We start from the raw sequence: 141,379 nt of genomic DNA on the forward strand, positions 1-141,379 counted from the left end.
CTTTTGGTGAGGCAGATGAACCTGCAGCCATATTACTTCAACAATATTTAACATGAAATCCTATCTAATCTGTTAATGTTATAACCTTGTATTCCTACCACTGTATCATCAAAGGTATTATCTAAGTGAGTTTCAGAATATGAATGTCATCTGTTACGAGCAAATGATTGATTTTGTGAACCTAGTTTCTTAAGCTATATATGTTAACGTGGGCTATTTTGCGCACTTTTCTTCTGGGATGCTTACATGTTTTTATTGCTTTACTGGGAAGCTTAGCAGTAGACATGCTCATGTTATTTATACTAGTACAGGGTGACGCTGCACACAGTGGACTTCCTCCTAGGGCACACCGGCTCAGTGCTAACAGTATAAATCGGGTTCGTAGGCACATGATTACTACATACAATATCTGTAGGATCAGTAGAGGCATTCATAGCAGTTAGAGGGACATAAATTAGGTTACATATATTGTCTACCGATACCCCTGGTGTAATGTACATTTGCTGAAGCATTATGACTATGCTGCGTCCCAATGGTAGGGATTAGCTGAGCTGGGCTTGGGTTATTGCTAAGTCATTGAATCAATGCAGCCTTATAATGCTGTGAAAGGATCCAGGAAACCAAATGATTTTGGTGGATCCCATCCTCCTTATAAAACCAAAAGGTATCGAAATTGTCAACAAAAGTTACACCCATTGAGCTGCAATAATCACATAGCCAGCTGTGATGAGAAAGAACCCTACTGAAGCGTTCAATGCCACGATTCAGAGAAGGCACAGGGCCAGATATGATGGGCCTTTTTGTTTGTGTCTAGCAGAGAGTCAATCAGCTCTTTAACCCTTGTGTTGTCTTAAGGGTCAAAAATGACCCACCACTCTGTTTAACAGCAGAGAAAACCCCCAAAATTATATTTATTCAACTTGAAATTTTATGACTTTTCCTAGAGCGACCCCAACATTAGAAAAAGTGAAACATCACCTTTGTTCATATTTCCATGAAAGCTGTACACCACCAGGATACAAAGATTGTCTTAGGGTCATTTTTGACCCGGCAGTTATAAAATCATTTACACACCACAAAAACCACAAAGACACATACACAAACACAATGAGAAATTGAGATTGTGTGCTACTGATTGAACTCAGCCAGCAGCTCCTGAAGAGGAAGATCACCATGGTTGGCACAGTTAGAAAGAACAAGCCTGAGCTCCCCCTGCACTCCTCGCAGGGGGAGAGGCCTTCTCATCAAAGTTTGCCTTCGTCCCCACCACCACTCTAGTTTCTTAACTCCCAAAGAGGAACAAGAATGTGGTCTTCCTGAGCGCACTGCACAAAACGGTTGAGATCAGTGATCATGAGGACAGGAAGCCAGACATCATCCTGGACTACGACTACAACAAAGGAGACATTAACAACCTGGACAAGCTGATTGGAACTTACAGCTGCAGGAGGATGACTGCCCGCTGTCCCCTGGTCATCTTCCAAAACATCATTGATGTGTCCTCATTTTTTAATTGTTTTTAATTTTATTTTACCTTTATTTAACTAGGCAAGTCAGTTAAGAACACATTTTTATTTTCAATGACGGCCTAGGAACAGTGGGTTAACTGCCTTGTTCAGGGGCAGAACGACAGATTTGTACCTTGTCAGCTCGGGGATTCGAACTTGCAACCTCTAACTACTAGGCTACGCTGCCACCCCGTACAATGCCTTCGTGATACGGAACAAGATCAACCCTACCTGGATGCCTGAAAAGCAGAACAAGAGGAGGGTGTTCCTGGAGCAGCTGGGAAAGGCACTTGTAACCATACACATTCAAAGAAGGGAGCGCCTCCGCCGCACAGCAGCCTCTGCAGCGCTTGTGAAAGCTGTTCAGGGGACTGAATCTTGTCCTGATCCACCTGAGGCTGCAGCTGGGGCAGGCAAGAGGAGGAGATACCAATTCTGCTCCCCAAAGTAGGACTGTAAAACAAATACTATGTGCTGCACATGTGAGAAATACATCTGCAAAGTCCATGCACACACACTTGCATACTGTCCTACATGTGCTAATTAGAGTTGATTGATTTATGTTTTTCATGTTTTGGTTTTATATTTGTTTCCCTTCAATAAAATGCATTCAAAACTACTTTCTGCACATTTATGCTACTTTCTTAGGCTATACAAGTGCTATCGCTTGCTAAAAATGTATGTTTACACCTTTGCAGTACCTTTAGCAATAATAATAAACCTCTACTTTAGTAAAGAAAACAATTATGACAGGTGTGTTGTAACAAAAACGAGTGGTGTCCACTGATTAAATGCAGTCTTTCTGCATTTTGAAGAGGGAAAACCCAGATATTCACAAAGTTTGTGATGAATGACAGGTTGTTTCTTCATGCAAAGTAGATTTGAAGTTTAAAATTCAATTAAGCTGCTTTATTTTATGGATTTAGTGAAGGCAAGTCATTTTTTACCCTTAGGACAAAGGGGAGTATGCAGAAGACTGTTGTTAAGACTACACAAGGGTTATAATTCAGATTCAACTGTTCTGTGCTGACATGCATAATGTCAATAAAACCCACATGGACTACGATAGAATCAATGTCCATGTCCTGACATTCGGGAGCAGCTTAGTAATGTCATCAACTCTCAGATTTTTTGCAGCAGGAATGGTCACATTTCTTACCATGGAGCTGCCGCAAACGCCGTCCAGCCACTGGCGTAGAAAATGTAAACATTCCATTCTGCGTTTTCCCTAGTTTCTTACGTAGGCTGACGATTTGCGTGATCGTGGACGCAAACCTATAATCCTAGGCAAGTAAACAATTGGCACATTGGAACTCGGAGTGATCCGGTTTGTCCAGAAACAAAGCGTAATAGATACAGCTCCTACAGCGCTGGAACCCTTCATTTATTTCTCCAGACAAAGAGGGCTCCATTGCAAAACTCATCTGGTACCAACTTTGTTAGCTTGATGGCTAGCAGTTTAGCGTCTCTGTCAAGCAGGCTTCAACCTGTCTATCAACCTGTCTATTAAGCTTCAACCTGTCTATTCTGGGACAAGAAAAAGCAGCCCTGCGTCACAGAATCTGTGCAAAAACATGTTCTGTATTCATACATTTGAATGAATAGCGGTTTGGTTATAAATCAAAAATAACTGTTTTCCAGCATACAATGTTCAGCAGCGCACTCTGATGACCTATGACACACACAAAATAACAAATGTCTTTAGTTGTGAGGTACTATTACAACGGGGCCATATACAAAAGCTTTTTACACTTTCAGTCAGCTGAAAGCTTAGATGCAGCAGGTCTCACAAAAATTATTATTGATTGCCTTGAAAAACATGGTCTGGACTACAGAAATAATCTTGTGGGGCAAGGCTAGGACGGTGCATCCGTCATGAGCGGAAAGCATTCTGTTGTGTCTGCACGGATTAAAATGTGCACTGTAATGCACATTGTTTGAATTTGATTCTTGTCGATGCTTTAAAATCGGTGCCTGAGGCAGTTAACCTGTTGGTGACCCCTTCCCGTTCTCATCCCGTTAACGGGATTGATTTTGACAACAGCCAGTGGAAAATCAGAGCGCCAAATTTAAAACAGCTAAAATCTCATAATTCCATTTTCTCAAACAATCAACTATTTTACACAATTTTTAAGATAAACTTCTCGTTAATCTAACCACATTGTCCGATTTCAAAAAGGCTTTACGGCGAAAGCATAAAATTAGATTATGTTAGGAAATAAACTTCACAAGAAACACCACACAGCCATTTCTCAAGCAACAAGATGCATCACAAAAACCCAAGCTAAATGAAGCACTAACCTTTGACGATCTTCATCAGATGACACTCCTAGGACATTATGTTACACAATACATGTATGTTTTGCTCGATAAAGTTCATATTTATATCCAAAAACAGTATTTTACATTGGCGCATAATGTTGAGAAATGTTTTCCCTCCAAACCTCCGGTGAATGAGCACAATGAGCACACATAGTATGTAAATTGTCATCGTAAACATTGATCAATATAGAAGTGTTATGCACAGAATTATAGATACACTTCTCCTAAATGCTACCGCTTTGTCAGATTTAAAAAAAGGTTCACGGCGAAAGCACAATTTGCAATAATCTGAGTACAACCCAGATGACACTAACAACTAGCAAACAGAAACCCGCCATCTTGGAGTCAATAAAATTAAGAAATTACATTAGAAATATTCACTTACCTTTTGATTATCTTCATCAGAAGGCACTCCCAGAAATCCCAGCTTCACAATAAATGTTCGATAAAGTTCATATTTATTTCCAAATAATCAATTTTGTTCGCTCGTTAGGTTCACTATCCAAATTCACTACGCGCGTGCTTACTTAGTCCAGACGAAAAGTCAAAAAAGTTATACTACAGTTTGTAGAAACATGTCAAACGATGTATAGAATCAATCTTTAGGTTGTTTTTATCATATATCTTGAATAAAATTCCTACCGGACCTATCCGTTCTCTTTAGGAGTGAATATGAACTCGCTCCCAAGTCCTTGCGCGTGACTTGAACCCATGCCTTATAATGGGACACCAGTTTACCACAGCTGGTATTCCCTTCAAATTCACCATAGAATCTTCAAACACCGTTCTAAAGAATGCTGATATCTAGTGGAAGCTTTAGGAAGTGCAAAATTAACCCTAAGTCACTGTATACAGTCAAGGCAATCACTTGAAAAAACTACAACCTCAGATTTTCCACTTCCTGCTTGACTTTTTCTCAGGTTTTTGCCTGCCATATGAGTTCTGTTATACTCACAGACACCATTCAAACTGTTTTATAAACTTCAGAGTATTTTCTATCCAAATCTACTAATAATGTGCATATTCTAGTTTCTGGGACAGAGTAGTGGCATGTAAATCTGTCTGAGAAAGAAGGCCCCTTGCCTCCACTGATCTATCACCACTATTTTCAAGTGTGATACCCTGTAGCACTCTCAGAGCTGCTGGAAGACTGCCCCTCAGATTACGGCATGCCATGCTCCTTAGATGTCAGGTTAGGGTTACACACACATTTTCTGTCATGGTCTATGGACCCCCTGAAGTAGCCTTGGCCACCCCATGTATAAAACTCTAGTTCCACCACTGGTCCAGAACAATACTTAAACCACATCAAGAGACCACTTTTGAAGTCTGAGAAAAATCCAAGAAATGTCAATTTTTTGGGTGTAGATACCCTTTAATTCAAGTGGCACCAGCAAGAGCCTTGCTTGGTTAGTGGTGTCTCTGTAGCACACATGTGATTGCAGAGTTTGCTGAACAAATCACAACTGGATTGATGCAAATAATCATGATATCATTCTGCCAGGTAGGCATAGACTACTTTGTAGTTAACATTTAATTGACAAGGTTTTTGGGAAAGCTTTTCTATCAACCAGAAGATGGTTGTCATTAGCATCATCGCTAACAGCTACACATAGTGGCAGACAAATGCACTCAGATAGGGGCATTTCCGGGCTGTTTCCTCTTCAGAAGGTTGAAGGAAAATACAAAATCACTTAGGCGAATTTAACGACGACTTGCAGGCAGTGGGTTCAGTATAACTATGACAAAAAATGAATACAATTTATACTACCACCCAAAAGGACACCACCCTACCTGACACCCTAGACCCACTCCAATTTGCTTACCGCCCCAATAGGTCCACAGACGACGCCATCACAATCACACTGCCCTAACCCATCTGGACAAGAGGAATACCTATGTAAGAATGCTGTTCATCGATTACAGCTCAGCATTTAACACCATAGTACCCTCCAAACTCGTCATTAAGCTCGAGACCCTGCATCTCGACCCCACCCTGTGCAACTGGGTCCTGGACTTTCTGACGGGCCGCCCCCAGGTGGTGAGGGTAGGTAACAACATCTCCACCCCGCTGATCCTCAACACTGGGACCCCACAAGGGTGCGTTCTCAGCCCTCTCCTGTACTCCCTGTTCACCCATGACTCCATGCACGCCTCCAACTCAATCATCAAGTTTGCAGACTACACTACAGTGGTAGGCTTGATTACCAACAACGACGAGACGGCCTACAGGGAGGAGGTGAGGGCCCTCGGAGTGTGATGTCAGGAAAATAACCTCACACTCAATGTCAACAAAACAAAGGAGATGATCGTGGACTTCAGGAAACAGCAGAGGGAGCACCCCCCTATCCACATCGACGGGACAGTAGTGGAGAAGGTGCAAAGTTTTAAGTTCCTTGGCGTACACACCACAGACAAACTGAAATGGTCCACCAACACAGACAACGTGGTGAAGAAGGCGCAACAGCGCCTCTTCAACCTCAGGAGGCTGAAGAAATTTGGCTTGTCACCGAAAAAACACACAAAATTTTACAAATGCACAATCGAGAGCATCCTGTCGGGCTGTATCACCACCTGGTACGGCAACTGCTCCGCCCATAACCGGAAGGCTCTCCAGAGGGTAGTGAGGTCTGCACAACGCATCACCGGGGGTGAACTACCTGTCCTCCAGGACACCTACACCACCCGATGTCACAGGAAGGCCAAAAAGATCATCAAGGACAGCAACCACCCGAGCCACTGCCTGTTCACCCCGCTATCATCCAGAAGGTGAGGTCAGTACAGGTGCATCAAAGCTAGGACCGAGAGACTGAAAAACAGCTATCTCAAGGCCATCAGACTGTTAAACAGCCATCACTAGCACAGAGAGGCTGCTGCCAACATACTGACTCAAATCTCTAGCCACTTTAATAATTACAAATAGGATGTAATAAATATATCAGGAGTCACTTTAAACAATGCCACTTTATATAATGTTTACATACCCTACATTACTCATCTCATATGTATATACTGTACTCTATACCATCTACTGCATCTTGCCTATGCCCCACGGTCATCGCTCATCCATATATTTATATGTTCATATTCTTATTCATTCCTTTACACTTGTGTGTATAAGGTAGTTGTTGTGAAATTGTTCAATTACTTGTTAGATATTACTGCACGGTTGGAACTAGAAGCACAAGCATCTCACGCTACACTCGCATTAACATCTGCTAACCATGTGTATGTGACCAATAAAATTTGATTTTATTAATTTAGAGGCAGGAAGGGCAAAGGGGCATGTGCTCTACACAGGTAGAGCCGTATCTGTCCATGTAGCCTTTTACAAAGTGAGCACTGCTTCATGTGGCAACACCAACACTCACCTAAATAGCCCATATGCCACTGGGTGGGAGAAGTTTTCATAGTTTTTGGGCATCATTATGTGAGGTGTTATTATGTGTTGTTAGTAATGAGCCTTGGTCAATTTAGCTCTGAATATGCCACCCTCTTCAATCTGTCACCTAATCCTGCCTAATGGGCAGGTCAGCCCTGGTGGAAAGAAGTAAGAGAAAACATAACATCTGGTTGTTTTTAAATTACTTTTCATGACATTGTTTGCCAGATGTAATGAATACTTTTCCAATCTGCATTACCACTCCAGTCAGCAGATGGCGATATGAGTTTAACATTTATTTAAAAAAAATGAAATTACGATCAACAATTTACATTGTTACATCATACAAAACAGAACGCAGGTATTAATGAGAAAATACTAAAACATACAAAAAATATCAATGAAGTAATACATTTTTTTTTTAATTCTAGTGCATTGTAATCACTCTGAAAAAATCTTATAATGATTCAGGAAGATGTTATTCTTGTTGTTATTCACTAGGGTTTATGTTTTAATAAAATAGTTCAATTCAATCAAAAATAAGTGTAATTTTGGTATAGAATTTTGGAATTTTTGTTGGTGTATAAAGTATTTGGCAACACGAATAAAATAATTCACAATCATTTCAATGGTCTTGTTATCATTACAATAGTAACATATCTTTCATGTCAAAAACATGGGTACTGTTCATAATAGTAAATAAGTATTTTGCAAGGTTTTCCCAACATTTTGACACAAATTTACATTCAAAGAACAAGTGATGGCGCCGGAGGAGATGGCCACCGTTTTACGGTCTCCTAACCAATTGTGCTATTATGTGGTATTTTTCGTAAATTATTTTGTACATAATGTTTCTGCAACCGTTAAGTAACGGCAGAAAAGATCTTCTAGATATCAGGACAGCGATCACTCACCTCGGATTAGACAAAGATTCTTTCAACTAGAAGCACAAGCATTTCACTACACAACCATGTGTATGTGACAAATAAAATTTTATTTTATTTGATTCATGTATACTACCATGACTATGTTCATACATTGAACAGGGTGAATGGAATATGAATGACAGTCATCCAACATGCTGTAGTAGAAATAAAGCCATGCTCATGAAAAACAAAATGGTCCTCCCTGATATTAAAGAGCACTGACCGCCACTGTTTGGGTGGTGGACCATTCTTGGAACACATGGGAAACTGTTGAGCTAAAAAAAAACAGCACTGTTGCAGTTCTTGACACAAACTGGTGCGCCTGGCACCTACTACCATACCCCGTTCAAAAACACTTACATATTTTGTCTTCCCTATTTACCCTCTGAATGGCACACATACACAATCCATGCCTCAATTGTCTCGAGGCTTAAAAATCCTTATTTAACCTGTCTTCCCCCCTTCATCTACACTGATTGAATTGGATTTAACTAGTGACATCAATAAGGGATCATAGCTTTCATCTGGATTCACCTAGTCAGTTTACGTCATGGAAGGAGCAGGTGTTCTTAATGTTTTATCTACTCAGTGTATACCACTACAGATAATCAAGTGCTATTTGCATGTGATGCATTTGCTCTATTGTTTACAGGATGGTTTGTATCTTATAGAGCGTGGCTTTAAGGGAATGGTATGGTCACATCTAGATAAAAACGAATGTGAAAAATGAACAGAGCAAATGTGTATTAACACACTACATTTTCATAGAAGTATTTATTAATCATCCACATATTCATATTAAGCTTCTACGTCTGTGTACAGGAAAGTATTATTTGTAAGACGTAAGAGAAAATATATCAGCTTATTGTTAAATTATTATGACGTTCTTTCCAATACTAAAAGTGTAGCAACTATTGTTTCCAAACTGCGTTACCCACTCCAGTCATCAGATGGCGATGTGCGTCTTTCAGGTGACGCTTCTTGCGTGACGTATAATGGACTGGACGGGACGCTTCTTCATGAACAACAACACGGCTACTCTTTCAACCACCTCGGTAGCTTGCTAGCCAACATAAAACTGAAAGATTGATGCTTTAGACCATGTTTATGTACATTAGCTAATCTCAGTGTTTAAAACACTTTTCTGTTGACGTATCAACTGGTTAACTTTAACCTAATTTGCTTGTTCATTTTGCAAACGTGTTAAATATACTGAGGTTAGCACTGGGCTAGTCACTAATGTTAACTAGCTAGCTAACATTCCTGACCATGAGCTCACTAAACTACTCGTCCCCTGGTAAAGAAGAGGTCTGATGTATGGAGAAAGAAGCTCTGGCGCTGAACGTTGTCTTGGAAGAAGAAGAGCAGGGTGTTATAGTGAAAGGAGAGAAAGAAACTTTCAGAATGAAAAATGAGGGAGAAGAGGTTGTTATAGTGAAGGAGGAAGAGGAGGCTGTTATGGTGAAAGAAGAGAACGCATCCTCTTCCTCTCTGAAAGATTCTATCTCAATAACGGCGAAGAGAGAGGAGATCTGCTGTATGGAGAAAGAAGGTCTGGGACTGAACATTTTCGTGGAAGACGAAGAGGATGCTGTTAAAGTAAAAGAAGAGAAAGCATCCTCTTCCTCTCTAAAAGATTATATCTCAGTAAAGGTGAAGGAGGAAGACGTTTTGAGAGTGAAAGAGGAGGAGACAGAAGATCCGATTACCATCCGTGAGTACTGTCTTAAAAACAGGGACACAAACTATGCAGTTGTTGAACTAATGTGTGGTTTTAAAGGGGCATTCTACTGAAGTTATACACTTTAATATGTTGTTCAGTGCTGTAGGAATTGTTTAAGGGTCAATCCGCCATTGGTACATATATTTTTGGGACCTTTAAATGAGATGTATTGAATTCTACATGTGGTCTACATTAAAGTTCCCTCATCTTTCAAGTCAGTTAAGAACAAATTCTTATTTTCAATGACGGCCGGGGAACAGGGGGTTAACTGCCTTGTTCAGGGGCAAAACTACAGATTTTTACCTTGTCAGGGGATTCGATCTTGCAACCTTTCGGTTACTAGTCCAATGCTCTAACCACTAGGCTACCTGCGTCAACAGGCTTCTAAAATTCAATATTGGTGCATCATTTCTACTTAAAATATCAAAGGGACGTAAAAGGCACCCATTTCGTGGAACGACCCTTTCACATTTTCATTTTAGAGGCATTTTTAGATATGAATGCCTATGATTGTAATAGACGGTCGTAAGTTTACCATCTGTTTGATGTTCTCATTCACACAGGAGAGAGACATGACTATTGTGGATCTTCTGGGGAGCCTCCTCAACATCCGGATGCTGACGAGGCAGAGAAGAGTCTCTCCAGATCAGAACACCAGATGGTACAGCTTGGTCTGGTCTAGCATACAGCTTGCTCTATCGGGGTCTGGGCTGGGTTTCTGTAAAGCACTTTATGACAACAGTGACATCAGCATCCATAATGATATGTGTGTGTCTCCTCTTTATGGTTACCAGGACAACGCTAGCCCTTCCACCCTCCTGGAGTCCCTGTGTCGTGCCTCTCCTGGTAGCGCCTTACTGCTGGGTATGAAGAGGTTGTCTGTGCTGCTGGTGGACTGCAGGAAAACAACGGGGCTGAGTGGAACTGTGGGAGGAGGAGAAGAGAAGAAAGGATCAGATTTGACTCATCAAAGTGAGTGCTGAATTTTAGTTTGAACAAATACAATAGATCTTGTATCTGTTACCAGGACAACCAGCAGAGTTCTGTTAGTTGACATGACGATAGACTGGTATATTTCCACCACAGTAGATTGTGATGTTAGTTGTGTTAGGTTCTAAGTAAACAGAGTAAAAAAAACTCAGGGATGATTAGTAAAGCTTAAATCAAGTTTATTCACCCATTGGGTCATACAGCTGCATGAGACAAGAAACATATTCACACCAGCACTGGTATTTAACTCTTCCTAGGCGGAGTCTCCTCCTGGTCAGACAATACCGCTCTGTTGCTAGGCAGAACTGTAATGATGACTGTTCTTTCTCACTTCATCTGACCTCAGCCCGAATTCCTTAATCCTCCCTAACTCAGAGCTGTCCTGTTGAATCGTACCAGTCTGTGACCCACCCCTCCTTTCCATAGGATCCCTGATGTCTAACAATAACATGTTCTGACAGTATTTACACGTCCTGCCTTCCTCTCTCTCCCTCCGTGACATGATTTAAGGATGTTTGAAGTTTATTGGTGTTGTGGAAAAACATTGAGTCAAATAATTGCACAGATACCGGAACTTGTAGATTCAATTAGACTTTATCACAGTCATAACAAAGCGAAGCAATTCCATGGAACAGCTAAATTCTCTAATCCCGGAGCCCTGCCTTTATAGTATTCTGTCTCTACTTAACGTATGGAATCCCCTACGAAAATAACTCCTCTTGACCTTTCTTTACCATTATCTTTCCATCTCAGTTCTTACTTGTTAACGCCCACACCTGACAGCTGTATAGGTTATAATGGTAGCGGGCCCTGATCATATATGTTCTATTCCTTATATAGCCATTCTGTCTAAGCACTTCAAAGTGGACAGTCTAAATACTGCCTGTCAACCCCCCCTATCTTCACAAGACTCTAGAACAGGCAAACTAAATTCCAGACACTTCAATGTGGTCTGTATTGCATCATTAACATCTGATCTACAAAACTTGTTAAAAATGTCAAATATATATATTTAAAACAAGATCCGTAAGCCTTTTCTAAAAGCTATGCAATATGATTGAATGAAAAGCATTTATTGTGAGACTTGGCCTCCGTCTCTGTAATGGACAAAATTCATTCAATTTCCTACTTTAACAGGTCAAATAAAGCCTGAACTCCAACATATAGACCTTACAGAACATGGTTTCATTTGGAAATTACTAACTTGATTAATTTCATGTGTAACTGATGCCAGTGTGCTGCTAACAGTTTAGCTTCCTCCACTGTCCCCATACTGGACTCAAACTAGTGATCCTCTGCTTCTCAACATGCGTGACCGCTCTCCTTTACAATGAACCGATTGAGTTATACAAAAGGTACCAGTTGGATAGCTCCATCTGTGACGTTTCAAGCTAGCTGTGGAGTGAGCTTACGGCACGTTCTTACCTCCATTACACATGTTCAGGTTGACTTTCCCACGGAATCAACCATATACAGTACCAGTCAAAAGTTAGGACACAACTACTCATTCAAGGGTTTTTCTTTATTTTACTATTTTCTATATTGTAGAATAATAGTGAAGACCTCAAAACTATGAAATTTCACATATGGAATCATATAGTAGCCAAAAAAGTGTTAAACATATTCTTCAAAGTAGCCACCCTTTGCCTTGCACACTCTTGGCATTCTCTCAACCAGCTTCATGGGGAAGTCACTTGGAATGCATTTCAATTAACGTATGTGCCCTGTTAAAAGTTAATTTGTGGAATTTATTTCCTTCTTTATGCGTTTGAGCCAATCAGTTGTGTTGTTACGAGGTAGGGGTGGTATACAGATATGTTGTAAAATACCAAGTCCATATTATGGCAAGAACAGCTCAAATAAGCAAAGAGAAACGACAGTCCATCATAACTTTAAGACATGAAGGTCAGTCAATCCGGAAAATGTCAAGAACTTTTAAAGTTTCTTCAAGTACAGTCGCAAAAACCATCAAGCGCTATGATGAAACTGGCTCTCATGAGGACCGCCACAGGAAAGGAAGACCCAGAGTTACCTCTGCTGCAGAGGATACGTTCATTAGAGTTGCCAGCCTCAGAAATTGCAGCCCAAATAAATGCTTCACAGACACACCTCAACATCAACTGTTCAGAGGAGACTGTGTGAATCAGGCCTTCATGTTGGAATTGATGCAAAGAAACCACTTCTAAAGGACACCAATAGTAATAACAAGAGACTTGCTTGGGCCAAGAAACACGAGCTATGAACATTAGACCGGTGGAAATCTGTCCTTTGGTCTGATGAATCCAAATTTGACATTTTTGGTTCCAACCGCCGTGACTTTGTGAGACGCAGAGTAGGTGAATTAGAGGATCTCCGCATGTGTGGTTCCCACGTGAAGCATGGAGGAGGAGGAGGTGCGATGGTGCTTTGCTGGTGACACTGTCAGTGATTTATTTAAAATTCAAGGCACACTTAACCAGGTTGGCTACCACAGCATTCTGCAGAGATACGCCATCCCATCTGGTTTGGGCTTAGTGGGACTATCATTTGTTTTTAAACAGGACAATGACCCAAAACACAGCTCCAGGCCTGTGTAAGGGCTATTTGACCAAGGAGAGTGATTGAATGCTGCATCAGATGACCTGGCCTCCACAATCACCCGACCTCAACCTAATTGAGATGGTTTGGGGTGAGTTGGACCACAGAGTGAAAGAAAGCAACCAATAAGTGCTCAACATATGTTGGAACTCCTTCAAGACTGTTGAAAAAAGCATTTCAGGTGAAGCTGGTTGACAGAATGCCAAGAGCGTGCAAAGCTGTCATCAAGGCAAAGGGTGGCTACTTTGAAGAATCTCAAATATAAAATGTATTTTGATTTATTTCACACTTTTTTGGTTTCTACATGATTCTATACGTGTTATTTCATGGTTTTGATGTCTTCATCTATTATTCTACAATGTGGAAAATAGCAAAAATAAAGAAAAACCCTTGAATGAGTAGGTGTTCTAAAATGTTTGACTGAACAGAAATATAAATGCAGCCTCCCGAGTGGTGCAGCGTTCTAAGCTGCGTTACTACCGATTCTGGTTCGATACCCAGCTGTGTCGCAGCCGGCCACGCCTGGGAGAGCCATGAGGCGACGCACAATTGTCCCAGCGTCATCTGAGTTGGGGGAGGTTTTGGCCGGTCGGGATGTCCTTGTCCCATCGCGCTCTAGTGACTCCTGTGGCGGGCTGGACGCATGCATGCTGACACAGTTGCCAGATGTACAGTGTTTCCTCCGACACGTTGGTGCGGCTGGCTTCTGGGTTGGCTCTTGACGTTCGCCTCTCCCGACTCCGTACGGGAATTGCAGCGATGAGACAAGACTGTAACTACCAATTGACGAAAATTGGGGAGAAAAAGGGGTTAAATCTGCCCCAAATATTTCATTATTTTTACTTTACCCAAAATATCATGACATTAGTAGTTATTCAAAAAGTTACTGAGGTGCTTTGTGTCTGCCTCCAATGTAAAAAACAAGTGTTTGACTTCAACACAAAATTACTTATTTTAGGTTTAAGGAAGTGAGTTGGTCACATTCTGTATCATACAGCTATGAAGGTTATAAATTAAGAACCACCTGCTTGATAGGAATCCAGCGATGTCTGTGGCTTGAGTGTGATAGAAATGTCTAGTGTTTTGTGTTCTGACTTCTAAAACAGAATGAATAATTAATGTTAACATATTACCAGGAAGCTCTACAACATCATTTGATTTCAAATCAAACAAAGATTGTTTTAAATTATGAAATGTTTGAAAACTGGCCTCAGGTTATTGAGGGATCTGATTTGGATTAAACCTCATAGCAAGGCGATTTTATCATGTGAAGGTTTCATTCAGGTCTCTCTTTAAATAAACACTGTCTTCGGCAGGAGAAAAACCAAACTCGGAGGAACCAGAGATGTCCAAACCAGCAAGACGACACCTCTGTTCTCAGTGTGGAAAGAGTTTTAGTAAGTTAGGAAGCCTGAAAGCTCATGAGCGAATACACACGGGGGAGAAGCCTTACCATTGCTCCCATTGTGGAAAGAGTTTTAGCCAGTTAGGAAGCCTGAAAGCTCATGGCCGAATACATACAGGGGAGAAGCCTTACCACTGCTCACATTGTGGAAAGCGTTTTAACCGGTTAGGAAGCCTAATTGCTCATGAGCGAATACACACAGGAGAGAAACCATACCATTGCGACCAGTGTGGAAAGAGTTTTAACAAGTTAGATAACATGAAATCTCATGAGCAAATACACACAGGGGATAAGCCTTACCACTGCTCCCAGTGTGGAAGTAAGTTTACCAAGTTAGGAAGCCTGAAAAGACATGAGAGGACACACACTGAAGCGAAGCCTTTCCATTGCGCCCTGTGTGGAACGAGTTTTAACCATTTAGGAAACCTGAAAAGACATGAGAGAATACACACAGGGGAGAAGCCTTTCCATTGCGCCCAGTGTGGAAAGAGTTTTAGCTTGTTAGGAAATCTACAATCTCACGAGCGAATTCACACAGGGGAGAAGCCATACCATTGCACCCATTGTGGAAAGAGTTTTAACCAGTTAGGAAACATGAAATATCATGAGCGAAATACACACAGGGGAGAAGCCATACCATCGCGCTCAGTGTGGAAAAAGTTTTATGCAGTTAGGAAAGCTGAAAGCTCATGAGCGAATACACACAGGGAGAAGCCTTACAAATGTCACTTAAAAGGCATGTGAGAATCCACATAGGAGAGAAAAATAACTTCTAGTGTGTAAACTGATATTTCACATCACATTGACTTTAAATCCATCAGAGAACATACACAGTGCTCCCGTTGTCTTATATTGTTGACTGAGAATGTGTTTACTTGTTTATACCATATGAAATTTAATTGTACAAAGTATACTCTAAAATATATTTGTATATCTTTGTTAGAAAATATGAATTGAATATGGAGTCAGTTTGAATATAGAGTAGATCAGATTCCATGTGTCCAATGGTCCTTTTTTTAAACTCTGACTATGTGTGTGTTTATCTGCTTGTGTCATTCCTCCAGCATGACAGATAATCAAGTGATATTTGGATGTAATGCATTTGCTCCATTGTTCACATTTGCATTGTTTTCCCACTGATGATTTAATGAAATGAAAATGTTCACTGACTCACCCACGGATTAAATAAAATAAATAAAAAATCTTGGTTTCACTTGGACTCAAGCAGATCCTTATATTATAATATCCACCACAACTCTCCCACGGATTGCTGTTTCATCATTGTCTCAATGAAGAGTTCCTCGTTCCACTTTCCTGGGGGCATTTACAAGCCTCCCACTGGTTGAATAAACGTTGTTTCCACATTTCAACAAAATAAATCCATGTGATCATGTTAGATCAATGTAGAAAGCTGATTGGATTTGTAATAAGCCATCAAAACCAGGTATTTTTATTTTTCACCCAACTGGCAAGCTATATCCAATGACAGGTGACATTTTGTGTTGATTTCATATTGAATTCACTTTAGTTGACAAATCAAAGAAATTTAAATAGAAACTAGATGTTGAACTGATGTCTGTGCCCAGTGGGCTGGTTTGAATAAGCAGCAGGTGTTGGATCAATATCCACCTTAGTAGCTAAGTTTCCATGCAATTTGCCACAGATTTTCATGTGAATATTTTAAAATCTGCATAAAACTATATATGCATTTTCCCACCAGAAATATTTCCATCAAATAGACTTATTGCGGATAAAAGGCTTTGCGTTATGATGTAGTGCACAAATACACTTTTACTGTTAAATTCCCATGTACCGAATGAAAAATACAAGTTAAATGGGTTTGCATTTTCAACTCTACTTATGGTTTTAAAAACTGTTGCGTTATATAGCAAATATGCTCTTGGCACGTGCACTGTAGCCAACAACTCACAGATACAGTGCTGGTAGGCTACCTACAGTTGAAGTCAGAAGTTAACATAAACTTAGGTTGGAGTCATTAACTCGTTTTTCAACCACTCCACAAATTTCTTGTAAACAAACTATAGTTTTGGCAAGTGGGTTAGGACATCTACCTTGTGCATGACACAAGTCATTTTTCCAACAATTGTTTACAGACAGATTACTTTTTAGAGAAATGTCCTCTGGTCTGATGAAACAAAAATGCAACTGTTTGGCCATAATGACCATTGTTATGTTTGGAGGAAAAAGGGGGAGGCCTTGCAAGCCTCCCCCAAAGAACACCATCCCAACCGTGAAGCACGGGGTTGGCAGCATCATAAGTTGGGTGAATTTTGGCCCATTCCTCCTGACAGAGCTGGTGTAACTGAGTTAGGTTTGTAGGCTTCCTTGCTCACACACACTTTCAGTGCTGCCCACAAATTTTCTATAGGATTGAGGTTAGGGCTTTGTGATGGCCACTCCAGTACCTTGACTTAGTTGTCCTTAAGCCATTTTGCCACAACCTTGGAAGTATCCTTGGGGTCATCTTCCATTTGGAAGACCCATTTGCGACCAAGCTTTAACTTCCTGACTGATGTCTTGAGATGTTGCTTCCATATATCCACATAATTTTACTCCCTCATGATGCCATCTATTTTGTGAAGTGCACCAGTCCCTCCCGCAGAAAAGCACCCCCACAACATGATGCTGCCACCCCTGTGCTTCACGATTGGGATGGTGTTCTTCGGCTTGCAAGCGTTCCCCTTTTTCCTCCAAACATAATGACGGCCATTATGGCCAAACAGTTCTATTTTTGTTTCATCAGACCAGAGGACATTTCTCCAAAAAGTACAATCTTTGTCCCCATGTGCAGTTGCAAACCGTAGTCTGGCTTTTTTATGGTGGTTTTGGAGCAGTGGCTTCTTCCTTGCTGAGCGGCCTTTCAGGTAATGTCAATATGGGACTCGTTTTACTGTGGATATAGATACTTTTGTACCTGTTTCCTCTAGCATCTTCACAAGGTCCTTTGCTGTTTTTCTGGGATTGATTTGCAATTTTCGCACCAAAGTATGTTCATCTCTAGGAGACAGAATGCGTCTCCTTCCTGAGCGGTATGACGGCTGTGTGGTCCCATGGTGTTTGTACTTGCGTACTATTGTTTGTACAGATGAACGTGGTACCTTCAGGCATTTGGAAATTGCTCCCAAAGATGAACCAGACTTGTGCAGGTCTACAATTTTTTTTCTGAGGTCTTGGCTGATTTCTTTTGATTTTCCCATGATGTCAAGCAAAGAGGCACTGAGTTTGAAGGTAGGCATTGAAATACATCCACAGGTAGACCTCCAATTGACTCAAATGATGTCAATTAGCCTCTCCGAAGCTTCTAAAGCCATGACATCATTTTCTGGAATTTTCCAAGCTGTTTAAAGGCACAGTCAACTCCATAGTTAAAGCTGAACAGTGACTAAAGAACATCTACACCCCCTTTAATTTTTTTTCACATTTTGCTGCCTTAAAATTAAAACTAAACAGGGATTAAATTTGATTTTATAGAACATGTTCACCAATTTTTGGGGTTTTATATCATAATTGGATAATTCCGTCCCCCATCCAAGTTAATACTTGGTGGAAGCCATTACAGTTTCATTAAGATTCTACCGACTTTGTGCAAAATAAATCCATATTTTTTGTCAAAACTGCTCATTGGTGGACAGCGATATTTAAACCAGATGGTTTTTTCAGTACATTTAAGTCAGGACTGAGATCAGACCACTTAGGAACACTCAACAAGTCTTGGAAAGCCATTCTGGTGTGTCTTTTGCAGAAAATAATTGTGTGATTGCAGAAAAAACAAACCCTATCCCAGCCCTCCAGGCCTGGTTGTGGCAGCAGTTTACCACTGTTTACCGGAGCTTCCTGAGGGGAAAATAATTTGTCTGTATAAAGATTGATTAACCACGTTTCCATCCAAAGTTTTTATTTGAGTAAAGTCATACCGTATCAAAAACTCAAAACAGATGTGATGGAAACAGGTTTTCAGAAGACTGAGGTGGGTTTTCCTCAAACTTTTTACCTGGGCTTTGCTCCTTTCATATTTATTTTGATCCTGACAAACTCCCCAATCTTTGCCAGTGACAAGCATTCCCATAACATGATGCTGCCACCACAATACTTATTGTGTGGTTAATGTGTGGTCTATCTCCAGGTCATCAGACTGTTAAATAGTCACCACTAGCCGGCCTCCGCCCAGTACCCTGCCCTGAACTTTAGTCACTGTTACTAGCCGTCTACCACCCAGTACTCCACCCTGTATTCTAGTCAAGGCTCATCCTATATAACTACTGCTGTTCACACCTTTTATATTCATAATCAGTCCATAATGTCTATACACACCACCATATACATTGTAAACAAACTGTATATCTTTATATTCCGGACTCTGACATGGCTCGTTCTACTATTTCTATATTTCTTCATCCTTGTGGGGATTTGCATGTATTGTTTTGTATTTGTAATGGTTGCGTGCTGGTGGCAGGGAAGTCAGGCACAGGAGAACGAACTTGGTATAAACGGAGTCGTTTAATCGGTGCTCACAAAACTCCGAAAACCAAAATATACAAAATAATAAAAGTGGGTACAAAACCCGTCGCGCACCAGAACATAACTTGCACATCACATCACATACAAACAAACAATCACCGACAAGGACATGAGGGGAAACAGAGGGTTAAATACACAACATGTAATTGTTGAGATTGGAACCAGGTGTGATGTAAAACAAGACAAAACCAATGGAAAATGAAAAAGGGATCAGCGATGGCTAGAAGGTCGGTGACGTCGAACACCGCCCGAACAAGGAGAGGGATCGACTTCGGCGGAAGTCGTGACAGTATTGTTGCTACAAAAATGTTGTTTAAATGATGCATATAAAATCTTTAGTACCTAGGCATTGGGTTATATATGTTAGAATGTCTAATAAACAACTATATTGTATACATTAACAATATTGTTTTGTCATAATAAACTGTTACCTGCATCTGTATACAGACGATACAGTTGTGTACTATATTGCCCGCCCTGCTGATCAGGCTCTATCTGAACTACAGTATGCTGTCATTATTTTACAGAAAACCTTTACTGACCTTAAATTATTATTGAATCTGTGTAAAACTAAGTTGTTTTCTAGAGTGAACAAAAATGATTCTAATGGTTAAAGTGAATGTACCTTGTATGGTGTATCTGACGTTGAGCTGTCTTTTAAACAACATATTGATGAGTTAGTTAATTAAGATGCTGAGTTGGGGTTTTAGGCTGGGTTTCTGTATAGACGTTAAGCTGTCTTTTAAACAACATATTGATGAGTTAGTTAATTAAGATGCTGAGTTGGGGTTTTAGGCTGGGTTTCTGTATAGACTTCAAGCTGTCTTTTAAACAACATATTGATGAGTTAGTTAATTAAGATGATGTTGGGGTTTTAGGCTGGGTTTCTGTATAGACGTTAAGCTGTCTTTAAAAACATATTGATGAGTTAGTTAATTAAGATGCTGAGTTGGGGTTTTAGGCTGGGTTTCTGTATAGACATTAAGCTGTCTTTAAAAACATATTGATGAGTTAGTTAATTAAGATGCTGAGTTGGGGTTTTAGGCTGGGTTTCTGTATAGACGTTAAGCTGTCTTTAAAAACATATTGATGAGTTAATTAATTAAGATGCTGAGTTTGGGTTTTAGGCTGGGTTTCTGTATAGACTTCAAGCTGTCTTTTAAACAACATATTGATGAGTTAGTTAATTAAGATGATGTTGGGGTTTTAGGCTGGGTTTCTGTATAGACGTTAAGCTGTCTTTAAAAACATATTGATGAGTTAGTTAATTAAGATGCTGAGTTGGGGTTTTAGGCTGGGTTTCTGTATAGACGTTAAGCTGTCTTTAAAAACATATTGATGAGTTAATTAATTAAGATGCTGAGTTGGGGTTTTAGGCTGGGTTTCTGTATAGACGTTAAGCTGTCTTTTAAACAACATGTTGATGAGTTAGTTAATTAAGATGCTGAGTTGGGGTTTTAGGCTGGGTTTCTGTATAGACTTTAAGCTGTCTTTAAAAATATATTGCTAAGTTAGTTAATTAAGATGCTGAGTTGGGGTTTTAGGCTGGGTTTCTGTATAGACTTTAAGCTGTCTTTTAAACAACATATTGATGAGTTAGTTAATTAAGATGCTGAGTTGGGTTTTAGGCTGGGTTTCTGTATAGACGTTAAGCTGTCTTTAAAAACATATTGATGAGTTAGTTAATTAAGATGCTGAGTTGGGGTTTTAGGCTGGGTTTCTGTATAGACATTAAGCTGTCTTTAAAAACATATTGATGAGTTAGTTAATTAAGATGCTGAGTTGGGGTTTTAGGCTGGGTTTCTGTATAGACTGTGGTAAACCGTGGGGTGTTGGATTGAGCGTGCAGAGATTGACACAGACACAGGGAGGCTTTAGTCCGAGAAACAACTTTACTTAAGACAGAAAATAAATATAGCAAAGAAATAACTTAGAAGAAAGACCGAGCAAAACCTCTCTCTTAACTGGTGTCCGTCTCTCTCCCTTCTCCCCCGCGGTGTGCCATCGTGCTCCTTTTATTTAGCCTCCACTGCTGTTTGGCACTTTCCTCTAACTACCTCCACTTAGCTGTCCGTGTCGGGGTTCCCAGCTCCCGTATTCACAGCAGAGGGAGCCAACGTCGCCTCACATACCTCCCCTCTATTACCATCCCCCGGGGCAGACCTCCTGGGATACCACAAGACGTTAGGCTGTCTTTTAAAAAACATATTGATGAGTTAGTTAATTATTAAGATGCTGAGTTGGGGTTTTAGGCTGGGTTTCTGTATAGACGTTAAGCTGTCTTTTAAAATATATATTGATGAGTTAGTTCATTAAGATGCTGAGTATTAAAAGGGTCTTCTTCTATAGAAATAGGTCAGGCCTTTTGCTTAATAGTACAAAGCAGATCATTCAATCGATGTTCTTACTGGTCCTAGACTATGGTGACATCATCTATATGAATGCAGCTGCCACTTCATTAAAGCCATTAGATGCATTTGACCATAATGCACTTTGTTTTATTATGGGTACAGGTTCAGTACACCTCCCTGCATTCTCCATCAGGAAGTAGGCTGACCCTCTTTGTGGTGACGTAGTTCCATTCATTGCTCTCTTTGCATTTATAAAGCTCTTTGACAGTAACTCCCTCTGTAGCTAACATCTACAATAACCATTAGAGGTAAGAGTTGGTGTTATCATACACAGTCTCAGGGGTGGCTAACTCTGGGAATTCCTTTGGTCTGTACAGAGTTAGGTAAATCAGCTCTTTGCACCTTACTTGTGGAATAATCTCCAAACGTATCTAAACATTGATGTTTTGGTGACTCTAGGTTAATTCAGACTGCTGAGTGAGGACACGTTACAACTTACTTACAAAACCTTTAAAGGCGTTCATGAAACCATTCAGTCATGGATGTATGTAAACATATTTACCAGGTATTGCTTGTTACAGAAGAGTACTGTTGTACATTGAATAGACTGTGAACACATCGTTAACATTCATGAACCTTCACTATCTTCATCGCTAAACTAGCAACAATAACTATTGTCTATTGTTATTCTCAATGACCTTCCTGGCCATATGAAATCCTAGCTAAATACAATGTTTTCATGTCTTTGATTATGCAAACATTTGTTTATTAGATTATATTTCTCATTAAGATGAATGTTGTTTTAATTCTATATGGGTCACGCATTGTTCTGGTCATGTGTTCTCTTATGGGTCAATGATTTTAATTAGAATATAGCAATGATGCTCTCTCCTCAATCACTTACAGTTTCTTTGGAAAGTATTCAGACCCCTTGACTTTTTCCACATTTTGTTACGTTACAGCCTTAATTCTAGAATGTATTAAATAAAACTATTTCCTCAGCAATCTACACATAATATTCCATAATGACAAAGCGAAAACAATCTTTTTAGAATTTTGGCAAATTTATTTTAAAAACAAAAAAAAGAAGTACCTTATTTACATAAGTATTCAGACCCTTTGCTATGAGACTCAAAATTGAGCTCAGGTGCATCCTTTTTCCATTGATCATCCTTGAGATGTTTCTACAACTAGATTGGAGTCCACCTGTGGTAAATTCAATTGATTGGACATGATTTGGAAAGGCACACACCTGTCTATATAAGGTCCCACAGTTCACAATGCATGTCAGAGCAAAAACCTAACCATGAGGTTGAAGAAATTGTCCGTAGAGCTCCGAGACAGGATTGTGTTGAGGCACAGATCTGGGGAAGGGTACCAAAACATTTCTGCAGCATTGAAGGCCCCTAATTTAGTCTCCTGCAGTAAAAGGTTATTAATGGGGTAAAATGATCTGTTTAAGTCATTAGTAAAGGGCACATCATTAAAAAATATAATATATCCTCTCAATCATTTATTCCTTCATAAACAGAAAACGTATGTGTACCTAAACACAACATGTCTGCAAGGGCCCCTCTAGGTTCCCAACCTCTTGACCATTAAATCTGGATAGCTGACAACTATTTTCTAAAGGGTAAAAGTGATCTGTTTAGGTCGTCAGTAAAAGAAGCATAGTTGAAGAGTACATTGAACCTTTAAAAGAGGATGGTGTGAGGCCTCTGGGGCTTTTTTTGGGGGGGGGTTGACTGAGACATCCCTCAGACACTCTTTTATGTAGGGTAAAATGTATCTGTTTAGGTTGTTAGTAAAGGGGACATCTTAAATATTACAATGACCCTTTCAAAGACAGACATCCCCCGGACATCTCCCATATAACTATTTTTAAAAGGGTGAAAATGATCTGTTTAGGTCGTTAGTAAAACATATGTTTTCAAAGACACCTGGGGGTCCAGGTTGTTAATTATTTTGTGGACATATAGTTCCCCAGTGTGCAGGGCCCCCCGAGATTCACAACTTCTTGATTCTTAACATTGTAGAGAGACTCTTCACCCTTAACATTCCCACCCAAGGGGAGAGACAGAGGGAGAGAGAGAGAAGGCGGGAGAGAGAGAGAGATTTATTTCATTGAAGGTAAATTACATTTTCTTTCAAACCTTTTATTTTCTTCAAAAATGTTAGTACAGACATTTAAACATACATACTACAATTATTAAAGTGTACTATGTAATATTAAATACTAAACTATGTCACTAATGTTTTATTACTAAAGACCTTTATATAGATCATACATGTTATTACTACACAATACTACACAATGCTACACATTACTACACAATATTACACAATACATGTTTGCTTTTTTTTGGAAAGTGTTTTTAATTCCTTTCTTAGAAAAAAGTAGAATGAGCATGGCCCTTGTCTGCCTGTAACCCCCACGAGTCACTACACAGCAGTTCCACAAGTTCACTACACAGCAGTTCCACAAGTTCACTACACAGCAGTTCCACAAGTTCACTACACAGCAGTTCCACAAGCTCACTACACAGCAGTTCCACAAGTTCACTACACAGCAGTTCCACAAGTTCACTACACAGCAGTTCCACAAGCTCACTACACAGCAGTTCCACAAGTTCACTACACAGCAGTTCCACAAGTTCACTACACAGCAGTTCCACAAGTTCACTACACTGCAGTTCCACAAGCTCACTACACAGCAGTTCCACAAGTTCACTACACAGCAGTTCCACAAGTTCACTACACAGCAGTTCCACAAGTTCACTACACAGCAGTTCCACAAGTTCACTACACAGCGGTTCCACAAGCTCACTACACAGCAGTTCCACAAGCTCACTACACAGCAGTTCCACAAGTTCACTACACAGCAGTTCCACAAGTTCACTACACAGCAGTTCCACAAGTTCACTACACATCAGTTCCACAAGCTCACTACACAGCAGTTCCACAAGCTCACTACACAGCAGTTCCACAAGTTCACTACACAGCAGTTCCACAAGCTCACTACACAGCAGTTCCACAAGTTCACTACACAGCAGTTCCACAAGTTCACTACACAGCAGTTCCACAAGTTCACTACACAGCAGTTCCACAAGTTCACTACACAGCAGTTCCACAAGTTCACTACACAGCAGTTCCACAAGTTCACTACACAGCAGTTCCACAAGTTCACTACACAGCAGTTCCACAAGTTCACTACACAGCAGTTCCACAAGCTCACTACACTGCAGTTCCACAAGCTCACTACACAGCAGTTCCACAAGTTCACTACACAGCAGTTCCACAAGTTCACTACACAGCGGTTCCACAAGCTCACTACACAGCAGTTCCACAAGCTCACTACACAGCAGTTCCACAAGTTCACTACACAGCAGTTCCACAAGCTCACTACACAGCAGTTCCACAAGTTCACTACACAGCAGTTCCACAAGTTCACTACACAGCAGTTCCACAAGTTCACTACACAGCAGTTCCACAAGTTCACTACACAGCGGTTCCACAAGCTCACTACACAGCAGTTCCACAAGCTCACTACACAGCAGTTCCACAAGCTCACTACACAGCAGTTCCACAAGCTCACTACACAGCAGTTCCACAAGTTCACTACAAAACGTACCAACTGTTTGAACTGTTCAAATAGTTCAAACTCAGGCCTCCCTGGAAAAAACGTTTTCCTTCAAACATATTTTACTTCAAACACATTTCTTTCAGTTCAACAAGGTTACTACACTCCACATCAATCATCAGGACATTACTATTTACTTCAAACGTGTTTTACTACAAAGAAACAGCTGCACTACGAAGTTACATAATCACACACTACATATGGTGAGAACATCCGGAGAGGATGGATGTAGATACCCTTTAATTCAAGTGGCACCAGCAAGAGCCTTGCTTGGTTAGTGGTGTCTCTGTAGCACACATGTGACTGCAGAGTTTGCTGAACAAATCACAACTGGATTGATGCAAATAATCATGATATCATTCTGTCAGGTAAACAGACTACTTTGTAGTTAACGTTTAATTGACAAGGTTTTTGGGAAAGCTTTTCTATCAACCAGAAGATGGTTGTCATTAGCATCATCGCTAACAGCTACACATAGTGGTAGACAAATGCACTCAGACAGGGGCATTTCCTGGCTGTTTCCTCTTCAGAAAGTTGAAGGAAAATACAAATCACTGATGCTAATTTAACGACGACTTGCAGGCAGTGGGTTCAGAATAACGATGACAAAAAATGAATACAAATTATACCACCACCAAAAGGCCACTTTAGAGACTGGAAGGGTAAAGGGTCATGTGTTCTACACAGGTAGAGCCGTATCTGTCCATGTAGCCTTTTACAAAGTGGGCGCTGCTTCATGTGGCAACAACAACACTCACCTAAATAGCCCATATGCCACTGGGTGAGAGAAGTTTTCATTGTTTTTGGGCAGCATTATGTGAGGTGTTATTATGTGTTGTTACCGATGAGCCTTGGTCAATTTATCTCTGAATATGCCACCCTCTTTAATCTGTCACCTAATCCTGCCTAATGGGCAGGTCAGCCCTGGAGGAAAGTATTGGCTGTAAGAAGTAAGAGAAAACATAACATCTGGTTGTTTTTAAATGACTTCTTATGACATTGTTTGCCAGATTAAACAATGTAATAAATACTTTCCCATTCTACGTTACCCACTCCAGTCAGCAGATGGCGATGTGAGTATTACAGGTGATGCTTCTTGCGAGACGTATAATCTAGTGGACAGAACGGGAGGTTTCTTCAACAGCGACAATAGACTACTGATTCAACCACGCAGAAGCTTGCAAGTGAATTTAAACCCAAAATATTTAAGGGCTTTAGACCAATGTTGTGTATATTAATCTTAGTGTTTTGAACATAATTATGTTTACCTATCTACTAGTTCATTTAAACGTAATTTGCTTGTTAAATTAGCAAATGTGTTAAATTGATACTGCGCTAGGCTAATCTCCCGGACCTTGAGGCCATTAAGCTAGACAGACAGAAGCTCTGGTGAAAGGAGAGGTAGAAGCTTTCAGAATGGAAAAGGAGGAAGAGGAGGCTATCACATTGAAAGAAGAAGAAGAGGCTGATAGTACAGTGAAAGAGGAAGATGGGAAAGAAGTTGTCAGAGTGGAAGAGGAGGAGGTAGAAGCTTTCAGAATCAAAAAGGAGGAAGATTCCGTAACATTGAAAGAAGAGAATGTAGTGAAAGAAGAGGAAGAACCTTTTGGAGTAAAAGAGGAAGAGGAGGCTATCTCAATAAAAGAGGAGGAGGAGGAAGACGTTTTGGGAGTGAAAAAGGAGGAGGAGACTGAAGATCCGATTAAGACCAGTGAGTACTGTCTTAAAAACGGGCACAAACTATGCATTTCTTTAACTAAACGTTTTAAAGGGGAATTCTACTGAAGTTCTTCACTTTAATATGTTGTAAAGTACTGTATAAATTGTTAAAGGTGCAATCCGTCATTGGTACATATATTTTTGGGACTTTTAAATTATATTTATTGAATTATCCATGTGGTCTACGTTAAAGTGCACCTCATCTAATATAACAGGCTTTTAAAAGTCAATATAGGTGCATAATTTCTACTTAAAATATCAAATGGACGCAAAAGGCACCCGTTTCGTTGATTGCAATATAATTTTACATCACAAACAATATTTTACAAAATCATGATGAAAGTGGCCATTTTAGACATATTCAAGCCTCTTGTAAGACTCTGTGATTGCAATAGAAGATCATAAGTTTACCATCTGTTTGATGTTCTCATTCACACAGGAGAGAGACATGACTATTGTGGATCCTCTGGGGAGCCTCAACAACATCCTGATGCTGACGAGGCAGAGAAGAGTCTCTCCAGATCAGAACACCAGATGGTACAGCTTGGTCAAATCAAATGTATTTGTCACATACACATGGTTAGCAGGTGTTAATGCAAGTGTAGCGAAATGCTTGTGCTTCTAGTTCCGACCATGCAGTAATATCTAACAAGTAATATAACCTAACAATTTCGCAACAACTACCTTATACACACAAGTGTAAAGGAATGAATACTAATATGTACATAAGAATATATACATGAGTGATGGCTGAACGGCAGGCAAGATGCAGTAGATGGTATAGAGTACAGTATATACATATGAGATGAGTAATGTAGGGTATGTAAACATTATATAAAGTGGCATTGTTTAAAGTGACTCCTGATATATTTATTACATCCTATTTGTAATTATTAAAGTGGCTAGAGATTTGAGTCAGTATGTTGGCAGCAGCCTCTCTGTGCTAGTGATGGCTGTTTAACAGTCTGATGGCCTTGAGATAGCTGTTTTTCAGTCTCTCGGTCCCCGCTTTGATGCACCTGTACTGACCTCGCCTTCTGGATGAGAGCGGGGTGAACAGGCAGTGGCTCGGGTGGTTGTTGTCCTCGATGATCTTTTTGGCCTTCCTGTGACATCGGGTGGTGTAGGTGTCCTGGAGGGCAGGTAGTTTGCACCCGGTGATGCGTTGTGCAGACCTCACTACCCTCTGGAGAGCCTTCCGGTTATGGGCGGAGCAGTTGCCGTACCAGGCGGTGATACAGCCCGACAGGATGCTCTCGATTGTGCATCTGTAAAAGTTTGCGTTTTTTTGGTGACAAGCCGAATTTCTTCAGCCTCCTGAGGTTGAAGAGGCGCTGTTGCGCCTTCTTCACCATACTGTCTGTGTGGGTGGACCATTTCAGTTTGTCCATGATGTGTACGCTGAGGAACTTAAAACTCTCCACCCTCTCCACTACTGTCCCGTCAATGTAGATAGGGGGCTGCTCCCTCTGCTGTTTCCTGAAGTCCACGATCATCTCCTTTGTTTTGTTGACATTGAGTGTGAGGTTATTTTCCTGACTCCACACTCTGAGGGCCCTCACCTCCTCCCTGTAGGCCGTCTCGTCATTGTTGGTAATCAAGCCTACCACTGGTCTGGTCTAGCATACAGCTTGCTCTATCAGGGTCTGGGCTGGGTTTCTGTAAAGCAGTTCATGTCAACAGTGACATCAGCATCCATAATGATATGTGTCTGTGTCCCCTCTTTATGGTTACCAGGACAACGCTAGCCCTTCCTCCCTCCTGGAGTCCCCATGTCGTGCCTCTCCCATTAGCACCTTACTGCTGGGTATGAAGAGGTTGTCTGTGCTGCTGGTGGACTGCAGGAAAACAACGGGGCTGAGTGGAACTGTGAGAAGAGAAGAAAGGATCAGATTTGACTCATCAAAGTAAGTGCTGTAGTTTAGTTTGAACAAATACAACAGATCTGCCCACTGGTATCTGTTACCAGGACAACCAGCAGAGTCCTGTTAGTTGACATGAAGATAGACTGGTGGATATGGATGTTATGAATATCATAACACTGAAAAAGGATTCTGTCAATGAAAAGAGAGAAAGCAATAGACCATATAAAACCTTAATGAACGTTAGCTTTGGAGAGAAAGTTTCAAGATGATCTGATGTAAGGTGCATGTTTAACAAAAACTGCTCTTAAAAACATTATGGATGTTACATTGCCTGTCCCAGTCAACACCCCTATCTTTACAAGACTCTAGAACTAAACTCCAGACACTTCAATGTGGTCTGTATTGCTTCATTAACATCTGATCTACACAACTTAAAAAAGGAAATGCCTAGATTCTTCAAATATTATAGTCAACCCATAGTCAACCCATAAATCATATCCAAATATGATGTCATAGTGAATTCATGACATCTGAATAAATAAGTATTTTCATGTTTTATAATATACAGTTTATATATATATACTTCACAAAAATATTAATGCAACAATTTCAACGATTTACAGTTCATATAAGGAAATCGGTCAATGTAAATAAATTCACTAGGCCGTAATCTATGGACTTCATATGACTGGGCAGGGGCGCAGTCATTGGTGGGCCAGGGAGGGCATAGACCCACCCACTGGGGATCCTGGCCACAAAAGGGCTTTATTACAGAGCGACATACTCAGTTTCATCAGCTGTCCAGTTGGCTGGTCTCAGTTTCTCATAGGTGAAGAAGCCGGATGTACTGGGCTGGCGTGGTTACATGTGGTCTGCAGTTGTGAGGCCGATTGGACGTACTGCCAAATTATCTAAAACAATGTTGGAGGTGGCTTATGGTAGAGGAATTTACAGTACCAGTCAGGAATTGACATTCCAGGGTCTCTTTTTCTTTCTTTTTTTACTATTTTCTACATTGTAGAATAATAATGAAGACATCAACTATGAAATAACACATATGGAATCATGTGGTAACCAAAAAAGTGTTCAACAAATCAAAATATATTTTAAAAATCTTAAGGTAGCCACCCTTTGCCTTGATGACAGCTTTGCACACTCTTTGCATTCTCTCAACCAGCTTCATGAGGCAGTCACCTGGAATGCATTTCAATTAACATGTGTGCCTTGTTAGAAGTTAAGTTGCGGAATTTCTTTCCTTAATGCGTTTGAGCCAATCAGTTGTGTTGTGACAAGGTAGGGGTGGTATACAGAAGATAGCCCTATTTGGTAAAAGACCAAGTCCATATTATGTCAAGAACAGCTCAAATAAGCAAAGAGAAACAACAGTCCATCATTACTTTAAGGACCACCACAGGAATGGAAGGCCCAGAGTTACTTCTGCTGCAGAGTTCATTAGAGTTACCAGCCCAAATAAATGCTTCACAGAGTTCAAGTAACAGACACATCTCAACATCAACTGTTCAGAGGAGACTGCGTGAATCAGGCCTTCGTGGTTTACTTTCTGCAAAGAAATCACTACTAAAGGACACCAATAATAAGAAGAGACTTGCTTGGGCCAAGAAACACGATCAAGGTACATTAGACTGGTGGACATCTGTCCTTTGGTCTGATGAGTTCAAATCTGCGGTCTTTGGTTTCAAACACAAAGTAGGTGAACGGATGATATCCGCATGTGTGGTTCCCACCATGAAGCATGGAGGAGGAGGTGTGATGGTGTGTGGGTGCTTTGCTGTTAACACTGTCAGTGATTTATTTAGAATTCAAGGCACACTTAACCAGCATGTCTACCACAGCATTCTGCAGCGATATGCCATCCCATCTGGTTTGTGCTTGGTGGGACTATCATTTGTTTTTCGACAGGACAATGACCCAACACACCTCCAGGTGGTGTAAGGGCTAATTGACCAAAAAGGAGGGTGATGGGGTGCTGCGTCAGATGACCTGGCCTTCACAATCCCCCGACCTCAACCCAATTGAGATGGTTTGGGATGAGTTAGACCATAGAGTGAAGGAAAAGCAGCCAACAAGTTCTCAGCATATGTGGGATCTCCTTCAAGACTGCTGATTGAGAGAATGCCAAGAGTGTGCAAAGCTGTCAAGGCAAAGGGTGGCTACTTTGAAGAATCTAATATATATTTTGATGTAACCCTTTTTTGGTTACTACATGATTCCATGTGTTTTTTCATAGTTTTGATGTCTTCACTATTATTCTACAATGTAGAAAATAGTAAAAATAAAGAAAAACCCTTAAATGAGTAGGTGAGTCCGAACTTTTGACTGGTACTGTACATTAAATTCCCTGGCAACAGCTCCAGTGGACATTCCTGCAGTCAGCATACCAGTTGCACGCTCCCTCTGAGACATCTGTGGCATTGTTGTGTGACAAAACTGCACATTTTAGCGGCCTTTTATTGTCCCCAGCACAAGGTGCATCTGTGTAATGACAATGCTGTTTAATCAGCTTCTTGATATACCACACCTGTCAGATGGATGGATTATCTTGGCAAAGGATAAATGTTCACGAACAGGGATGTGAAGAATTGTGCACAATTTGAGAGAAATAAGCTTTTTGTTCATATGGAAAAATTCTGCATTCTTTTATTTCAACTAATGAAACATGGAACCAACACTTTACATGTTGCGTTTATATTTTTGTTCAGTGTAGTTACTATCAGTTTTAGGAACATATGATGTCATATGGAATTCATCACATGCGAATGAACAAGCCTTTTCAGACTTTACAATATGGCTGTATATAAACTTACTATATATAGTTACTATCAGTTTTAGGAACGTCTACCCAAAATATCTCACTGTATTTTTTACTTTACCCAAACTGCCATGACATCAGTGTTGGTCAAAATGTTGAAAATTTGTCAACGTCTAAATAACAAACTGGGCCATTTTTAAATAGCGTGTCGAACCCTTTCAACAACGGGGAGATGTTATGTTCTTTACTTATTTTAGGTCACATTCTGTATCATACAGCTATGATATACATTCTATATTTAGAACCACCTGCTCGATTGGAATCCAGTGACGTCTGTGTCTTGATTGTCCTAGAACTGTTTAGTTTTTTGTGTATTTTATTCATTCTGTGTAAACAGAATGAATAAAATAAGTAATGTAAACATATCAGTAATTACCAGGAAGCTCTACAACATTTGTTTTAAAATCACACCAAGATTGTTAAAACTGGCCTCAGGTTATTGAGGGATCTGATTAGGATTTACCCTCGAAGCAAGGCCGTTTTATCATGTGGAGGTTTCGTTCAGGTCTCTATTTAAATCAACACTGTCTTTGGCAGGAGAAAAACCAGACTCCGAGGAACCAGAGCCAGAGACGTCCAAACCAGCAAGACGACACCAGTGCTCCCACTGTGGAAAGGGTTGTAACCAGTTATGGGACCTGAAACAACATGAGAGAATCCACACAGGGGAGAAGCCTTACCACTGCTCCCAGTGTGGAAAGAGTTTTAACCAGAAAGGCCACCTGAACCAACATGAGAGAATACACACAGGGAAGAAGCCTTACCACTGCTCCCAGTGTGGAAAGAGTTTTAACCAAAAAAGCTACCTGAAAAAACATGAGAGAATACACACAGGGGAGAAGCCTTACCACTGCTCCCAGTGCGGAAAGAATTTTGCCCATTTATGTAATCTCAAAACGCATGCGAGATTACACACAGGGGAGAAGCCTTACCACTGTTCCCAGTGTGGAAAGGGTTGTAACCAGTTAGGGGACCTGAAACGACATCAGAGAACACACACAGGAGAAAAGCTGTACCACTGCTCCCAGTGTGGAAAGATTTCTACCCATTTATGTAACCCGAAAACACAGGAGAGAATACACACAGGGGAGAAGTGTTACCATTGCTCCCAGTGCGGAAAGAGTTTTACCCACTTATGTAACCTGAAAACACACAAGAGATTACACACAGGGGAGAAGCCTTACCACTGCTCTCAATGTGGAAAGAGTTTTACCCAGTTAGGGCACCTGAAAAGCCACAGGAGAGTGCACACATATAGGCTGAATGGTAAGACATAGGACAGATGTAGGCTGAACAATGGGACATAGGACAGATATAGGCTGAACAGTAGGACATTGGACAGATAAAGGCCTCTGAACAGTGGGACATAGGACAGGTTCAGGCCCAATACATGGTGGGACAGTAGTCCCCAGAGACTCTGAATGTGTCTTGACTTTCCAGTGTTTTCCCTACTGCATGTATTATAGTGGGTTATGTCAGTCTTAGGGGGAAGATCAGCTTTAATATTGAACATAGATTGTAGATTCCATCAATGTAATTGTCTGCATCATTTCTAATCCCCCATATAAAATATATAATTTTGTATGTAAATAAATAAATATATATATATATACTTACTGAACAAAAATATAAAGACAAAATGCAACAATTTTGAAGATTTGACTGAGTGACACTTCATATAAGGAGAAAAGTCTATGTAAATTAATTAGGCCCTAATCTATGCATTTACCATGACTGTGAATACAGTTATGTATCTGTTGGTCAACGACACCATAAAAAAATGGTACGGGCACGATCAGAAAACCAGTCAGTATCTGATGTGACAACCATTTGCCTCGAGTTCATCAGGCTGTTGATTGTGGCCTGTGGAATGTTGTCCCATTCCTCTTTAATGGCTGTGCGAAGTTGCTGGATATTAGCGGATACTGGAACACACTGTCATACATGTCAATGCAGAGCATCCCAAACATGCTCAATGGGTGACATGTCTGGTGTGTATGCAGGCCATGGAAGAACTGAGACATTTTCAGCTTCCAGGAATTGTGTACAGATCGTTGCGACATGGGGCTGTGCATTATCATGCTGAAATATGAGGTGATGGCGGCGGATGAATGGCACGACAATGGGCCTCAGGATCTCATCAATCTCATCGCAGTATCTCTGTGCATTCAAATTGCCAACGATAAAATCAAATTGTGTTTGTTGTCCGTAGCTTAGCCTACCCATACTGAACCCCACCATCACCATGGGGCACTCTGTTCACAACGTTGTGGAGATTTCATTCTGGTCTCTCTTAAAATAAACTGTCTTTGGCAGGAGGAAATCCAAACTTGGGCGAACCAAAGACGTCCAAACCATCAAGACGACACCTCTGCTCTCAGATTGGAAAGAGTTTTACCAAGTTAGTAAGCCTGAAAAGAAATTAGAGGACACACACGGGGGAGAAGCCTTACTACTGCTCCCATGTGGAAAGAGTTTTAGCCAGTTAGTTAACATGAAAAGACATGAGGGGATATACACAGAAGCCAAGCCATTGCTCCCAGTGTGGAGAGAGTTTTAGCTTGTTACGAACCCTCAAAGCTCATGAGCAGAATACACACAGGGGACAAGCCATACCATTGCACCCACTGTGGAAAGATTTTTAGCCACGTAGGACACCTGAAAGCTCATGAGTGAATACACACGGGGAGAAGCCTTACCACTACTCCCAGCGTGGAAAGCGTTTTAACCAGTTAGGAAAGCTGAAAGAACACATGAGACTGCACACAGGGGATAAGCCTTACAAATGCTCAGACTGTGGGAAGACATATTACTCATCACAGTCACTTAAAAGTCATGTGAGAATCCACACAGGAGAGAAGAATTACTTCTAGCGTGTAAATTGATATTTCACTTCACATTGACTTAAAATTCATCAGAGAACATACACAGTGTTCCCATTGTCTTATATTGTTGACTGAGAATGTGTTTACCTGTTTATACCGTATGAAAATGAATTGTACAAAGTATACTCAAACATAGATTTGTATGTTTTTATTAGAAAACGTGTTGAATATGGAGTATGTCAGTTTGAATATAGAGTAGATCAGATTCCATGTGTTTAAATTGTCCTTTTTTTAAACTCTGACACTGTGTGTGTTTATCTGGGTGTGTCATTCCTCCAGCACTACAGATAATCAAGTGATATTTGGATTTTCGGAAATCGAATTTTCAACTCCACTGATGGTTTTAAAAACTGTTGCGTGAAATAGAAAACGTGCTCTTGTCCCGTGTACTGTAGCCAACATCTCACATTACAGTGCTGGTAGGCTACCTACATGATGAGATTATTATGGATAAGAGAGATTTTATTTGTAAAATGGCAGCCAAGCATCGGTCATCATGTCACCAGAATAAGACCCTCAAAATGTATTGGAAAGGAGCATCAATCTCATCACATGCACTTTCACCCCCCTGTGAAGTTCATAACTTATTTCATCTGTAGCCTAATAAACTGCATGGTTTCCCAAGTCGTAGTGGGACGACCACACAACATGTCGTCGCGTGACTCCAAGTTAGCTAATATGTGATGGTTATATAAATATTTCCGCATAAAGGAGTTTTCACCGCCATTTCTCACTTATACATTTTTACTGACACAAAAAGACCCCACTATGTCAAACAAACTAACAAATTGTCTGTCGGCATTTATAAAAGTGTACAGGCATATCCTGTTTCCATCAGCCCGGTCATTACTTTTGAAATGGTTGGATCAATATCCACCTTCATGATATGGATGAAGCCTGATTTGGAATGTCTGAGTCGTTCTATCTGATGTCATAATACACTCCTCTGATAATCAAGTGATATTTGGAATGTCTGAGTAGTTCTATCTGATGTCATAATACATCCCTCTGATAATCAAGTGATATTTGGAATGGTTGAGTAGTTCTATCTGATGTCATAATACACCCCTCTGATAATCAAGTGATATTTGGAATGTCTGAGTAGTTCTATCTGATGTCATAATACACCACTCTGATAATCAAGTGATATTTGGAATATCTGAGTAGTTAAATCAAACAAACAAATTGTCAGCATTTATCAAATTGTGGATAGAAGTAAAGAGACTCCAGGGACGGTGATGAAGGCTGTGTTAAGCCAGCATTGTTCTCACTATGGAAGAGGGAGCAGGCAGCCATCATCCAGTCTCTCAAGGACAAAGGTGGGAGCACTGGTGTTTGATGACAGCTGATGACAGAAGTGACAGCCCTAGACACACAGCAAAGTTTGACGCGGTCAGTGTTGTTGAGCAGAGAACCAACCAGATTGTTCATGTTGAAGTTGTTCAGGTGCATAATACATTTTATTTGTTTAATTCTGTTTTATTCAATTAGAAAATTGTATAAAGCTGTATGTTTATTATTTCAACACCTGGCCCTAAGCTGTACCTCAGTACATTGACACTGTACCGGTGCCTCCTGTATATCAGCCTCGTTATTGTTATTTTATTGTGTTTCATTGTGTTACTTCTTATTTCTTTAGTTAACTCAGCAAACATTTTCTTAACACTTATTTTTCTCAACTGCATTGTTGGTTAAGGGCTTGTAAGTGAGCATTTCACGGTAAAGTCTACACCTGTTGTATTCAGCATTTCACAGTAAGGTCTACTACACCTGTTGTATTCATGTGACAAATAACATTTGATTTGAACTGAATATGGAGTATGTCAGTTTCAATGTTACGGTTTTTGATGAAATTATATTTTTCTAACTCAGGCTGTGTGTGTTTATCTGCGTCATTCCTTGAGCATTCCTTGTGGTCCTGTAGCTCAGTTGGTAGAGTATGGTGCTTGTTAAACCAGGGTAGTGGGTTTGATTCCTGGGACCACCCATATGTAAAGTGTTTGCGCACATGACTGCAAATCTCTTTGGATAAAAGTGTCTGCTAAACGGCAGATATATCCACTGATTATACCAAACATTTAGAACAACTTCCTAATATGCAATTGCACCCTCCCCTTTTTCCCTCAGAACAGCCTCAATTCATCGGGTTATGGACTCTACAAGGTGTCGAAAGCATTCCACAGGGATGCTGGCCCATGTTGACTCCAATGCTTCCCACAATTGTGTCAAGTTGGCTGGATGTCCTTTGGGTTCAGTGGAGGCTCCTCAGAGGAGGACCATCCTCAGTGATTTTCAGAAAAATAAAAATGTTAAAACATTTAAAACGTTTAATCCTTTTTAGATAAAACTATACTAAATATAATCACGTCACCATATAATTGATTAAAACATACTATTTTGCAAGGAAGGTCTACAGAAGCCTCAACAGCACTCTGTAGGGTAGCTGAGTAGAGAGAGAAAGACAATATCTAAGAGATAGAAGGAGAAGTGAGAGGGAGAGATTTCGTCATTTTTTTCCACTTTCAGTTTCTCTTACTTAGCTAGCAAATGCAGCTAGCTAGTTTAGCCTACTCAAACACCTGGCTCAAACAGAGGCGTTCTTTCTAATACTAAAAGTGTTATAACTGTTGTTTCCAAACTGCGTTACTCACTCCAGTCAGCAGATGGCGATGTGCTTCTTTCATGTGACGCTTCTTGCGTGACGTATAATTTACTGGACGCGACCCTTCAGGAACAACAACACAGCTACTCTTTCAACCACCTCGGTAGCTTGCTAGCCGACATACAACCGAAAGATTGATGCTTTAGGCCATGTTTATGTACATAGCTAATATCAGTGTTGTAAACACATTTCTGTCGACCTATCAACTGGTTACCTTTAACCTAATTTGCAAACGTGTTAAAGATTGATACTGAGCCTAGCGCTTGGCTTGTCGCTAATGCTAACTAGCTAGCTAACATCCCAGACCATGAGCACACTAAACTACTCATCCCCTGCTAAAGAAGAGGTCTGTTGTATGGAGAAAGAAGCTCTGGCGCTGAACATTGTCGTGAAAGAAGAAGAGGAGGATGTTTTCGTGAAAGAAGAGAAAGAACCTTTTAGAGAGGAAGAGGATGCTATCTCAATAAAGGTGAAGAAGGAAGACGTTTTGGCAGTGAAAGAGGAGACAGAAGATCTGATTAACACCAGTGAGTACTGTCTTAAAAACAGGGGCACAAACTATGTCGTTGTTGAACTGTGGGGCATTCTACTGAACAACACTTGAATATGTTGTTCAGTACTGTATAAATTGTTAATGCAATCTGCCATTAGTACATATATTTATTCAATTCTCCATATGGTCTATATTAAAGTTCACCTCATCTAATATAACAGGCTTTTAAAATTCAATATTGGTGTGTAATTTCTACTTAAAATTTCAAAGGCATGCAAAAGGCACAAATTTCGTGGAACAACCCTTGACATTTGCAACACAAACAGTATTTTAGGAAATCATGATCATGAAAATGCCCGTATTTGGCCCTGTTTAGAGATATTAATGCCTCTTGTAAGACCGTATGATTGTAATAGACGGTCGTAAGTTTACCATCTGTTTGATGTTCTCATTCACACAGGAGAGAGACATGACTATTGTGGATCCTCTGGGGAGCCTCAACAACATCCTGATGCTGACGAGGCAGAGAAGAGTCCCTCCAGATCAGAACACCAGATGGTACAGCTTGGTCTGGTCTAGCATACAGCTTGCTCTATCTGGGTCTGGGCTGGGTTTCTGTAAAGCACTTTATGACAACAGTGGCATCAGCATCCATAATGATATGTGTCTGTGTCTCCTCTTTATGGTTACCAGGACAACGCTAGCTCTTCCTCCCTCCCGGAGTCCCTGTGTCGTGCCTCTCCCGGTAGCACCTTACTGCTGGGTTTGAAGAGTTTGTCTGTGCTGCTGGTGGACTGCAGGAAAACAACGGGGCTGAGTGGAACTGTGAGAGGAGGAGAAGAGAAGAAAGGATCAGATTTGACACATCAAAGTAAGTGCTGTAGTTTAGTTTGAACAAATAAAATAGATCTGCCCACTGGTATCTGTTACCAGGACAACCAGCAGAGTTCTGTTGACATGAAGATAGACTGGTGTAAATTGATATCATATGAATATCATAACACTGAAAAAGGATTCTGCCAATGAAAAGCGAGAAACCAATAGACTATAAAACCTTGATGAAAGTTAGCTTTAGAGAGAAAGTTTCAAGATGATCTGATGTAAGGTGCATGTTTTACAAAAACTTTTCCTAAAAACATCAATCAATCAAAGGTATTTATAAAGCCCTTCTTACATCAGCTGATATCTCAACGTGCTGTACAGTCGTGGCCAAAAGTTTTGAGAATGACACAAATATACATTTTCACAAAGTTTGCTGTCTCAGTTTGTATGATGGCAATTTGCATATACTCCAGAATGTTATGAAGAGTGATCAGATGAATTGCAATCAATTGCAACGTCCTTCTTTGCCATGCAAATGAACTGAATCCCTTCACAGGCAAGGATATTGCTGCCAGTAAGATTGCAACTAAATAAACAATTTATCGGATCATCAAGAACATAAAGGAGAGCGGTTCAATTGTTGTGAAAAAGGCTTCAGGGCGTCCAAGAAAGTCCAGCAAGCGCCAGTAACGTCATCCCATAAAGTTGATTCAGCTGGGGGTTCGGGGCACCACCAGTACAGAGCTTGCTCAGGAATGGCAGCAGGTAGGTGTGACTGCATCTGCACGCACAGTGAGGCGAAGACTTTTGGAGGATGGCCTGGTGTCAAGAAGGGCAGCAAAGAAGCCATTTCTCTCCAGGAAAAACATCAGGGACAGACTGATATTCAGCAAAAGGTACAGGGATTGGACTGCTGAGGACTGGGGTAAAGTCATTTTCTCTGATTAATCCCCTTTCCGATTGTTTGGGGCATTGTGGGAGATAAGCAGCTGTGCTGAAGGAGAAAGAACATAAATACATTGGCTATAGGAGGAGAAGAAGACATCTGGTTCTAATAGAGCAACAGGCCACGGTGGGAGGCATAGCGACCTGACAACTGTACTTGAGTTATGCAGAAAGGGCCCCAAATACATTCAAGATAGTCAGACAAAGGGGCACAGAGAAAAGGATGGCGGCAAGAGGACCACACATGAGCATGCAGTGCATGCATTATTTTTGTACCACATGAGGAGGCCCTGCTAGCATTATAATCTATACAGCTGTCAGATGTGGGCGTCAACAAGCAACAACTGATATGGAGAGATAATGGTAAAGAACGGTCAAGGGAAGCTATTTTCATATAGAGGGAGGGGACTCTATACGTTATGCAAAGACAGAATCCTATAAAGATAGGACTCTGTAATATGAGAATGTAGTCTTTTCCATGGAGGGGCTTGGCTCTGTTACGTGTGTAATAGGGTCCTTCCATGGAAGGGCTCGGCTTTGCTACTCTGTATTAAAGTCTATATTGAATTCACAAGTTCTTGTAAGAGTATTATGTTCTTAACCTCTATGGGCTAGGTGGGACGCTACCTACTCAACAGCCAGTGTAATCCCGTGGCGCGATATTCAAATACCTTAGAAATGCTATTACTTCAATTTCTCAAACATATGACTATTTTACACCATTTTAAAGACAAGACTCTCGTTAATCTAACCACACTGTCCGATTTCAAAAAGGCTTTACAACGAAAGCAAAACATTAGATTATGTCAGCAGAGTACCCAGCCAGAAATAATCAGACACCCATTTTTCAAGCTAGCATATAATGTCACATAAACCCAAACCACAGCTAAATGCAGCACTAACCTTTGATGATCTTCATCAGATGACACACCTAGGACATTATGTTATACAATACATGCATGTTTTGTTCAATCAAGTTCATATTTATATCAAAAACCAGCTTTTTACATTAGCATGTGACTAGCATGTGACTAGCATTCCCACCGAACACTTCCGGTGAATTTACTAAATTACTCACGATAAACGTTAACAAAAAAACATAACAATTATTTTAATTATTATAGATACAGAACTCCTATATGCACTCGCTATGTCCGATTTTAAAATAGCTTTTCGGTGAAAGCACATTTTGCAATATTCTAAGTAGATAGCCCGGCATCACAGGGCTAGCTATTTAGACACCCACCAAGTTTAGCCCTCACCAAAGTCAGATTTACTATAAGAAAAATGTTATTACCTTTGCTGTTCTTCGTCAGAATGCACTCCCAGGACTTCTACTTCAATAACAAATGTTGGTTTGGTCCCAAATAATCCATAGTTATATCCAAATAGCGCCGTTTTGTTAGTGCGTTCAAGACACTATCCGAAGGGTAAATAAGGGTGATGCGCCCGACGCGTTTCGTGACAAAAAAATTCTAAATATTCCATTACCGTACTTCGAAGCATGTCAACCGCTGTTTAAAATCAATTTTTATGCAATTTTTCTCGTAAAAAAGCAATAATATTCCGACCAGGAGTGGTTGTTTTCGTTCAAAGAGAGAGAAAGTAAACATGGTGTCAGCTCGGGCACGCGCGCCCCAGTCTCATTGTTCTCAGATCGACCACTTACAAAATGCGCTAATGTTTTTCAGCCAGGGCCTGCAAAGCCACCATTCAGCTTTCTGGCGCCTTCTGAGAGCCTATGGGAGCGTTAGAAAATGTCACGTCATGCCAGAGATCCCCTGTTTTGGTTAGAGATGATCAAGAAGGCCATGAAATGGTCAGAGAGAGCGCTTCCTGTTTGGAATCTTCTCAGGTTTTGGCCTGCCAAATGAGTTCTGTTATACTCACAGACAACATTCAAACAGTTTTAGAAACTTTAGGGTGTTTTCTATCCAAAACAAACAATTTTATGCATATTCTAGTTACTGGGCAGGAGTAGTAACCAGATTAAATCGGGTACGTTTTTTATCCGGCCGGGCAAATACTGCCCCCTAGCCCCAACAGGTTTTAAGACAATTTTCCACGACAGCATCCGAAAACCCACAAATTCTGACAAACTCCAAGCATTGATTATGCAAGAATGGGCTGCCATCAGTCAGGATGAGGCCCAGAAGTTAACTGACAGCATGCCAGGGTGGATTGCGTAGGTTTTGAAAAAGGGTCAGCAATGCAAATATTGACTCTTTGCATCAACTTCATGTAATTGTCAATAAAAGCATTTGACACTTATGAAATGCTTGTAATTATACTTCTGTATTCCATAGTAACATCTGACAAAAATATCCAAAGACACTGAAGCAGCAAACTTTGTGGAAATTAATATTTGTGTCATTCTCCAAATTTTTGGCCACGACTGTACAGAAACCCAGCCTAAAACCCCAAACAGCAAGCAATGCAGGTGTAGAAGCACGGTGGCTAGGAAAAACTCCCTAGAAAGGCCAGAACCTAGGAAGAAACCTAGAGAGGAACCAGGCTATGAGGGGTGGCCAGTCCTCTTCTGGCTGTGCTGGGTGGAGATTTTAACAGAACATGGCCAAGATGTTCAAATGTTCATAGATGACCAGCAGGGTCAAATAATAATAATCACAGTGGTTGTCGAGGGTGCAACAGGTCAGCACTTCAGGAGTAAATGGCAGTTGGCTTTTCATTGCCGATCATTCAGAGTATCTCTACCACTCCTGCTGTCTCCAGAGAGTTGAAAACAGCAGGTCTGGGACAGGTAGCATGTCCGGTGAACAGGTCAGGGTTCCATAGCCGCAGGCAGAACAGTTGAAACTGGAGCAGCAGCACGGCCAGGTGGACTGGGGGACAGCAAGGAGTCATCAGGCCAGGTAGTCCTGAGGCATGGTCCTAGGGCTCAGGTCCTCCGAGAGAAAGAGAGAATTAGAGAGAGCATAAATTCACACAGGACATCGGATAAGACAGGAGAAATACTCCAGATATAACAGACTGACCCTAGCCCCCCGACACAAACTACCGCAGCATAAATACTGGAGGCTGAGACAGGAGGGATCGGGAGACACTGTGGCCCCATCCAACGATACCCCCTGACAGGTCCAAACAGGCAGGATATAACCCCAACCACTTTGCCAAAGCACAGCCCCCACACCGCTAGAGGGATATCTCCCACCACCAACTTACCATCCTGAGACAAGGCCGAGTATAGCCCACAAAGATCTCCGCCACAGCACAACCCAAGGGGGGGCGCCAACCCGGACAGGAAGATCATGTCAGTTACTCAACCCACTCAAGTGACGCACCCCTCCTAGGGACGGCATGGAAGAGCACCAGTAAGCCAGTGACTCAGTCCCTGTAATAGGGTTAGAGGCAGAGAATCCAAGTGGAGAGAGGGGAACCGGCCAGGCAGAGACAGCAAGAGCGGTTCGTTGCTCCAGTGCCTTTCCGTTCACCTTCACACTCCTGGGCCAGACTACACTCAATCATAGGACCTACTGAAGAGATGAGTCTTCAATAAAGACTTAAATGTTGAGATCGAGTCTGTGTCTCTCACATGGGTAGGCAGACGATTCCATAAAAATTGAGCTCTATAGGAGAAAGCCCTGCCTCCAGCTGTTTGTTTAGAAATTTTAGGGACAGTAAGGAGGCCTGCGTTTTGTGACCGTAGCGTACGTGTAGGTATGTACGGCAGGACCAAATCGAAAAGATAGGTAGGAGCAAGCCCATGTAATGCTTTGTAGGTTAGCAGTAAAACCTTGAAGTCAGACCTTGCCTTAACAGGAAGCCAGTGTAGAGAGGCTAGCACTGGAGTAATATGATCAAATGTTTTGGTTCTAGTCAATATTCTAGCAGCCGTGTTTAGCACTAACTGAAGTTTATTTAGTGCTTTATCCGGGTAGCCGGAAAGTAGAGCATTGTAGTAGTCTAACCTAGAAGTGACAAAAGCATGGATTAATTCTTCTGCATCATTTTTGGACAGAAAGCTTCTGATTTTTGCAATGTTACGTAGATGGAAAAAAGCTGTCCTTGAAACAGTCTTGATATGTTCGTCAAAAGAGAGATCAGGGTCCAGAGTAACGCCGAAGTTCTTCACAGTTTTACTTGAGACGACTGTACAACCATCAAGATTAATTGTCAGATTCAACAGAAGATCTCTTTGTTTCTTGAGACCAAGAACAAGCATCTCTGTTTTGTCCCGAGTTTAAAAGTAGAACATTTGCAGCCATCCACTTCCTTATGTTTGAAACACAGGCTTCCAGGGAGGGCAATTTTGGGGCTTCACCATGTTTCATCGAAATGTACAGCTGTGTGTCATCCGCAATGCAGTGAAATGTAACATTATGTTTCCGAATGACATCACCAAGAGGTAAAATATATAGAGAAAACTATAGTGGTCCTTAAACGGAACGGATCACCAGAATTTACAGTTGATTTGTCAGAGGACAAACCATCCACAGAGACAAACGGATATCTTTCCGACAGATAAGATCTAAACCAGGCCAGAACTTGTCCGTGTAGACCAATTTGGGTTTCCAATCTCTCCAAAAGAATGTGGTGATCGATGGTATCAAAAGCAGCACTAAGGTCTCGGAGCACGAGGACAGATGCAGAGCCTCGGTCTGACGCCATTAAAAGGTAATTTACCACCTTCACAAGTGCGGTCTCAGTGCTATGATGGGGTCTAAAACCAGACTGAAGCATTTCGTATACATTGTTTGTCTTCAGGAAGGCAGTGAATTTCTGCGCAACAGCTTTTTCAAAACATTTTGAGAGGAGTGGGAGATTCGATATATGTCGATAGTTTTAAATTTTTTCTGCGTCCGGGTTTGGCTTTTTCAAGAGAGGCTTTATTACTGCCACTTTTAGTGAGTTTGGTACACATCCGGTGGATAGAGAGCCGTTTATTATGTTCAACATAGGAGGGCCAAGCACAGGAAGCAGCTCTTTCAGTAGTTTAGTTGGAATATGGTCCAGTATGCAGCTTGAAGGTTTAGAGGCCATGATTATTTTAATCAATGTGTCAAGAGATATAGTACTAAAACACTTTAGTGTCTCCCTTGATCCTAGGTCCTGGCAGAGTTGTGCAGACTCAGGACAACTGAGCTTTAGAGGAATACTCAAATTTAAAGAGGAGTCCGTAATTTGCTTTCTAATGATCATGATCTTTTCCTCGAAGAAGTTCATGAATTTATCACTGCTGAGGTGAAAGCCACCCTCTCTTGGGGAATGCTGCTTTTTAGTTAGCTTTGCGACAGTATCAAAAATACATTTTGGATTGTTCTTATTTTCCTAAATTAAGTTGGAAAAATAGGATGATCGAGCAGCAGTGAGGGCTCTTCGATCCTGCACGGTACTGTCTTTCCAAGCTAGTTGGAGAAGACTTCCAGTTTGGTGTGGCGCCATTTCCATTACAATTTTCTGGAAGCTTGCTTCAAAGCTCGTGTATTTTCTGTATACCAGGGAGCTAGTTTCTTTTGACAAATGTTTTTTGTTTTTAGGGGTGCGACTGCATCTAGACTATTGCGCAAGGTTAAATTGAGTTCCTCAGTTAGGTGTTTAACTGATTTTTGTACTCTGACGTCCTTGGGTAGGCGGAGGGAGTCTAGAAGGGCATCTAGCAATCTTTGGGTTGTCTGAGAATCTTTGGGTTGTCTGAGAATTTATTGCACGACTTTTGATGATCCTTGGTTGGGGTCTGAGCAGATTATGTTTTGCGATTGCAAACGTAATAAAATGGTGGTCCGATAGCCCAGGATTATGAGGAAAAACATTAAGATCCACAACATTTATTCCACGGGACAAAACTAGGTCCAGAGTATGACTGTGGCAGTGAGTAGGTCCGGAGATATGTTTGACAAAACCCACTGAGTCGATGATGGCTCCAAAAGCCTTTTGGAGTGGGTCTGTGGACTTTTCCATGTGAATGTTAAAGTCACCAAAAATGTGAATATTATCTGCCATGACTACAATGTCCGATTAGGAATTCAGGCAACTCAGTGAGGAACGCTGTATATGGCCCAGGAGGCCTGTAAACAGTAGCTATAAAAAGTGATTGAGTCGGCTGCATAGATTTCATGACTAGAAGCTCAAAAGACAAAAACATATTTTTTTTTGTAAATTGAAATTTGCTATCATAAATGTTAGCAACACCTCCGCCTTTGCAGGATGCACGGGGGATATGGTCACTAGTGTAACCAGGAGGTGAGGCCCCATTTAACACAGTAAATTCATCAGGCTTAAGCCATGTTTCAGTCAGGCCAATCACATCAAGATTATGATCAGTGGTTAGTTCATTGACTATAACTGCCTTGGAAGTGAGGGATCTAACATTAAGTAGCTCTATTTTGAGATGTGAGGTATCACAATCTCTTTCAATAATGGCAGGAATGGAGGAGGTCTTTATTCCAGTGAGATTGCTAAGGCGAACACCGCCATGTTTAGTTTTCCCCAACCTAGGTCGAGGCACAGACACGTTCTCAATGGGGATAGCTGAGCTGACTACACTGACTGTGCTAGTGGCAGACTTCACTAAGCTGGCAGGCTGTGCTTCCTGGCCTGCACCCTATCTCATTGTGGAGCTAGAGGAGTTAGAGCCCTGTCTATGTTCGTAGATAAGATGAGAGCACCCCTCCAGCTAGGATGGAGTCCGTCACTCCTCAACAGGCCAGGCTTGGTCCTGTTTGTGGGTGAGTCCCAGAAAGCGGGCCAATTATCTACAAATTCTATCTTTTGGGAGGGGCAGAAAACAGTTTTCAACCAGCGATTGAGTTGTGAGACTCTGCTTGTAGAGCTCATCACTCCCCCTAACTGGGAGGGGGCCTGAGACAATTACTCGATGCCGACATCTTTCTAGCTGATTTACACGCTGAAGCTATGTTGCGCTTGGTGACCTCTGACTGTTTCATCCTAACATCGTTGGTGCCGACGTGGATAACAATATCTCTATACTCTCTACACTCGCCAGTTTTAGCTTTAGCCAGCACCATCTTCAGATTAGCCTTAACGTCAGTAGCCCTGCCCCCTGGTAAACAGTGTATGATCACTGGATGATTTGTTTTAAGTCTGCAGGTAATGGAGTCACCAATGACTAGGGTTTTCAATTTGTCAGAGCAAATGGTGAGAGGCTTTGGCGTCTCAGACCCCGTAATGGGAGGAGTAGAGACCAGAGAAGGCTCGGCCTCTGACTCGCTGCTTAATGAGGAGAACCGGTTGAAAGTTTCTATCGGCTGAATGAGCGACACCGGTTGAGCATTCCTACAGCATTTCCCTCCAGAAGCCATGAGAAAGTTGTCCGGCTGCTGGGACTGTGCGAGGGGGTTTATAGTAACGTTACTATCTGTACTTACTGGTGGCACAGACGCTGTTTCATCCTTTCCGACACTGAAATTACCCTTGCCTAACGGCTCCGTCTGAAGCTGGGCTTGCAGCACAGCTCTCCTCACCATAAGGCGATCGTTCTTCTGTATATTATGAGTACAGTGACTGTAATTAGAAGGCCTCATGTTAATGTTACTACTTAGCTTCGGCTGGTGGAGGTCCTGACGAACCACGTCCAGATAAAGCGTCCGGAGTGAAAAAGTTGAATGAAAAAAGTCGAGCGAGGGGGGGAAAAACTAAAAATATAAACGGTAATTAAAAAATAGAAACCTTAAAGCTGTCCCAGTCAACACCCCTATCTTTACAAGACTCTAGAAGAGGCAGACAAAACTCCAGACACTTCAATGTGGTCTGTATTGCTTCATTAACATCTGATCTACACAACTTGTTAAAAATGTGAAATATTTTTTTATAACAAGCTCCGTAAGCCTTTTTCTAAAAGCTATGAAATATGATTAAATGAAAAGCTTCTTTTTTTGGTCTTGGACAAAACTCCTTACATTTCCTACTTTAACAGGTCAAATAAAGCCTGAACTCCAACATATAGACCTTACAGAACATGGTTTCATTTGGAAATGACTAACTTTATTAATTTCATATGTAACTGACATCAGTGTGCTGCTAACAGTTTAGCTTCCTCCACTGTCCCCATACTGGACTCAAACTAGTGAGCCTCTGCTTCTCAACACACGTCACCGCCCTCCTTGATAATTAACTCTATTCAGAGTGCTAGAGCCACACACTCACTATAGCACAATAAGTGGTGTGTATTTAACAGATGGTGAGATCAGAAACATCAGTCCCTTTGTTTGCTCTGTTTCAGAGCTACTCTGCTTTCTGACAAGGGAAAGCCTTTTCAACTATAAAGGTGTATTTGTGTTGTGGAAATATTGAATCCAATATTTCTCAGATACCGGAGCTTGTGAATTCAAATAGACTTTATTACAAAAGTAACAGAAGCTGAGCAATTCCATGGAACGATTGATTTGTCTTGTTCAAAACATCAGTATTTATACATTTCCACTAGACACGTTCCCTCCTTTCTATGTAAATGATTAACTCCCCTTGGCCGTGCGCCACCATTATCTTTCTGTTTTAATTCTGGCTTGTTTACGCCAACATCTGACTCAGTTTAGATTATATTGGTGGCGCAACCACAGGTTCACTATTAAAAATAATACATTTATGACATATGTTCCCAGTATAAGTACATTTCCAATTAATACAACCATGTCTTCCCAATACATATACATAGCTTTTGGCCCCTGTATTGGTTGGTAAAAATGCATAGTCATTGTCCCACACCAGTTCAGGTCTGTGTCACTTGGAAATGATTAACCCTTGGCCTGTCTAGTAACCTTGACTAGATTCTATGTGGCCCCAAATTGGCTCAGCTTAGCTTATTTACATAGATACCTCTTAGTTCTGTTTCTTCATGTCTAGTAGTTATAACTCTATGTTGGACCATTCCTGTACATCCACATGGTTTCCACCTTCATTCTGCTTACACATGTCTAATGTTAAACCTTATATTGCTTCTTCTTCCTACTTCCAAAGGAAATAGTATTGGTACTGGAAAATCACCAGGTGACTGGAGACTCTCCAACATGGGTACTGGAAAATCACCAGGTGACTGGAGACTCTCCAACATGGGTACTGGAAAATCACCAGGTGACTGGAGACTCTCCAACATGGGTACTGGAAAATCACCAGGTGACTGGAGACTCTCCAACATGGGTACTGGAAAATCACCAGGTGACTGGAGACTCTCCAACATGGGTACTGGAAAATCACCAGGTGACTGGAGACTCTCCAACATGGGTACTGGAAAATCACCAGGTGACTGGAGACTCTCCAACATGGGTACTGGAAAATTACAAAAGAGCTGGATTTTTCCCCAACAGCTGCCATTTAGGCTGCAACAACAATACAGTGGGGGAACACCCCCTGATCTGTTGTTTTATGAAGGGTCACCTACGCCCAGTACCCAAACAGCTAGTCCCATTTTGGGAATTTTCTATTGTGCTTCAGGCCATTTCCACTGCTGGAGCCGCTGGAAAGAATAGAAATTACATTTCTCTCGTTTAAAACCGCTTTACTTTAGCCATTACATCCGTATAATGAGTTCCACCCCCAAACCTTCATGAGTTTCTATAGTAGCAAGGATCTGACACCTCCGGAGGGCTTGATGGCTCAATCCACCAGAGGTATGGTTACAACATAGGCATTGTTCAAAGGCATCTCTGTTCAAGAGATCTGTAATGCAGCATGTTGTGGTGATGTACCTTCATGAGGTTCTACTGACTGGACATCACTACACATACGGTGAGTAGAGTGGGGACCTCTGAGGGATGATCCTGTCTTGGCATCAGAGAGTATATGAGCTCTATGGCAGACCTCAGAGGGATGATCCTGTCTAGACTTGGCATTACAGTATATTATGTTAAACAATATATACAAAATCTCTATATTTGTCAATATTCATAAATTGTAAGAAATGTTTGAACGAAATCAAAATACAAATCAAATGTTATTTTATTTGTCACATGCGATGAATACAACCTTACTGTCAAATGCTTACTTACAAGCCCTTAACCAACACTGCAGTTTTAAGAAAAAAATAGATAAGTAAAGAATAATTAAAGAGCAGCAGTAAAATAACAGTAGCGAGGCTTTATACAGGTATTACCGGTACTGAGTCAATGTGGAGGCTGTATACAGGTATTACCGGTACAGAGTCAATGTGGAGGCTTTATACAGGTATTACCGGTACAGAGTCAATGTGGAGGCTGTATACAGGTATTACCGGTACAGAGTCAATGTGGAGGCTTTATACAGGTATTACCGGTACAGAGTCAATGTGGAGGCTGTATACAGGTATTACCGGTACAGAGTCAATGTGGAGGCTGTATACAGGTATTACCGGTACAGAGTCAATGTGGAGGCTATATACAGGTATTACCGGTACAGAGTCAATGTGGAGGCTGTATACAGGGGGTACCGGTACAGAGTCAATGTGGAGGCTATATACAGGGGGTACCGGTACAGAGTCAATGTGGAGGCTATATACAGGTATTACCGGTACAGAGTCAATGTGGAGGCTGTATACAGGTATTACCGGTACAGAGTCAATGTGGAGGCTGTATACAGGTATTACCGGTACAGAGTCAATGTGGAGGCTGTATACAGGGGGTACCGGTACTGAGTCAATGTGGAGGCTGTATACAGGTATTACCGGTACAGAGTCAATGTGGAGGCTATATACAGGTATTACCGGTACAGAGTCAATGTGGAGGCTGTATACAGGGGGTACCGGTACAGAGTCAATGTGGAGGCTATATACAGGGGGTACCGGTACAGAGTCAATGTGGAGGCTATATACAGGTATTACCGGTACAGAGTCAATGTGGAGGCTGTATACAGGTATTACCGGTACAGAGTCAATGTGGAGGCTGTATACAGGTATTACCGGTACAGAGTCAATGTGGAGGCTGTATACAGGGGGTACCGGTACAGAGTCAATGTGGAGGCTGTATACAGGGGGTACCGGTACTGAGTCAATGTGGAGGCTGTATACAGGGGGTACCGGTACTGAGTCAATGTGGAGGCTGTATACAGGGGGTACCGGTACAGGTTAGTCAAGGAAAAATACTACTCCTATTACAGAGCATGTGGTAAAGATTCATATGACACCCATTGTTGGAGGACTGTAGCATCTAATGATGAAACATTATGGAGTCTTAAAGGAGGACTTTAGCATCTAATGATGAAACATTATGAAGTCTTAAAGGAGGACTGTAGTATCTAATGATGAAACATTATGGAGTCTTAAAGGAGGACTGTAGTATCTAATGATGAAACATTATGGAGTCTTAAAGGAGGACTGTAGCATCTAATGATGAAACATTATGGAGTCTGATGCTTTAAAGGAGAAGTTTACCCAGAATCCAGAAACTCCTAAGTGATTCCATACATTGAAACTAGTCCAGTGTAGTTTTCCCTCTCCTCCTCTCTCTCCCTGTAGTGTTGTGCTGAAACAGCTGCAAAAAAAAATATTTCAAAGATAAATCATAATAATCCAAATAACTTCACAGATCTTCATTGTAAAGGGTTTAAACACTGTTTTCCATGCTTGTTCAATGAACCATAAACAATGAATGATCATGCACCTGTGGAACGGTCGTTAAGACACAAACAGCTTACAGACGGTAGGAAATTAAGGTCACAGTTATGAAAACTTAGGACTCTAAAGAGGCCTTTCTACTGACTCTGAAAAACACCAAAAGAAAGATTCCCAGGGTCCCTGCTCATCTGCGTGAACGTTCCTTAGGCATGCTGCAAGGAGGCATGAGGACTGCAGATGTGGCCAGGGAAATAATTTGCAATGTCCGTACTGTGAGAAGCCTAAGACAGTGCTACGGGGAGACAGGACGGACAGCTGATCGTCCTCGCAGTGGCTGACCACGTGTAACAACACCTGCACAGGATCGGTACATCCGAACAACACACCTGCTGGACAGGTACAGGATGGCAACAACAACTGCCCGAGTTACACCAGGAACACACAATCCCTCCATCAGTGCTCAGACTGTCCGCAATAGGCTGAGAGAGGCTGGACTGAGGGCTTGTAGGCCTGTTGTAAGGCAGGTCCTCCCCAGACATCACCGGCAACAACGTTGCCTATGGGCACAAACCCACCGTCGCTGGACCAGACAGGACTGGCAAAAAGTGCTCTTCACTGACGAGTCGCGGTTTTGTCTCAACAGGGGTGATGGTCGGATTCGTGTTTATCGCCGAAGGAATGAGCGTTACACCGAGGCCTGTACTCTGGAGCGGGATCGATTTGGAGGTGGAGGGTCGGTCATTGTCTGGGGCGGTGTGTCACAGCATCATCGGACTGAGCTTGTTGTAAAGCAGGCAATCGCAACGCTGTGCGTTACAGGGAAGACATCCTCCTCCCTTATGTGGTACCCTTCCTGCAGGCTCATCCTGACATGACCCTCCAGCATGACAATGCCACCAGCCATACTGCTCATTCTGTGCGTGATTTCCTGCAAGACAGGAATGTCAGTGTTCTGCCATGGCCAGCGAAGAGCCCGGATCTCAATCCCATTGAGCACGTCTGGGACCTGTTGGATCGGAGGATGAGGGCTAGGGCCATTCCCCCAGAAATGTCCGGGAACTTGCAGGTGCCTTGGTGGAAGAGTGTGGTAACATCTCACAGCAAGAACTGGCAAATCTGGTGCATCTCCATGAGGAGGAGAGTTTTTTATGATCTGACTTATAAAACAGAATTAATAAAAGAAGTAAACATATTATCAGTAATTACCAGGAAGCTCTACAACATCATTTATTTTTAAAAAATCACACCAAGATTGTTTTAAATGATGAAATGTTTGAAAACTGGCTTCAGATTATTGAGGGATCTGATTTGGATTAAACCTCATAGCAAGGCAGTTTTATCATGTGAAGGTTTCATTCAGGTCTCTCTTTAAATAAACACTGTCTTTGGCAGGAGAAAAAACAAACCCGGAGGAACCAGGGACGTCCAAACCAGCAAGACGACACCTCTGCTCCCAGTGTGGAAAGAGTTTTAACCAGTTAGGAAGACTGAAAGTCCATGAGCGAATACACACCGGGGAGAAGCCTTACCACTGCTCCCAGTGTGGAACTAGGTTTACCAGGCTAGGAAGCCTGAAAAGACATGAGAGGACACACACAGGAGAGAAGCCATACCATTGCTCCCACTGTGAAAAGAGTTTCACAGAGTTAGGAAACATGAAAGCTCATGAGCGAATACACACTGGGGAGAATCCTTTCCATTGCACCTGGTGTGGAACCAGTTTTAACAATTTAGGAAAACTGAAAGCTCACGAGCGAATACACACTGGGGAGAAGCCTTACCACTGCACCCATTGTGGAAAGCGTTTTAACCGGTTACAAAACCTGAAAGCTCATGAGCGAATACATACAGGGGAGAAGCCATACAATTGTGCCCAGTGTGGAAAGATTTTTAATCAGTTAGCAAACCTGAAATCTCATGAGCACATGAGACTGCACACAGGGGAGAAGCCTTACAAATGCTCAGACTGTGGGAAGACATATTACTCATCACAGTCACTTAATCGTCATGTGAAAATCCACACAGGAGAGAAGAATTACTTCTCCTAGTGTGTAAATTGATATGTCACATCACATTGACATAAAATTCATCAGAGAACATACACAGTGCTCCCATTGTCTTATAATGTTGACTGTTTACTTGTTTATACCAATGTACCAAGTATACTCACAAATATATGTGTATGTTTTTATTAGAAATCATGAATTGAATATGGAGTATGTCAGTTTGAATATAGAGTAGATCATATTCCATGTGTTTAAAGGGTCCATTTTTAAACTGTGTGTTTATCTGGGTGTGTCTTTCCTCCAGCACTACAGATAATCAAATGATATTTGGATGTGATGCATTTGTTCCATTGTTTACATTTCAGTTGGTTTCCCACTCTGATGATTTATATCTGACAGAGGGGCTTTAAAGGAATAGTATGGTGACATATTAGTGGGGCTTGAAATAAATAGGATTATTAATCATAAACTCCTGTAGCAACAATACACTGCAGCTTTGACGTCAAGAAGAGAATGGGCTGATGGGTAGTGGTGCTACTCTATAGGTAAGGCTGTCCAATATGAATGTTCAATACACACAATAGGTTGATCGGTTGTCTGTTAGCTAGCTGCTACAGTCCAATATGAATGTTCAATACACACAATAGGTTGATCAGTAGCCAGTTAGCTAGCTGCTACAGTCCAATATGAATGTTCAATACACACAATAGGTTGATCAGTAGCCAGTTAGCTAGCTGACACAGCTAGCTGACACAGCTCTAGCTGACACAGCTCTAGCTGACACAGCTCTAGCTAACACAGCTAGCTAACACCAAAGTCAAAATGCCCTCCAGGCCTGGTGGTGGCAGCAGTACTCTACAACCACTGTTTATCGGAGCTTCCTGAGGGGAAAATAATTAAGCTGTATATAGCTTGATTAACAACGTTTCCAGACAAAGTGTGAGTAAAGTCATACCGTATAATTATAAAAACAAATGAATCACAACCGCTGTGATGGAAACAGGAAGTTGTGATTGGTGATGGTGTACAGTCCACTATGAATGTTCAATGCACACAATAGGTTGACTGGGGAGGTGATGTACCAGAGTCAAAGTCCTGCAATAAGAGCTAAGATGCTAATGTTTGTGTAAACTATATATATTTGTGTTCTGTGGTTGTTACTGAGGTGGCTGATATCCCACTCCATAGTTAAGGCTGAACAGTGACTATAGGTAGGTATTAAATTAGATTTTATAGAACATGTACAGGACTTGTATTTTTATATGTCATAATTGGATAACCCCCCCCTGAGTTAATACTTTGTGGAAGCATGTTTGGCAGCCATTACAGCTGTGAATAGTTGTCATTAAGATTCAACTTTTCGCAACTCTTGGGGCAACATATATCCATAGATTTGGTCAAAATTGCTAATTGATGGACAGTGATATTTAAACCTGATTTGTCTCTGATTATTTTTTTCCAGCAGATTTAAGTCAGGACTGAGAACAGACCCCTTAGGAACACTCAACAGGTCTTGGAAAGCCATTCTGGTCTTTTGCGTAAACATTTGTGTGATTGTCCCTCAGAAAAATAAAATCCTATCCCAGGGTTAGGTTTTCAGAAGACTGAGGTGGGTTTTCCTCAAACTTTTTACCTGGGCTTTGCTCCTTTCATATTTATTTTGATCCTGACAAACTCCCCAGTCCCTGCCGGTGACATGCATACCCATAACATGCTGCTGCCACCACAATACTTATTGTGTGGTTAATGTGTGGTTTATTTCCAGGTCATCAGACTGTTAAATAGTCACCACTAGCCGGCCTCCGCCCAGTACCCTGCCCTGAACTTTAGTCACTGTTACTAGCCATCTACCACCCAGTACTCCACCCTGTATTCGAGTCCAGGCTCATCCTATATAACTACTGCTGTTCACACCTTTTATATTCATATACGGTCTATAATGTCTATACACACCATCATATACATTGTAAACTAACTGTATATATTTATATTCCGGACTCTGTCATTGCTCGTTCTACTATTTCTATATTTCTTCATCCTTTGGGCTCCCGAGTGGCGCAGGGGTCTAAGACACTGCATCTCAGTGTCTTAGACACATCTCAGGCTGCATCACATCCGGCAGTGATTGGGAGTCCTATAAGGCGGCACACAATTGACCCAGCGTCTTCCGGGTTTGGCTGGGCTAGGCTGTCATTGTAAATAAGAATTTGTTCTTAACTGACTTGCCTAGTTAAATAAAGGTTAAGTAAATGAATTGTCTGGGTTTGCATGTTTTGTATTGTTAGATATTACAGCACTGTTTCACTACACCCACGATAACATCTGAGAAATATGTGTATGAGACCAATAACATTTGATTTGATCTGTGGTCAGAGGTGTGCAGACAACAGACGGTGGTGGAGGTGTTTATGGTGGAGAGGACTGTGGACTCAGTGGAGGACATCCCAGCCACTTGGCAGTGTTGACACTGTTACTTCCTATCTGACTAGTAATAGGACTTCACTGCTACTTCCTACCTGACTGGTAATAGGACTTCACTGCTACTTCCTATCTGACTGGTAATAGGACTTCACTGCTACTTCCTACCTGACTGGTAATAGGACTTCACTGCTACTTCCTATCTGACTGGTAATAGGACTTCACTGCTACTTCCTATCTGACTGGTAATAGGACTTCACTGCTACTTCCTATCTGACTGGTAATAGGACTTCACTGCTACTTCCTGTCTGACTGGTAATAGGACTTCACTGCTACTTCCTATCTGACTGGTAATAGGACTTCACTGCTACTTCCTATCTGACTGGTAATAGGACTTCACTGCTACTTCCTATCTGACTGGTAATATGACTTCACTGCTACTTCCTATCTGACTGGTAATAGGACTTCACTGCTACTTCCTATCTGACTGGTAATAGGACTTCACTGCTACTTCCTATCTGACTGGTAATAGGACTTCACTGCTACTTCATAGTTTTGATGTCTTCATCTATTATTCTACAATGTAGAAAATAGTAAAAATCCTTGAATGAGTAGGTGTCCAAACTTTTGACTGGTTCTGTATACTTAACTACTGTCACATAACAAAATACAATGTCAGTGTCTGTATATGCATCCTTAGATGCTGTGGGAATGTGTTATATTGTGTACATGTTCACCTTGTAGATATTCCTTAACATCTTAGATACTAGTACATTAGTACATAACAGTGTAATAGTTTAGTACTAGAGTACGGTCCTGTCTTGACAGCCTCGTTTGAAACGGAAAAGTTTGTTTATTGTCAGAACCAGCCTTCTGGACATGTGTACTTTATAAAATATCAGGGAGTCCTTGATTCACCAAAGGTTCTTGTTTTCTACAGTTTGACATAAACAGTATTTCCCTCCTGTCTAAAAACATACTTTTGGATTATAAACATGTCAATAAAAAAAGATTACTAAAGTAGCCAATGTATCTTGTCATGTCATATACATCATAACCCAAGGGTGGTGAAAATTGTTGTTCAAATGTTGCATATAAAATCTTTAATACCTAGGCATTGGGTTATGTTAGAATGTCTAATAAACAACTATATTGTATACATTAACAATATTTTGTCAAAATAAACTGCTACTTGCATGCAGACGATATAGTTGTGTACTATTGTTACGTACGCCTCTAGGTAGAGAGTACGCAACGCCCTGCTGCCACTCAACTCCACGTGATGAATGGGACTGTAGGTGCGGGTAAGGATGACAAAGGCAGAGAATTTACCCTTTACTGGGAATTTATTTTTTCCTTCACATGTTAAATTTGGGGAGAAGGGGCTGGACAGAACCAAAGCAAAGAAAGTAAGTTATAGCCCCCTCTCCTACCTTACCTGCCTACCCACTACTTACCTAATCTTTTAGCACCACCTGGTGCGCTACCCAAAATACAGGGGGTGGTCCGCCCAGGTCTTACCTAGTGTGCATAGACCAGGGGTTATGTATGCCCGCAGGCCTCTTGCCTAAGCACTCCCTAGGTGCCTTCCCCTTACCCCCTGGGAACAAAAACAGAAATATACAAACCATTTCAATAATCAAAACAGTCCTTTGGGCATAAACATACCTCCGCAGGACTGGTGACAAAATACTTCACAAAAAAACTGAGCAACAACCAACACAGGATATAACCATCAGCTCTCCCTGAGCAACAACCAACACAGGATATAACCACCAGCTCTCCCTGAGAAACAACCAACACAGGATATAACCACCAGCTCTCCCTGAGCAACAACCAACACAGGATATAACCATCAGCCCTCCCTGAGCAACAACCAATACAGGATATAACCAACACAGAACCTAACCATCAGCTCTCCCTGAGCAACAACCAACACAGAACCTAACCATCAGCTCTCCCTGAGCAACAACCAACACAGAACCTAACCATCAGCTCTCCCTGAGAAACAACCAACACAGGATATAACCATCAGCTCTCCCTGAGCAACAACCAACACAGGATATAACCAACACAGAACCTAACCATCAGCGCTTGCTGAGAAACAACCAACACAGAACCTAACCATCAGCTCTCCCTGAGTAAAGAAACACTGGCTTATATACAGCTGGAGAAGGAGTCTAATTGCAGACAGCTGTATCCCCTGACGAGAGGGCGGGGTCATCTCCAATCTGCAATGGGGCTGACCAACCAGCTGTTTAGGGGAATCTAGGAAGCCATTTCCTGAAACACACACATACAAAAAAAAACACAACACAGAAACTGTGGAATGTAACAACTATATTGCCCGTCCTGCTGATCAGGCTCTATCTGAACTACAGTATGCTGTCATTATTTTACAGAAAACCTTTACTGACCTTAAATTACTATTGAATCTGTGTAAAACTAAGTATATGTTGTTTTCTAGAGTGAACAAAAATGATTCTAATGATTAAAGTGAATGTACCTTGTATGGTGTATCTGACGTTGAGCTGTCTTTTAAACAACATATTGATAAGTTAGTTCATTAAGATGCTGAGTTGGGGTTTTAGGCTGGGTTTCTGTATAGACGTTAAGCTGTCTTTTAAACAACATATTGATGAGTTAGTTCATTAAGATGCTGAGTATTAAAAGGGTCTTCTTCTATAGAAATAGGTCAGGCCTTTTGCTTAATAGTACAAAGCAGATCATTCAATCGATGTTCTTACTGGTCCTAGACTATGGTGACATCATCTATATGAATGCAGCTGACACTTCATTAAAGCCATTAGATGCATTTGACCATAATGCACTTTGTTTTATTATGGGTACAGGTTCAGTACACCTCCCTGCATTCTCCATCAGGAAGTAGGCTGACCCTCTGTGGTGACGTGCATTTATAAAGCTCTTTGACAGTAACTCCCTCTGTAGCTAACATCTACAATAACCATTAGAGGTAAGAGTTGGTGTTATCATACACAGTCTCAGGGATGGCTAGCTCTCGGAATTCCTTTGGTCTGTACAGAGTTAGGTAAATCAGCTCTTTGCACCTTACTTGTGGAATCATCTCCAAATGTATCTAAACATTGATGTTTTGGTGCCTCTAGGTTAATTCAGACTGCTGAGTGAGGACATGTTACAACTTACTTACAAAACCTTTAAAGGAGTTCATGAAACCATTCAGTCATGGATGTATGTAAACATATTTACCACATATTGCTTGTTACAGAAGAGTACTGTGGTACATTGAATAGACTGTGAACACATCGTTAACATTCATGAACCTTCACTATCTTCATCGCTAAACTAGCAACAATAACTATTGTCTATTGTTATTCTCAATTACCTTCCTGGCCATATGAAAGCCTAGCTAAATACAATGTTTTCATGTCTTTGATTATGCACACATTTGTTTATTAGATTATTTTTCTCATTAAGATGAATGTTGTTTTAATTCTATATGGGTCACACCTTGCTTTGGTCATGTGTTCTCTTATGAGTCAATGATTTTAATTAGAATATAGCAATGATGCTCTCTCCTCAATCACTTACAGTTTCTTTGGAAAGTATTCAGACCCCTTGACTTTTTCCACATTTTGTTAAGTTACAGCCATATTCTAAAATGGATTAAATAAAACAATTTCCTCAGCAATCTACACACAATACCCCATAATGACAAAGCGGAAACAAGCTTTTTATACATTTTTGCAAATGTATTAAACACAAAAAAATGTTTTAAATAAGTATTCAGACCGTTTGCTATATGAGACTAGAAATTGAGCTCAGCTGCATCCTGTTTCCATTAATCATCCTTGAGATGTTTCTACAACTAGATTGGAGTCCACCTGTGGTAAATTCAATTGATTAGACATGATTTGGAAAGGCACACACCTGTCTATATAAGGTCCCACAGTTGACAGTGCATGTCAGAGCAAAAACCAAGCCATGAGGTTGAAGGAATTGTCCGTAGAGCTCCGAGACAGGATTGTGTTGAGGCACAGATCTGGGGAAGGGTAAAATATTTCTGCAGCATTGAAGGCCCCTGTTTTAGCCCCCTGCAGTAAAAGGTTATTCATGGGGTAAAATGATCTGTTTACGTCATTAGTAAAGTCACATCGTAAACAATACAGTTATCTTTTATTTTGTTTTGTGGTCTATATCCTCTCAATCATTTATTCTGAGGTTTTTGACCATTCGGGGACCTAATCTCAAACACTCATGAAAACATGAGAAAAATGTAGTCTACACTAAAGAATGTGAATTTGGTCATAAAAATGCTTTTTGACAAGTTATATGCATGAAAATAAAGATGTTTAAAAAATGGACACTATAGGGGACACCTAAGCCTTGTTATGGATAAATGTCTATAAAGATAGACTGGTATTAGATATCTGCTCCATTTTTGGGGAACATGTTGACAAGATGTTGGGGAATCACTGGAGGGGAACGTTGACCAACTGAGCATCTCAGTGTACAGTTCAATAAACACAATAGGAGTTTTGGTACATTTCAGTCTTCTGTGATGTATTTGAAGTGTCCTATTGGGATGTAAACTCAAATATGAATACATTTAAACTATATCTGACATGGTACTGGTGTCTTCTTTTTTAAAGCCCATAACCATGTGTGTGATGTGTCAACAAAAAAGGGCACCCCCCCATAAAAAGATCCTGCAACAGAAAGCTGCACAATATGTTGAGTAAAGTATTTTGCTTACCATTATATCTAACCCAACTCCATGTGTTTCCACTATCATGTATCCTACCATGACTATATCCAACCCAACTCCATGTGTTTCCACTATCATGTATCCTACCATGACTATATCCAACCCTACTCCATGTGTTTCCACTATCATGTATCCTACCATGACTATATCATACCCAACTCCATGTGTTGCCACTATCATGTATCCTACCATGACTATATCAAACCCAACTCCATGTGTTGCCACTATCATGTATCCTACCATGACTATATCCAACCCAACTCCATGTGTTGCCACTATCATGTATCCTACCATGACTATATCCAACCCAACTCCATGTGTTTCCACTATCATGTATCCTACTTGGCTGAAGCTTTGATGCAGTGGAAGAAGTATTGAGGAGCAGGGAGGTTAAATGTCACTTCAGGATACAGCTGTTACTCTACAGTATCCCTAGATAATCCAGTAATGAGAGAAAATGTATTGAATATGTAAAGACCTATTAAATAAGTTAAAATTTAACCTAATTCCGTTTTATTCTAAAATTGGTTAGTGGTGTCTCTGTAGCATTTGACATTTTAGTCATTTAGCAGACGCTCTTATCCAGAGCGACTTACTGTAGTGAATGCATACATTTCATTTCTTCTTTTTGTACTGGCCCCCCGTGTGAATCGAACCCACAACCCTGGCGTTGCACACACCATGCTGGCGTTGCAAACACCATGCTCTACCAACTGAGCCACAGGGAAGACACATGTGACTGCAGAGTTTGCTGAACAAATCACTACTGGATTGATGCAAATAATCATGATATCATTCTGCCAGGTGAACATAGACTACTTTGTAGTTAACATTTAATTGACAAGGTTTTTGGGAAAGCTTTTCTATCAACCAGAAGATGGTTGTCGTTAGCATCATCGCTAACAGCTACACATAGTGGTAGACAAATGCACTCAGACAGGGACATTTCCTGGCTGTTTCCTCTTCAGAAAGTTGAAGGAAAATACAAATCACTTAGGCTAATTTAACGACGACTTGCAAGCAGTGGGTTCAGAATAACTATGACAAAAAATGAATCCAAATTATACCACCACCAAAAGGCCACTTTAGAGCCTGGAAGGGTAAAGGGACATGTGTTCTACACAGGTAGAGCCCTATCTGTCCATGTAGCCTTTTACAAAGTGAGCGCTGCTTCATGTGGCAACAACAACACTCACCTAAATAGCCCATATGCCACTGGGTGAGAGAAGTTTTCATTGTTTTTGGGCAGCATTATATGAAGTGTTATTATGTGTTGTTAGTGATGAGCCTTGGTCAATTTATCTCTGAATATGCCACCCTCTTCAATCTGTCACCTAATCCTACCTAATGGGCAGGTCAGCCCTGGAGGAAAGTATTGGCTGTAAGAAGTATGAGAAAACAACATCTGGTTGTTTTAAAAATAACTTCTCATGACAAGGTTAGCAAGATTAAATATTTAATCATGTTTTTTCCAATCTGCGTTACCCACTCCAGTCAGCAGATGGCGATGTGAGTATTTCAGGTTATGCTTCTTGCGTGACGTATAATCTAGTGGGCGGGACAGGAGGTTTCTTCAACAGCGACAACAGACTACTGATTCAACCACGCGGTAACTTGCGAGAGAATTTAAAAACGAAACATTGAACCTCTTTTGACCAGTCTTGTGTATATTACTCTTAGTGTTTTGAACATAATTCTGTTTACCTATCTACTGGTTCATTTCAACGTAATTTGCTTGTTAAATTAGCAAACGTGTTGCATTGTTACTGCACTAGGCTAATTGCCCAGAGCATAAACTCACTAAGGATAAAGAAGCTCTGATGAAAGGAGAGGAAGACGCTTTCAGGATGAAAAAGGAGGAAGAGGAGGCTGTCACATTGAAAGAAGAAGAGGATGATATTACAGTGAAAGAGGAAGATGGGAAAGAGGTTGTCAGAGTGGAAGAGGAGGTAGAAGCTTTCAGAATCAAAAAGGAGGAAGATTCCGTAACATTGAAAGAAGAGGAAGAACCTTTTGGAGTAAAAGAGGAAGAGGAGGCTATCTCAATAAAAGAGGAGGAGACTGAAGATCCGATTACCATCCGTGAGTACTGTCTTAAAAACGGGCACAAACGATGCAGTTGTTGAACTAATGTGTGGGTTTAAAGGGGCATTCTACTGAAGTTCTACACTTGAATATGTTGTTCAGTACTGTATGAATTGTTTAAGGGGCAATCTGCCATTGGTACATATATTTTGGGGTCTTTTAAATGAGATATATGGAATTCTCCATGTGGTCTATATTAAAGTACCTCTCATCTAATATAACAGGCTTTTAAAATTCAATATTGGTGCATCATTTCTACTTAAAATATCATAGGGAAGCAAAAGGCACCCATTTAGTGGAACGACCCTTTTACATTTTAGGCCCTGTTTAGAGATATTAATGCCTCTTGTAAGACTCTGTGATTTAGAGTTTACCATCTGTTTGATGTTCTCATTCACCCAGGAGAGAGACGTGACTATTGTGGATCCTTTGGGGAGCCTCAACAACATCCTGATGCTGACGAGGCAGAGAAGAGTCTCTCCAGATCAGAACACCAGATGGTACAGCTTGGTCTGGTCTAGCATACAGCTTGCTCTATCAGGGTCTGGGCTGGGTTTCTGTAAAGCACTTCATGACAACAGTGACATCAGCATCCATAATGATATGTGTCTGTGTCCCCTCTTTATGGTTACCAGGACAACGCTAGCCCTTCCTCCCTCCCGGAGTCCCCGTGTTGTGCCTCTCCTGGTAGCACCTTACTGCTGGGTATGAAGAGGGTGTCTGTGCTGCTGGTGGACTGCAGGAAAACAACGGGGCTGAGTGGAACTGTGAGAGGAGGAGAAGAGAAGAAAGGATCAGATTTAACTCATCAAAGTAAGTTTTGTAGTTTAGTTTGAACAAATACAATAGATCTGCCCACTGGTATCTGTTACCAGGACAACCAGTAGAGTTCTGTTAGTTGACATGAAGATAGACTGGTGGATATGGATGTTATGAATATCATAACACTGAAAAGGGATTCTGTCAATGAAAAGAGAGAAACCGATAGACCATATAAAACCTTGATGAAAGTTAGATTTAGAGAGAAAGTTTCAAGATGATCTGATGTAAGGTGCATGTTTTACAAAACCTTTCCCTAAAAACATGGATGTTACATTGTCTGTTCCAGTAAACCCCCCCTATCTTTACAAGAGTCTAGAACACAGAAACTAAACTTAAGACACTTCAAATTTGTATGTTTTGCTTCATTAACATCTGATCTATAGATATATTATTCTACACTACCGGTCAAAAGTTTTAGAACACCTACTCGTTGAAGGGTTTTTCTTAAATTTTACTATTTTCTGAATTGCAGAATAATAGTGAAGACATCAAAACTATGAAATACCACATGGAATCATGTAGTAACCAAAAAAGTGTTAAATAAATCAAAATATGTTTTGTATTTGAGATCCTTCAAAGTAGCCACCCTTTGCCTTGATGACAACTTTGCACACTCTTGGCATTCTCTCAACCAGCTTCGTGAGGTAGTCAGCTGGAATGCATTTCAATTAACACGTGTGCCACCTTAGAAGTTAATTTGTGACATTTCTTAACTCCTTAATGCTTTTGAGCCAATCAGTTGTTGTTACAAGGTAGGGGTGGTATACTGAAGATAGCCCTATTTGGTAAAAGACCAAGTCCATATTATGGCAAGAACAGCTCAAATAAGCAAAGAGAAAGGACAGTCCATCATTACTTTAAGGACCACCACAGGAATGGAATGCCCAGAGTTACTTCTGATGCAGAGGATAAGTTCATTGGAGTTACCAGCCTCAGAAATTGCAGCCCAAATAAATGCTTCACAGAGTTCAAGTAACACAGACATCTCAACATCGTCTGTTCAGAGGAGACTGTGTGAATCAGGCCGTCATGGTCGAATTGCTGCAAAGAAACCACTACTAAAGGACACCAATAATAAGAAGAGACTTGCTTGGGCCAAGAAACATGAGCAATGAACAATAGACTGGTGGAAATCTGTCCTTTTGGTCTGATGAGTCCAAGTTTGAGATTTTTGGTTCAAAGTGTCATGTCTTTGTGAGACGCGGGGTAGGTGAACAGATGATCTCCTTATGTGTGGTTCCCACCGTGAAGCATGGCGGAGGAGATGTGATGGTGTGCGGGTGCTTTTCTGTTGACAATGTCAGTGATTTATTTAGAATTCAAGTCACAGTTAACCAGCATGGCGTCCACAGCATTCTGCAGCGATATGCCATCCCATCTGGTTTGGGCTTAGTCCCACTATCATTTGTTTTTCAACAGGACAATGTCCCAACACACCTCCAGGCTGTGTAAGAGCTATTTGACCAAGAAGGAGAGTAATGGAGTGCTGTATCAGATGACCTGGCCTACACAATCCCCCAACCTCAACCATATTGAGATGGTTTGGGATGAGTTGGCTGCTTTCCCTTCACTCTGCGATCCAACAGCCAGAAGAGGACTGGCCACCCCTCATAGCCTGGTTCCTCTCTAGGTTTCTTCCTAGGTTCTGGCCTTTCTAGGGAGTTTTTCCTAGCCACCGTGCTTTTACACCTGCATTGCTTGCTGTTTGGGGTTTTAGGCTTGGTTTCTGTACAGCATTTTGTGACATCAGCTGATGTAAGAAGGGCTTCATAAATACATTTGATTGATTGAGTTTCTCAGCATATGTGGGAACTCCTACGAGACTGTTGGAAAAGCATTCCCGGTGAAGCTGGTTGAGAGAATGCCAAGAGCTGTCATCAAGGCAAAGGGTGGTTACTTTGAAAAATCTAATATATATTTTGATTTTTTTAACCTTTCTGGCGCAGGCGTTCCGCTAGCGACCAACCTCGACAACATCCGGTGAAATTGCAGAGCGCCAAATTCAAATGATAGAAATATTTAACATTCATGAAAATACAAGTGTCATACATCAAAATAAAGCTTAACTTCTTGTTAATCCAGCCGCTGTGTCAGATTTCAAAAAGGCTTTACGGCGAAAGCACACCATGCGATTATCTGAGGACAGTGCCCCGCATACAAAAGCATTTAAAAAAAATTCGACCAGGCAGGTGCGCCACGAACGTCAGAAATAGCGATATAATAAATGCCTTTGAAGATCTTCTTCGTTTGGCACTCCAAAATGTCCCAGCTACGTCACAAATTGTCCTTCTGTTCGATAATGTCCTTCTTTATATCCCCAAAACCTCAGTTAAGATGGCGTGCTTCATTCAATAATCCACCGGTTTCCCTCCTTCAAAATACATACAAAATGAATCCCAAACGTTACCAATAAACTTCTCCAAATAAGTCAAACAACGTTTATAATCAAACCTCAGGTACCCTAATACGTAAAGCAATGATACAATTTAAGACGGAGAATCGTTCATGTCTTTACCAGAGATAAACAACAAAGAACGCGCTCTCATCCACGCGCATGAAAACACTAGAGCCAAAATGGGAGCCACTTAGAAAAACTACAAATTCTAGCTCATTTTTCCAAAAACAAGCCTGAAACCCTTTCTAAAGACTTGACATCTACTGGAAGCCCTAGGAACTGCAATCTGGGAGGTTTTCGCCTCATAATAAACATGACAGCCATTGGAAACAGTGGTAGGCCTAATTTCTTTTTTGGGGGGGGGTTTGTCCTCGGGGTTTCGCCTGCCATATCAGTTCTGTTATACTCACATACATTATTTTAACAGTTTTAGAAACTTTAGAGTGTTTTCTATCCAAATCTACCAATTATATGTATATCTGGGCCTGAGTAACAGGCACTTTACTTTGGGCACGCTTTTAATCCAGACATCAAAATACTGCCCCCTAGCCCAAAGAGGTTAACGCTTGGGGTTACTACATGATTCCATATGTGTTTTTTAATAGTTTCGATGTCTTCACTATTATTCTACAATGTAGAAAATAGTAAAAAATAAAGAAAAACCCTTGAATGAGTAGGTGAGTCCAAATTTTTGACTGGTACTGTACATTAAATTCCCTGGCAACAGCTCCAATGGACATTCCTGCAGTCAGCATGCCAATTGCACGCTCCCTCTGAGACATCTGTGGCATTGTTGTGTGACACAACTGCACATTTTAGAGTGGCCTTTTATTATCCCCAGCACAAGGTGCACCTGTGTAATAATCAAGATGTTCAATCAGCTTCTTGATATGCCACACCTGTCAGGTGGATGGATTATCTTGGCAAAGAATAAATGTTCACTAACAGGGATGTGAAGAATTCTGCAATCTTTTTTTTCAGCTCATGAAATATCTAACACTTTACATGTTGCGTTTATATTTTTGTTTATTGTAGTTACTATCAGTTTTAGGAACATCTACCCAAAACATTTCACCTTATTTTTTACTTTACCCAAAATATGACATCAGCGATAGTCAAAATGTTGAAAACCTGTGAACGTCTAAATAAGAAATTGGGCCATTTAAACAGCATGTGTCGAACCCTTTCAACAACGGGGAGATGTTACTGATGTGCTTTGTGTCTTCAACGTAAACAAGTTTTGGAGTTCCACTTAAAATTACTTATTTACTTATTTTATGTTTAAGGAAGTGTGTAGGTCGCAGTCTGTATCATACAGCTATGAAAGTTATATATTTAGAACCACCTGCTCGATTGGAATCCAGCGACGTCTGTGTCTTGAACTGTCTAGTTGTTTGAGTGTCCTAGAACTGTTTCGTTTTTTGTGTTCGGACTTGTAAAACAGAATGAATAAAATAAGTAATGTAAACATATCAGTAATTACCAGGAAGCTCTACAACATTTGTTTTAAAATCACACCAAGATTGTTAAAACTGGCCCCAGGTTATTGAGGGATCTGATTAGGATTTACCCTCGAAGCAAGGCCGTTTTATCATGTGGAGGTTTCATTCAGGTGTCAATTTTATTTATTTTTTACAACGCCTTTGGCAGGAGAAAGACCAGACTCGGAGGAACCAGAGCCAGGGATGTCCAAACCAGCAAGACGACACCAGTGTTCCCACTGTGGAAAGGGTTGTAACCACTTATGGGAGCTGAAACAACATGAGAGAATACACACAGGGGAGAAGCCTTACCACTGCTCCAAGTGTGGAAAGAGTTTTAACCAGAAAGGACACCTGAACCAACACGAGAAAATACACACAGGGGAGAAGCCTTACCACTGTTCCCAGTGTGGAAAGAGTTTTAACCAGAAAAGCTACCTGAAAAAACATGAGAATATACACACAGGGGAAAAGCCTTACCACTGCTTCCAGTGTGGAAAGTGTTTTATCCAGTTAGGGGACCTGAAACGACATGAGAGAATACACAGAGGGGAGAAGCCTTACCACTGCTCCCAGTGTGGAAAGAGTTTTACCCACTTAGGTAACCTGAAAACACATGAGAGAATACACACAGGGGTAAAACCTTACCACTGCTCCCAGTGTGGAAAGGGTTATAACCAGTTAAGGGACTTGAAAACACATGAGAGAATACACATAGGGGAGATGTCTTACCATTGCTCCCAGTTTGGAAAACGATTTACAATGTTAGAGACTCTGAAAATACATGAGAATACATACAGGAGAAAAGCTGTACCACTGCTCCCAGTGTTCAAAGCATTTTAACAAATTAGGAAGCCTTAAAAAACACATGAGACTGCACACGGGAGAAGCTTTACCACTGCAGTCAGTGTGCAAAGCATTTGCCTATTTAGGAAGCCTGAAATAACACGAGACTGCACAGAGTAGAAGGCTTACAAAATGCTCAGACTGTGGGAAAACACATTACTCATAACAGTCACTTAAACGTCATTAGAGAATCCACACAGAAGAGATGAATTACTTCTCCTAGCATGTATATTGATATTTCACATCACATTGACTTAAAACTCATCAGAGAACATACACAGTGCTCCCATTGCCTTATATTGTTGACGGGAATGTGTTTACCTGTTTTTACCATATGAAATTGAATTGTACAAAGTATACTCAAACATATATTTGTATGTTTTTATTAGGAAACATGAATTGAATATGGAGTATGTCAGTTTGAATATAAAGTAGATCAGATTCCACCTGTTTAAATGGTCCTTTTTTTAAACTCTGACAGTTTGTGTGTTTATCTGAGTGTCTTTCCTCCAGCACTACAGATAATCAAGTGATATTTAGATGTGATGCATTTGCTCCATTGTTTACATTTACATTGTTGGCCCACTGATGATTTAATGAAATGAAAATGTTCAGACTGTAATGGAAAATCTTAATTGTATGTGTCCATATAACTGAGTATGTGACTAACCTTGTGAAACTGTCCTATTATAATCTCCTGTTCTTGGGAGTGTCTTCCTGCGTTACAAACCAGCTGCACCTGCGTCATTGTATGAATGAAGTCCCTCCCAGGAACAGGAAACTATAAAGATATGTGCTCGTCTCCCAATGCTCCGGAATTCAGACTGTCTCCACTTCGCTGTGTAACTGGTGTATAAGAGATCATACAAAGATTTTGCTGTGACTCTTATGTGGATGATGTTATGAATATTTGTTGGTCTGATTTGATTAATGAGGAGCATCCAGACGCTGGACTTGATGAATTTATGAAATTGCTTCTAACAATTATTGATCAACATGTACCTGTTAAGAAACTGACTGTTAGAACTGTTAAGGCTCCATGGATTGATGAGGAATTGATAATCTGTATGGTTGAAGGACAAAAGGAGTGGCTAATAAGTCTGGCTGGCTTACATACTGTAAATTGAGAAATGATGTGACCAAACACAACAAAAAGAATAAACTTTATTATGAATCCAAGATCAATGATATAAAGAATGGTGGAAAGAAAACTTATAAAAAAACAATGAAAGAAAAGCAGTGCAAGTATTGAATTTTGTAAAGTTAGTGGGGGAGAGGTGGAAGAATTGTTATCGTTCAATAATGACAAACCTGGCATTGACAACTTAAATGTAATGCTACTGAGGATGGTGGCTGACTCTAAAGCCACTCCTATCTGTCATATCTTTAATCTGAGCCTAGAGGAAAGTCTTTGTCCTCTGAACCTGGAAGGAAGCCAAAGTAATTCCGCTACCCAAGAGTGGTAAAGCAGCCTTTACTGGTTCTAACAGCAGACCTATCAGCATGCTGCCAGCTCTTAGCAAACTGTTGGGGAAATTTGTTTCACCAAATACAATGCTATTTCTCTGTAAACTGTGGTTGCTCATTTCTGTATTAACAAATGAGGAGAGACAAACTTCACACACACCAGTCAGAGTTTATACTTAAACTACAATTTTAATTATAAGAGCTTTGCAGTAGCAGTTGACTTTAAACGATTCACCATTTCTAATGACCTGTTGAGAGTGTTGAACACAATGACTTCTGAGATCTTTATAGTAAGATCCACCCCCTTTTGACATGACAAACCACAGATAGTTAGGAACAGTTCACAAAGAAAGACTGTTTACTTTAGAGAGGAGTATCTACAGCTAGATAACATTCACTATAAATTATCGTTCAGTTTGATCCCTAATGACGAGGTTCTAATCTCGTCCCTGGTACTTCATAGAACAAAAACACCATTTCATCCAATGGCATATATCAATTGTCAACTCTAGATACTCCCATCTCAAGCAAACCCCCTCTTGACCCCACTCCTGGACAGGCCCACTGGGGTGAATGAGCCTCTAGGCCATATACTACCACAGGATAAGTGTGAGATCTAAGAGACCATGGTCCCAGACTGCCATAAACCTCCCCACAATAAAGAAAAGGAGGGTGTGACTTGCTCACAGACATTGTGGAGACAAGTCATTGGTTCCCCATTAATCACGCTATCCCTTCACAAGGTTTAAGCATAAGTAAAGAGACATTCACATATGAAGACAATATTTCATTCTGTCCTCTCTTGCTGATATTCTGCAGAGCAACAGAGACAAGTAAAAGACAAGTCTGACCTGGGCCCCAAGTGTCTGAGCCCCAGCTAAGGGAAACGTGTAACTGTAACATTCCAGAGTCAAAGGACACTTTCTAATGACAAGTATCTCACATAAGCCTATTATACTAATAAAACATCTTAATTATCTATGTTACCCAACTAATTCTGATTCATCCCCCACAAAACAAATTAACAACAGATTTTCAGCATGCTTATAGAGAAGGGCACTCAACATGTACTGCACTGACACAAATGACTGATGATTGGTTGAGAGTAATTGATAATAAGAAGATTGTGGGAGCTGTACTGTTAGATTTCAGTGCAGCCTTTGATATTATTGACCATAACCTGTTGTTGACAAAACGTATGTGCTGTGGCTTTTCAACCTCTGCCATATCGTGGATTCAGCACTATCTATCTACTAGAACTCAGAGGGTTTTTAATGGAAGCTTCTCTAATATCAAACATGTAAAATGTGATGTACCGCAGGGCAGCTCTCTAGGCCCTCTACTCTTTTCTATTTTTAACAATGACCTGCCACTGGCATTAAACAAAGCATGTGTGTCCATGTATGCTAATGATTCAACCATATACGCATCAGAAACCACAGCGAATGAAGTCACTGAAACCCTTAACAAAGAGTTGCAGTCTGTTTTGTAATGGGTGGCCAGTAATAAACTGGTCCTGAACATTTCTAAAACTAAGAGCATTGTATTTGGTACAAATCATTCCTTAAGTTCAAGGACCTCCGCTGAATCTGGTAATGAATTGTGTGGCTGTTGAACAAGTTGAGGAGACTAAATTACTTGGCATTACCTTAGATTGTAAACTCTCATGGTCAAAATATATAGATTCAATGGTTGTAAAGATGGGGAGAGGTCTAGCCAAAATAAAGAGCTGCTCTTCTTTTTAGACACCACACTCCAAAAAGCAACTTCTGCAGGCTCTAGTTTTGTCTAATCTTGATTATTGTCCAGTCGTGTGGTCCAGTGCTGCAAGGAAATACCTAGTTAAGCTGCAGCTGGCCCAGAACAGAGCGGCACGTTTTGCTCTTAATTGTAATCAGAGAGCTTATATAAATACAATGCATACCAGTCTCTCTTGGCTAAGAGTTGAGGAGAGACTGACTGCATCACTTCTTCTTTTTATAAGAAATGAATGTGTTGAAAATCCCAAATTGTTTGCATAGTCTGTAAGGGAATTCTGCCCTATGTGCACAGAAGAGACCACAGGAAAACTTATTTGATCAGAGGTTAGTTTGTTTAATAAGGATTGCAACCCGGAGTATACACTTACAGCAATTTGCAAGCAAGACATTCAGTTCAAAAGATGGTGTTTTCCCTTTTTATCCCCTACTGAGGATCACCCCGCCCAGGGTGATGTCCCTTAACTTTAATACCATATAAGCTCATAATTAATAGTTGCTAATACAAAAATGTCTCTGCTAGGTGGAGTTCAGCTTATTGTGTTATTGGCAGTTAGTTTCCCAATCACTCTTCCCCTAATTGCTATCATGTCAGACTGGAAGTAAGACTGGAACATAGTATCAACAGGAACTCTTAGTTCCCTTTATCCATCTGTTACCTAAATATAGTTTCAACACATAGACATCTGACTTTGTACAGTTGACGTTTTCATGCACTTGCAAGGTGTCTACCACTGATTCTTAATATCAAGCTAAAGCAAAAGAGGAATCATTGTACTTTTGTCATCACAGGTGTTCCTATAATGTACAGATATCATCTAAGTTCTTACAAGTCAACTTACACACAGCTCTGACACACACTTATCCCACCAGACATGCCACCGGGGGTCTTTTCACAGTCCCCAAGTTTCCAGAACAAATTCAAGAAAGCGTACAGTATTATATAGGGCCCTTATTGCATGGAACTTCCTTCCATCTCATATTGCTCAAATAAACAGCAAACCAGGTTTCAAAAAACAGCTAAAGCAACACCTCACGGCACAACCCCTCTCCCCTATTTGACCTAGGTAGTTTGTGTGTATTGATATGTAGGCTACGTGTTTTGACAAAAATGTATGTAGTTCTGTCCTTGAGCTGTTCTTGTCTATTGATGTGCTGTATTATGTGTCATGTTCTGTGTGGACCCCAGGAAGAGTAGCTGCTGCTTTTGCAACAGTTAATGGGGATCCTTATAAAATACCAAACTGTTATTCTCTCTGAGCTCAGAAATAAAGAATCTTGGTTTGACTTGGACTCCAGCAGATCCTTATTCTATAATATCCACCACAACTCTCCCACGGATTGCTGTTTCATCGTTGTCTCAATGAAGACTTCCTCATTCCACTTTCCTGGGGGCATTTACAAGCCTCCCACTGGTTGAATAAACATTGTTTCCACGTCAAATTAAAAAACATCCTTAACATTGATGAACCTTCACTATCTTCATCCCTAAACTAGTAACAGTTACTATTGTCTATTGTTATTCTCAGTAATCTTCCTGGCCTTATGAAATTCTAGCGAAATACAATGTTTCCACCAGTTTTCATGTCTTTGGTTATGCAAACATTTGTTTATTCCATTATATTTCTCATTAAGATGAATGTTGTTTTAATTCTATATGGGTCACACCTTGCTTTGGTCATGTGTTCTCTTATGGGTCAATGATTTTAATTAGAATATAGCAATGATGCTCTCTCCTCAATCACTTACAGTTTCTTTGGAAAGTATTCAGACCCCTTGACTTTTTTCACATTTTGTTATGTTACAGCCTTATTCTAAAATTGATTAAATAAAACAATTTCCTCAGCAATATGCACACAATACCGCATAATGACAAAGCGGAAACAAGTTTTTGCAAATGTATTAAACACAAATAAATGTTTTACATAAGTATTCAGACCCTTTGCTATATTAGACTTGAAATTGAGCTTTCCATTGATCATCCTTGAGATGTTTCTACAACTAGATTGGTGTCCACCTGTGGTAAATTCAATTGATTGGACATGATTTGGAAAGGCACACACCTGTCTATATAAGGTCCCACAGTTGACAGTGCATTTCAGAGCAAAAACCAAGCCATGAGGTTGAAGGAATTGTCCGTAGAGCTCCGAGACAGGATTGTGTTGAGGCACAGATCTGGGGAAGGGTAAAACATTTCTGCAGCATTGAAGGCCCCTGTTTTAGCCCCCTGCAGTAAAAGGTTATTCATTGGGTAAAATGATCTGTTTAAGTCATTAGTAAAGGACACATCGTTAACAATAAAATTATCTTTTATTTTGTTTTGAGGTCTATATCCTCTCAATCATTTATTCCTTCATAAACAGAAAAAATATGTTTACCTAAACACAACATGTCTGCAAGGGCCCCTCTAGGTTCACAACCTCTTGACCATTAAAACCTCTTCGGGATAGGGGCAGTATTTTCACGGCCGGATGAAAAATGTACCCAAATTAAACTGCCTGCTACTCGGGCCCAGAAGGTAGGATATGCATATTATTAGTAGATTTGGATAGAATACACTCTGAAGTTTATAAAACTGTTTGAATGATGTCTGTGAGTATAAATTTGAGGCTTGTAGTTTTTCAAATGATTCCCTATTCAATTTGTAGTGTTAACGGGGTCATGTTGCAGTTCCTAAGGCTTCCACTAGATGTCAACAGTCTTTAGAACCTTGTTTCATGCTTTTACATTGAAAATGGAGCGAATAAGAGCTGTGGTAAACTGTTGTCCCAGGATAAGGCATGAGTTCAGTCATGCGCGCTGCCTTGGGAGTGAGCTGAGTTCATATTCATTCCTAAAGAGAACGGATTTGTCCGGTTGGAATTTTATTGAAGATTTTTGTTAAAAACAACCTAGAGATTGATTCTATACATCGTTTGACATGTTTCTACAAACTGTAGTATAACTTTTTTGACTTTTCGTCTGGACTTAGTAAGCGCGCGCCTTTTTGATTTGGATAGTGAACCTAACGCGCGAACAAAATGGAGGTATTTGGACATAAAGATAAACTTTATCGAACATCAAAGGTAAGTGAATATTTATAATACTATTTCTTAGTTTTATTGACTCCAACATGGCAGGTTTCTGTTTGGCTTGTTGTTGTTGTCTGAGCGCCGTACTCAGTTTATTGCAAACGTTTGCTTTCGCCGTGAAGCTTTTTTGACATCTGACACAGCGGTTGCATTAAGGAGAAGTGTATCTATAATTCTGTGCAACAATTCCACTCTCCCTCTTTCTTCACCTCACTCTCTCTTCTACCCCTCTCTCCCTCTCCTATCTCTCTCTTCTACCCCTCTCTCCCTCTCCTATCTCTCTCTTCTACCCCTCTCTCCCTCTCCTATCTCTCTCTAATCTCCTCACTCTCTCTTCTACCCCTCTCTCCCTCTCCTATCTCTCTCTAATCTCCTCACTCTCTCTTCTACCCCTCTCTCCCTCTCCTATCTCTCTCTAATCTCCTCACTCTCTCTTCTACCCCTCTCTCCCTCTCCTATCTCTCTCTAATCTCCTCACTCTCTCTTCTACCCCTCTCTCCCTCTCCTATCTCTCTCTAATCTCCTCACTCTCTCTTCTACCCCTCTCTCCCTCTCCTATCTCTCTCTAATCTCCTCACTCTCTCTTCTACCCCTCTCTCCCTCTCCTATCTCTCTCTAATCTCCTCAGAACATCTTGCTGTTACTGTCCAGCTTTTTGTAACCACTGGTTTCTGTAGCATATTATTTTATTAACTGTAATTGAATTTTACCTTAACCATTGTCAACGTACAGTTCCAAGACTGTATGTTTAGCATTGGTATTGCTATCATTTTATTATATGGATTTAAATTTAAAATAAGTGATACAAAATTGTATCACATTACATTTTTTGTCATCTTTGAATATGTTTTAGTTTGATGAGTATCTAAGTTTACGATGAGTATTTCTGTAATATGTGTGCTCATTGTTCTCATTCACCGTGGTTTTGGAGGGAAAACATTTCTGAACATTACGCGCAAATGTAAAATGGGGTTTTTGGATATAAATATGAACTTCATCGAGCAAAACATACATGTATTGTGTAACATGAAGTCCTATGAGTGCCATCTGATGAAGATCATCAAAGGTTAGTGCTTAATTTTAGCTGTATTTTTGGTTTTTGTGATGCCTCTCCTTGCTTGGAAAATGGCTGTGTGGCTTTTCTTGTTTAGGTGCAGTCCTAACATAATCTAATGTTTTGCTTTCGCCGTAAAGCCTTTTCGAAATCGGACAATGTGGTTGGATTAACGAGAATCGTATCTTTAAAATGGTGTATAATACTTGTATGTTTGAGAAATTAGATTTTTTTTTTTTTTTTTTAATTTGGCGCTCTGATTTTTCACTGGCTGTTGTCAAAATCAATCCCGTTAACGGGATCCAAGCGGGAAGGGGTCTCTAAGAGGTTTTAAATCTGGATAGCTGACAACTATTTTTAAAAGGGTAAAAGTGATCTGTTTAGGTCGTCAGTAAAGGAAGCATAGTTGAAGAGTACAATAAACCTTTCAAAGAGGATGGTGTGAGGCCTCTGGGGCTTTTTTGGGGGGGTTGACTGAGACATCCCTCGGACACTCTTTTATGGGGGGTAAAATGTATCTGTTTAGGTCATCAGTAAAGGGGACATCTTAAATATTACAATGACCCTTTCAAAGACAGACATCCCCCGGACATCTCCCATATAACTATTTTTAAAAGGGTGAAAATGATCTGTTTAGGTCGTTAGTAAAACATATGTTTTCAAAGACACCTGAGGGTCCAGGTTGTTAATTATTTTGTGTACATATAGTTCCCCAGTGTGCAGGGCCCCCCGAGATTCACAACTTCTTGACCCTTAACATTCCCAGACAAGGGGGAGAGACAGGGAGAGAGATAGAGGGGGAGCAAGAGAGAGAGAAAAAAAATGTAATTCATTGAAAGTAAATTACACTTTCTTTCAAAGCTTTTATTTTATTCAAACATTTTGTACAGACATTTAAACATACATATTACAATTATTAAAGTTTACTATGTAATATTAAATACTAAATTATGTCACTAATGTTTTATTACTAAATAACTTTATATAAATCACACATGTTTACAATTGGCTCATTCATCCCCCTCTTAATCCCCTTTAACTATTCCCCCAGGCCGTTGCTGCAAATGAGAACGTGTTCTCAGTCAACTTACCTGGTAAAATAAAGGATACATTTAAAAAATACAAATAAAATGTTATTATTACATGTAGCAACACCAAATGACAACAACATGGTAGTAACACAACATAACAAAAACATGGTAGAAACACAACATGGTAGAAACACAACATGGTAGTAACACAACATGGTAGAAACACCACATAACAACAACATGGTAGAAACACCCCATAACAACAACATGGTAGTAACACAACATGGTAGTAACACCCCATAACAACAACATGGTAGTAACACAACATGGTAGTAACACCCCATAACAACAACATGGTAGTAACACAACATGGTAGTAACACCCCATAACAACAACATGGTAGTAACACAACATGGTAGTAACACCACATAACAACAACATGGTAGTAACACAACATAACAACAACATGGTAGGAACACCACATGACAACAGCACAACATAACAACCATATGGTAGAAACACCACATGGCAACATCACATAACAACAACATGGTAGCAACATAACAACCACATGGTAGAAACACCACATGACAACAACATGGTGGCAGAACCACATAACAACAACATGGTAGCAGCACCACATAACAACAACATGGTAGGAGAACAACATGGTAGCATCACCACATAACAACAACATGGTAGTAACACAACATAACAACAACATGGTAGTAACACAACATAACAACAACATGGTAGCAGCACAACATGGTAGCAAACCACATAACAACAACATGGTAGAAACACCACATAACAACAACATGGTAGCAACACAACATAACAACCACATGGTAGCAACACCACATGTCAACAACATGGTAGCAACACAACATGGTAGATTCACAACATAACAACAACATGGTAGTAACACAACATGGTAGAAACACCACATAACAACAACAGGGTAGTAGAACAACATAACAACAACATGGTAGCAACACCACATAACAACAACATGGTAGCAGAACCACATAACAACAACATTGTAGCAGCACAACATGGTAGCAACACCACATAACAACAACATGGTAGTAACACAACATAACAACATTGTAGTAACACAACATAACAACAACATGGTAGAAACACCACATAACAACCACATGGTAGCAGCACAACATGGTAGCAACACCACATAACAACAACATGGTAGTAACACCACATAACAACAACATGGTAGTAACACAACATTACAACAACATGGTAGCAACACAACATGGTAGCAACAACACATGACAACATGGTAGAATCACAACATGGTAGCAACACAAGATTGTAGAAGCACAACATGACAGCAACACCACATAACAACAACATGGTAGCAACACAACATAACAATAACATGGTAGAAACACCACATGACAACATGGTAGCAACACAACATAACAACAACATGGTAGCAACACAAAATAACAACAACATGGTAGAAACACCACATGACAACAACATGGTAGAAACACCACATGACAACAACATGGTAGCAACACAACATGGTAGCAACACAACATAACAACAACATGGTAGCAACACAACATGGTAGAAACACCACATGACAACATGGTAGAACCACAACATGGTAGCAACACCACATAACAACAACATGGTAGCAACACAACATAACAACAACATGGTAGCAACACAACATAACAAAAATATGGTAGCAACACAACATGGAAGAAACACAACATGGTAGAAACACAACATAACAACAACATGGTAGAAACACAATATAACAACAACATGGTAGAAGCACAACATAACAACATGGTAGCAGCACCACATGACAACAACATGGTAGACACAACATAACAACAACATGGTAGAAACACAACATAACAACAACATGGTAGCAACACCACATAACAACAACATGGTAGAAACACCACATGACAACAACACAACATGGTAGCAACACAACATAACAACAACATGGTAGAAACACAACATGGTAGAAACACCACATGACAACAACATGGTAGAACCACAACATGGTAGTAACACCACATAACAACAACATGGTAGGAACACCACATGACAACAACATGGTAGCATCACCACATAACAACAACAACATGGTAGTAACACAACATAAGAACAACATGGTAGAAACACCACAAAAACAACATGGTAGCAACACCACATAACAACATGGTAGAAACACAACATGGTAGTAACACCACATGGTAGCAACACAACATGGTAGTAACACCACGTGACAACAACGTGGTAGCAACACAACATGGCAGCAACACAACATGGTTGAAACACAACATGGTAGCAGCACAACATGATACAAACATTATTTGGCACAGACAACAGCACGAAGGCAAGAAGGTAGAGACAACAATACATCACACGAAGCAGCCACAACTGTCAGTAAGAATGTCCATGATTGAGTCCTTGAATGAAGAGATGGAGATAAAACTGTCCAGTTTGAGTGTTTTTTGCAGCTTGTTCCCGTCGCTAGCTGCAGCGAACTGAAAAGAGGAGCGACCCAGGGATGTGTGTGCTTTGGGGACCTTTAACAGCATGTGACTGGCAGAACGGGTGTTGTATGTGGATGATGAGGGCTGCAGGGCTATGATGAGGGCTATCTTAGATACGTAGGAGTGAGGCCTAAGAGGGTTTTATATATAAGTATTAAACCAGTGGGTCTTGCAACGGGTATACAGAGATAAACAGTTTATAGAGGAGTATAGAGTGCAGTGAGGTGTCCAATAAGGAGCATTGGTGGAAAATCTGATGGCCGAATCCTAAAGAACATCTTGCCGCTCAATGTGTCCTACCATGACTATATCCAACCCAACTCCATGTGTTTCCAACAATCATGTATCCTACCATGACTATATCCAACCCTACTCCATGTGTTTCCACTATCATGTATCCTACTTGGCTGAAGCTTTGATCCAGTGGAAGAAGTATTGAGGAGCAGGGAGGTTAAAGGTCACTTCAGGCTACAGCTGTTACTCTACACTATCCCAAGATAATCCAGTAATGAGAGAAAATGTATAGATTATTTAGGGCCCTATAACATCTCTATCTATATATAAAATTGCTATCAATTCCGTTTTTTTCTTTAATTCCATTTTCTCTGTTTAGTTTCCAGGTTTCTGATTTGTCCCTGTTTTTCTGTTTTTCTCTCTCTAAATCACACTGTTTATAGAAAAACAACAACATTGGATGTTCTAAGTCCACAACAATACTTAAACCACATCAGGAGACCACTTTTGAAGTCTGAGAAAAATCTAAGACATTTTCATTTTTGGGTGTAGATACCCTTTAATTCAAGTGGCACCAGCAAGAGCCTTGCTTGGTTAGTGGTGTCTCTGTAGCACACATGTGATTGCAGAGTTTGCTGAACAAATCACTACTGGATTGATGCAAATAATCATGATATCATTCTGCCAGGTGAATATAGACTACTTTGTAGTTAACATTTAATTGACAAGGTTTTTGGGAAAGCTTTTATATCAACCAGAAGATGGTTGTCATTAGCATCATCGCTAACAGCTACACATAGTGGTAGACAAATACACTCAGACAGGGGGATTTCCGGGCTGTTTCCTCTTCAGAAAGTTGAAGGAAAATACAAATCACTGAGGCTAATTTAACGACGACTTGCAGGCAGTGGGTTGAGAATATCTATGACAAAAAATCAAAAACTTTTTAATCTGTCACCTAATCCTACCTAATGGGCAGGTCAGCCCTGGAGTAAAGTATTGGCTGTAAGAAGTAAGAGAAAACATAACATCTGGTTGTTTTTAAATTACTTCTCATGACATTGTTTGCCAGAATAAACATGGAAATTAATATTGTACCAATCTGCGTTACCCACTCCAGTCAGCAGATGGCGATATGAGTATTTCAGGTGACGCTTCTTGCATGACGTATAATCTAGTGGACGGAACTGGAGGCTTCTTCAACAGCGACAAAAGGCTTCTGATTCAACCAACGTGGTGGTTTGCTAGTGAACATAAAACGGAAACATTGAATCTCTTTAGACCAATCTTGTGTATTTTACTCTTAGTGTTTTGAATATAATTCTGTTTACCTATATACTAATTCATTTAAACGTAATTTGCTTGTTAAATTAGTAAATGTGGTAAAAAGATAATGCACTAGGCTAATCGACCGGAGCATGAGCTCACTAAGCTCGACGGAGAAAGAAGCTCTGATGAAAGGAGAGGAAAAAGCTTTCAGGATGAAAAAGGAGGAAGAGGAGGCTATCTCATTGAAAGAAGAAGAGGATGATATTACAGTGAAAGAGGAAGATGGGAAAGAGGTTGTCAAAGTGGAAGAGGAGGAGGTAGAAGCTTTCAGAATCAAAAAGGAGGAAGATGCCATAACATTGAAAGAAGAGAATGTAGTGAAAGAAGAGGAAGAACCTTTTGGAGTGAAAGAGGAAGAGGAGGCTATCTCAATAAAAGAGGAGGAAGACGTTTTAGGAGTGAAAAAGGAGGAGGCGGAAGATCAGATTACCACCAGTGAGTACTCTCATATAAATATGTTAAACACGGGGGCACTGCAGTTCTTGAAATAATGTGTTGTTTTAAAGGGGCATTCTACATCAGTTCTACACTTGAATATGTTGTTCAGTACTGTAGGAATTGTTTAACGGGCAATCTGCCATTGGTACATATATTTTTGGGACTTCGACGTGTTGAATTCTCATTCTTCATGTGGTCTACGTTAAAGTTCACCTCATCTAATATAACAGGCTTTTAAAATTGGTGCATTATTTCTACTTAAAATATCAAAGGGACGTAAATGGCACCCATTTTATGGAAATGACCCTTTACATTTGCAACACAAACAATATTTTACAAAATCACGATGAAAGTGGCCATTTTAGACACATTCATGCCTCTTGATTGCAATAGACGGTCATAAGTTTACCATCTGTTTGCTGTTCTCATTCACACAGGAGAGAGACATGACTATTGTGGATCCTCTGGGGAGCCTCAACAACATCCTGATGCTGACGAGGCAGAGAAGAGTCTCTCCAGATCAGAACAGCAGATGGTACAGCTTGGTCTGGTCTAGCATACAGCTTGCTCTATCGGGGTCTGGGCTGGGTTTCTGTAAAGCACTTTATGACAACAGTGGCATCAGCATCCATAATGATATGTGTATGTGTCCCCTCTTTATGGTTACCAGGACAACGCTAGCCCTTCCTCCCTCCTGGAGTCCCTGTGTCGTGCCTCTCCCGGTAGCGCCTTACTGCTGGGTATGAAGAGGTTGTCTGTGCTGCTGGTGGACTGCAGGAAAACAACGGGGCTGAGTGGAACTGTGAGAGGAGGAGAAGAGAAGAAAGGATCAGATTTGACTCATCAAAGTAAGTACTGTAGTTTAGTTTGAACAAATAAAATAGATCTGCCCACTGGTATCTGTTACCAGGACAACCAGCAGAGTCCTGTTAGTTGACATGAAGATAGACTGGTGGATATGGATGTTATGAATATCATAACACTGAAAAAGGATTCTGCCCATGAAAAGAGAGAAACCAATAGACCATATAAATCCTTGATGAAAGTTAGCTTTAGAGAGAAAGTTTCAAGATGATCTGATGTAAGGTTCATGTTTTACAAAAACATTTTCCTAAAAACATTATGGATGTTACATTGCCTGTCCCAGTCAACCCCCTATCTTTACAAGACTCTAGAACAGGCAGACAAAACTCCAGACACTTCAATATGGTCTGTATTGCTTCATTAACGTCTGATCTACAGAACGTGTTAAACATGCAAATGTACAGTTGTAGTCGGAAGTTTACATACACCTTAGCCAAATACATTTAAACTCAGTTTTTCACATTTCCTGACATTTAATCCTAGTAAAAATTCCCTGTCTTAGGTCAGTTAGGATCATCACTTTTTTTTAAGAATGTGAAATGTCAGAAGTTTACATACACTCAATTCGTATTTGGTAGCATTGCCTTTAAATTGTTTAACTTGGGTCAACCGTTTCGGGTAGCCCCTTCCACAAGCTTCCCCCACAATAAGTTGGGTGAATTCTGGCCCATTCCTCCTGACAGAGCTGGTGTAACTGAGTCAGTTTTGTAGGCCTCCTTGCTCGCACATGCTTTTTCAGTTCTGCCCACACATTTTCTAAAGGATTGAGGTCAGGGCTTTGTGATGGCCACTCCAATACCTTGACTTTGTTGTCCACCTCTTTGGGGTAGGTGGGACGCTAGCGTCCCTTCTGGCCAATATCCGGTGAAATTGCAGAGCGCGAATTTCTAAATACAAAATTCGTAATATTAAACATTCATGAAAATACAAGTTTTTATACATCAGTTAAAAGCTTAACTTCTTGTTAATCCAGACGCTTTGTCAGATTTCAAAAAGGCTTTACGGCGAGTTCAGCTCCCCGCATACAAAAGCATTACAAACATTTTCCAAACAAGCAGAAGCGTCACAAAAGTCAGAAATAGCGATAAAATAAATCACTTACCTTTGAAGATCTTCCTCTGTTTGCAATCCAAAGGGTTCCAGCTACATAACAAATGGTCCTTTTGTTTGATAAAGTCCTTCTTTATATCCCAAAAAAGTCAGTTTAGTTGGCGCGCTTGACTCAGTAATCCACTGGTTTCCCTAGTTCAAAATGCATACAAATGAATCCTGAAAGTTACCAATAAACTTTGTCCAAACAAGTTAACCAACGTTTCTAATCAATCCTTTGGTATCCTAATATGTAAATAAACGACAAAATTTATAACAGAGAATAGTATGTTCATTACCGGAGATATATAACGAAGTGCGCACCCTCACCGACGCCAAAATCGCCACCTAGAAAAACTTGAAATTCTAGCTAATTTTTCAAAAAACAAGCCTGAAACTCTTTCTAAAGACTGTTGACATCTACTGGAAGCCCTAGCAATCTGGGAGGTGTTCCTTTGATAGTCTAATTTATTAGATTTTTCCATGATGTCAAGCAAAGAGGCACTGAGTTTGAAGGTAGTTCTTTGAAATACATCCACAGGTACACCTCCAATTGACTCAAATGATGTCAATTAGCCTATCAGAAGCTTCTAAAGCCATAACATAATTTTCTGGAATTTTCCAAGCTGTTTAAAGGCACAGTCAACTTAGTGTATGTAAACTCCTGACCCACTGGAATTGTGATACAGTGAATTATAAGTAAAATAAGACATTTGTGGAGTGGTTAAAAACGAGTTTTAATGACTCCAACATAAGTGTATGTGATCTTCCGACTTCAACTATATGTATATTTATGTATATATATATATATATATATATATAAAAACAGTGTCAGCCTTTTTTAAAAGCTGTGAAATCTACTTTAACAGGTCAAATAAACTCCAACATATAGACTTTAAAGAACATTGTTTCATTTGGAAATGACTAACTTTTCTTGTTCATGTAACTGACGTCAGTGTGCTGCTTAAAGTTTAGCTTCCTCCACTGTCCCCATACTGGACTCAAATTAGTGATCCTCTGCTTCTCAACATGCGTGACCGCTCTCCTTGACAATAAACCGATTGAGCTATACAAAAGGTACCAGTTGGATAGCTCCATCTGTGACATTTCAAGCTAGCTGTGGAGTGAGCTTACAGCATGTTCTTACCTCCGTTACACATGTTCAGGTTGACTTTCCCACGGAATCGACCATATACAGTACCAGTCAAAAGTTAGGACACAACTACTCATTCAAGGGTTTTTCTTTATTTTTACTATTTTCTACGTTGTAGAATAATGGTGAAGACATCAAAACTATTAAATAACACTTATGGAATCATAGAGTAGCCAAAAACGTGTTAAACAATATGCCACACCTGTCAGGTAAATGGATTATCTTGGCAAAGGAGACATTTTAACTAACAGGCATATAAACAATTGTGTGCACCAAATTTGAGAGAAATAAGCTTTCCTGCGTATGATAAAAAATCTGGGATATTTCAGCTCATGAAACATGCGACCAACACTTTACATATTTATATTGTTTGGAACATCTACCCAAAATATTTCACCTTCTTTTTTACTTTACCCAAAATATCGTGACATTATTGATAGTCAAAATGTGTGAACGTCTAAATAAAGAAATGCCATTGTGTCGACCCTATCAACAATGGGGAGACGTTACTGATGTGTTTTGTGTCTGTCTCCAATGTAAAAAAAATAAACAAGTTTTGGTCTTCCACGCAAAATTACTTATTTTAGGTTTTCAGGAAGTGTGTAAGTCCCATTCTGTATCATACAGCTATGAAGGTTATATATTTACAACCACCTGCTTGATAGGAATCCAGTGATGTCTGTGTCTTGAGTGTCATAGGACTGTCTAGTGTTTTGTGTTCTGACTTATAAAACAGAAATAAAAATAAGTAATGTAAACCTATCAGTAATTACCAGGATGCTCTACAACATTTGTTATAAAATCACACAAAGATTGTTTTAAATGATGAAATGTTTGAAAGCTGGCCTCAGGTTATTGAGGAATCTGATTTGGTTTAAACCTCATAGCAAGGCAGTTTTATCATGTGGAGATTTCATTCTGCTCTGTCTTAAAATAAACACTGTCTTTGGCAGGAGGAAAACCAAACTTGGAGGAACCAAAGACGTCCACACCAGCAAGTCGACACCTCTGCTCCCAGATTGGAAAGAGTTTTACCAAGTTAGGAAGCCTGAAAATATATGAGGGAATACACACAGGGCAGAAGCCTTTCCATTGCTCCCAGTGTGGGAAGAGTTTTAAGCGGTTAGACACCCTCAAAGCTCACGAGCGTATACACACAGGGGAGAAGCCTTTCCATTGCTCCCAGTGTGGGAAGAGTTTTAAGCGGTTAGACACCCTCAAAGCTCACGAGCGTATACACACAGGGGAGAAGCCTTTCCATTGCTCCCAGTGTGGGAATAGTTTTAGGCGGGTAGACACCCTCAAAGACCATGAGCGTATACACACAGGGGAGAAGCCTTACAAATGCTCAGACTGTGGGATGACGTTTCACTCATCACACTCACTTAAAAGTCATGTGAGAATTCACACAGGGGAGAAGCCTTTCCTTTGCTCCCAGTGTGAGAAGAGTTTTAAGCGGTTAGACAACCTCAAAGCTCATGAGCGTATACACACAGGGGAGAAGCCGTTCCATTGCTCCCAGTGTGGGAAGAGTTTTAAGCGGTTACTCATTCTCAACGCTCATGAGCGTATACACACAGGGGAGAAGCCTTTCCATTGCTCCCAGTGTGGGAAGAGTTTTAAGCGGTTAGACACCCTCAAAGCTCATCAGCGTATACACACAGGGGAGAAGCCTTACAAATGCTCAGACTGTGGGAAGACATATTACTCATCACACTCACTTAAAAGTCATTGGATAATTCACACAGGGGAGAAGCCTTTCCATTGCTCCCAGTGTGGGAATAGTTTTCAGCGGTTAGACACCCTCAAAGCTCATCAGCGTATACACACAGGGGAGAAGCCTTTCCATTGCTCCCAGTGTGGGAAGAGTTTTAAGCGGTTAGACACCCTCAAAGCTCATGAGCGTATACACACAGGGGAGAAGTCTTACAAATGCTCAGACTGTGGGAAGACATATTACTCATCACACTCACTTAAAAGTCATGTGAGAATTCACACAGGGGAGAAGCCTTTCCATTGCTCCCAGTGTGGGAAGAGTTTTAAGCGGTTAGACACCCTCAAAGCTCATCAGCGTATACACACAGGGGTGAAGCCTTTCCATTGCTCCCAGTGTGGGAAGAGTTTTAAGCGGTTAGACACCCTCAAAGCTCATGAGCGTATACACACAGGGGAGAAGCCTTACAAATGCTCAGAATGTGGGATGACATTTTACTCATCACACTCACTTAAAAGTCATGTGAGAATTCACACAGGGGAGAGGCCTTTCCATTGCTCCCAGTGTGAGAAGAGTTTTAAGCGGTTACTCACCCTCAAAGCTCATGAGCGTATACACACAGGGGAGAAGCCTTTCCATTGCTCCCAGTGTGGGAAGAGTTTTAAGCGGTTAGACACCCTCAAAGCTCATGAGCGTATACATACAGGGGAGAAGCCTTACAAATGCTCAGACTGTGGGAGGACATATTACTCATCACACTCACTTAAAAGTCATGTAAGAATTCACACAGGGGAGAAGCCTTACCTCTGCTCCCAATGTGGAAAGCGTTTTAGTCACTTAGGAAACATGAAAGCTCATGAGCGTATACACACAGGGGAGAAGCTTTACCACTGCTCCCAGTGTGGAAAGAGTTTTAACCATTCGGGAAAGCTGAAAAAACATGTGAGAATCCACACAGGAGACAATAATTACTTCTCCTTGACTTCTTAAAATTCATCAGAGAACATACACAGTGCTCCCAGTGTCTTATATTGTTGACTGAGAATGTGTTTACTTGTTTATACCTTATGAATTTAAATTGTACAATGTATAGTCAAAAATAGATTTGTATGTTTTTATTAGAAAACATCAATTGAATATAGAGTACAGTGGTTCGTTCTTTAGAAGTTGCAGCGTACTGCAGCACAACTTGCATGGTGCCACAGAATTCTATGGCACGTTATTTAAGTGTCAACCACTGTCACCATCAATGCTAGTTAGTGCTAGTTTGACCACCAGAGGGCATCTTTGAGAAGCATTTAATCGCCTTCAATAGTGGCTGTACTAGAGAATTTTAAACTTTTTTTGTAAGAACAATGTAAATGGGACTGATTTCAAGAAATTTTGCTTTATTCATTTGATTCATATTATGGTGTTTCTATTCCAAAAAAAACGAAAAACCCTCGGTTTCCGTTAGAATGGAACGTAAAATATGGCCCTGTACAATGTGACGGTCTGGAGTAGGCTACAGTACTGGGCTATTTAGCTAAAGAATCCCCGTGTCGTGAGGGCACACCGGAGACCGGGGTTCAATTCCCCGATGGGGAGGAAGGAGTAGGCTGTTCTTGTAAATAAGAATTTGTTCTTAACTGACTTGCGTAGTTCAATAAAGGTTACACTAAGAGCATAACATTTCTACACCATAATTGTATAATTGTCGTCTAACCAATACCCAAACGGAGAAAACAATCTAATTGATTGATCAAGACCAGTCCCCATGCTTGTCTCAAAGCAGCGCAAAACAGTGCTAAAATAGTTGTAGGCTTTTGCTTCAAATCCTATTGCTTCTATCTTCAATATGCTCTTTAAATAAATAAGACCTACACCACTTTAAACAGCACATTACTCAACACTCATGAGACTCATGTCACCTACTGTAAATTGAAAAATATGATGTGACTCTCCGCCAATAATTACATATAGAGGATTCTAATTTAAAACCAATAGCCGCCGCATTGGTCTCCCGGTGACGGCCGGCACGGGTATCGAACCTGCATCAGAGAGGTGTTGGTAAAGGTATATTGTCCTGCCAGTAGCCCATAATGGGCTATTATAATACTGTACGTGGTGTCTAGGTCAGGATAACCAAAACATTTCTTTATTAAAGACTATCAGAAAGAATGTTGGTACTTATTTATTTTGATCCAAAGCCATGAATGAGTGAGTCACTCAGATTTATGTAGGTGCCGGCTATATGACTGTGCCATCAACTTGATAATATATAACGATATTTTAGAGGTTATTTCATTTTCAAAAAAACTAAAGTGAGCGATTGTAATCTGAATAAAGGCCAAAACATTTATTTCTGTTTTTAGAGGGAGAGAAACACTCGGCCAGTTTTGCGCCACCCTGTGGGACTCCCAATCACAGTCAGATGTGATACATAATACTTTTTGTTGTATTATTATTATTTTTTTTTTCTGGTGGATTAAACAGAAATTGCAACCAATCCCGGCTGGTTGGGATTCAGCCAACCTGACTAAGAAATACATTTGATGATAGAAGTCTCCCCCTATCTTCCTTCTAGGCAAGTCTTTTGTCCAGCTACCTGCTAATAGCCATAATGGCGCTGTACGACATGACCGTGTGTGTTTTGAAAGAGTATTTTCCAGTAAGCAAAAATGTGTTTACCTTCATTAGACAACTTTGTTCCAATATTTCTGTCATTCATTGATATTTATTCCCATAGTAATTCGTTATGGATTCATAACTAAATAAACATCTGCATTTTGAAAGGGTATTTTTATCATTATTAACAAAAGCATAAAGATGTTGATGAAGAAATACTGTACTGCTGTTTTGAGTTAGAAATGTAACACTTAAGAGTACATCGAATACATTGCAGGTAGGGGGATGTTCACACCTACAGTAGCCGGGATATAAAGAGTCTATTGTCCTGCTAATCGGGCTACAAGTGTCTGAAAACCTGTTTTGAAAATGCCACCAGGTGTCCATCACTACTGTAAATAAAAACACAGCATCTTGTTTACATCTTGTTGACGTTCTTTATTGTAACCACGTCACAAATCATTTGTATCTACCTTTCCAATTGCTTTTAGCGTTTGGGATTTACAAATGTGCGCTTTTCATATAATTTTTCGTTAAATCCAGTTTGGATTTAAGTATAACTTTTGACTGATGCATTTAGTGAGAGGTCTAATGCTTTAATATTTAATAATATCTGCCCTCCGAATTAATATCTAAGGTGCATTTTTCACGCCATTATTACTTACATTGTTTTAGTTTGAACGTGCAGACAGGTACTAAGAACAGCGGGAGCGTTTCCCTAGTCAGCGCCATTATTAATGCAATGCCCCTTAAAGTGTTGCTCTGTGCTACCCAGTGGGGCGGGGGTCCACCCCCCTTCCTCCTCCCTTTCCCATGGGCTAGGTCCGTCTTCTGTGCGGGGCTCTGTGACCCATCCCGTGCCCCGTGCCCTCTTGCCTTGAACCTTGCGCGCCCTCCGCTGTTTCAGTGGATACAGCTGGAGAACTGCAAGGCAATCAATCCCATTGTGCGCCACTCTGGAGACATGACCAATATGACCAATATATATTGTCCTGCTAATATCAGGGTTAATAATATATCTGTGAGAATATTGTGGTGGCTAATTTCTGCATTACCAAATGAGGAGAGTTACAAACTTCACACACCAGTCAGAGTTATACTTAAACTACATCTTTAATACTAAGAACTTTGCAATAGCATTGACTTTCAATGATGCGCCATTTCTAATGAACCATTGAAAGTGACAACACAAAAGTACAAAGATCTTTTATAGCCAAGATACACCCCTAAAGCGAGGTTCTAATCCTGTTCCTGGTACTTCATAGCACAAAAACATCATCTCATCCAATGGCATAAATCAATTGTCAACTCTAGATACTCCCATCTCAAGTAAACCCCCTCTTGACCCCACTCCTAGACAAGCTCACTGAGGGGAGTGAGCCTCTAGGTCATACACTATCCCAGGATAAGTGCAATATCAGAGAGGACATACAATGGTTCCAGACACTGCCATACACCTTCCCCCAATGCCAAAGGAGGGACATTGTGGAGACAAGTAATTGGTTCCCCATTAATCACGCCATCCCTTCACATGGTTTAACAGATACATTCACATATGGGCACAGGTATTGAACCAGCATCTGTAGCAACGCAGTTTGCGATACAGTGCCTTAGACCGCTGCGCCACTCGGGCGATGTACATTGTCGTGGAAGAAGAAGAGGAGGGTGTTACAGTGAAAGAAGAGAAAGCATCCTCTTCCTCTCTACAAGGTTCTATCTCAATAAAGGTGAAGGAGAAAGACGTTTTGGGAGTGAAAGGGGAGGAGACAGAAGATCAGATTAACACCAGTGAATACTGTCTTAAAAACAGGGGCACAAACTATGCAGTTGTTGAACTAATGTGGGGTTTTAAAGGGGCATTCTACTGGAGTTTTACACTTGGATATGTTATTCTGTACTGTAGGAATTGTTAAAGTTTCAATCTGCCATTGGTACATACATTTATTGGATCCCTACAAGTCAGCTGGGCTAGACAATCTGGACCCTCTCTTTCTAAAATTATCAGCCAAAATTGTTGCAACCCCTATTACTAGCCTGTTCAACCTCTCTTTTGTATCGTCTGAGATCCCCAAAGATTGGAAAGCTGCTGCGGTCATCCCCCTCTTCAAAAGGGGGAGACACTCTAGACCCAAACTGTTATAGACCTATATCCATCCTGCCCTACCTTTCTAAAATCTGTGAAAGCCAAGTTAACAAACAGATCACCAACCAGTTCGAATCCCACTGTACCTTCTCCACTATGCAATCTGGTTTCCGAGCTGGTGCACCTCAGCCACGCTCAAGGTCCTAAACAATATCATAACTGCCATCGATAAAAGACAGTACTGTGCAGCCGTCTTCATCGACCTGACCAAGGCTTTCGACTCTGTCAATCACCGCATTCTTATCGGCAGACTCAATATCCTTGGCTTCTCAAATGACTGCCTCGCCTGGTTCACCAACTACTTCTCAGATAAGAGTTATTCACCAGGTTACCTAACAGAACCCTGATTCTATGATATTCACCAGGTTACCTAACAGAACCCTGATTCTATGATATTCACCAGGTTACCTAACAGAACCCTGATTCTGTGATATTCACCATACCTTTCACACATGGAAGACGGGAGCGACTACGTCCCTTATAAGGGAAGTGGCGTGGTCTGCTATTGGCCATTGCTCGATTGACGTTGTTTGACTGGATCTCCCTAGACTCCGCCCCTAACGAGGCTTATAATATCATAGAACCGGGGTTATGTTAGGTAACCTTAAGCTACATGTCCTACGATGCTAATTTCTCTGTATTAAATGGCCCTTAACTTTAACACAAGCAGAGATCCTGAAACTGATATACCCTTAAAGTATATTATGTTCAACTATTTAAAAATAATATTAACATATGTTTTCAATATTCATGTTAATATTTTTCAATATTCATGTGGTAAAAAAACTAAGGTTTTGGACTTCCACACATTAATTATCACTGTCTTTGGCAGGAGGAAAATCAAACATGGAGGACCCAAAGACGTCTAAACCAGCAAGACGACACCTCTGCTCCCAGATTGGAAAGAGTTTTACCAAGTTAGGAAGCCTGAAAAGACATAAGTGGACACACACAGGAGCGAAGCCACACCATTGCTCCCAGTGTGGAAAGAGTTTCAAATTGTTACGAACCCTTAAAGGTCATGAGCGAATACACACAGGGGAGAAGCCATACCATTGCACCCAGTGTGCAAAGCGTTTTCCCATTTAGGAAGCCTGAAAGCTCATGAGGGAATACACACAGGGGAGAAATCTTACAAACACTTAGACTGTGGGAAGATATATTCCTCATCACAGTCGCTTAAAAGTCATGTGAGAATCCACACAGGGGAGAAGCCTTACCACTGCTCCCAGTGCGCAAAGCGATTTACCCATTTACGATGCCTGAACGTTCATGAGCGAATACACATCGGGGAGAAGCCCTACCACTGCTCCCACTGTGGAAGAGATTTAACCATTCAGGAAAGCTGAAAGAACACATGAAACTGCACACAGGTGAGAAGTCTTACAAATGCAAGTCCATATTAATGTTCAATACACACAATAGGTTGATCAGTAGCCAGTTAGCTAGATGTACAGTCCAATATGAATGTTCCATACACACAATAAGTTGATCGGTAGACAGTTAGCTGCTAAGTCTTAACACCGCTAGCTATCACAGCTAGATATCAACAAAGTCAAAATGCACTACAGAAATGGTGATGTTTACCGGAGCTTCCTGAGGGGAAAATAATTAGGCTGTATAAAGATTGATTAACCACGTTTCCATCCAAAGTTTTTATTTGAGTAAAGTCATACCGTATAAAAAAACTAAAGACAGATGTGATGGAAACAGGTTTTCAGAAGACTGAGGTGGGTTTCCCTCAAACTTTTTACCTGGGCTTTGCTCCTTTCATTATTATTTTCATCCTGACAAACTCCCCAATCTCTGCCAGTGACAAGCATTCCCATAACATGATGCTGCCACCACAGTACTTATTGTGTGGTTAAAGTGTGGTCTATCTCCAGGTCATCAGACTGTTAAATAGTCACCTCTAGCCGGCCTCCGCCCAGCACCCTGCCCTGAACTTTAGTCACTGTGATTAGCCGTCTACCACCCAGTACTCCACCCTGTATTCTAGTCCAGGCTCATCCTATATAACTACTGCTGTACATATCTTTTCTATTCATATACGGTCCATAATGTCTTTACACACCATCATATATATTGTAAACAAACTGTATATATTTATATTCCAGACTCTGGCATTGCTCGTTCTACAATTTCTATATTTCTAAATCTTTAAAAGGAATTGTGTAGATTTGCATGTATTATTTTGTATTGTTAGATATTACAGCACTGTTTCACTACACCTGCGATAACATCTGAGAAATATGTGTATGAGACCAATAACATTTGATTTGATCTGTGGTCAGAGGTGTGCAGACAACAGACGGTGGTGGAGGTGTTTATGGTGGAGAGGACTGTTGACTCAGTGGAGGACATCCCAGCCACTTGGCAGTGTTGACACTGCTACTTCCTATTTGACTGGTAATAGGACTTCACTGCTATTTCATAGTTTTGATGTCTTCATCTATTATTCTACAATGTAGAAAATAGTCAAAATAAAGAAAAACCCTTGAATGAGTAGGTGTGTCCAAACTTTTGACTGGTTCTGTATACTTATGCTACTGTCACATAACAAAATACAATGGCAGTGTCAGTATATGCATCCTTAGATGCTGTGGGAATGTGTTATATTGTGTACATGTTCCCCTTGTAGATATTCCTTAACATCTTAGATACTAGTACATTAGTATTACATAACAGTGTAATAGTGTAGTACTACAGTACGGTCCTGTCTTGACATCCACGTTTGAAACTCAAAAGTTTATTGTCAGAACCAGCTTTTTGGACATGTGTAGTATATAAAATATCAGGGAGTCCTTGATACACCAAAGGTTCTTGTTTTCTACAGTTTGACATAAACAGTATTTCCCTCCTGTCTAAAAACATACTTTTGGATTATAAACATGTCAATAAAAAAAAGATTACTAAAGTAGCCAATGTATCTTGTTATGTCATATACATCATAACCCAAGGGTGGTCAAAATTGTTGTTCAAATGTTGCATATAAAATCGACAGGCGCATTGGGTTATATGTTAGAATGTCTAATAAACAACTATATTGTATACATTAACAATATTGTTTTGTCATAATAAACTGTTACCTGCATCTGTATACAGACGATACAGTTGTGTACTATATTGCCCGCCCTGCTGATCAGGCTCTATCTGAACTACAGTATGCTGTCATTATTTTACAGAAAACCTTTACTGACCTTAAATTATTATTGAATCTGTGTAAAACTAAGTATATGTTGTTTTCTAGAGTGAACAAAAATGATTCTAATGATTGAAGTGTGTCATGTTGTATAAAGATCAGAGACAGGCGCAGGAATACAAAATCTTTTTTTTTCTCTACCCACAGATGATATAAACATGACGGGATAGAAGCCCAAAACAAACACGTATATTTTACACGAGGCTGTAACCCAAACAATGAGCGAGGTGTGAACCTATAATAAATACACTGGACGAGACCCGTAATGACAATACACTGGACGAGACCCGTAATGACAATACACGGGACGAGACCCATAATGACAATACACGGGACGAGACCCGTTGTTTTTTTCTGGAATTTTGTTTTCTCCGTTTAGTTTTTCCAGGTTTCTGATGTCCCTGTTTTTCTGTTTTTCTCTCTAAATCACACTGTTAATAGAAAAACAACAACATTGGATGTCATAAGTCCACAACAATACTTAAACCACATCAGGAGACCACTTTTGAAGTCTGAGAAAAATCTAAGACATTTTCATTTTTGGGTGTAGATTCCCTTTAATTCAAGTGGCACCAGCAAGAGCCTTGCTTGGTTAGTGGTGTCTCTGTAGCACACATGTGATTGCAGAGTTTGCTGAACAAATCACAACTGGATTGATGCAAATAATCATGATATCATTCTGCCAGGTAAACATAGACTACTTTGTAGTTAACATTTAATTGACAAGGTTTTTGGGAAAGCTTTTCTATCAACCAGAAGATGGTTGTCATTAGCATCATCGCTAACAGCTACACATAGTGGTAGACAAATGCACTCAGACAGGGGCATTTCCTGGCTGTTTCCTCTTCAGAAAGTTTAAGGAAAATACAAATCACTTAGACAAATTTAACGACAACTTGCAGGCAGTGGGTTCAGTATAACTATGACAAAAAAATGAATACTCTTTAATCTGTCACCTAATCCTACCTAATGGGCAGGTCAGCCCTGGAGTAAAGTATTGGCTGTAAGAAGTAAGAGAAAACATAACATCTGGTTGTTTTTAAATTGCTACTTATGACATTGCTTGCCAGAATAAACATGGAAATTAATATTTTTCCAATCTGCGTTACCCACTCCAGTCAGCAGATGGCGATATGAGTATTTCAGGTGATGCTTCTTGCATGACGTATAATCTAGTGGACGGAACTGGAGGCTTCTTCAACAGCGACAAAAGGCTTCTGATTCAACCAACGCGGTGGTTTGCTAGCGAACATAAAACTGAAACGTTGAAGCTCTTTAGACCAATCTTGTCTTTATTACTGTTAGTGTTTTGAATATAATTATTTTTACTTATCTACTAGTTCATTTATGCGTAATTTGCTTGTTAAATTAGTAAATGTGTTAAATTGATACTGCACGAAGCTAATCGACCGGAGCATGAGCTCTCTAAACTCGACGGAGAAAGAAGCTCTGATGAAAGGAGAGGAAGAAGCTTTCAGGATGAAAAAGGAGGAAGAGGAGCCTATCACATTGAAAGAAGTAGAGGATGATATTACAGTGAAAGAGGAAGATGGGAAAGAAGTTGTCAAAGTGGAAGAGGAGGAGGTAGAATCTTTCAGAATCAAAAAGGAGGAAGATGCCATAACATTGAAAGAAGAGAATGTAGTGAAAGAAGAGGAAGAACCTTTTGGAGTAAAAGAGGAAGAGGAGGCTATCTCAATAAAAGAGGAGGAGACTGAAGATCCGATTACCACCAGTGAGTACTGTCTTAAAAACGGGCACAAACTATGCAGTTCTTGAAATGTTGTTTTAAAGGGGCATTCTACTTCAGTTCTACACTTGAATATGTTGTTCAGTACTGTAGAAATTGTTTAAGGGACAATCCGTCATTGGTACATATGTTTTTGGGACTTCGACGTATTGAATTCTCATTCTCCATGTGGTCTACATTAAAGTTCACCTCATCTAATATAACAGGCTTTTAAAATCTACTTAAAATATCAAAGGGATGTTAAAGGCACCCATTTTGTGGAAATTACCCTTTACATTTACAACACAAACAATATTTTACAAAGTCGTGATGAAAGTGGCCATTTTAGACACATTCATGCTTCTTGGTTGCAATAGACGGTGATAAGTTTACAATCTGTTTGATGTTCTCATTCACACAGGAGAGAGAAATGACTATCGTGGATCCTTTGGGGAGCCTCAACAACATCCTGATGCTGACGAGACAGAGAAGAGTCTCTCCAGATCAGAACACCAGATGGTACAGCTTGGTCTGGTCTAGCATACAGCTTGCTCTATCTGGGTCTGGGCTGGGTTTCTGTAAAGCACTTAATGACAACAGTGGCATCAGCATCCATAATGATATGTGTCTGTGTCCCCTCTTTATGGTTACCAGGACAACGTTAGCCCTTCCTCCCTCCTGGAGTCCCTGTGTCGTGCCTCTCCTGGTAGCGCCTTACTGCTGGGTATGAAGAGGTTGTCTGTACTGCTGGTGGACTGCAGGAAAACAACGGGGCTGAGTGGAACTGTGAGAGGAGGAGAAGAGAAGAAAGGATCAGATTTGACTCATCAAAGTAAGTACTGTAGTTTAGTTTGAACAAATAAAATAGATCTGCCCACTGGTATCTGTTACCAGGACAATCATTTACTTTTACATTTAAGTCATTTAGCAGACGCTCTTATCCAGAGCGACTTACAAATTGGTGCATTCACCTTATGATATCCAGTGGAACAACCACTTTACAATAGTGCATCTAAATCTTTTGGGAGGGGGGGGGGGGGGGGGGGGGGGGGGTTAGAAGGATTACTTTATCCTATCCCAGGTACTTTATCCAATCAGCAGAGTTCTGTTAGTTGACATGAAGATAGACTGGTGGATATGGATGTTATGAATATCATAACACTGAAAAAGGATTCTGTCAATGAAAAGAGAGAAAACAATAGACCATAGAAAACCTTAACATCTGATCTACACAACTTAAAAAAGGAAATACCTAGATTCTTCAAATATTATTGTCTTAAAGGAGGCCTGTAGCACCTACAGATGGAACATTATGGAGTCTTAAAGGAGGCCTGTAGCATCTAATGATGAAACATTATGGAGTCTTAAAGGAGGACTGTAGCATCTAATGATGAAACATTATGGAGTCTTAAAGGAGGCCTGTAGCATCTAATGATGAAACATTATGGAGTCTGAAAGGAGGACTGTAGTATCTAATGATGAAACATTAAGGAGTCTAATGATGGAAAGGGGATACCTCGTCAGTTGTATAACTAAATGTGTCTTCCGCATTGAACCCAACCCCTCTGATTCAGAGACTTAATCAACGTCCACGTCATTGGTGCCCGGGGATTAGTTGTTGTTGGGGGTTAACTGCCTTGCTCAAGTTCAGGACGGCAGATTTTTCCAACTTGCTGACGTGGGGATTCGAACCGGGGACCTTTCGGTTTCATTCTTATATGCTAGTCTACAAATGTTCCAACTTCAATTCATTATTTGTCAATGATGCTTTAAAGGAGAAGTTTACCCAACATCCAGAAACTCCTAAGTGATTCCATACATTGAAACTAGTCCAGTGGAGTTTTCCCTCTCCCCCTCTCTCTCCCTGTAGTGTTGTACTGAAACAGCTGCAGAAACGTGACTTGTGATGTTGCTGCATGCGGACCTCACTCTGCTGCTTTGCCAGTTAATTTATTTTATTACAGCTATGGCCTTTGGCTTTCACCTGGAGTAGTTTATTTATGTATGAGAAAAAAAATATTTTCAACCCATAAACATATACAAATACACTCAGCAAAAAATGTACGTATCTTTTTAAGGATCCTGTCTTTTAAAGACAATTCGTAAAATTCCAAATTACGTCACAGATCTTCATTGTAAAGGGTTTAAACACTGTTTCCCATGCTTGTTCAATGAACCATAAACAATTAATGAACATGCACCTGTGGAACGGTCGTTAAGACACAAACAGCTTACAGACGGTAGGCAATTAAACTTAGGACTCTAAAGAAGCCTTTCTACTGACTCTGGAAAAACACCAAAAGAAAGATGCCCAGGGTCCCTGCTCATCTGTGTGAACATGCGTTAGGCATGCTGCAAGGAGGCATGAGGACTGTAGATGTGGCCAGGGCAATAAATTGCAATGTCCGTACTGTGAGACGCCTTAGACAGCGCTACAGGGAGACAGGACGGACAGCTGATCGTCCTCGCAGTGGCAGACCACGTGTAAAAACACCTGCACAGGATCGGTACATCCGAACATCACACCTGCGGGACAGGTACAGGATGGCAACAACAACTGCCCACGTTACACCAGGAACGCACAATCCCAACATCGGTACTCAGACTGTCCGCAATAAGCTGAGAAAGGCTGGACTGAGGGCTTGTAGGCCTGTTGAAAGGCAGGTCCTCACCAGACATCACCGGTAACAACGTCGCCTCTGGACTCAAACTCACCGTCACTGGACCAGACAGGACTGGCAAAAAATGCTCTTCACTGACAAATCACGGTTTTGTCTCCAGGGGTGATGGTTGGATTCGCGTTTATCGTCGAAGGAATGAGCATTACACCGAGGCCTGTACTCTGGAGCGGGATCGATTTGAAGGTGGAGGGGCCGTCATGGTCTGGGGCGGTGTGTCACAGCATAATCAGACTGAGCTTGTTGTCATTGCAGGCAATCTCAATGCTGTGCTTTACAGGGAAGACATCCTCCTCCCTCATGTGGTACCCTTCCTGCAGGTTCATCCTGACATGAACCTCCAGCATGACAATGCCACCAGCCATACTGCTCGTTCTGTGCGTGATTTCCTGAAAGACCGGAATGTCACTGTTCTGCCATGGCCAGCGAAGAGCCCAGATCTCAATCCCATTGAGCACGTCTGGGACCTGTTGGATTGGAAGGTGAGGCCTAGGGCCATTCCCCCCAGAAATGTCTGGGAACTTGCAGGTGCCTTGGTGGAAGAGTGGGGTAACATCTCACAGCAAGTACTGGCAAATCTGGTGCAGTCCACGAGGAGGAGATGCACTGCAGTACTTAATGCAGCTGTTGGCCACACCAGATACTGACTGTTACATTTGATTTTGACCCCCCCCCTTTGTTCAGGGACACGTTATTCCATTTCAAATAGTCACATGTCTGTGGAACTTGTTCAGTTTATGTCTCAGTTGTTGAATCTTGTTATGTTCATACAAATATTTACACATGTTAAGTTTGCTGAAAATAAATGCAGTTGACAGTGAGAGGACGTTTCTTTTTTTTGTTGAGTTTAGATTGACGAGGGGGAAAAAACAATTTTAATCAATTTTAGAATAAGGCTGAAACGTAACAAAATTTGGAAAAGGTGAAAGGGTCTGAATACTTAACGAATGCACTGTGTGTGTGTGTGTGTGTGTACTGAACCAAAATATAAACAACAATTTCAACTATTTACAGTTCATATAAGTCAGTCATTGTAAATAAATAAATTAGGCCTTAATCTATGGACTTTACATGACTGGGCAGGGGCGCAGCCATTGGTGGGCCCTGGAGGGCATACGCCCACCCATTGCGGAGCCAGTCCCAGCCAATCAGAATTAGTTTTCCCCCACAAAAGGGCTTCATTACAAAGAGAAATACAACTCGGGTGGCTGGTCTCAGACGATGTGGAGGTCCTGGGCTGGTGTCGTTATATGTGGTCTGTGGTTGTGAGGCCAGTTGGATGTACTGCCAAATTCTCTAAAACGAATTTAACATTCAATTATCTGGTAACGGCTCTAGTGGATATTCCTGCATGCAGCATTCAATTGCACGCTCCCTCAAAACTTGAGACATCTGTGGCATTGTTGTGTGACAAAACTGCACATTTTAGAGTGGCCTTTTATTATCCCCAGCACAAGGTGCACCTGTGTAATAATCAAGCTGTTCAATCAGCTTCTTGATATGCCACACCTGTCAGGTGGATGGATTATCTTGGCAAAGAATAAATGTTCACTAACAGGCATGTAAAAAATTCTGCAATCTTTTTTTTCAGCTCATTAAACATCCAACACTTTACATGTTGCGTTTATATTTTTGTTTATTGTAGTTACTATCAGTTTTAGGAACATCTCAAATATTTCACCTTATTTTTTACTTTACCCAAAATATGACATCAGCGATAGTCAAAATGTTGAAAACCTGTGAACATCTAAATAAATTGGGCCATTTAAACAGCATGTGTGGAACCCTTTCAACAACGGGGAGATGTTGCTGATGTGCTTTGTGTCTTCGACGTAAACACTAGTTTTGGATTTCCACTTAAAATTACTACTTTACTTATTTTATGTTTAAGGAAGTGTGTACAGTCGTGGCCTAAAGTTTTGAGAATGACACAAATATTAATTTTCACTAAGTCTGCTGCCTCAGTTTGTATGATGGCAATTTGCATATACACCAGAATGTTATGAAGAGTGATCAGATGAATTGCAATTAATTAATTGCAAAGTCCCTCTTTGCCATGCAAATGAACTGAATCCCCCCCAAAACTGGAAGCTTCAAAAGGAGGGGGGTGCTTGGAATCATTGTTCTTCCTCTGTCACCCATGGTTACCTGCAAGGAAACACGTGCCGTCATCATTGCTTTGCACAAAAAGGCTTCACAGGCAAGGATATTGCTGCCAGTAAGATTGCACCTAAATCAACCATTTATCGGATCATCAAGAACTTCAAGGAGAGTGGTTCAATTGTTGTGAAGGCGGCTTCAGGGCACCCAAGAAAGTCCAGCAAGCGCCAAGACCGTCTCCTAAAGTTGATTCAGCTGTGGGATCGGGGTACCACCAGTACAGAGCTTGCTCAGGAATGGCAGCAGGCAGGTGTGAGTGCATCTGCACGCACAGTGAGGCGAAGACTTTTGGAGGATGGCCTGGTGTCAAGAAGGGCAGCAAAGAAGCCACTTCTCTCCAGGAAAAACATCAGGGACAGACTGATATTCTGCAAAAGGTACAGGGATTGGACTGCCGAGGACTGGAGTAAAGTCATTTTCTCTGATGAATCCCCTTTCCAATTGTTTGGGGCATCCGGAAAAAAGCTTTTCCGGAGAAGACAAGGTGAGCGCTACCATCAGTCCTGTGTCATGCCAACAGTAAAGCATCCTGAGACCATTCACGTGTGGGGTTGCTTCTCAGCCAAGGGAGTGGGCTCACTCACAATGTTGCCTAAGAACACAGCCATGAATAAAGAATGGTACCAACACATCCTCTGAGAGAAACTTCTCCCAACCATCCAGGAACAGTTTGGTGATGAACAATGCCTTTTCCAGCATGATGGAGCACCTTGCCATGAGGCAAAAGTGATAACTAAGTGGCTCGGGGAACAAAACATCAATATTTTGAGTCCATGGCCAGGAAACTCCCCAGACCTTAATCCCATTGAGAACTTGTAGTCAATCCTCAAGACGCGGGTGGACAAACAAAAACCCACAAATTCTGACAAACTCCAAGCATTGATTATGCAAGAATGGGCTGCCATCAGTCAGGATGTGGCCCAGAAGTGAACTGACAGCATGCCAGGGCGGATTGCAGAGGATCTTGAAAAAGAAGGGTCAACACTGCAAATATTGACTCTTTGCATCAACTTAATGTCATTGTCAATAAAAGTCTTTGACACTTATGAAATGCTTGTAATTGTACTTCAGTGTTCCATAGTAACATCTGACAAAAATATCTAAAGACACTGAAGCAGCAAACTTTGTGGAAATTAATGTGTCATTCTCAAAACTTTTGGCCACAACTGTAGGTCTCATTCTGTATCATACAGCTATGAAAGTTTTATATATTTAGAACCACCTGCTCGATAAGAATCCAGCGACGTCTGTGTCTTCAGTGTCCTAGAACTGTTTAATTTTTGTGTTCAGACTTGTAAACAGAATGAATAAATAAGTCATGTAAACATATTATTAGTAATTACCAGGAAACTCTACAACATTTGTTTTAAAATCACACCAAGATTGTTAAAAATGTCCTCAGGTTATTGAGGGATCTGATTAGGATTTACCCTCGTAGCAAGGCCGTTTTATCATGTGGAGGTTTCATTCGGGTCTCTATTTAAAAAAACTCACTGTCTTTGGCAGGAGAAAAACCAGAATCAGAGGAACCAGAGCCAGGGACGTCCAAACCAGAAAGAAGACACCAGTGTTCCTACTGTGGAAAGGGTTGTAACCACTTATGTGAGCTGAAACAACATGAGAGAATACACACAGGGGAGAAGCCTTACCACTGCTCCCAGTGCGGAAAGAGTTTTAGCCACAAAGGAAACCTGAAACAACACGAGAGAATACACACAGGTGAGAAGCCTTACCACTGCTTCCAGTGTGGAAAGAGTTTTAACCTGTTAGGGTACCTGAAACGACATGAGCGATTACACACAGGAGAGAAGCCTTACCACTGTTCCCAGTGTGGAAAGGGTTGTAAACTCTTATGGGAGCTGAAACAACATGAGAGAATACACACAGGGGGGAAGCCTTATCACTGCTCTCAGTGCAGCAAGAGTTTTAACCTCTTATGGGAGCTGAAACAACATGAGAGAATACACACAGGGGAGAAGCCTTACCACTGCTCGCAGTGCGGAAAGAGTTTTAACCAGAAAGGACACATGAAAGCTCACGAGAGAATACACACAGGGGAGAAGCCTTACCACTGCTCCCAGTGTGGAAAGAGATTTAGCCATATAAGGAACCTGAAAGTCCATGGGATTATACACACCGGGGAGAAGCCTTACCACTGCTCCCAGTGTGGCAAATGTTTTAACCAGTTAGGGGCCCTGAAACAACATGAGAGAATACACACAGGGGAGAAGCCTTACCACTGCTCCCAGTGTGGAAAGTGTTTCAACGGGTCAGGGGATCTGAAAAAACATGAGAGAATACACACCAGGGAGAAGCCTTAACACTGCTCCCAGTGTGGAAGGAGTTTTTACCAGAAAAGCAAACTGAACCAACACGAGAAAATACCCAGAGGGGAGAAGCCTTACCACTCCTCCCAGGGTGCAAAGCTTTTGCCCATTAAGGAAGCCTGAAAGAACACATGAGACTGCACACAGAGGAGAAGGCTTACAAAAGCTCAGACTGTGGGAGAACATTTTACTCATAACAATCACTTAAACGTCATGAGAAAATCCACACAGGGGAGAGAAATTACTTCTCTTAGTGTGTATATTGATATTTCACATCACATTGACTTAAAATTCATCAGAGAACATACACAGTGTTCCCGTCTTATATTGTTGACCGATAATGTGTTTACCTGTTTTTACCATATGAAATTGAATTGTACAAAGTATACTCAAACATATATTTGTATGTTTTTATTAGAAAACATGAATTGAATATGGAGTATGTCAGTTTGAATATAAAGTAGATCATATTCCATGTGTTTAAATGGTCCATTTTTAAACTCTGACTGTGTGTTTATCTGGGTGTGTCATTCCTCCAGCACTACAGATAATCAAGTGATATTTGGATGTGATGCATTTGCTCCATTGTTTACATTTGCATTGTTGGCCCACTGATGATTTAATGAAATGAAAATGTTCAGACTTTGTAATGGAAAATCTTAATTGTATGTGTCCACAGAACTGAGTATGTGACTAACCTTGTGAAACTGTCCTATTATAATCTCCTGTTCTTGGGAGTATCATCCTGTGTTGCAAACCAGCTGCACCTGCGTCCTTGTATGAATGAAGTCCTTCCCAGGAACAAGAAACTATAAAGATATGTGTTCGTAACCCAATGCTCCGGAATTTAAACCGTCTCCATTTTGCTGTGTAACTGGTGTATAAGAGGTCATACAAAGATTCTGCTGTGACTCTTATGTGGATGATGTTATAAATATCTGTTGGTCTGATTTGATTAATGAGGAGTATCCAGACGCTGCACTTGATGAATTTAATTTAATTTATGAAATTGCTTCTAACAATTATTGATCAACATGTACCTGTTAAAGAAACTGACTGGTTGAACTGTTAAGGCTCCATGGATTGAGGAATTGAAAAACTGTATGGTTGAAAGAGATGGGGCAAAAGGAGTGGCTAATAAGTCTGGCTGCACATCTGGCTGGCTTACATACTGTAAATTGAGAAATGATGTGACCAGACTCAACAAAAAGAATAAACTTTATTATGAGTCCAAGATCAATGATATAAAGAATGATGGAAACAAACTTGTAAAAAAAAACATAATGAAAGAAAAGCAGTGCAAGTATTGAATTTTGTAAAGTTAGTGTGGGAGAGATGGAAGAATTGTTATCGATCATGAATGACTGTCACGTCCTGACCATAGTAAGATGTTATTTTCTATGGTAGAGTAGGTCAGGGCGTGACGGGGTGTTTTGTGTTTTTCTATGTTTTCTATATCTATGTTTAGTTCTAGTTTTCTATTTCTATGTTGTTTTTTTGGGGGATGATCTCCAATTAGAGGCAGCTGGTCCTCGTCTCTAATTGGAGATCATACTTAAGTAGTTTTTTTTTCCCCCCATCTGTGTTGTGGGCAGTTGTATTTTGTTTAGTCTATGTACCTGACAGAACTGTGAGCTGATTGTTTTCCCTTTGTTATTTTCTTTAGTGTTTTTGAGTTAAAATAAATTTCATCATGAGCACTCAACACGCTGCACTTTGGTCCCCTCTCTACGACAGCTGATACAATGACACACCTCCTGGCATTGACAACTTAGATTGAAAGCTACTGAGGACAGTAGCTGACTTTATAGCCACTCCTATCTGTCATATTTTTAATCTGAGCCTAGAGTAAAGTCTTTGGCCTCAGGCCTGGAGGGAAGCCGAAGTAATTCCACTACCCAAGAGTGGTAAAGCGGCCTTTACTGGTTCTAACAGCAGACCTATAAGCTTGCTGCCAGCTCTTAGCCAACTGTTGGAAAAAATAGTGTTTGACCAAATACAATGTTATTTCTCTGTAAACAAATTAACAACATACTTTCAGCATGCTTATAGAGAAGGGCACTCAATATGTACTACACTGCCACAAATGACTGATGATTGGTTGAGAGAAATTGATAATAAGAAGATTGTGGGAGCTGTACTGTTAGATTTCAGTGCAGCCTTTGATATTATTGACCATAACCTGTTGTTGAAAAAACGTAGGTGCTGTGGCTTTTCAACCTCTGCCATATCGTGGATTCAGAGCTATCTATCTACTAGAACTCAGAGTCGTTTTTAATGGAAGCTTCTCTATCAAACATGTAAAGTGTGATGTACCGCAGGGCAGCTCTCTAGGCCCTCTACTCTTTTCTATTTTTTACCAATGACCTGCCACTGGCATTAAACAAAGCATGTGTGTCCATGTATGCTGATGATTCAACCATATACGCATCAGCAACCACAGCTAATGAAGTCACTGAAACCCTTAACAAAGAGTTGCAGTCTGTTTTGGAATGGGTGGCCAGTAATAAATTGGTCCTGAATATCTCTAAAACTAAGAGCATTGTATTTGGTACAAATCATTCCTTAAGTTCAAGAACCTCAACTGAATCTGGTAATGAATTGTATGGCTGTTGAACAAGTTGAGGAGACTAAATTACTTGGCATTACCTTAGATTGTAAACTGTCATGGTCAAAACATATAGATTCAATGGTTGTAAAGATGGGGAGAGGTCTAGCCGCAATAAAGAGATGCTCTGCTTTTTTGACACCACACTCCAAAAAGCAAGTTCTGCAGGCTCTAGTTTGTCTAATCTTGATTATTGTCCAGTCGTGTGTTCCAGTGCTGCAAGGAAAGACCTAGTTAAGCAAGCAAGTGTTAGAATAATTTGATATCTTGATGATAATAATCAATAATCAATTCGCCTTGACTAATGCCCAAGGTTTGTAAGACAATGGGTTAAATAATTAGGCAAGGACTCAGCTTTCTGCAAAAGGTTTCTGTAGCTTTATTCAGAGAACGTTCTGAGGTCAGGATAACAAAACAGTCATTTTATAGTTATTGCTTACTTACGCACATGCATTTACACACAAACTGTTGGTGACCTGCATCCCCCATTGACTTCCCACACTGTTTATCACTACCTAGCTCAGCCTGTTCCTTTCCCTCAAGGTTAGGAACCCTTTGAAGTTTTACTCCCTTTACCATCTGTCTCTCTATCTCTCTATACTAATTGCATACACACATTTCTTTCCCTCTCCAGTGGTTCCTGGAACTAATCAGACCAATCTATCACTACATTGATCATTACATTGATTATTCATTAACCATGCTGTATGACTAATAATTCATCATGGTTTATTGATTCATTTACCTTTATTAGATAATTATCTTATCAGCAAGACACTCAGTTCAAAAGATGGTGTTTTCCCTTTTTATCCCCTACTGAGGATCACCCCGCCCAGGGTGATGTCCCTTAACTTTAATACCATATAAGCTCATAATTAATAGTTGCTAATACAAAGATGTCTCTGCTAGGTGGAGTTCAGCTTATTGTGTTATTGGCAGTTAGTTTCCCAATCACTCTTCCCCTTATTGCTATCATGTCAGACTGGAAGTAAGACTGGAACATAGTATCAACAGGAACTCTTAGTTCCCTTTATCCATCTGTTACCTAAAATATAGTTTCAACACACAGACATCTGACTTTGTACAGTTGACCTTTTCATGCACTTGCAAGGTGTCTACCACTGATTCTTAATATCAAGCTAAAGCAAAAGATGAATCATTGTACTTTTGTCATCACAGGTGTTCCTATAATGTACAGATATCATCAAAGTTCTTACAAGTCAACTTACACACAGCTCTGACACACACTTATCCCACCAGACATGCCACCGGGGGTCTTTTCACAGTCCCCAAGATTCCAGAACAAATTCAAGAAAGCGTACAGTATTATATAGGGACCTTATTGCATGGAACTTCCTTCCATCTCATATTGCTCAAATTAACAGCAAACCTGGTTTAAAAAAACAGCTAAAGCAACACCTCACGGCATAACCCCTCTCCCCTATTTGGCCAAGGTAGTTTGTGTGTATGCATTGATATGTAGGCTACGTGTGCCTTTTACAAAATGTATGTAGTTCTGTCCTTGAGCTGTTCTTGTCTATTGATGTGCTGTATTATGTGTCATGTTTTGTGTGGACCCCAGGAAGAGGAGCTGCTGCTTTTGCAACAGTTAATGGGGATCCTAATAAAATACCAAACTGTTATTCTCTCTGAGCTCAGAAATAAAGAATCTTTGTTTGACTTGGACTCCAGCAGATCCTTATTTTATAATATCCACCCTGTCTTAGGTTAATTATTAACCCTGTCTTAGGTTAATTAGGATCACCACTTGATTTTAAGAAAGTGAAATGAGAGAATGATATTTTTTCAGCTTTTATTTCTTTCATCACATTCCTAGTGGGTCAGAAGATCGGCAGTGTATCAAATACTTGTTCTCCCCACTGTATATAGCTGAAGTCAGAAGTTTACATATACCTTAACCAAATACATTTAAAATCAGTTAACAATTCCTGACATTTAATCCTAGTAAGAATTCCTTGTCTTAGGTCAGTTAGGATCACCACTATATTTTAAGAATGTGAAATGTCAGAATAATAGTAGAGAGAATGATTTATTTTAGCTTATTTCTTTCATCACATTCCCAGTTGGTCAGAAGTTTACATACACTCAATTAGTATTTGGTAGCATTGCCTTTAAAATGTTTTTCTTGGGTCAAACGTTTCGGGTAGCCTTCCACAAGCTTCCCACAATAAGTTGGGTGAATTTTGGCCCATTCCTCCTGACAGAGCTGGTGTAACTGAGTCAGGTTTGTAGGCCGCTCACACACGCTTTTTCAGTTCTGCCCACACATTTTCTATAGCATTAAGGTCAGGGCTTTGTGATGCCCACTCCAATACCTTGATTTTGTTGTCCTTAAGCCATTTTGCAAAAACTTTGGAAGTATGCTTGGCGTCATTGTCCATTTGGAAGATCCATTTGCGACCAAGCTTTAACTTCCTGACTGACGTCTTGAGATCTTGAGATATATCTTCAATATATCCACATAATTTTCCTCCCTCATGAAGCCATCTATTTTGTGAAGTGCACCAGTCCTTCCTGCAGCAAAGCACCCCCACAACGTGATGCTGCCACCCGCGTGCTTCACGGTTGGGATGGTGTTCTTCGGCTTGCAAGCCTCCCCCTTTTTCCTCCGAACATAACGATGGTCATTATGGCCAAACAGTTCGATTTTCGTTTCATTAGACCAGAGGACACCTTCAGGCATTTGGAAATTGCTTCCAAGGATGAACCAGACTTGTGGAGGTCTACAATTTTTTTTCTGAGATCTTGTCTGATTTTTTTTTATTTTCCCATGATGTCAAGTAAAGAGGCACTGAGTTTGAAGGTAGGCCTTGAAATACATCCACAGGTACTCTTCCAATTGACTCAAATGATGTAAATTAGGCTATCAGAAGCTTTGAAAGCTATGACATAATTTTCTGGAATTTTCCAAGGCTGTTTAAAGGCACAGTCAACTTAGTGTATGTAAACTTCTGACCCACTGTAAACTTCTGACCCACTGGAATTGTGATACAGTGAATTATAAGTGAAATAATCTGCCTGTAAACAATTGTTGGAAAAATTACTTGTGTCATGCACACAGTAGATTTCCTAACTTGCCAAAACTATAGTTTGTTAACAAGAAATTTGTGGAGTGGTTGAAAAATGAGTTTTAATGACTCCAACCTAAGTGTATGTAAACTTCGATTTCAACTGTATATACTGTATACTGTATCCTTCACTATCTATTCTTTAATATCTATTCTTTACTATCTATTGCATCTTAGCCACTCTGTTACTGCTCATCCATGGATTTTATACTTATATGTTATTATCTCATTCCTTTACTAGATTGTGTGTATTAGGTTTTGTTGTGGAATTTGTTAGATATTAGGTTTTGTTGTGAAATTTGTTAGATATTACCTGTTAGATACTGCTGCACTGTCAGATCTAGAAGCATAAGCATTTTGCTACACTCGCAATAACATCTGCTAACCATGTGTATGTGACCAATAACATTTGATTTGATTTTAACAAAACAAATCCATATGATGATGTTCGATCAATGTGGAAAACGGATTGGATTTGTAAAAATCCATCTACACAAGGTATTTTTTATTAATTTTACACAACTGGCAACCTAAATCCAGTGACTGGTGACATTTTGTGTTTCAGCCAACTGGCAACCTAAATCCAGTGACTGGTGACATTTTGTGTTGATTTCATGTTGAATTCACTTTAGTTGACAACAAAGAAATGTAAATGGAAACTAGATGTTGAACTGACGTCTCTGCCCAGTGTGCTGGTCTGGATTAGTCGCAGGTGTTGGATCAATATCCACTTTAGTAGCTAAATTTCCGTGCAATTTGCGACAGATTTTCATGTGAATATTCTCAAATCTGCATAAAACAATATACGCGAAATGTTTGCATCAAACAGATTTATTGCGGATAAAAGTATTTGCGTGATGAAGTACTGCACGGAAGAAGAAAAAAATTGCTGTTGAATTCCCATGTACTGAACGAAAAATGCAAGTTAAATGGGTTTCCATTACATTTTCAACTCTACTGATGGTTTTGAAAAACCGTTGAGTTATATAGCAAACGTACTCTTGGCATGTGCACTGTAGCCAGCAGCTCACAGATACAGTGCTGGTAGGCTACCTACATGATGAGATTATTATGGATAAGAGAGATATTATTTTATTTGTCAAATGGCAACCAATCATCGATCATCATGCCACCAGAATAAGACCATCAAAATGTATTGGAAAGGAGCATCAAGCTCATCACGTGCACTTTCACCCCCCTGTGAAGTTCATAACTTATTTCATCTGTAGCCTAATAAACTGCATGGGTTCCCAAATCGTAGTGGGAGGACCACACATGATGGTCATTATATAAGAACTTGTTCTCAACTTACCTACCTGGTTAAATAAAGGTGAAATAAAATTAAATAAAAAAAATGTCAGACTGTTTTACGGGACAAATCAACCTTTTTTTCTAAATTAGTGTCTTTGAATTTGTTGATAAAATGCAGGACATGATTGTTTGGTTGTGCGGGACATGTGGTCACCCTAATTACCCGCCTCACTGACTCCCTTGGCCAGGTGAAACGACCTCTCTCTTAGAAGCACTTCTCTTCCTGCCTCTCGCTTCAGTAACTCAGCCACTCTTTTACCATCAGATGGTCCGTCAATCTGTAAGTCTCTAATTTCTTCGTTTTGATGTGCTGGTTTTGTTTTAGTCGGCTCCTGCCTGTGCTACTTGGTCTCGAGTTGTTAACAATGTTGGGCTCTGGCTTGCTACTCACTACTTACTGTGGTGGTTGGCTAGCTAGACTAGTTAGCTGGCTAGGCTAGCAGGTTAAAATAGCTAATGTTAGCTGGCTGGCTAAGATAACTGCATGTAACATGATTTGATAACTGGTTAGATAGCATTGTGTATTTACAAAACTTTGGTTTACTTTAATGTGGCTCAATTTGCTATTAAGCTGTAAATTAGAGCTAGCTAGGTGTTGATAGCCACTGGCTGACTCATGCAGTGCTGAAGTAGGTAGGTCTGGTAGGGCTAACATTAGCAGGCTAGTTGCCTAGCAACCTTGCAAGCTTATCTGTAACAGTCAATTCATAAAGTATTTGCTTGTAAGTTGGCTGAAAATGTTATTGAAACCAGTAGTCATGAGTGCACACGATTTGGTTTTGGTTTAATTTGAAGTTATCTATTTGAAGATATTTCTGTCAAAGTTTACATTGTATGGAATAGGCTGGCTAGCCGGGTCCTCCATATTACTTCACAGCCTGTAAAAAAGAATTCTGACATGACTTCGGCATTCTTTGAAATTCTGATCGGTTTTATGTACTCGAAAAATAGAAAAGAGAGGTATAACTTTGCATTGGGACTTGTGATGCTATACTAATGCAGATCCATGTTACATGTGGTTACATTTAGCTACCTTCACTTTAAGGGAGTTGTATGGTCACATTTAGATGTGAAAAAATAACAGACAGAGAAAACAGTTTCTATTTTAACAGTATTTGGGTCATTCTTGAGCTCTGGTAATATTTCAGTCCCACTGACTGATTTTGTATATACATTGAAATATCCAGTATAATGAATTGAAATAAATATAGCATTAATTTAAACTTTATTACAAAATCATATTTTTTTAGCTGACACCAAGAATTGTGTCATGTCCCCCAGGCGTTTCAATTCATTTTTACTTGGGAAATTAATATTAAAATGTGCACATAATTTAATGCAAACATAAATTTGTGTTATTTTGTTGAGAAAGTATTTGTATCAAATAAATGCATGATTATTGATTAAAATCACACAATTTAGCTCTGTCCCTCAGTCTACATGTAATGGGTTGTAAACCTGTGACAGGGTTGAGTTATTTACTTTATTTATGAATATTGCATCTAAACAAATTATTTATTGAATATTTTACACATTATATATTGTTTATATTCCCTTAGTTGCTGTAATGTGTTCCATGTGAACAGAAAATATATTTTAAGGCAGGTAGCCTAGTGGTAGGAGAGTTGGGCAAGGCTCTTAACTTCAGTTGTTCCTTTAAGTTGCTCTGGATCCTAAATTACTCAATGATTATAGTGTATACATGTAGTGTATACATGTGTATATATTCTAAGACTCTTTGATTTAACGTTATTCCATTGAAACATCTAGGGAATGATGGCACCCACATCAGCAGCAGAACGACAAAGGCAGTGTCTTGCACGTCACAATGCTGACCCAGTAAAAAGGGAACAATACCTTGAGAGAGAGAGATGGAAAAGGAATGTCGATTCAGGGAAAAAGATCAGTGATTTAAGTGAGAGAGACCAGCATCAGAAGCGTAAACAGTGGAGAACAGCATACAAAAGAAGCAAGGAGAGGAAAGGAGCACTGAGGAACTTGACCACTAAGTCCACATCATGAACGTTGAAGAGAACGGCGGACAGGTTGGTGGCTAAGGGCCGTGATATCAGTGATGCACAGGAGCTTTACAAAGGCCTCCATGTCAGTGAAGCTGTTCTGTGTGAAGAGTGCTGATGTTGAACCTGCAATGGAGATGATGCCAAGACCGATAAAAGCGATGCCCTCCATCATGAGAATACACCAGTTCATCACCCTTGCTCCTGGTGAGCTGATGTCTGATGATGTCAGTTGCCTTTGTTCAACAAAGAAGGACCTAAACTGTACGTGCTTTAACACACAGCACTTCAGTTTCAGGCAGAAGGTCCTTGCTGCTCCAGAACAGCCAGCCAATGAGGAAAATCCTTTTTTATCCAGGCATCATCCTCGGCAGGGATGAAATTAGTGTGTAAGTGAAATAGATGCATCATGTAGGACCAAACAGATTTTTCTGGCATTCTCGAGATGACATCCACTGGTATCAGTTTGATGAAGTCCTTGAAATGATTCCAGCCCCACAGCGTGTGACATCCTGCCACGTAAGAGGTTGAGAGAGATGTGTGGGTCAGACTCTCAGGAAGAAAACCATGAATGAATGAATACGGTGCTCCTGAGAAGAAGGATAGTCATGCCGACACTAGTGCTGTAGTTAACAGCTGTTCTAGCGTTCTAAATGCCCTTGGAACATGTTCCTACAGTTTGATGACATGTTGAACTTTTCTGATGAAACCTCTGAATGTTATTAATTACTCTAATGCCTGACGTGTTTTTATTTGTTTCGATATTTCCTGCAGTTTGGTTAATAAAACCCATATTATTCTAAATATATCTAATGTCCTTATTACATGGTTGCATACAATGAAATGTCATCTATTAGGGTAAATCTTGGAGGAATTTTGATAGTAAACTAAACTACTTTATATGGAAACTGATCTGTCTCTTCAACCCCGTTAAAGTATTCAACCCTGTCACCCTAGTCTCAACCCCGTCACATGACAATATTTGTTAAATAAAATGGCAAAGATGAATAAATATGAATTGAATGTTTTCTGAGTTCAGTGTGAAATGTTAAGGACAATTAATTCCAAGAAGATTAGATTTATATTAAAATTCTGAATGGAAAGCATTTTTTTTATTTAAATGATGACCCGCTGACACAGTGTGTTTATTTCAGGGTTTAATATAGCAAAATTCTGAGATTTTACATAAATGTTATATTTATAATAATTTTATTCGTTTGGGGGACACATGAGCATTAGGTAAATGTTGATTTTATAACAAGCATATTTTATAATCATATTCAGACCACTTCCATATTGTTTGTGACGGGGTTGATGATAAATGGTGTTCAATTCAGACAAAAATGGACAATAATAAAAGGTCTTTAATGCCTGATGTGGGAAAATATGTTTTCTTGAAGGTTTAATATGTACTTAAATATTACCGCAGTCCAATAATGACCCTTTTTATTCATAATGTTCATATTCAGGTCTAAGCCTGCGTAGAGGAAATATGGTCTTGTAAAGAAAAGAGAACAATAATGAGCTTTTTTGGAATGATTTGTTATGACGTTGTTTAGAACTGGTGACCACTGCAGTCAGCAGATGTGAGTCTTTCAGGTGACGCTTCTTGAGTGACGTAGGATCTAGTGAACGGGACGCTTCGACGACAACAACAGGGTTGCTGATTCACCTCCGTAGTCTGCTAGCCAGCACAAAATCTAAATATTTAACCACTTTAGATTTAAAAAAATGTGTGTAGCTACCTGAATCTGTGTTTTAAACACACTTCTGTAAGCGTATCAACACGTTGAGTTAAACGTAATTTGCAAATGTGTTAAGATTGATAGCTACTGAGTTTAGCACTAGGGTAGTCGCAAATGCTAGCTAGCTAATATCCCCGACCATGAGCTCACAAAGCTACTCCCTGCTAAAGAAGAGGTCTGCTGGACGGAGAAAGAAGTTCTCTTAAAAGAGGAGAAGAAAGAGGAGGCTGTCACAGCTAAAAAAGAAGTTGAGGATAAGGCTGTTACTGTGAAAGAGGAAGAAGACGTGTCAGTGAAAGAAGAGGAACATGCTTTCAGAGTGAAAGAGGAGGAGGAGGAAGAGAAACAACAGAATACATGTTTTGTTGAGGAGGAGAGGACTGTTACGGTGAAAGAAGAGGAAGACGTTACATTTTCCTCAATAAAGTAGCTATGAGCAGAGTCTGCGGGGTGACATGGGAGAACTTGGGAAGGTTGAAAACCAGGCACGTGCTGATAAAACTGGTACAGTCATTGACCGAGTACCAATTTCGCGCACTTCTCCTATGTAATGTCCATAGTCAGAACGCTACTGTTAAAATAACTTCCTGTTATTAACTATATGTGACGGTGAGATTCATAGAGCTGACACACCCAGTTGTCACTTCATATTTTGCTGCATAAAATTTAAAAAATGGGTTACAATTGGATTTTCTTTCTACTGGTCTACACAACCTACCCTACATTTTCAACAACAAAAAAGTTCAACAAAAATATCTACAATTAATTAACAATGTTAGGGCAACATATGTCAATTGTTTGTCAATTTCTCAAGCTCAGTCAATTTGGTTGTAAATCATGACTCGCGACCAGATCAAGACATTACGAGCGCATATTATAATCAGACTATCTCAGTGTTAGGTCATCAGAGGGCTGAGGCTTGTGGGGAGATGACTCGCGACCAGATCAAGACATTACGAGCGCATATTATTTGCTATCCCAACTCCTTGCTCCAGCCAAACGTTATGCCACGCCTACGGAGGTTAGTTTCTTCTCCGCAATGAGTCTGGATCTGAGTACCTCCAAGACGATTTATAGAATGGAAAGCCATTTTAGACCGTCTGATTGGTCCCAACTCCCCAGTTCTTGCCAGTGACATGCATACCCATAACATGATACTGCCACCACAATACTTGGAAATACAGAGGGTTTCACTCTAAGTTGTGTTGGGCACCAAACCTAAAGTTTTTCATTTCGGCAAAAAAGTAAATTTCTTTCCCTTTTTAAGGTCCTTGTTGTAAACTGGGTGGATCATTTAGAATGGGACACGCAGCCTATTACTTACCTCTTAATAACTTTAAGTTCAAAACTGTGCACTCTCCTCAAACAATAGCATTGTATTCTTTAACTGTAATAGCTACTGTAAATTGGACAGGGCAGTTAGATTAAGGTCCTTGTTGTAAACTGGATGGGTCATTTAGAATGGGACACGTGCTAATGAATTCTGTGGCTGTTTTTAAAATATTCTTAAACCTCATAGTGATGTCTCTGCGCATTTTCCAGTCTCTCTCACAAGCTCAGTTAAGAAGGATGATCTTTGTAGTGTCTGGGTGGTATGATGCACCATCCACAGATTAATAACCAGTTGAGAAGGATGGCCAGGTCTTTGTAGTGTCTGGTTGATATGATGCACCATCCACAGCACAGTTAAAAAGGATGGCGAGGTCTTTGAAGTGTGATGAAGGTAGCTAAGATTCTTATTTTAATTACTGCATACAGTATACTGCTGCTCCCCTGTGCTTAATGCTGCGTTCAAAATATCTCGTAAATTCATGAGTACCAGCGTACGACCGGGAAAAATCCACTTGAATGCCCCTCAGACTAGTTTCCAACTAGTAATTTCCAGTCTATCATCCCTGAGCTCTGACGTCACCCACATGCTGACCTCTGACCTAACCCACTGGGCAACTGACCTGGATAACAGCATGTTCAGCAGTTAACTGCAACAACAAAACATTATCATGATAGCTGTACTTTTAGTTTTATGGTTTGCAGCTTGTTTGTCATTAACCAATCAGCATTTCTCAACCTGTTCAAAGCAGGTTAATGCACACAACTCATTGCTCCCAGATTACAAATAGTATTTGAGTTTCCCACTTGTTATAAAAGCAGCATTATTTTTGCACCACCATGCAGGTATTAGGGATGCACAGATATTACATTTTTGGCCGATACCGATATCCAATATTTTCCTTGCCAAAACGATACCGATATTTAACATTTTAGCGGCCTTTTAAGCATTCTAATACAGTTAAATAGTTACACACACACACACACTGACCAACAATTAATTTTGTTGGCATTTACGTATGTCCCCATTACCAGTAAAACATAATCAAAACCTATTTCTTTCACTTACTTGCTGTGCTGTTTTGTTGTTCATTTGTTCAGTCTCAACCAGGATTTCATCATACATGTTTAGCAGTGAAGTTTCAGCTGTCTGTCTGTCCGTGGCCTCTCTTCCTTGGTGAGCACTGTCACTGTGTCCGTTTCCATCTTGTCCAGCTGTGTCTAACATTTCACGTAAACCCTGTTTCTTGTCTGCATCGAAGTAGCGGGTCTTGTACCTAGCATCGAGCATGGTGGCGACACAGTAAAGAGGCTCAGAGAGAATGCCACCGACTCGCTTGTTCACAGCCTCTTGTAGAGTACTTTTCCAAGTTAACCCCACAGTCTGTGTCTGCAGTTTTGTTGAGCAGGCGCTTCAATGCCATGAGAGGATATCGGCAGACGCGGTTGATGAGGTTGTTTCTCGAGTCAGTTGTTCGAATGGAGCTAGGAGTGTGTTCATGTTCTCAAATAACATTGAAATGATGGCAGCAGTATGTGAACCAGCACATTCTTGAGCATGCAATACGGCTTTCCTCAGTAGGAAATGTGCTGTCATTCTCAGCATGCTCATGGGGCTGACATCGCTGGTCCAAATGTCAGTCGTGAAGCTAATAGCAGTGACGCCCATAGCAAGTAGCTCATGGATGTGCGTTTCAACAATACTGTGCAACTCCGGTAGGGTAACATCTGAAAAATAGTGTATACTTTGTAGTGTGTACCGGCGAAAGCCAACATCATCCACGACAGAGAACGGTTGATTGTCAAGGGCAAAGAATTCTATTATCTTGGCGTTAATGGATTTCGCCTTTGAGTTGTCTCGCTGAAATGTTCTTACTCTTTGAAATGACTGCTGGATTTGAACTTGTTTAGGTGTTGGAATTGTGCTTAGTATTTTTCTGCTTTATGTGTAGCGCTGTATTTTTCATGGCGTCATTACGTCATCTACTTACGTTATATAGGTATGGCACGTCAGCTTTGACATTGTTTTTTAACATCAGCATTAAACATTTTTAGCTAATATCGTCCGATTCTGATATGCTTACCAATATGTCGTGCATCCCTAGCAGGTATGGTTCCCTATCAGAATGTCACAGGATCAGGAGATCCAACAGGGGTGCCACTTTGGTTTTAGAAGGGGGGGGCATAACCTGGTCGGAGGAGTTGGTTTTAGAAGGGGGGAATAACCTGGTCGGAGGGGTTGGTTTTAGAAGGGGGGGCATAACCTGGTTGTAGGGGTTGGTTTTAGAAGGGGGGGCATAACCTGGTCGGAGGGGTTGGTTTTAGAAGGGGGGGCATAACCTGGTCGGAGGGGTTGGTTTTTAGAAGGGGGGGGGCATAACCTGGTTGTAGGGGTTGGTTTTAGAAGGGGGGGCATAACCTGGTCGGAGGGGTTGGTTTTAGAAGGGGGGGCATAACCTGGTCGGAGGGGTTGGTTTTTAGAAGGAGGGGGGGCATAACCTGGTTGGAGGGTCTGGGTTGGTTTTAGGGGGGGCGGCATAACCTGGTCAGAGGGTCTGGGTTGGTTTTAGAAGGGGGGGCGTAACCTGGTCGGAGGGGTTGGTTTTAGAAGGGGGTGGCATAACCTGGTCGGAGGGTCTGGGTGTCCTTCCTAAGAATATTTTGGGGCATCTGAAGCTCATTTCCTGCAGTTTTACTAGGGCTGTCTCTGACTAAAAACATTTTATTTTTATTTTGACCAATTGATTGGTCAAATTCCAGTGGAACTACCAATCACGGCCGGTTGTGATACAGCCCGGGAACGAACCAGGGTCTGTAGTGATGCCTCTAGCACTGAGATCCAGTGCCTTAGACCGCTGCACCACTCGGGACTAGTACGGGCTGTATTGCACAGTAATAAGGACTGCATGAGGAATGGAATAGATGATAAATAGGCAATATAAAATGGTGACTAATTTTAGCAGCCAGGAGAAACTGAATAGAACACAGCTACTCCAGCACACGTTGTAATAGTACCAATAATAGGAACCAGTAACATTTTCCCACGCACTCCAAAAGGCATAAATCCAGCCACGCTCCCACAAGGATAATACCGGGAGGAAAAAGAGGTCTCTATTTATACCCTTGTAAGAGCATGGGGCTAACTGACCAATAGGAACCTAGCTGGCTACTAAATGATTGTCTAAGGCCACATTCTATCGATCTCTCAAGTGACGGGGGAGAGAGGTGAAGATGGGTGAGGGCTAGACATAGCAGAGACCCAAAACAAATAAACCACCAAGATGCACATGCCCACAATGTCCAGGAGGGGAATTCTGGACAGAGTCTTCTCCATAAGTCGCTGTGGATGAAGTGGAACATTTAAATAGAGTCCTGGACAGAGTCTTGTCCATCAGTCGCTGTGGATGAAGTGGAACAGACACACAGCTTCTTGATATGTTGCCTTTACATCCTCTTCAGCTGTGATTAAGATGAATGTGGGTTGTTCCATATGATTTCAATCACTTTCTGACTGGTTAAAAACAGGCATAGTGGTCTTAGCATATAACTCACGCTAGGTGTTGGTGTATGAAGCCAATACAAGATTTGAATTAGTTTTCCAGCTGTTGCTGCGCAAAGACAAATGTAATCATGTAGAGATTTAATTCTAGTTTGTATTAATTAGTGCACATCGTAGCAAAAAAAACAACATAAACAAGCATTTCTTATTGTACAAGTTCCGCTAGTCGTCCCTCCCCATTTCGGCCTGTTTTCCTCTGTTTTCATTTGATGAATAGGACCATGATCGCTCTGTTAAGCTAAATACTCTGTCTTTGGCAGGAAAGAGACCAGACTCAGAGGAAGCAGAGGCATCCAAACCAGCAAGACCACACCACTGCTCTCAGTGAGGAAAGAGTTTACTAAGTTAGGGAACCTGAAAGACCATGAAAGAATACACACAGGAGAAAAGCCCTACCAATGTTCCCAGTGTGGAAAGAGTTTTACCCAGTTAGGAAGCCTGAAATTACATGAGAATACACACAGGAGATAAGCCTCATCACTGCTCCCAATGTGGAAAGGGTTTTACCCAGTTAGGACACCTGAAAAAACATGAGATATTGCACTCAGGGGAGAAGCCTTACCACTGCCCCCAATGTGAAAAGAGATTTTCCTCATCAGGGTGCCTGAAATCACACGAGCGGACACACTCAGGAGAAAAGCCTTACCACTGTGAAAAGAGTTTTAGCTGGTCAGGGCAACTGAAAGAGCATGAGAGAACACACACTGGAGAGAAGCCGTACCACCACTGCTCCCAGTGTGGAAAGAGTTTTACCCAGTTAGGAAACCTGAAAATACATGAGACAATACACTCTGGAGATAAGCCTCACAAATGCTCTCAATGTGGAAAGAGTTTTAACCGGTTGTATAACCTCAAAGAACATGAGAGGACACACACAGGAGAAAAGCCTTATCACTGCTCCCAGTGTGAATAGAGATTTTTCTCATCAGGGTCCCTGAAATCACATGAGAGGGCACACTCAGGAGAAAAGCCTTTCCAATGCTCACATTGTGAAAAGAGTTTTAGCCAGTTAGGGAGCATGAAAATACATGAGAGAACACATACAGGAGAAAAGCCCTGTGTGGACAGAATTTTACCGATGTAGGGAACCTGAAGACACAAGATAACACACACAAGGGATACATAGCCTTCCCACTTCTCCCACTGTGAAAATCCACACCTGAAAAAAGCATTATCAATACTCTGTGAAAAGCTATTTACCCAGTTAGGAGACCTGAAAGACCATGAGGGAACACAGAGGAGATGCCTTACCACTGCTGTCAGTGTCAAGGCTCAGGAGAAGACCCAGATGCAGACAGTTTCGAAGTAACAGACGTTTTTATTATGAAAACGGGGAGGCAGGCAAACGACATGTCAAGGGCAGGCAGAGGTCAGTAGTCCAGAACAGAGTTCGTAAAGTACAGAACGGCAGGCAGGCTCAAGGCAGTCAAAAACCGGGAAAACAGGAACTAGAGACAGACAGGAGCACAGGAAAAACCGCTGGTAGGCTTGACGAAACAAAAACTAACTGGCAACAGACAAACAGAGAACACCGGTATAAGTACACTGGGGAGGATGGGTGACACCTGGAGGGGGGTGGAGACAAGCACAAAGACAGGTTAAACAGATCAGGGTGTGACAGTCTGTGGAAAGAGATAGTTAACGTCACATAGCTTTAACTTAAAATTCATGAGAAATTCATGAGAACACACTCCCATTGTCTTATTTTTGAATGAAAATGTATGATTTTGTTTGTGCCATATGAAATCAAATTGGATAACGCCTGCTCAAAAATAAATGTGTATATCGTTTGCTATTTTATTTTCTCAAGACATGAATTGAATGTATACAGTTGTACATCAGATTCAATGTACAGGCTTACTGTGATTAAATGGTCTGTGTGTGTGTGTGTGTGTGTGTGTGTGTGTGTGTGTGTTAATCAATTGCTGTTTCCATGTGATGCTCTATTGTTTACATTGGCTGATAATGTTTCTTATGCTGCGTTCATAACAAGTGGGAAAATACTACTTTTAAACTGGATATGTATCTTAGGAGACCTGAGAAACATACCAAATGAAACTAGTTCAGACAAGACAAACCGTTCGGTAGGAGAGAGGAATTGTAAAAATAACTAATCTCAATTAAAGGGAATGTTTCCAATTATTGGGGAGGGGAGGGGAGAGCTGAAGGAAGGAAGGAAGGAAGGAAGGAGAGAGAGGTTGATGCTTAGAGCTGTGTAGAGGGAGGGAACAAGGGATGAAAAGCTCAAAGCTGGGTGAAAGGAGGCAGGGTGGGAAGGAGGGATGAAAGTGGAAAGAGGGAGGGACAGGGTGCTCAGAGCTCTCCACGGTCATTGATGACGACCTTGGCGGAGCATTTTCCACTGCTGGAACCCTTCTCCATGTTAGCGACAATGGTGAGCCCCTCCATGATCAAAACAAGTGGGAAAATACTACTTTTAAACTGGATATGTATCTTATGCTGCGTTCATAACAAGTGGGAAAAATACTACTTTTAAACTGGGAGCAACGAGTTGTGTGTTCACATACTGTTACGTACGCCTCTAGGAAGAGGGAACGCAACACCCTGCTACAACTCAACTCCCCGTGGAGTGAAAGAGGTATGGGACTGTAGGTGTGAGTAAGGATGACAAAGGCAGAGAATGTACCGTTTACAGGGAATTTATTTATTCCTTCATAAGGTAATACTTGGGGGAAAGGGGCTGAACGGAACCAAAGCAAAGAAAGTAAATGGCAAAGCCCTCTCCTACCTTACCTGCCTACCCACTACTTACCTAACTTAGCACCACCTGGTGCGCTACCCAAAATACAGGGGGTGGTCCACCCAGGTCTTACCTAGTGTGCATAGACAGTAAATACTATGGGTTATGTATGCCCACAGGCCTCTTGCCTAAGCACACCCTACGTGCCTTCCCCTTCCCCCCTGGGAACAAAAACAATGTCAATAATCAAAACACTGCGTCCTACTTACACACACAGGACATACTAATAAGCTCTCTCTACAACAACCAACATAGGCCATACCAATCAGCTCTCTCAACAACAACCAACACAGTACACACTCGTCATCTCCCTTCTGAGCAACAGAACACTGGCTTATATAGTTGGAGAAGGAGTTGGTAAATGAAGACAGCTGTTTCTGACGAGAGCGCGGGGTCAGCTCCAATCATCAATGGGGCCGACCAATCAGCTGCTTGGGGGAATTTCAGAAATCCATCCTCACATACAAACAAAACCACAACACAGGAACTGGGGTACGTAACACATACCTTGAACCCGAGATCGACGATTGGCTAATGGCAAACAAGCTCCGTTAACCATAAACTAAAAGTACAGCTTTCATACTCACCAATAAATTAGTGTTCAAAATCCATATTATTAAGAGAGTTTATCATAAATAATTGTTTGTTGTTGCATTTAACTGCCGAAAATGCTTCAAAAATCAAGTGCAAAAATGTATGTAGCTACTGCAGATTTTCCCTTTAAGGGAATAGTATGGTCACATATAGATGTGAAAAGAGAAAACAATGAACCATTCCTATTTGCACTATTTATTCATAATGTACATAATCATATTCAGGTCTAAGTCTGCGTAGAGGAATGTATTGGCAATAAAAAAATAGAAAACATTTGTTTAGAGTGATATGTTATGACATTAGACAGGTGTCCATTGACCCAGGTTTATTCGACAAAAGCAATGTCTGAAAAAAAAGATAAATTCCCAGATGTGTCTAATAGAAACGGCAGCTATAGGAGAAATGCTCTGAAGATCGACAACATGTTTCGACGGGGGGGAGATTCTTCCTGATGATAATTTGAATAAATGATGAATGCTGAATAATTGTTTAAGTGTCCTGACTTTTGCCTTGCTTTTCTGATTGGCTGGATGCCAAGTTTTTTTAGATCTACTGGAGTGTAAGTTCCACCCTGGCAACAGACCGTGACGATACATTGGAGCATGCTAATTATTACAATGTGGCCAATATTAGTCAAGTCTTGCATTCTATCCATGTAGGCTTTTGGGACATGAAACAAGACAGTATTTATTAATAATATTCATATTACTATCTAGGTCTGCGTAGAGGAAAGCAATGGCGGTAAGAAGTAATATGGTAATTTTGTAATTATTTGTTATCACTTTGTTTGCCAGAATAAACATTGTAGTCAATTTTCTCCTAAACTGCGTTACCCACTCCAGTCAGCAGATGGCGATGGTGGCGCTTCTTGCGTGACGTAAAATCTAGTGGACGGGACGGTTCTTCAACAACAGCAACAACACGGCTACTGATTCAACCACCTCGGTAACTCGATAGCCAACACAAAACCGAAACATTTTACTGTATTAACCTCAGTGATTTAAACACACTATCTGCGTATTTACTAGTTACTCCATTTAATATTGACCTTGTTAGCTAGCTAGCTTCTTAAGATTGCCTGGTACTAAGCTAATCGCTAATGCTAGCTAGCAAGCTAACATCCCCGACCATGAGCTCACTAAGCCGATCCCTTCCTGCTAAAGAAGAGAAGGTCTGCTGGACGGAGAAAGAAACTCTCGTGAAAGAGGAGAAGGAAGAAGAGAATGTCACAGTTAAAAAACAAGTAGAGGGTTAGGCTGTTACAGCGAAAGAAGTTACTGTGACAGAAGAGAGGGAAGCTTTAGAGTGAAAGAGGAGGATGTTACTGTGACAGAAGCGGAAGACGTTTTCAGAGTGAAAGAAGAGGAGGATGCTACTGTGAAAGAAGACGAGGAGGAAGAGAAACAACAGGATGCAGTTTTTGTAGTGAAAGAGGAGGATGAGGCGATGACTGTCACAGTGAAAGAAATAAAACACGTTTTTGGAGTGGAGGGGGAGATTTCTGCCACGTTGGAGGAGGAAGAAGACCACAACGGAGATCTGATTAACACCAGTAAGTACTGTCTTAAAAAAAGGTGCACAAACTCTGCAGTCGTTGAACCGATGCCCCTGAATATCTCTTTCTGTTGAACTGATGTGTGATTTTAAAGGGTCATTCTACTGAAGTTATTTACATTTGACATTTTAGTCATTTAGCAGACGCTCTTTTCCAGAGCGACTTACAGTAGTGAATGCATACATTTCATACATATATATATTTTTTTCGTACTGGTCCCCCGTACGGGCGATTCCAGCGTTATGGACATTACATTTGCACACACAATCACAATTTTAATGTCTCACAGAATGGAAAGACAAAATATAAATTAAACTTTTGATGTGTTTGTCTGTATTACCCCTTGGGCGGAGTGTATACCCAGGAATGTCCTTGTTTTTGAAAGAAAATCATTTTTTTTGGTCCATTTAAAATAGCATCAAATTCATCAGAAATACAGTGTAAACATTGTTAATGTTGTAAATGACTATTGTAGCTGGAAACGGCAGATTGTTTTATGTAATATCTACATAGGTGTACAGAGGCCCATTATCAGCAACCATCACTCCTGTGTTCCAATGGCATGTTGTGTTAGCTAATCCAAGTTTATCATTTTAAAAGGCTAATTGATCATTATAAAACCATTTTGCAATTATGTTAGCACAGCTGAAAACTGTTGTTCTGATTAAAGAAGCAATAAAACTGGCCTTTAGACTAGTTGAATATCTGGAGCGTCAGCATTTGTGGGTTCGATTACAGGCTCAAATGGCCAGAAACAAAGAACTTTCTTCTGAAACTCGTCCGTCTATTCTTGTTCTGAGAAATGAAGGCTATTCCATTTGAGAAATTGCCAAGAAACTGAAGATCTCGTACAACGCTGTGCACTACTCCCTTCACAGAACAGTGCAAACTGGCTCTAACCAGAATAGAAAGAGGAGTGGGAGGCCCTGGTGCACAACTGAGCAAGAGGACAAATACATTAGAGTGTCTAGTTTGAGAAACAGATGCCTCACAAGTCCTCAACTTGCAGCTTCATTAAATACAGTGCCTTGCAAAAGTATTCACCCCCTTGGCGTTTTTCCTATTTTGTTGCATTACAACCTGTAATTTAAATTTATTTTTTTTATTTGGATTTCATGTAATGGACATACACATAGTCCAAATTGGTGAAGTGAAATGAAAATTCAAAAAAATGGAAACGTGGTGCGTGCATATAAGATCTGGTGCAACCAATTACCTTCAGAAGTCACAAAATTAGTTAAAGTCCACCTGTGTGCAATCTAAGTGTCACATGATCTGTCACATGAACTCAGTATATATACACCTGTTCTGAAAGGCCCCAGAGTCTGCAACACTACTAAGCAAGGGGCACCACCTAGCAAGCGGTACTATGAAGACCAAGGAGCTCTCCAAACAGGTCAGGGACAAAGTTGTGGAGAAGTACAGATCAGAGTTTGGATCTAAAAAAATATCAGAAACTTTGAACATCCCACTGAGCACCATTAAATATATTATTAAAAAATTGAAAGAATATGGAACCACAACAAACCTGCCAAGAGAGGGCCGTCCACCAAAACTCACGGACCAGGCAAGGAGGGCATTAATCAGAGAGGCAACAAAGAGACCAAAGATAACCCTGAAGGAGCTGCAAAGCTCCACAGTGGAGATTGGAGTATCTGTCCATAGGACCACTTTAAGCCGTACACTCCACAGAGCTGGGCTTTACAGAAGAGTGGCCAGAAAAAAATAAGCAAACGTTTGGTGTTCGCCAAAAGGCATGTGGGAGACTCCCCAAACATGTGGAAGAAGGTACTCTGGTCAGATGACACTAAAATTTTACATTTTGGCCATCAAGGAAAACACTATGTCTGTTGCAAACCCAACACCTCCCATCACCCAAAGAACAACATCCCCACAGTGAAGCATGGTGGTGGCAGCATCATGCTGTGGGGATGTTTTTTTATTGGCAGGGACTGGGAAACTGGTCAGAATTTAAGGAATGATGGATGGCGCTAAATACAGGGAAATTCTTGAGGGAAACCTGTTTCAGTCTTCCAGAGATTTGAGACTGGGACAGAGGTTCACCTTCCAGCAGGACAATGACCCTAAGCATACTGCTAAAGCAACACTTGAGTGGTTTAAGGGGAAACATGTAAATGTCTTGGAATGGCCTAGCCAAAGCCCAGACCTCAATCCAATTGACAATCTGTGGTATGACTTAAAGATTGCTGTGCACCAGTAGAACCCATCCAACTTGAAGGAGCTGGAGCAGTTTTGCCTTGAAGAATGGGCAAAAATCCCAGTGGCTAGATGTGCCAAGCTTATAGAGACATACCCCAAGAGACTTGCAGCTGTAATTGCAAAAGGTGGCTCTACAAAGTATTGACTTTGGGGGGGTGAATAGTTATGCACGCTCAAGTTTTCTGTTTTTTTTGTCTTATTTCTTGCTTGTTTCACAATAAAACATATTTTGCATCTACAAAGTGGTAGGCATGTTGTGTAAATCAAATGATACAACCCCCCCAAAAAAATCTATTTTAATTCCAGGTTGTAAGGCAACAAAATAGGAAAAATGCCAAGGGGGGTGAATACTTTCACAAGCCACTGTAGGACCCGCAAAACACCAGTCTCAACATCAACAGTGAAGAGGCGACTCAGGGATGCTGCAAAGAAAAAGCCATATCTCAGACTGGCCAATGAAAAGAAAAGATTAAGATTGGAAAAATAACACAGACCCTGGACAGAGATATGGCTTTTTCTTTGCAACTCTGCCTAGAAGGCCAGATTAGGTGACCATCGTTGAGACTTTATTGGTTAAATGTATTGCGGTAATTAAAATGAATGTACTCCCTCGGCTGTTATATCCTTTGCAGATGATCTCCCATCATATCACTGAGAAGTTCTTTAAAACAGTTCACAGAGCAATGTCAATATTTATTTGGTACGACAAGCAACCTAAAATGAAATGAGAAAAACTCCAATTGCCAATCAAAAAGGGGTACCTTTTTTTAGACTGTACCTAGCTGTCAGTATTATCACTGATCTACACAATTAATCTCTGAGTGGATTGAGCAATAACTAAATTCATGCACGCACACACACACAACCAGTTTTTGCCCAGTGGGGTTTTGTTTGTGAGAGAGAATATAGTAGACGGTTGCTGTCTAAAAGGGATGGATGTTTTTCTGTGTCCTTTGGTTGTCTTCTCGTTGACATGTTAATGACATCCTCTCCGGATCGTCTCACCATATTTAGTGTGTGATTATGTAACTTTATAGTGCAGCTGTTTCTTTGTAGTAAAACACGTTTGAAGTAGATAGTAATGTCTTGGTGATTGATGTGGAGTGTAGTAACCTTGTTGAACTGAAATAAATATGTTTGAAGGAAAATATGTTTGAAGTAAAAAGTATTTTCCAGGGAGGCCTGAGTTTGAACTATTTGAACGGTTCAAACAGTTGGTACGTTTTGTAGTGAACTTGTGGAACTGCTGTGTAGTGAGCTTGTGGAACTGCTGTGTAGTGAACTTGTGGAACTGCTGTGTAGTGAGCTTGTGGAACTGCTGTGTAGTGAGCTTGTGGAACTGCTGTGTAGTGAGCTTGTGGAACTGCTTGTGACCCCTTAAAGAATGAACAGGAACAAGTCCTTTCCGGGTAGGTCTGCCTGAGTATAAGTAAGTCTTAGGCTTGTCCTGTGAACACTAGGAGAGAGAAGAAACCTCAAGAGAGACGAACCACAGACAACTCGTGGGGGTTACAGGCAGACAAGGGCCATGCTCATTCAACTTTTTTCTAAGAAAGGAATTAAAAACACTTTCCAAAAGTGTATAGTAATGTGTAGTATTGTATTGTAATGTGTAGTATTGTGTAATAATAACATGTATGATCTATATAAAGGTCTTTAGGAACAAAACATTAGTGACAGTTTAGTATTTAATATTACATAGTACACTTTAATAATTGTAGTATGTACAGTGAGGGGGAAAAAGTATTTGATCCCCTGCTGATTTTGTACGTTTGCCCACTGACAAAGAAATGATCAGTCTATAATTTTAATGGTAGGTTTATTTGAACAGTGAGAGACAGAATAACAAAAAAAATGCAGAAACCGCATGTCAAAAATGTTATAAATAGATTTGCATTTTAATGAAGTATTTGACCCCCTCTCAATCAGAAAGATTTCTGGCTCCCAGGTGTCTTTTATACAGGTAACAATCTGAGATTAGGAGCACACTCTTAAAGGGAGTGCTCCTAATCTCAGTTTGTTACCTGTATAAAAGACACCTGTCCACAGAAGCAATCAATCAATCAGATTCCAAACTCCCCACCATGGCTAAGACAGAAGAGCTCTCCAAGGATGTCAGGGACAAGATTGTAGACCTACACAAGGCTGGAATGGGCTACAAGACCATCGCCAAGCAGCTTGGTGAGAAGGTGACAACATTTGGTGCGATTATTCGCAAATGGAAGAAACACTAAAGAACTGTTAATCTCCCTCGGCCTTGGGCTCCATGCAAGATCTCACCTCGTGGAGTTGCAATGATCATGAGAACGGTGAGGAATCAGCCCAGAACTACACGGGAGGATCTTGTCAATGATCTCAAGGCAGCTGGGACTATAGTCACCAAGAAAACAATTGGTAACACACTACGCCGTGAAGGACTGAAATCCTGCAGCGCCCGCAAGGTCCCCCTGCTCAAGAAAGCACATATACATGCCCGTTTGAAGTTTGCCAATGAACATCTGAATGATTCAGAGGACAACTGGGTGAAAGTGTTGTGGTCAGATGAGACCAAAATGGAGCTCTTTGGCATCAACTCAACTCACCGTGTTTGGAGGAGGAGGAATGCTGCCTATGACCCCAAGAACACCATCCCCACCGTCAAACATGGAAGTGGATACATTATGCTTTGGGGGTGTTTTTCTGCTAAGGGGACAGGACAACTTCGCCGCATCAAAGGGACGATGGACGGGGCCATGTACCGTCAAATCTTGGGTGAGAACCTCCTTCCCTCAGCCAGGTCATTGAAAATGGGTCATGGATGGGTATTCCAGCATGACAATGACCCAAAACACACAGCCAAGGCAACAAAGGAGTGGCTCAAGAAGAAGCACATTAAGGTCCTGGAGTGGCCTAGCCAGTCTCCAGACCTTAATCCCATAGAAAATCTGTGGAGGTTCGAGTTGCCAAACGTCAGCCTCGAAACCTTAATGACTTGGAGAAGATCTGCAAAGGGGAGTGGGACAAAATCCTGAGATGTGTGCAAACCTGGTGGTCAACTAGAAGAAACATCTGACCTCTGTGAATGCCAACAAGGGTTTTGCCACCAAGTACTAAGTCATGTTTTGCAGAGGGGTCAAATACTTATTTCCCTCATTAAAATGTAAATCAATTTATAACATTTTTGACATGCTTTTTTCTGGATATTTTTGTTGTTATTCTGTCTCTCACTGTTCAAATAAACCTACCATTAAAATTATAGACTGATCATTTCTTTGTCAGTGGGCAAACGTACAAAATTAGCAGGGGATCAAATACTTTCCCCCTCACTGTATGTTTAAATGTCTGTACTAAAGTTTTTGAAGAAAATAAAAGGTTTGAAAGAAAATGTAATTTACCTTCAATGAATTAAATCTCTCTCTCCCTCTCTCTCTCTTCCTCTGTCTCTCCCCTTTGCTGGGAATGTTAAAGGTCAAGAAGTTGTGAATCTAAGGGGTCTCTTGCACACACGGGAAGTATATGTACACAAAATAATTAACAACCTGGACCCCCAGGTGTCTTTAAAACATGTGTTTTCTGTTCATTAAGTAATAAATGATTGACAGGATATAGACAACAAAACAAAAAGAGAAGTGTATTTTAATGATGTGCCCATTACTAATGACTTAAACATATAATTTTACCCCATTAATAACTTTTTACTGCAGGGGGCTAAATCAGCTGACACAGTGTGTTTTCTTGGTAGTCTTAAACAAATCTACTGTGAAACAAAAGTATCCACATCACACACATGTTTATGGACTTAAAAAAAGAAGACACCAGTACCATGTCAGATATAATTTAAATGTATTCATATTTGAGTTTGTATCCCAATATGACACATTAAATACATCACAGAAGACTGAAATGTGACAAAATGCCTATTGTGTTTATTGAACTGTACACTGAGATGCTCAGTTGGTCAATATTCCTCTCCAGTGAATTCCCAACATCTTGTCAACATGTGCCCCAAAAATGGAGCAGATATCTTATACCAGTCTATCTTTATAGACATTTATCCATAACAAGGCTTAGGCCTCCCCTATAGTGTCCAAAAACCTTTTCAAAATTTCACTTTTTTTTAACATCTTTATTTCCATGCATATAACTTGTCAAAATGCATTTTTATGTCCAAATTCACAGTCTTTAGATTAGACAATATTGTTTTCATGAGTGTTTGAAATTAGGTCCCTGAATGGTCAAAAACCTCTTTAAATAGAAGTACGTTTATATCACAAAATATCTTACAGATAGACCCTCTCTCTCACCTTAATTTACCTGGTAAAACAAGGGTTAAATATAAATAAATGTCACAAGCTGACAGGCTCCCAGAGAAAGGGCCATAAAAGGCCCCAGCTCACTCAACTGCTCCTCCCCTCTCCAACAGCCATCAACCCAGAACATCCTGAAGACAGAACATCTAAAAAATATCTGGGAATCCTTTCTTCCTCATGGAGCTTTATTTATTTCATACCTTGTGACCCATTCCATACATCTGTTGTTTGTCATGTAGACTAAGGGGGTGTATCTTTGCTATAAAATATATTTGTATTCTTTGTGTCGGGGCTCTCAACGAATCACTTAAGGGTGGTTCGTCGACCAGCCATCGTTACTGCAGAGCACTTACATCATTCACTTGTGTGTGTGTGTGATTTGCTCTCCTTATTAATAAGTGAATAAAGATTTCTAGTTTAAGTATAACTAACTTGTGTGATAAGTTTGTCTCTCCTCATTTGATAATAAAGAAATAACCACGGGACAAGTCTCTAAACGTCCTTGAGTGGCCAAGCCAGAGCCCGGACTTGAACCCGATCTAACATCTCTGGAGAGACCTGGAAATAGCTGTGCAGCAACGCTCCCCATACAACCTGACAGAGCTTGAGAGGATCTGCAGAGAAGAATGGGAGAAACTCCCCAAATACAGGCGTGCCAAGCTTGTAGCGTCACACCCAAGAAGACTCAATGCTGTAATCACTGCCAAAGGTGCTGCAACAAAGTACTGAGTAAAGGGTCTGAATACTTAAGCAAATATTATATTTCATTTTTTATTTTTTTAATAAATTAGCATCAATTTCTAAAAAACAGTTTTTGTTTTGTCATTATGGGATATTGTGTAGATGAGGGGGAAAAAACTATTTAATCAATTTTATAAAAAGGCTGTAACATAACAAATTGTGGAGAAAGTTGAAGGGTCTGAATACTTTACCAGCCTAATTATTTTTCCCTCAGGAAGCTCCGGTGAACAGTGGTTGTAGTGCACTGCTGCCACCACCAGGCCTGGAGGGCATTTTGACTTTGTTGTGATAGCTAGCTGTGTTGCTAAAGACATAGCAACATGCAATCTGGCTACCGATCAACCTATTGTGTGTATTGAATATTCATATTAGTTTAAGGTTAGGCGAGAAATGGCGATGGAAACTTTATACGCAAATATTTATTTAATAACCATCATATCGAAGTAAACTTGGAGTCACGTGATGATATGTTGTGTGGTCCTCCCACTATGACTTGGGAACCCATGCAGTTTATTAGGCTACATATTAAATACGTTATAAACTTCACAGGGTGGTGAAAGTGATGAGTTTGAGGCTCCTTTCCAATACATTTTGAGGGTCTTATTCTGGTGACATGCTGATCGATGCTTGGTTGCCATTTGACATATAAAATAATATTGCTCTTATCCATAATAATCTCATCATGTAGGTAGCCTACCCGCACTATATCTGTCAGCTGCTGGCTACAAGTGCACGTTTGCTATATAAACGCAAGAGTTGAAAATGCGAATGAAACCCATTAAACTTAACAGAAAAAGTGTTGTAATTGTCACACGAAGCCTTTTATCCGCAGTAAGTCTGTTTGATGGAAACATTTCTGGTGGGAAAATGCATATATTGTTTTATGCAGATTTGAGAATATTCACATGAAAATCTGTCGCAAATTGCATGGAAATGTAGCTACTAAAGTGGATATTGATCCAACACCTGCTGCTTATTCAAACCAGTCCACTGGGCACAGACGTCAGTTCAACATCTAGTTTCCATTTACATTTCTTTGAGTCGTCAACTAAAGTGAATTCAACATGAAATCAACACAGAATGTCACCTGTCACTGAATTTAGGTTGCCAGTTGGGTGAAAAATAAATAAAAAAAACTTTTTACAAATCCAATCAGTTTTCTACATTGATCTAACATCACATTGATTTGTTTTGTTTAACTGACACGGAAACAACGTTTATTCAACCAGTGGAAGGCTTGTAAATGCCCCCAGGAAAGTCGAACGAGAAACTCTTCATTGAGACAATGATAAACAGCAATCCGTGGGAGAGTTGTGTTGGATATTATAAAATAAGGATCTGCTGGAGTCCAAGTCAAACCAAGATTCTTTATTTCTGAGCTCAGAGAGAATAACAGAGTTACACAGCGCAGTGTAGACAGTCTGAATTTCTGAAGCATTGGGTGATGAGCACATATCTTTATAGTTTCCTGTTCCTGGGCGGGACTTCATTCATACAAGGACACAGGTGCAGCTGGTTTGCAACACGTAATGATACTCTCAAGAACAGGAGATTATAATAGGACAGTTTCACAAGGTTAGTCACATACTCAGTTATGTGGACACATATGATTAAAATATTCGATTACAGAGTCTGTGAACATTTTCATTTCAATAATCAACTGTGGACCAACAATGCAAATGTAAACAATGGAGGAAATGCATCACATCCAAAAATCCCTTGATTATCTGTAGTGCTGGAGGAATGACACCCAGATAAACACACACACAGAGTTTAAAAAAGGACCATTTAAACACATGGAATCTGATGTAGTCTATATTCAAACTGACATACTCCATTCATATTTTCTAATAAAAACATACACATATTTTTTAGAGTATACTTTGTACCATTTAATATGGTGTAAACAATTAAACACGTTCTCAGTCAACAATATAAGACAATGGGAGCGTTCTCTGATGAATTTTAAGTCAATGTGATGTGAAACGTAAGTTCACACACTAGGATACGTAATTATTCCCTCCTGTGTGGATTCTCACATGTTTTTTAAGTGACTGTGATGAGTAATATGTCTTCCCACAGTCTGAACATTTGTAAGGCTTCTCCCCTGTGTGGATTCGCTCATGAGCTTTCAGGGTTCCTGACTGGCTAAAACTCTTTCCACACTGGGAGCAGTGGTAAGGCTTCTCCCCTGTGTGTATTCGGTTATGATCTTTCAGGCTTCCTGAATGGCTAAAACTCTTTCCACACTGGGCGCAATTGTATGGCTTCTCCCCTGTGTGTATTCGCTCATGAGCTTTCAGGCTTCCTAACTGGCTAAAACTATTTCCACACTGGGAGCAGTGGTAAGGCTTCTCCCCTGTGTGTATTCGTTCATGATCTTTCAGGCTTCTTGACTGACTAAAACTCTTTCCACATTGGGCGCAATGGTATGGCTTCTCCCCTGTGTGTATTTGCGAGTGAGCTTTCAGGTTTCGTATCTGGCTAAAACTCTTTCCACACTGGGAGCAGTAGTAAGGTTTCTCCCCTGTGTGTATTCGCTTGTGAGATTTGAGTTTTTCTAACCGCATAAAATGCTTTCTACACTGCACGCAATGGTACGGCTTCTCTCCTGTGCATGTCCTCTTTCTTTTCAGGCTTCCTGACTTGATAAAACTCTTTCCAATCTGGGAGCAGAGGTGTTGTCTTGATGGTTTGAAAATCTCTGGTTCCTCCAAGTTTGTTTTTTTTCCTGCCAAAGACAGTGTTTATTTAAAGAGAGATCTGAATGAAATCTCCACATGATAAAACCGTCATGCTATGAGGTCTAATCTAAATCGGATCACTCAGATCAAGGTATTACTTGAGGTAATACCGTAATTTGCTTCTTGAATCATTACTTGAAGTTTTCAAACATTTCATAATTTAAAACAATCTTGGTGTGATTTTAAAACAAATGTTGTAGAGTTTCCTGGTAATTACTGATAATGTTTACATTACTTATTTTAATTCTGTTTTATAAGTCAGAACACAGAACTAGACAGTTATCATTATCATTACACAGGTGCACCTTGTGCTGGGAACAATAAAAAGCCACTTTAAAAAATGTACAGTTTTGTCACAACACAATGCCACCAATGTCTCAAGTTTTGAGGGAGTGTGCAATTGGCATGGTGACTGCAGGAATATCCAGTGGAGCTGTTACCAGAGAATTGAATGTTAATTTCTCTACCATAAGCCACCTCCGTCGGTTTAGAGAACTTGGCAGAGCGTCCAACCGACCTCACAACCGCACACCACATACAACAAAGCAAGCTCAGGATCTCCACATCATCTGAGATCAGCCACCCGGACAGCTGATGAAACTGGGGAGTATTTATCTCTGTAACAAAGCCCTTTTGCGGGGAAAAACAAATTCTGATTGGCTGGGCCTGGCTCCCCAGTAGGTGGGCTTATGCCCTCCCAGACCCACCAATGACAGCCCAATCATATGAAGTCCATAGATTAGGTCCTAATGAATTTATTTACATTGACTGATTTCCTAATATGAACTGTAAATCATTGAAATTGTTGCGTTTATATTTCTGTTCAGTGTGTGTGTATATATATATATATATACACACACAGTACCAGTCAAAAGTTTGGACACACATACTCATTCAAGGGTTTTTCTTTATTTTACTATTTTCTACACTGTAGAATAATAGTGAAGACATCAAAACTATGAAACAACACATATTGAATCATGTAGTAAATAAGTGTTAAATCAAAATATATTTTATATTTGAAATTCTTCAAAGTAGCCACCCTTTGCCTTGATGACAACTTTGCACTCTTGGCATTCTCTCAACCAGCTTCATGAGGTAGTCACCTGGAATGCATTTAAATTAACAGGTGTGCCTTGTTAGAAGCATGGAGAAGGTGTGATGGTGCTTTGCTGGTGACACTGTCTGTGATTTATTTAGAATTCAAGACACACTTAACCAGCATGGCTACCACAGCATTCTGCAGCGATACGTCGTCCCATCTGGTTTGCGCATAGTGAGACTATCATTTGTTTTTCAACAGGACAATGACCCAACACACCTCCAGGCTGTCTAAGGGCTATTTGACCAAGAAGGAGAGTGATGGAGTGCTGCATCAGATGACCTGGTCTCCACAATCACCCGACCTCAACCCAATTGAGATGGTTTGGGATGAGTTGGAACACAGAGTGAAGGAAAAGCAGCCAACAAGTGCTCAGCATATGTGGGAACTCCTTCACGACTGTTGGAAAAGCATTCCAGGTAAAGCTGGTTGAGAGAATGCCAAGAGTGTTCAACGCTGTATTTGTATTAGTCAGGGACAGCCCTACTGGGAACAGATACCAATGGCCAGATCTTTTTAATTTGTTCAAACTAAACGACAGCACTTACTTTGATGTTTAAAATCTGATCCTTTCTTCTCTTCTCGTCCTCTCACAGTTCCACTCAGCCCTGTTGTTTTCCTGCAGTCCACCAGCAGCACAGACAACCTCTTCATACCCAGCAGTAAGGTGCTACCGGGAGAGGCACGACACGGGGACTCCGGGAGGGAGGAAGGGCTAGCGTTGTCCTGGTAACCATAACGAGGGGACACAGACACATATCATTATGGATGCTGATGTCACTGTTGTCATAAAGTGTTTTACAGAAACCCAGCCCAGATCCCGATAGAGCAAGCTGTATGCTAGACCAGACCAAGCTGTACCATCTGCTGTTCTGATCTGGAGAGACTCTTCTCTGCCTCGTCAGCATCAGGATGTTGTTGAGGCTCCCCAAAGGATCCATGATAGTCATGTCTCTCTCCTGTGTGAACGACAACATCAAACAGACAGTCAACTTATGATCTTCTATTACAATCATAGGGTCTTACAAGAGGCATGAATATGTCTGAAAAGGGCCTAAATTGGCCACTTTCATCATGATTTTGTAAAATATTGTTTGTGTTGTAAATGGAAAAGGGTCGTTCCACTAAATGGGTGCCTTTTGCACCCCTTTGATATTTTAAGTAGAAATTATGCACCAATATTGAATTTTAAAAGCCTGTTATACAAAGATAAGGGCACTTTAATATAGACCACATGGAAAATTCAATAAATCGAATTTAAAAGTCCCAAAAATATATGTACCAATGGCAGATTGCCACTTAAACAACTCCTACAGTACTGAACAACATATTCAAGTGTAGAACTTCAGTAGAATGGCCCTTAAAACCCCACATTTGTTCAGGTGGGTATAATTTGTGTAACGTTCCAACAGGAATATGTTCCAAAAACTTCGTGAGTAACAAGGTTGCCAACAAACAGCGCATACAAAGTTGTTTAGCGGGAGAATAAGATACCGGGTAGGGAGTGGGCTATTTCATTAAGTGTTTCACTCACCACGTTTATTCAATCTGGTAGCCTACGGACAAACATTAAGAATAAGCTACGTGGTGAGTTGATGCCTATTCGGCAGCTAGTTAGCTAGGTGAATTGATCATGCTACTTTGTATGCGGCGTTTGTTGGCAACCTTGTACTTTATGAAGATTTTGGAACAGATTCCTGTTGGAACGTTCCACAAATTATACCAACCACATTAGTTCAACAACTGCATAGTTTGTGACCCTGTTTTAAAGACTGTACTCACTGGTGGTAATCGGAACTTCCCTCTCCTCCTCCTCTTTTATTGACATAGCCTCCTCTTCCTCTTTTACGACAAAATATTCTTCCTCTTCTTTCACAACACTCTCTTCTTTCAATGTTATGGCATCTTCCTCTTTTTTGATTCTGAAAGTTACTGCCCCCTCTTCCACTCTGACAACCTCTTTCCCATTTTCCTCTTTCACTGTACTATCATCCTCTTCTTCTTTCAATGTGATAACCTCTTCCACCTTTTTCATTCTGAAAGCTTCTTCCTCTCCTTCTTTCTCCGTCTTGCTTAGTGAGCTCATGCTCCGGGAGATTAGCCTAGTGCATTATCAATTTAACACATTTGCTAATTTAACAAGCGAATTACGTTTAAATGAAATAGTATATAGGTAAACAGAATTATGTTCCAAACACTAAGAGTAATATACACAAGATTGGTCTAAAGAGCTTCAACGTTTCGGTTTTATGTTCGCTAGCAAACCACCGCGTTGGTTGAATCAGAAGCCTTTTGTCGCTGTTGAAGAAGCCTCCAGTTCCGTCCACTAGATTATACGTCACGCAAGAAGCATAACCTGAAATACTCACATCGCCATCTGCTGACTGGAGTGGGTAACGCAGACTGGAGAAAAATCTCCATTACAATGTTTATTCTGGCAAACCATGTCATAAGTAGTCATTTAAACACAACCAGATGTTATGTTTTCTCTTACTTCTTACAGCCAATACTTTACTCCAGGGCTGGCCTGCCCATTAGGAAGGATTAGGTGACAGATTGAAGAGGGTAGCATTTTCCTAGGTGGTGTATTCCGAGCTAAATTGACCAAGGCTCATCGTTAGCAACACATATTAACACCTCACATAATGCTGCCCAAAAACAATGAAAACTTCTCTCACCCAGAAGCATATGGACTATTTAGGTGAGTGTTGGTGTTGCCACATGAAGCAGTGCCCACTTTGCATAAGGAAACATGGACAGATAGAACACATGCCCCTTTACCCTTTCTGTCTCTAAAGTGTCCTTTTGGGTGGTGGTATAATTTGTATTCCTTTTTTTGTCATAGTCTTTCTGAACCCACTGCCTGCAAGTCATTGTTAAATTTGCCTAACTGTCTTACAGGTAGACCCTCTTTCACTCTCTCTCATGTCACAAGCTGACAGGCTCCCAAAGGAAGGGCAATAAAAGGCCCCAGCTCACTCAACTGCTCCTCCCCTCTCCAACAGCCATCAACCCAGAACATCCTGAAGACAGAACATCTAAAAGATCATCTGGGAATCCTTTCTTCCTCATGGAGCTTTTTGAAAGTGAGTTGAATTTTCAATGTGATGTTTGTACAGTGGATTCAGAAAGTATTCAGACCCCTTGACTTATTCCACATTTTGTTAAGTTACAGCCTTATTTTAAAATGGACTTTAAAAAAATTACATATTCAGCAATCTACACACAATACCCCATAATGAGAAAGCAAAAACAGGTTTTTAGAAAATGTAGGTAATTTATTAAAGATAAAAAACAGAAATACCTTATTTACACAACAGTAAGTATTCAGACCCTTTGCTATGAGACTATCAGAGCAAAAACCAAGCCATGAGGTAGAAGGAATTGTCCTTAGAGCTCAGAGACAGGATTGCGTCGAGGCACAGATCTTGGGAAGGGTACCAAAACACTTCTGCAGCATTGAAGGACTCAAAGAACACAGTGTGGTGAAGAAGGCGCAACAGAGCCTCTTCAACCTCAGGAGGCTAAAGACATTTGGCTTGTCACCTAAAACCCTCACAAATTTTTACAGATGCACAATAAAAGCATCCTGTCGGGCTGTATTACCGCCTGGTATGGCATCTGCACCACCCACAACCACAAGGCTCTCCAGAGGGTGGTGCGGTCTGCCCAACGCATTACCGGGGGTAAACTACCCACCCTCCAGGACACCTACAGCACCCGATGCCAAAAAATATATAATCAAGGACATAAACCACCCGAGCCACTGCCTGTTCACCCCGCTATCATCCAGAAGGCAAGGTGCATTAAATCTGGGACTGACAGACTGAAAAACAGCTTCTATCTCAAGGCCATCAGACTGTTAAACAGCCATTACTAGCACATTAGAGGCTGCTGCCTATAGGCATAGACTAGAAATCACTGGCCACTTTAAGGAATGGAACACTAGTCACTTTAATAATGTTTACATATCTGGCATTACTCAACTCTTATGTATATACTGTATTCCATACTAGTCTACAGTATCCTAGTCCGTTCCGCTCTGATATCACTCGTCCTTATGTATATAGTCTTAATTCATTCCTACTTACATTTGTGTGTATTGGCTATATGTTGTGCAATTTGTTAGATATTACTTGTTAGATATTACTGCACTGTTGGAGCTAGAAACACAAGCATTTCGCTATAACTGCAATAACATCTGCTAATAACGTGTATGTAACCAATAAAATTGGATTTGATTTGATATACGTCCTGGATGGCAGGAACTTGACCCCAGTGATGCACTGGGCTGTACGCACTACCCCCAGTAGTCATATCCCAGTTTAACTATTTGCTTATGGTCTTGGCTACAGCCACTGTGTTCTTTGGGAACTTCAATGCTGCAAAAAAAACGTGTCTCCCTTCCCCAGATCTGTGCCTCGACACAATCGTGTGTCGGAGCTCAACGGACAATTCCTTCAACCTCATGGCTTGGTTTTTGCTCTGACTTGCACTGTGAATTGTGGGACCTTATATAGACAGGTGTGTGTCTTTCCAAATCATGTCCAATCAATTGAATTTACCACAGGTGAACTCCAATCAAGTTGTAGAAACATCAAGGCTGATCAATTGAACAGCATGCACCTGAGCTCAATTTCGAGTCTCATATCAAAGGGTCTGAATACTTATGTAAATAAGGTATTTCTTTTTAGTTTATATAATTTGCAAAAATTTCAAAAAACCTGAATACTTTCCGAAGGCACTGTATGTATAAAAAAAAAAAAATTCCACTAACCCTACCACCCCTTCCCTAATTAGAGTAAACTAATGCACACCAACACTCAGGCTTCTACTTCCAGCTTATACATACTATATACATTTTACGGACACAATGTATTTTACAATAGTTATATTTAGTTTGTTTTTAATCCTATCCTTCAGTTACCCTAAACCTCTCCCATCTATCTCTGAAGACCATCCAGTTTGATTTCTATTCGCCATATATTTTTAACTGTGCTGTTTCACAAAAGTTCTTGACCTTTATATTCTCATAGTTGCTGCAGATTGTAAATTAAAAATGTTTGCTAAAAGTATTATTATATTATTGATCAATTGACTATGACTTTTCAAATCACCCAGTAGTGCTGTCTGCAGAGTTAGCTCCAGGTAAATGTTACAATTCCTGGACCTGCGACCAAAAACAAGCTACATATGGACAGTACCAAAACAAATGATCTAATGATTCTGTCTCTTCGCAGCTAAATCTGCAGAGAGGTTCGTTGTATCCCCCATATATATTTTGTACGTTTTGAATCATGCGTCATTCACAATTTTCATTAACCAAGTTTGGTCTTTAAAGCAGGGCTGACAGACAAGTTTCTTACTTTTTCCCCCTTCCACTTGCCTCTTCCATTTTTGTGGTAATGCTGCAATTAGTTGTTTGTAATTTTGGGTAGAGCAGACATTTCCATATATTTTTATTAGCTGCATGTGTGACAACTCCACCAGTCCTATTGATGATATAATTTACAAAGATTATACATTTTTTATGTATTAAATTTTACTTTTATTTTTTTATCGTTTAGTATATTTGAGATTAACCACCATTTTTTTGTATTATTTGTTATTTTCTGGTGGATTAAACTGAAATTGCAACCAACTTTCTATGGCTTGTTTTAAAAATAACGTTATTTTGGAGATTATTTCATTTTCAAATAACCGAAAGTGAGAGGTTGTATTCTGAATAAAGGGGAAAAGGCCATTCTTGAACATAGGGTAAGACATTCTTACTAATCTGATAGAGAACCAGTTCGGAATAAAAGTATAACTTTTGTATGACTGAAGCCTTTAGTGAGAGGTCTAATGCTTTAAAACCTCTTGGCGTTCCCCTAGGATAGGGGGCGCTACAGCGATTTTTGAAAAAAAATCGTGCCCATTTTAAACGGCCTCCTACTCAAACTCAGAAGCTAGGATATGCATATAATTAATACTTGTGGATAGAAAACACCCTAAAGTTTCTAAAACTGTTTGAATGGTGTCTGTGAGTATAACAGAACTCATATGGCAGTCAAAACCCCGAGACCGATCGTAACAGGATGTGGAATTCTGAATTGTGGACTCAACTTCACATCTTTGCCTGTAATTCACACAGTGAGCAATGGTTCATTGATCACTTCCTATTGCTTCCACTAGATATCCCCAGTCTTTACAAAGTGGTTTGAGTCTCCTACTGTTAAAACTGAATGAATGAGACGCTGTTGAAATTGGTCACATGAGGAGGGCCATCACCATTATGACGCCGGCGGCCCTGGCTTCCCTCCCCTTTCGAAACGTTTTGAAAGACAATGCAATCATCCTCCTTGAATCTTATTGGCTCTCTTGTTGAAAAAGGCCCTGAAGATTTATGTTATACAACGTTTGACATGTTTGAACGAACCTAAATGGGGGAAAAATGCATTTTCTCGAAATAGCTGTCCCGCGGCCGACGGAGCATTTGGATCAGCCTTCAGACGCGCTAACAAGAACAAGCTCTTGGAACATAAAGGAGTAATTTATTCCAACGAAAATACATTTGTTGTGGACCTGGGATTCCTGGAAGTGCTTTCTGATGAAGACTACCAAAGGTAAGGGATTATTGACAATAGTATACAAGACTAGATGTGATATGCGATTGTTCCAAGATGGCGCTGACCTGTATTACTAGGTAATTTTCTGAATATCGCATCCCCTTTTATCGCAAAGTGTGATTACCCAGTAAAGTTATTTTTAAATCTGGCATTACAGGTGCTTTCAAGAGATATTCATCTATAAATCTTAGAATGACAATATTACATTTAAAAATGTTTTCGAATATTAATTTAGTAAATTGTAGCACTGTTTCACCGGATGCATTTGAGGGAAAATAGTTAGTCAATGTTACGCGCCTATGTAAAATGCTGTTTTTATATATAAATATGAACTTTATCGAACAAAAGAATGCATGCATTGTGTAACATGATGTCCTAGGTGTGTCATCTGATGAAGTTTGTAAAAGGTTAGTGCTGCATTTAGCTGTTTTTTGGTTATTTGTGATGCATGTGGTTGGTCGGAAAATGGCTATGTGGCTACTTTTACGATATACTCCTCTAACATAATCTAATGTTTTGCTTTTGCTGTAAAGCCTTTTGAAATCGGACAACGTGGTTCGATTCAGGAGAGGTGTATCTATAAAACGATATGACATAGTCCTATATTTGAATTTTTTTTCTTTTTTTCGTTA

At 40.5% G+C, this 141,379-nt stretch overlaps 3 protein-coding genes, 1 long non-coding RNA gene and 2 pseudogenes across 5 annotated transcripts; 5 read left to right on the forward strand and 1 right to left on the reverse strand.

Moving 5' to 3' along the window:
- Nucleotides 1-8,889: 8,889 nt before the first annotated feature.
- LOC115177653 (zinc finger protein 260) lies at nucleotides 8,890-33,101 on the forward strand. 2 transcript variants are annotated; one of them, XM_029738594.1, is made up of 4 exons: nucleotides 8,890-9,852; nucleotides 10,425-10,522; nucleotides 10,656-10,833; nucleotides 32,315-33,101. In XM_029738594.1, the coding sequence occupies exons 1-4, from the start codon at nucleotides 9,456-9,458 to the stop codon at nucleotides 33,052-33,054; spliced, it is 1,413 nt and encodes a 470-aa protein (XP_029594454.1). In that variant the 5' UTR covers nucleotides 8,890-9,455; the 3' UTR covers nucleotides 33,055-33,101. The 2 variants fall into 2 exon arrangements, with proteins under 2 accessions (XP_029594454.1, XP_029594453.1); XM_029738593.1 differs by lacking the exon at nucleotides 32,315-33,101 and adding an exon at nucleotides 14,745-16,046 and having other exon boundaries at nucleotides 8,909-9,852.
- Nucleotides 33,102-38,347: 5,246 nt separating this feature from the next.
- Nucleotides 38,348-53,559, forward strand: LOC115177691 (gastrula zinc finger protein XlCGF7.1-like). The gene is made up of 3 exons (XM_029738639.1): nucleotides 38,348-38,375; nucleotides 38,511-38,688; nucleotides 52,477-53,559. Exons 1-3 carry the CDS (start codon nucleotides 38,373-38,375, stop codon nucleotides 53,130-53,132), a joined length of 837 nt encoding a protein of 278 aa, XP_029594499.1. The 5' UTR covers nucleotides 38,348-38,372; the 3' UTR covers nucleotides 53,133-53,559.
- Nucleotides 53,560-62,794: 9,235 nt separating this feature from the next.
- LOC115178587 (zinc finger protein 271-like) lies at nucleotides 62,795-103,739 on the forward strand (annotated as a pseudogene).
- Nucleotides 103,740-109,597: 5,858 nt separating this feature from the next.
- Nucleotides 109,598-111,448, forward strand: LOC115177722 (uncharacterized). Its single transcript, XR_003872469.1, has 2 exons — nucleotides 109,598-109,762; nucleotides 111,253-111,448. It is a non-coding gene; the product is annotated as an uncharacterized LOC115177722 (long non-coding RNA).
- A 135-nt stretch (nucleotides 111,449-111,583) lies between these two features.
- Nucleotides 111,584-119,218, forward strand: LOC115178588 (zinc finger protein 180-like; annotated as a pseudogene).
- Nucleotides 119,219-131,646: 12,428 nt separating this feature from the next.
- LOC115177688 (gastrula zinc finger protein XlCGF7.1-like) lies at nucleotides 131,647-135,029 on the reverse strand. Its single transcript, XM_029738637.1, has 3 exons — nucleotides 135,001-135,029; nucleotides 134,688-134,865; nucleotides 131,647-133,024 (listed from the first exon to the last, which is right to left on the reverse strand). Exons 1-3 carry the CDS (start codon nucleotides 135,001-135,003, stop codon nucleotides 132,294-132,296), a joined length of 912 nt encoding a protein of 303 aa, XP_029594497.1. The 5' UTR covers nucleotides 135,004-135,029; the 3' UTR covers nucleotides 131,647-132,293.
- Between the last annotated feature and the right edge of the window lie 6,350 nt (nucleotides 135,030-141,379).

This window comes from Salmo trutta, chromosome 38, assembly GCF_901001165.1.
Source record: "Salmo trutta chromosome 38, fSalTru1.1, whole genome shotgun sequence".
Classification (NCBI taxonomy): Eukaryota; Metazoa; Chordata; class Actinopteri; order Salmoniformes; family Salmonidae; genus Salmo; species Salmo trutta.

Bases quoted from the DNA above. Each gene is read 5' to 3' on its own strand.
- LOC115177653 (XM_029738593.1), top strand. From the start codon at position 9,456: ATGGAGAAAGAAGCTCTGGCGCTGAACGTTGTCTTGGAAGAAGAAGAG. The intron at 9,853-10,424 runs GTGAGTACTGTC...TCATTCACACAG, and splicing joins AGAAGATCCGATTACCATCC to GAGAGAGACATGACTATTGT. The intron at 10,834-14,744 runs GTGAGTGCTGAA...TGTCTTCGGCAG, and splicing joins ATCAGATTTGACTCATCAAA to GAGAAAAACCAAACTCGGAG.
- LOC115177688 (XM_029738637.1), bottom strand. The intron at 133,025-134,687 runs GTAAGTGCTGTC...TGTCTTTGGCAG, and splicing joins ATCAGATTTTAAACATCAAA to GAAAAAAAACAAACTTGGAG.
- LOC115177691 (XM_029738639.1), top strand. The intron at 38,689-52,476 runs GTAAGTGCTGTA...TGTCTTTGGCAG, and splicing joins ATCAGATTTGACACATCAAA to GAGAAAAAACAAACCCGGAG.